General features: G+C 39.7%; 10 protein-coding genes across 14 annotated transcripts; 3 read left to right on the top strand and 7 right to left on the bottom strand.

The window, feature by feature from the left end:
* Positions 1 to 5,214: 5,214 nt before the first annotated feature.
* Positions 5,215 to 20,596, bottom strand: USP42 (ubiquitin specific peptidase 42). The gene is given in 16 exon segments (XM_086472780.1): positions 5,215 to 5,255; positions 8,200 to 8,495; positions 8,981 to 10,474; positions 11,130 to 11,218; positions 11,606 to 12,337; positions 13,018 to 13,156; positions 13,612 to 13,712; positions 13,917 to 14,057; positions 14,465 to 14,576; positions 16,773 to 16,855; positions 17,390 to 17,460; positions 17,631 to 17,698; positions 17,866 to 17,968; positions 18,130 to 18,240; positions 19,466 to 19,666; positions 20,368 to 20,596. Coding segments are annotated over 16 exon segments (4,011 nt in total).
* A 5,367-nt stretch (positions 20,597 to 25,963) lies between these two features.
* EIF2AK1 (eukaryotic translation initiation factor 2 alpha kinase 1) lies at positions 25,964 to 44,395 on the top strand. The gene is made up of 15 exons (XM_086473075.1): positions 25,964 to 26,060; positions 26,531 to 26,689; positions 28,447 to 28,583; positions 29,327 to 29,358; positions 29,830 to 29,929; positions 30,739 to 30,819; positions 31,163 to 31,280; positions 32,851 to 32,905; positions 33,613 to 33,964; positions 35,052 to 35,163; positions 36,792 to 36,898; positions 42,211 to 42,331; positions 42,464 to 42,543; positions 42,928 to 43,161; positions 44,190 to 44,395. The coding sequence occupies exons 1-15, from the start codon at positions 25,964 to 25,966 to the stop codon at positions 44,310 to 44,312; spliced, it is 1,908 nt and encodes a 635-aa protein (XP_086329201.1). The 3' UTR covers positions 44,313 to 44,395.
* On the bottom strand, positions 37,823 to 41,384 carry ANKRD61 (ankyrin repeat domain 61). The gene is given in 6 exon segments (XM_086472969.1): positions 37,823 to 37,948; positions 37,951 to 38,061; positions 38,064 to 38,190; positions 38,192 to 38,244; positions 38,246 to 38,409; positions 41,105 to 41,384. Coding segments are annotated over 6 exon segments (861 nt in total).
* A 264-nt stretch (positions 44,396 to 44,659) lies between the features above and the next one.
* AIMP2 (aminoacyl tRNA synthetase complex interacting multifunctional protein 2) lies at positions 44,660 to 48,649 on the bottom strand. 4 transcript variants are annotated; one of them, XM_086472948.1, is made up of 4 exons: positions 48,629 to 48,649; positions 46,437 to 46,643; positions 45,691 to 45,922; positions 44,660 to 45,180 (listed from the first exon to the last, which is right to left on the bottom strand). In XM_086472948.1, exons 2-4 carry the CDS (start codon positions 46,542 to 46,544, stop codon positions 44,795 to 44,797), a joined length of 726 nt encoding a protein of 241 aa, XP_086329074.1. In that variant the 5' UTR covers positions 46,545 to 46,643; positions 48,629 to 48,649; the 3' UTR covers positions 44,660 to 44,794. The 4 variants fall into 4 exon arrangements, with proteins under 4 accessions (XP_086329074.1, XP_086329071.1, XP_086329072.1 ...); XM_086472945.1 differs by lacking the exon at positions 48,629 to 48,649 and adding an exon at positions 48,392 to 48,592; XM_086472946.1 differs by lacking the exon at positions 48,629 to 48,649 and adding an exon at positions 48,386 to 48,523.
* Positions 48,650 to 48,862: 213 nt separating this feature from the next.
* PMS2 (PMS1 homolog 2, mismatch repair system component) lies at positions 48,863 to 61,390 on the top strand. Its single transcript, XM_086473327.1, has 15 exons — positions 48,863 to 48,882; positions 49,277 to 49,416; positions 49,997 to 50,083; positions 51,182 to 51,284; positions 51,910 to 52,093; positions 52,592 to 52,759; positions 54,106 to 54,203; positions 54,978 to 55,077; positions 55,355 to 55,439; positions 55,923 to 56,075; positions 57,158 to 58,070; positions 58,919 to 59,086; positions 59,526 to 59,626; positions 60,563 to 60,732; positions 61,109 to 61,390. The coding sequence occupies exons 1-15, from the start codon at positions 48,863 to 48,865 to the stop codon at positions 61,250 to 61,252; spliced, it is 2,634 nt and encodes an 877-aa protein (XP_086329453.1). The 3' UTR covers positions 61,253 to 61,390.
* A 2,094-nt stretch (positions 61,391 to 63,484) lies between these two features.
* LOC104346012 (radial spoke head 10 homolog B) lies at positions 63,485 to 78,299 on the top strand. Its single transcript, XM_086473077.1, has 18 exons — positions 63,485 to 63,741; positions 64,463 to 64,538; positions 64,795 to 64,863; positions 65,069 to 65,242; positions 66,288 to 66,373; positions 66,999 to 67,119; positions 67,970 to 68,146; positions 68,850 to 68,991; positions 69,474 to 69,595; positions 70,060 to 70,249; positions 70,922 to 71,033; positions 71,118 to 71,197; positions 71,300 to 71,448; positions 72,620 to 72,727; positions 73,461 to 73,637; positions 75,719 to 75,770; positions 77,454 to 77,649; positions 78,106 to 78,299. The coding sequence occupies exons 1-18, from the start codon at positions 63,485 to 63,487 to the stop codon at positions 78,296 to 78,298; spliced, it is 2,481 nt and encodes an 826-aa protein (XP_086329203.1). The 3' UTR covers position 78,299.
* A 542-nt stretch (positions 78,300 to 78,841) lies between these two features.
* On the bottom strand, positions 78,842 to 94,019 carry CCZ1 (CCZ1 vacuolar protein trafficking and biogenesis associated). Of its 2 annotated transcripts, none has more exons than XM_009950637.2 (15): positions 93,895 to 94,019; positions 92,010 to 92,107; positions 91,790 to 91,883; positions 91,618 to 91,692; positions 90,526 to 90,573; positions 89,822 to 89,905; positions 87,360 to 87,535; positions 86,634 to 86,715; positions 85,997 to 86,058; positions 84,960 to 85,071; positions 84,374 to 84,407; positions 83,943 to 84,060; positions 81,500 to 81,658; positions 80,280 to 80,407; positions 78,842 to 79,176 (listed from the first exon to the last, which is right to left on the bottom strand). In XM_009950637.2, exons 1-15 carry the CDS (start codon positions 93,991 to 93,993, stop codon positions 79,121 to 79,123), a joined length of 1,425 nt encoding a protein of 474 aa, XP_009948939.2. In that variant the 5' UTR covers positions 93,994 to 94,019; the 3' UTR covers positions 78,842 to 79,120. The 2 variants fall into 2 exon arrangements, with proteins under 2 accessions (XP_009948939.2, XP_086329021.1); XM_086472895.1 differs by lacking the exon at positions 78,842 to 79,176 and adding an exon at positions 79,187 to 79,658.
* A 7,434-nt stretch (positions 94,020 to 101,453) lies between these two features.
* LOC104350172 (parvalbumin, thymic CPV3) lies at positions 101,454 to 104,111 on the bottom strand. The gene is made up of 4 exons (XM_009955928.2): positions 104,051 to 104,111; positions 103,558 to 103,690; positions 103,012 to 103,121; positions 101,454 to 101,479 (listed from the first exon to the last, which is right to left on the bottom strand). Exons 1-4 carry the CDS (start codon positions 104,109 to 104,111, stop codon positions 101,454 to 101,456), a joined length of 330 nt encoding a protein of 109 aa, XP_009954230.1.
* An 8,534-nt stretch (positions 104,112 to 112,645) lies between these two features.
* Positions 112,646 to 114,869, bottom strand: LOC104350173 (parvalbumin beta-like). Its single transcript, XM_009955929.2, has 4 exons — positions 114,809 to 114,869; positions 114,007 to 114,139; positions 113,106 to 113,215; positions 112,646 to 112,671 (listed from the first exon to the last, which is right to left on the bottom strand). Exons 1-4 carry the CDS (start codon positions 114,867 to 114,869, stop codon positions 112,646 to 112,648), a joined length of 330 nt encoding a protein of 109 aa, XP_009954231.2.
* A 6,465-nt stretch (positions 114,870 to 121,334) lies between these two features.
* LOC104350174 (parvalbumin, thymic) lies at positions 121,335 to 124,049 on the bottom strand. Its single transcript, XM_009955930.2, has 4 exons — positions 123,989 to 124,049; positions 123,056 to 123,188; positions 122,679 to 122,788; positions 121,335 to 121,360 (listed from the first exon to the last, which is right to left on the bottom strand). Exons 1-4 carry the CDS (start codon positions 124,047 to 124,049, stop codon positions 121,335 to 121,337), a joined length of 330 nt encoding a protein of 109 aa, XP_009954232.1.
* Positions 124,050 to 140,380: the final 16,331 nt, after the last annotated feature.

Raw genomic sequence — 140,380 nt, 5'->3', positions numbered from 1 at the left:
CACTTACTAGCCACAACTCCAGTTTACTTGGGTTGGGAAGGAAGGAATTGGAGGCTGAGTGTAAAACGCCATGTAGCTGTTACTTGAGCGCATTTCCCACAAAACGAGGAGTGATAAGATTTCCATCCCTCACTAAAATGCAGCACCAAAAGTGGAGTACAGCATGTTGTAGCACTCAATCTTTCTGCAAGCAGAAGACCCACAATCTCAGTATTAGTTTTCAAGTCTTGTGTGTTTCACAGTCAGTGAACAGCTGAGTGCAGCTTTCATGCAGGATTCGCTCTCCTGCCTTCATGGAAATAGCGTTTCTTCTTCTTCAGAAATGCAGCTCTGGTAGACTGGCAGCTGCACAGTTAACTAGTTCTGCCAAAGGGTTTGGCTGGTTGATGTGCACTGAAATACACGTGGGTCGCAACAGCAAAGGTCTGAGGCTGTGGACATGAGACTAAGTACAGATGTGGTTTTGGTATTTGCCAGTAGGCTGAAACTCATTCCTCTCTGCTCATACACTCACAATAGACACTAAGATTTAATGACTGGTTTAATCTGCTTTTTATAGAGTAACGTCCTTCTTATGTTTTAGATATGTTGTAGTTTAATTAACACTAAGTTGCTACTAAAGGAGTAAGATGACAGGGCTGGCATGAGTTTAAGCTTTGCATGTGAAAACACCCCCAAATAATTTCACGTGCATTTAATGTTTTTAAAGGGAAAAAACAGGTGAAGTGTTGCCATAAGATACAGCCATAGCTAGTTAAGCAAGCAGGATTAATTTGTTTGCTTGATAACAAACTTTGGACATACAGAAAAGTGTGGTGTATTTCTTGCCTTCTTAAAGGTGATTATTCAGGTCTGTGCGTCAGCAGTTGAAATGGAAAAAATGAATAGACATCCTTATTTTTACTTAAAAAAATAAATCTTCGACATGGATTACCTAGCACAACTAAACTTCCCCACAAGCACATGTGTCTTCTTTTTTTTTTCTTTTTTTTTTTTTTTTTTTTTAATTTGCAGAAGATCTTTCTGTGGTCCTACTGATAGTCTTTGGGTAACATGGAACCTGCTGCGGCAGACTTGACTGCGATGCTTTTCCGTGGATAGCGCACATACCTTTCTTGAGGTGAAGCCCCTGAGACCACAATGGGGGCAAAAAGGGGGTTTTTTGGACCCTTCTGCTTCTGCGAGTATTCAGTTTTTCACAAACTTGTCGCACCCCGAGCCATGCCTGCTGCGCCAAGGAATGCTTTGGAGACCCAGAGCTTTGTCAAAGCAGTTTTGCTCGCTGGAGTTACGGAAGCGTCTCTGGATACGTTATGGGGAAAGGCGCTGCACTGGCAAAACCACAGACTTCTTCAGCCCATCTGTTTCAAGGCTCCTTTCGATTGTAAGGGAGAGTCTGCTTCGTTGCTCCCGTCTTACTAATTTGCCTTGTTTTGCATGGGGTGTCAGCCCGTCAATGTTCTGCTTTATCGCATGCTTGCAAAAAAGGCCAAGAGGAAAAGAACAAAGTAACCTTTTTTACACCTTAGGTTCCCCCCCCTCCCGCCCCCGAGTGTGGAATTGCCGTCTGCTTGGGTGAGTGTTCAAAGCCGAGCACTTTCAAGGGAGTAAAACTCAAGCAAAGGAGGTGGAATCCTTGAGTGCCTGTCAGTGTGGGGGCACCTTTGCTCCATGGAACACGTTTAAACTCTCAGAGCTGCTAACATCCCCTGTTTGAGCTTCTGATCCGCAGCCTCAGGTTTTGTTTCCCAGCAACGCACACATCAGCTTTAGCTTTGGACAAGGAGGTTTGTAATGCAAACAGTGCTAAGCCACAGGCGGTGGTACTAATGAGTGTAAGGGCAAAAGCAGCAAATAAAGTCTTTCTGGAGAAATGCGAGATCACAAAAGCGTTAGTAAGCCACGATGCACTTTTGTGTCTGTTTTTCTGAAATCTCACCTTCAAGGAAATCTATTTATCTAACCGGGTGAGGATGGCTGCATAGAAGCATGAAGGAAATGCCTTGAGGGTTGATGTGCTGGGTTTAGTTTAAAGCTCTTCTCTCCAGCAGCAATAATTGTTTAGAGTGACATGTAACTGAGGATATTATAGCAGGACATACAGTATTTCATAGCACTAAAATGCAACATGTGAAAGAGCCGTTTGTGGTGCTCTCGCTATCTGTTCAATTTACCAAAGCTAACGGAATAGCATTCTCGTGTGTGATAATACTTGATTTCCAGTGTTCGCCCTAAGGGTATTAGCAGGGAGTGCACATGGCCCAAACTGTCCACTGGCCACGAGGCCAGTACAACAAGTGGCTTGTGACAATTTTGGCCCCATCAGGTACTATCCATGAGGGTGAAGACAAATCTCTCGCCCTTTCCCTTTTTTATTGGGCTTCAAGTCCAGGGGTGGTTACCAAGACCAGTTGCTCGGTGGCCTAAAGCAGCATGTGCGGTGGTTTGGCTGTGCTGAGGAAAGGTCCTCTGGGGACAGCAGACTTCTCCCTTCCTCTTGCACTGAAACTTGCGTAATTCTTCAGCTCTTTGCTTTTAACCTCGCCCTTCACAGCCAGAGGGGCCAGCGAGAGCCACTGCTGCTCGTGCTGCCTGCGTGGCTTGGCTCAACGTCCAAACCGTTGGGCCACTCGCATCAGCCACGTTGCCAGTGCAATCTAGGGAGAGACCAGTATAGAATACTTAAGCTCAGCTGGACTGACTTAAATTTTACAATATTCTGACAAAATAAGCTCTATGTCGCTTAACATTTTGAACTGGTACAAAACAACCTTTGTAAACTGAGCAGCATTTATAATGCTTCGTATACAAAAACAATGCATATTTTTAAGATTTATTACATATCTCTGTAGATAGGCTTGCTGGAAAAGCTAGGTCTGTTGTAGACCAAATGCTACAAATTAGGACTTGTGGCTTACCAGTTTCATTTCTATATTTTCTTGGAAAATGTTTCTAGCTAGAGTTTAAATATAAAATGTAAATACTGTACAGATATGTATTGATATGAGTACTACTTGGTGTTACACAAGTGATTTGCATGTCAAATACTCTGTATCAATCATTGTTAAAAATGTGATGTTCTATGTAAATCCACTGCAATATTAACGTTTTCATTTATCATTAAGACCTGTTGCTTAAATCTGGAGACTTTCACAAAAATAAAGTGTGAAACTCTACTATTGTACAGCACCTCATTTACTGAGAATACATGGGAGGCAATTGCTGGGTGTTTGGGGATTTTTAAGAGATTAAGGTTCAGTTTTACAGCACGCGTTATAACTGCTCTTGTAAGTAAAAGGCCTCTTTTCTCTACCTTTAGGCACACTGATTTAAATTATCAGGTTTACATTTTCAGATAGAAATACCTGCAACTGCAAGACAACTCTCAGTGTTATTCCATTAAGAGCTGGTTTCCTTCAAGAGCCACCCTAACTTAAGGAGGTCCTTTGTCACTTCCCTTCCCTGAGTTTGAGGCAAATATAGGCAAGGGGCAGGGGGAAATGGGATCTCTGCTCTTCAAGCAAGGGAATTAGACTTGCAGTTGCCCAGCCTGCTTCTCCAGAGCTCTACCCTGAAGCTGCCACAAACTGCCCTCCCTCCACTCACTGCTTATTGGCTACCTCAGGCAGCTGTTGCTTCTGGAGCTCTTCATGGAGGTATCGCAGTCAACATTGAAACTCCTTTCATCCACTTCTGCTGGAGTCATTCATCAGACAAAACACAACACACCAAATCTTGGAGCCAGAGGAAAAGAGAGCCGCATACAGGAAAGGTGTGTGGTTTCTTTGTCACGTTACTTTATGTAACTTCACATAACTGTTGCCATAGGAACATTTTGCAGGGTACACTTACGGTTGGGAATCAAGGTGTTCTCCATGTGCCAAAACAGGACTTTACCTATTTAGAGGAACATTAACCTTGCTCCTTTTTTTCCTTCAGTGTCGCACCCAGTATAAAGGTACTGCTGAGCTTCCAACCTGTTGCCTGGTTTCGGAAGCTTTTACCTTCAAAGGAGAAAGCCTTCTGCAGCCTTGTCTAGGCAGCTGAAGTCCCGAGTTAACTTATCTTCTCTGGGTCACACCGACAGCATCTTGTCGCCTACCACTGAAAGGAAGGTCTGATTTCTTGAGCATCAAACACACGCTGCAAGCTGTCAATTCACATGACACGCTGCATGTTAAAGAACTCCAGTAAAACTCACGTAAAACTCCATTTTAGCTTTGCTGTATTTATATACTATATAAATTTTACATGCTCTATATTTACAGTGGGGCAAGTGCTTTTTATCTTTAAAAAAACAAAGATCAAACTTTAGACATCTCTGAACAACACAGCTTGTATAAACCAGACAGATTATTCAGACGAACTGTATTTAATACAGGTTCCCCACTCATCTCCTGATGCAGGACCAGTGAATATAAGTGCATCACAGTTTGATAGCATTTTGTAATAAAAATAAAAATCACAGTATGAATTTGTCTGTAACTAGACACTTTAGAGAGACAAAACAGACAACCGAGACTTAAGACAAGTGACAGTATATTAAGAAAATGTAATAAAAACATATGGAAGAGTATACAAAGAGTCTTGAGAGATACATTCAGAACTGCATATTCCTTGTTTCACAATGTCGAAAAGCAGAAGATTTTCTTCAGATCTTGAATATAACTCAAATGTGAAGTAAATGAGTTTCTAGTGCCGGACATCACAGAAAAAAAGATGAAGCTCCTGCAAAACTCTAGTTATTTCAGAGCTTGTGAAATTTTAAATAAGTCTTTAAATTAAATATACAGACCGTCAGTTGCAATTGTTATACTTCCTGGTCGCTCTTGCACCAGATGTCTAACTTGGAGTAACATTACATGAATAACATCGAGTCAACCTGAGTCTGTAATTAAGCAGCATTTGAGATGGTCTATTCCAGGGCATCGTCTCACATCAGTGAGATATTTGTGTGGTAATTTACAATGTTCAGCAGTTGTAAAAAGTTTCCACCCTTTTGGATTAGAAGTATAGTTTAAAAAAAGAAAGTCTCAAGTTAAAAACTAAAAAAAAGTTCTTTCATGGTAAAATTCTGTACAGAAATGTTAAGCACCACTTATGACTGGATTTTGTCTTGATGGCAATTGTTTTGATCATACATTTTACGTTTTGATGGTCAATATTGGTAATATTGGGTTTGATGGTAAGAAGTTGTCGGGTTTCACGGTAGGTTTAGTTGGAATCTGGAAGGCTTCCTTCAGTGAGCTCCGCATCTGAAAGACAAAAGGAAGCAATGTCACTCCCTGTTGTGACATTCAACATAAAACTGTGTCTCAGTGGTTTGATTTCTGAAGGAGAAGTCTCAAACCCGCACACAGCTCCATCTGCTCTGTGACCACAGGGTCCAGCTGACTCGAGAATGCGGCCTCCTCGCATCTAAACTGACTGCACCTCAGCTCTGTGCTAAGATCAGTGAACAGTACAGATTATCAGGTCAAAGCTACCTGCTCTAATAGCAAATCGTAGACCTTGGGTAAATTACATTTAGTTGATGTTTTGCCTAGACCCGTCCCCTGGTTTACTAACAATCTTTTGGTCAAGCTGACCAAATCCTACCCACGGAAACAGGAGCCTTTGGAACCTTGCTGGAGAGAACATGTAGCAATGTAGGAAATCAACGGCTCTAAAGCTGCTCCTTCTCCCATCTGATCTGGATTTTTCTGAAAAAATGGAAACTTAACTGGGCCTTGTTAAACCTCACAGCATTGGCCTCAGCCCATCGATCCAGCCTGTCCAGGTCCTTCTGCAGAGCCCTCCTACCCTCAAGCAGATCAACACTCCCACCCAATTTAGTGTCATCTGCAAACTTACTGAGGGAGCACTCGATCCCCTCGGCCAGGTCATCAATAAAGATGTTAAACAAGACCGGTCCCAATACTGAGCCCTGGGGGACACCACTATTTATTTAGTCAAAGTGACATCAGTCCTGGTGAAAAGGCACAACTTCACCATTCCTTTTCAGTGCTTTCTAGTCTGTCCCTAGCTTGTTGGAGAGGTTCAGTACTCCTGAAAACACACTGCCCAAGCGGCCTTTTTTGAGACTCGATCCCGCCATTCAGAAAACTCTACTTGAGGCCCGTTTTTTAAAAGAAGATTGATCTTCCGCAAAGATTGACCTTCCGCAAGATGAAGCTAATGAACACCCACGGACTTGACGAAATACTAAACTTCTCAAGACTTAAAAAAATTGCCTTTCACAGCCCTCATATCCCACTTGCGTTGCAAGCAGCGTATCAATGAGGGGTGCTGTCATCGTACATCTTTCACCTACGCAGCCCCGTAATCGTAATGCCCCTGACTTGCGCAACGAGATGCAAGACATCTACTGTCACTACGCTTTTGACTGGTTTAGAACAAAAACGAGTTGGCCATCTGCTGGCAGAAGAATTCACCCAAGCCAAACGAGTATTAGAGCAGACGCATTTTCTTCTGTTTGGTTCCTGGCTTGTCAGTTAGAGCAGAGACTCTTTCAGTGCCATAAGGGTTATTTTGACAGTAGTATCGTTAAAAAGTCTATTTTTCCAATAATAGCATTCGCAAGACCTCAGTTCAGTCCTCCTGAAATCTTCACTGTTAAGGAGACAAGGGTCATATTCAGTTTTACAAGAAGAACGTGTAAACAATCTGCTCTCCCTCCATACTATATTTTCAGAATGAAACTCTCGGTTGCCCATGTCCTAAAGTACCATTGTCGTTTTTCCACAAATGCGCTTTAGGCAAACTTGTCGGTGCAAGAATCTACTGACTATGGCAATTGACCTCAATGTGGAAACCACACCAAGTCTTTGAGAATTACAATTCCTTCCAAGATTAGGTTTCTCCAAATTGTGAAACGCATTCAGCTGTAATGCAAGAAAATGAACTCTTTTGTTTTCTGTGCCAGAATGACACTTTCGACCCCAGGCTATCAATGAACAGGATTGTCACTGACTATTAACCCAATTCTTAAATTGTGGGTAGGTATACAATGTAGAAAATTTAAAAATAAATCTTGCTTTTGGATAGCGAGCTCTCTTCTTCCAGGATCAATTTAGTTCTCTAGAGAGTCAAATAGATTGGTGTGGGTGCTGGGGGTGGTGTTTGTTTATTAAAATATCTGAGTAACTGGGACTGGCTTTATGTTACGTAATGGGCATTTCAGCAAGTTTTATCTTTATAAACACCTGTGTTCAGAAAAAAATCATGGGGAATTTGACTTTAGATATTGAATTTGTTGCAGTGTGCAACTTTCTTCATGGCATAATTCTAGAGCTGGTTCATTTAAACCATGCCGTCTACCAAAAGCCCACGTCAGGACTACGACAAGCAACAGCAGAGAGTTTGGTGTAAATTCAGTCAGGCACTCAAGTTTGTGTTTAGCTTTTCCTTCAGAAAGCACTCAACTTGCTCGTTTTAGTATGAAAAACTGGGAAACATTTTTTTTTGTTTCCCAGAAACAAAAGAAGAAGCCTATACTAGCAGAAAAAACCCACAAATAACTAGAACAATAGCAGGAATTTCACATACTATCCAGGTGCTAAATTGCAAAGCGCCCTCTGGAGGGCTAACAACTGCACTTAGGAGAAGGCAGACCTACATCTGAACTCACAATATCCCAGTATTACCACCAACATATGTTACTCTGAATGAGCAGTCAGCACTGTTTCTGTGTTATGAACGAGCTGAACGTGGTATTCTATGCGAACCAATTACTCTGGCAGTCTCGCTTAGGCAGACTGTGTTTCACTGCAGCGTTACTAGCCTGGAAGTCTCGTGTCAGCATCTTCCATCTCGACTACTGAACCTCCCCCGTTTACCTACTAGATTCTTTTCCGAGATACAGCTGCCCAAGCTTTATTTTCCCCTAGTTAGTTGGACTGAATTTAATAAGGCATCTTGCAGCTCTCCCACTCGTTCCCCACTGAACCATCAGATCCAATTAAAATGACTGGCCCTTCAACACCTTTGCACTTCTATTTCGGACTTCCTTTCCTAGCGGTCACTTCAAAATGGGAAAACCCCACCGTAGCCTGTCAACTTGTTCTTATATTCATGCAGACTGTTTGGAGGCCATGACAGAAAGCAGAGATTTCATCAAACAAGCATCTAAAGGTTGTTTTCAAGAATAGCGTCTACGTGAATAAAAAGGAGTCCTGCAAACGTCCTGTGGCCCCTTACCTTTAACATACGTGTCGGATGGGACGCAGCTGCATCATTTCTTGCTTTCGCTTGTCCCAGAAGGCTGCCCTTCCTTGCAGGGTCGTTTACTGCCCTGGTTTCTGTATTGCTCACATAAATAGCTGCCCGGAGGACAGGATTCTTCCTTCTTCTCCCGCGTTTTCTTCTGGAAACGAGGATCTAAATATTCCAAGAAGCCTTTCACTTTCCTGATGTGTTTCTTCTTTTTCTTCTTTTTCTTAGGTTTGCGATTGTCATTGTCAAAGCGGAGCACAGAGAAATCCAAATCATAAAGTCTGAAGGAAATACGCAAGTTAAAAATAGAAAAACAGATCTGGCACTTGATGCATACATGAAACATTGTTTTACCACAGGTGACGACTTGCAATGTGTCAGCTATTTTGTGGTAATTTCTGCACACCTAACTTACCTTAGATGCAGCCAACTTAAGCCCTTCGATTGAAGGACAAGAGGTCCTGGTTTGTACGCAAATCCTTAACAGGGGCTAGATGTGGAACATGTGGAATTAAAAAGAAATAACTGTTGTAACCTCATCGGGAACGGTGTGCAGATGCGATTCTAACTACGCGGTCCAGACCTAGTGTTCTAACACAGCTCAGCAACACCGTTCCTGTCTTCACTTGACCAACCTAATGACACGATCCCCAGCCAGCTTATGCCCTACAAATAACTTAGAAACAGTGAAAGAGAGGCAGACATGAGAAACACCCAGAAAAGTATTCGGAAAAAAATTGTTTATTATGCCGGAATCCTTTCTTACTTGTAATACTTCTCTCGATGTTTATCTTTGGACTTCTTTTTCTTCTTGACCTTCTTATATTTTTTCATTCTTTGGTCATCTATCTTTCGACATTTCTTTTCTACTTCACTTTCACTTCCTTCTGTGTGGTTATAGTTTCTTTTGCTATTTCTTATTTTTTCTTTTTCATTTTCTCGGGAAGAGTCCTCAAAATTTGAATGATCTGACACAGGTGGAAATGCATGTCTTTCACGAGAATATTTTTCAGATTGCTGCTGAGGTACAGAACAATGATGTACGATCGCTCTGTGGCTGCTCAAGTGATGTACATCTTCCTCTCTAGACAGCGTGTTGTGAGGCCATCTGCTTTTGCAATGATAATCCTTATATGATCTGTTGTAAGCTTGATTCGGTTTGTCAAAGTCTTTATCACAATAAAAGGACTTTCTCTCTCTACCATCTCTTGTTCCATGAGAGGGGTAATAATCATTGTAGTACCTGCATTTTTCCCATCTCCATGGTTCATCTTGATAGTATCTTTCTCTGCTCCAAGTTCTCTCTCCTTTGTAATGATAATACCTATTCCTGTCTTGTTCTGTTCTTTCTCTGCTTCGGGATCTGTAACGAGAATATTTTCCTGAGCTTTTGCCATTATTTGGACTGTTTCTTTCATTATGGGAAGATCTGTACTTGCTTTCACTGCAATACTCCTGCTTATGACGATTTTGCTTATTTGTTTCCACACTGCGAGAGCACCTCCTTTTGTGGGAATGATCATCTGGTTTGCTTCTGCTTTGCTTCTCCTTCTCTTCAGTGTCTGAGTTTTCTCTCTTCTTTCGGTAGTGCTCTTTGTCACTTTTTTTAGAGTCATAGATTTTTTTCTTATCTTTTTTCCTATGTTTATCTTCTTCACATTTTTTATTATTCAGTCCCTCATTTTCTCTAGAAAATTGACTCTCCAGAACTTTATCCAGCTTCGTAATAGAAGAGTCATTAACAGGTGGTACCTCTACGTAGTTATTAGAAATGTCCTTTGTATCTTGGCATTTATCTGTAATATCTAGAGATGCAAGTTTTTTAGAACTACATTCAGTGTCAGACTTTATAGAGGAAGTTGGCCCTAATTTCTCCTCACACTCAGGGGACCCTTCGATGTTCAAAGGTTTTTCGTTGGAAATGAGTTCATGTTCTTTTGATCTTCTTGGTTTGTCTTTGTCTCTGCTGTCTTCAGACTCACACTGCCCAAGGAATTCATCCTCGGTATCCAAGGATTTTTTCCTGACCTTGTGCTGACCATTGATATTGGGATGTGCATTATCAGCTTTTTTTATAATACTTTCAGCAACTTCTTCTTTGGTAGACATGGCTTCAGAATCTGATGGAGTAAAAAGATTCTCAACCTCACAGCTAAAGTTGGAAGGAACCTTCCTGGATTCTTCATAGGCAAACAGTGCTTCAATCACTACAGTTTCCATAAGAGCCTCATTCTCAGAAGATTTCTGAGGTCCAGGGATGCTGCACAAAATAAAAATAGGTTTTTCACTTGAAAAAGTCCATCTAAAAGATGAACGTTAGGAGTAAAATCCCTTAAGTTAAAAAATTGCTGGCTACCGGAAAACTCTGAAAGACATTCCCTTTAGAAACCTATTCTTACACCTTCCTCGGCTCCCAGAAAAGGTGTTTCTCTTCTCTTGATTCTGCAAGTATTGCACTAAAAAAAACCACACCCAGAATACCTGTCTTCCTCTGCTTGCTGCTCTGAATCACATCAAGAGCCAAACCCACTATATTTGCTCTCCCCCTGACTAGAAAAAAAGTACAGACATGGATTTCCCTCTCTCCCCAAAATGGGAGACCAGACGGTGGGCATTTACATTCCCACATCCTAGGATGGAAAAAAAGGGAAAGCACAACAGAAAAAGTATTCCGGACTATGGAGAAAAAAAAAAGGAAAAACTTTCCATGAAGAAATGAAAGTTTTCCAAGAGGCATTCGCCTGTATCTGATATCAGAATACTATATGCTCAATGCTGATGTTTGCAACACTGGATGTACAGCGTGGAATGCTCTACACTGATTTACATCTTTCAATTAAATAGTATTAGTAGGCAGGTAAAACAGTGATAAACTAGTATGAAATCTCGTTTTAATCAGAGTGCGCTCGTTTTACCTGATTTCCTCTGACAAGCTGTTCAACTGGCTGTACGTGAGTGATTCTAAGATTATTTCTTGAGGAACCGGTGACAAAGGTCTAGGCATCTACAATTAAAATGTAGACGTTAAGAGACAGGAGAAATACTCACATTAGTAGAAAACGACTGTTTACAAAATGTCTACCTTAGATGTTAAACAAGATTACTTTGAGTGATATGCATTTTCCCCATTTTACACATCACCCCACTGACACCCCCCCCCCCCAATATATTTATGAAAATTATGAAGTATTCTCTCAGCTGAACTCCTCTCCAGCTGACATGTTCTCGTGCACCAGCTCAGCTCTGCAGATTCTAATGGGATGAGAGCACAAAGCGTTATCATGTGCTTTGTGCTGCGTGTTTTCTTGGAATTTCACATGAATTAGGAACATTATAATGCTTCCGAATACATCATAGGCGAGAAATTCTAGAGGGAACAAATGTAACTCACAGATTCACGCAATCCGTTTGTTTTAGAAAAGAAAATCTCAGGTTGAACGGGTTGGACTTGGCAAGTGGAATCATCAAGTTTCAGTCCGTTTTCTTTAGATTCATTCTCTAAACTAATAGCACCATTTAGGGAATCGTTTCTTGGCAGCTCATGCTGGGATCTTTCTTCTTCAGCATTTGGACAGGGAGAACAGGAATTCTGCAATGTATGGACAACCTTTCCAATCAAAATTCCATGAGAAGATAAAATGTTGCAATTCCTTTTAAACAAGCCCTTCGACTCCTCCGATTTTCCTGAAGATGCTGCACCGTAAGGGACTGCATTGTCAGAGCTGCGATTAGGGTTTCCATTCACTGCTGGCTCAACAAAGATTTCTTCAGGAACTTCCTGTTTGGAAACGTTAGTTGCAACTGACATCGTAGATGCATTTGAGGTAGACTCTGCTGCAGAAGAATTTGTAATTGTGGAGGAAGGAACAGGCTTGCTTAGATCCTCATCCTCCGCAGCACTGCAAAGACCGTCATGTTGTGACACAGTCTGGCGCGCAGGCAATTTGTTATGAATACTGATAGTGATCTTCTGGTTTTTTGATGGATCCGTAATTGAAGGCCTGGTAATGGCCCAGTTTTGAACCCGAGCTGTTGGTGGAGCTGAAGATGGCCTTTTTAGGGTGACACCAACGGTATTTGGATCCTCTTTTAGGGGTCCATTTCCATTTAAACGACTTGAATTCTGTATTTAAAAAGAAGAGATTGGAAGATGGATATGTGCAAATATACAGCATTTAAAGTTTTAAAACACGGAATTCTCCTAATCGTTCTACAAGTTGCCTCAACACTAACAAGAAGAAACATCCCCCCCCTTCAAATATAAATGCAAGTCCAACACGCATGTTTAATCCTGCTTTTGCTTTACTGCATATTGGTATCAAATGAGCATTATTTTTGAAACCCACTCAAATAACTTAACATTCGCTAAAGCTATTCCCAAATATTTTCACCTTCAAACATTCCCCAGAAACACTAGAATAATTCTTCTGGTACTCACAAACAAGACAATTTGTTTGCACTGTCTCAGCTGAAGTGACACTGATAGAAGGGAAAAAAATCTTTACTTTTTTTTTAATTATTTAAGCATTAACAGACTACTTAAATTGTCTCAAGAGGGTAGCTCTCAGTGCTTTAGAAGCTGAGTTGGAAGTATAAAGTAACGAAGTAGCATGGCTGCACAATTTCGGATTAGCCACTGTTTTGAGTAATGCTGGCTGTAGCGTGAGGGCTGTGAAGAAAGCTGTAGTGTGGAAAGGAAAGTAACACTCAGATGCTAAAAAACAACAAAAGAAAAAAACAAACCAAAAATCAAACCCAAAACCCACCATCCATCTGTTGCCGTTACCTACCCCCTCAAATTACCTTAATCATATGAGGCGGAAGTCGTGGTCCCATAAATCCAGCCTGCTTACTATTAGCCCCCCGCTGACCAAGGAATGAACGGGGATAAGACGGTGCTGGTAAGTAAAAAGCACGTTCTCCGAGCGTCAAATCATACCGCCTTGGGAAAAGAGCAGTAATCTTAGTTTAAAGTTTGTCTTTAGGCCTCTTCTTGCATTAAACCCCATCCTATCATTTCACAGGAACAGTTTATAGGACACAGAAGACGTATACGGAGACTTAAGCGAGACAACCACCTGAAAATCAGAGCATGGTCTTCCTACAATGACCGTCCTTTTCAGAGCAATAACTCATCCTGTCTATGGCCTTGATTTCCCCTCTTCTGTAAACTGCCCAGCTACAGCAAGCAGATAGACAGCAATGTACGCAAGCGCAGCAGCTGGAGGCCGAGCAATGAAAGGCAATAAGCGACACGGGGAATTCCAGCTTAGGCAGAACTGAATTACACAAAGAGTAAGCTTTTCCTAGGACAGAAGGAAAAGCACTCGAAACAAGGAAAAATATCAGCAACAGGAAAGTAAATGTATTCTGAACACACGGAGTGTTTGTTATTACCTGATATAAAAAAGGACATAAGCTTGCTGATTAAGAACAGTTTTGATGTCGGCAAGGTCTACCGAGGCATCGTTCATTCTATACCACAGTCCGTTACCAGCCTGCAAATAAAGACAGTGATACCTCTAGAGGAACGGCACCTTTTCCAAATGACATCACAGAACGCTACAGAACAAAACGTACCAAAACAAATCAAGCAAAACATATAAGGCAACCTTTTCCCATAAAAACAGGGGTTACCAGTAACATTTTAACTTCTATGCCAGCCCAGATTTCACCTCGTTAGAAATCAAGCTGGTATCTACCTTTATAAAGCAGAGATAGTGCCCCGCGTTGCAGTTGAAACCATTGTGGACCAGAACTGCGTATAAAGCGTAGACGAGTGGTTCTCCGATAGATTGGGACATATACGCTCGCAGATCCAAATATTCAGGGTATTTTACATCCTAAACACAGACCAAGAAGAGTTAAAGTTATCCTGAAATACTTCATGGAATACCCTGGGTAAAACACTTCTAAAAACATAGACAAGGATTATACGAATATATTTTTGATTCGTTCAAAACTACTTGTTCTTATAAACAACATTGAATAATTTAAGTTGCAGAGAACTGGTTTTTAAGGAATTAGCTCTTTAAGAGTAAGGTATATTCTTACGATCACACAGGAACTTTATCATCATTAAAAAAAAAAGAAGAGATAAGAACCCACAGTGGTTGTATAGACTTTTCTCAGACTATACTCACTAGTCTACAGATATTGCCTGCAAACATAACAACTTTTAAATGCATATTCATAGTTTGGAAATCTCCCATTTCAAGAAGATAAAGTTGCACTACAGCTGTAAATATACCTTGTTGATCTTTCCGCCTGTGAAATTTGCAAATCTTTTCAGTGATATCGTAAGAACATTGGATGAACGGTGTATTGTATATCTCTTTGAAGCTGGAACCATCTTTTTACACCTTAAAAACAAGCACAGACAAATGTTTAACAGCATATTCTTCTCCCTCCCAAACGCCAAACAACTTTTCATCTCTCACACATGCTTATGCTATTTGAATGATATTTACTTGCATAATACGTTTTTTCTTTTCATTAATCCATACACTGCATTTCAGGTTTGTTAATAGAGAGAAGATAGCAGGATATAAGAAGACAGCTCTACAGAACAAAGAATAAAGGATTTAGAACATCATCTTTTGATAGCCAAACAAACGCCTGAACATGTATCTTTGTTACACCAAAAAGGTAAGGCTTCCCAACAACTCGGCACGAAGCAGGACCAGGAATCTCTTGCTAGATCACATCACCAGAATGTAAGGCAAGGTACCGTTTCTTGTTATACCAAAGTGGCTGTTTTGAACATATGCCCTGGATACATGCTTTCAACTTTCTGCAGGAATGCCAATATTAAAAATGGAACAAGAGTTCCACTTCCTCAGTGCTCAGGACTAGAAAATGCAAATAATTTCCAAGATGGATCATGTATCAACGTAAAAAATTCACTGGAAAGAAATAGTCATTCTGCAGGAGGGAGACACTGGGTAGTTTTAAGTCTTCATGTCACTTGAAAGACACTGAAACCATGTGCAGTTCTTCAAGTTGTTCATTGAGAGTTTGTTGCATTGCACACTCAAAGGCAGGACACACAGAGTAAGCTGTGAAATTCAACACTAGCACAGAGAAAACCTGAAATATGCCAGTTTACATATGAAGAAAAATACTGTTGATAGTTAACAAATAGAAAGAATTAAATAGCCTCTTTTCAAATTCTGATGTCGAAATACAAGGCAGAGAATTCCAAACTGATGGAGAATGCCTATGAATAAAAAAAAGAGACCCACTCAGAATAAGCCAAAAAAAAAAAAAAAGAAGGCGTTTCATAAAATTCTATGGAACTTGTAACTATATACAAAGTTTTGAGGCAGTAACCCTTATTAGAAAAATCATAGTAGAAAACGAAAATATGAATTAGGAAAAACTTAAGAGTAATAGAACAATTTACCAGGAACAGAAAAGATACATATGCTAAACCTTTCTTTTAAAACTCACAAGAAGCCTGAAACTTCTGATTTTATGTATGACTAAACTGATCACACCCCACATTATGAAGGATCATGCAATTCAGATGAGGTGCTTATTACAGTTATCTTGCTCTTCCTCAGCCGTAATCTGAGAATTCTTCATACATTACATGTTTGCTAGGCTCCACAGACTAAAATGAACCTGGGATTAAATTGCTGTAATAGCCTATTGGATGCTCTTTATCCAACATCTGCATTCAAATGTACTAATTAACTTATAGTCTTCCAACAACAAAAAGCAGGTATTGCATTTTTCATCTGGAAGGATCAGACGAGAATGTTACAGAACCGAGCCTGGCGGTCTTTGTTTTTCTGAGTTTATCTTTGAATAACAACTTGTTTTGCCAAAATATCTTACACAAATGTTGAATGCTCTTACATACATAAAACAATTTACACATTGATCAGCATATAGGACATCTTAACTCCATGTGCTTTCACTAAGCATAGGTCAGGTTTAGGGCGGCTCATTTCGGACAGCAGTAGCCCAGAGGTTTTACAATTCAAGAACTGCACAAGACATTGCTCAATGAGCCAGCAGAGGTTGTTAGTGTTAATTATCACCAGGTCTGTTTGCATTCACTGAGATCCAATCTCACTTTCTTTCACAGAGAACACTAGGACTTTCAGGAAGCTGATGTTGCCTCCCACCCCAAATCACTGTCCATAGCTCCCTGCTTCAGCTCACCGCTAGTTATCAGACACGCCTTTTAACTTCTGGCCATATGAACATTTCAGTGTGCAACTTCACACTCGTGAAGGCTGACAAGCCCCAGCGTAGACGACACTAGGAATAAAAGTCTAATGTGAGCTAATGTCCACAATTCTTGTAATATATTTCCAAATATTCAAACACAAACACACAAACTGCTCGCATAGAAACAAATATATTATTATCCAAGCTTTGAATAATTTCGCTCTTAGCTGTATAAACAAAACTAAATGAAAGAACAACAGAGAGCAGTCACTATCTTCGTTCTAAACAAAGGAAGTCAAAAGATAACTTATGCTCTAAAGCCATGCCATACATTAAACACGTATCTTGTATTAAGATATAATTAGCAATAATCTTACTTGCTACACTTGTAGCTATTCTCACCATCCAGCTGTTCTGGTTTTACAAATTGTTCCAGCGCTTTGGTGACAGATGTTACCGCCTGGATGAGTAAGAAAGTAGAGCACTAAGTCACTGGACAGGCAAAGTTGCAAACATTTACTAGTAGTTTAGGAGAGAACCTTGCTCATTCACGCTCAAGTGACCTACTGTGAACCAGCAAACACTGTGAAGGAGGCCGAAACAGAGTACGCTGAGCATTTGCCTCATCTGAAAAATGATTCTACTTCCAAATGAAAAGCGTTTGCAAGGCCACGGACAGCATCTGTGGTACGCTTTGGCATCAGTTGTGAGAACAATCAACCCTTCAGTCTAACAACAGATGTACAGGGAGGTAGAATAACCGAGAAGGACTGATAGTATCATCCTCTGTGTAGACACAGTTACGGTTTCTTCAGCTTCCTCCCAGTGCGAACATGGAGACCGTTGACATGGCTTCCACAGAAGAACAAAGTCCACTCCCACGCACCACCAAGCTCTTTTGTTTCAACAGCCCACGTTTTTAAGTAACATGACTTCATTTTGGCAGCTCTGCAAGGCTTTACCCATCTCGACCCCTATTCACAAGACTTCTTACCTTTATATCCAAGGTAATATCAAGGAACGGCTCGTACGTGTCCGAAACGGCTTTGCAGTTTAAGCACTTCACTGCAATCAAAACACAAATGCTTAACAACACGCGAAGGAGACCAACTGTGCAACTTTAAATTATTAATACCTCTTACTTTTGTCAAACTACAAACTCCTTTACTACAGGCAGACACAAAGACACAAAGACACAGACCAGTTCGAAGGACAGAAAGATACTTAAGCGGTACCTCGAGATCTCAGATAGCCTCCGAATATTTGATAAATAAGGGTGGTAGCTTGCGATGATCGGTCCAATCTGGAAATAGATAATAACCAGACCTCAGAAGATTTACGGCACAGAGCGACCTTTTCAAACAGCTTTTCTTTTTACGAAAACCAAGGACATCGATTTTCATTTATGACAGTAAACGAAGGAGTAAGAGGGACTAGAGAACATCTGAAAGTTAATTTGTTTATACTTACTTAGTGCTTCCATTCAGGCACGCTTTCTGCAAAGCGTCAACGGTAAAGCATAAGAACTCATGCGCATCTTCTTGACTTCCAAAGTGGAAATGTTTTCCTATCCCTAATAAATAAGAAAGTTACTGTGTTTATCACTTAAAACGAAAGAAAACTCCTATTTCTAACATCTCTCTTCTTTAAAGTATCAAATCCTTTATAGGTATCAAACAAGTCTTTGAAAAAGTAAAGAAATGTCCAAAATTAAAACTCTCCAAAAAGACTTACGTTTAAGGCCATTGATAACAGACGTGGGTTTGATGGCATTACCAGAACAGCAGAGGACCTGGTTAACGTGAGCCTCCATTGTGCACATCATGCAGAATCCTTCCTCGTGACCTGAAGGGTGAAAAAGAAAGCATCCCAGTCTGGTCAAATACGCTTTGCTACCAAAAAACCCTAAAAAACTAATAATCTTTACGTTATCAGTACAATGTCCACACTCCATGGTAGAATTTCTTTTCCTACAGTGTCAATATCCCAACTGTTTTGTGACAATTTATTATGCAGAATTGTAGAGAAGAAAAATGTCCACTAAGTTTGTATTAAAGTGCATTTTCAGGTGAGAAATCTAAGTAACTGCTGCAATGTCATTTTTGTTGCAGGCTGACAGGCACGTGAACTCCACAGGCTGCACAATACATGAGGAAACAATATTGACATTGATGATGCCGCACTAAGACAGAACGTGTATTATTTTCAGCCCATTGCTGTTACATGAGCGACATGACACAGAGCTGAGAATCCAGTGGGATTATAGAATGATTAAAGTAATGTATGTATTAGTATCTCTGCCCTCCTTTTTTCAACTGGACTCTTTAACTGAAGCAATTTTTATATATGGTGAGAAAAGACAGTTAAATGTCTAGGAATAAATACTAAGATACCAGACTAGAAAGCATAAAGGTGCCTTTGTGAAAATACACATATATAGATATGAAGAGAGACTCCTAGGCTTAAGTAAATACCAGAATAAAAATGAAATTCAAGGGTTTAAAAAATACAAATTTTCTTTTAGAATTACATCCATCTAAATTTTAAAACAGTCTCACACAAATTTCTATTTCAGTTCCTAAGAGATTAGCTCATAGAACTTTCTAGGGTGGCTTGTGTTTTTTTGTTAAAAGGGGTCAATAGTGAACGCATAATTTACCATTAATGCATTAGCGTGTTAGACTGCCTAGGCTGTAAAGACTAAGAACCTACGACGCCGACATCCGAAATTTTATCCCCTTTCTACCAGCAGGAAACCCAAACGCTCACCAAACGCCTCTCTTTACAACGCACTTCATTACTGACGTGAAGCGAGAAACAAGCTTTTTCTGAAGCTTTACCGTGGCGTGTTACATCAACAAGTGCACTTTATATGCTACTCTGAGCCTCCTCTTAATATAATCACGGCATCACAGAATCATTTAGGTTGCAAAAGACCTTGAAGATCACGTTCAAAGCCAGCTACTGCAGCTGAAATAGGACAGCCAAGAGTTTTCTTCACAGAACCCCCGTTGCTCTTCCACCTTCGGAGCTGCCCAACAGATTTCAAATAACGTCAGGAAGTACTCACATGACCGGGTGTGTTCAAGGGAAAGCATGTAATTGGCAAGAGGAGGCGTGTACGTCAAGCACTGTAAGGTGGAATTAAGGAAACAGGTATTGCCCAGGTTCTGCAATCCAACTCCAACGCTCTGCGTTTGCTTCCAGTCCATGCAGATTTTCTCAGGCGGAAAAAGAACTATCTGCGGCGGTGCAATCCCATCGTTAACAACTGCAAGAAAATTCCAATTTAAGAGAGACGTGTTGGGTTTGTTTTAAAGAGGGTATTTAAAAGTAGCATTCTGCAGGAGCACCCTGAAGAACCAGCTGTCCTGCAAAACACACAAAGGGGCGGCGCACAGCTTGAACACCGCCTCTCGAATTTGCTCTGATTTTAGTAACTTCTGCCCGGTTTCTTTCCATCTCTAGCCTGTCATCTGATTGTTAATTCAATGCCTGTCTTTTTCCTTACCCTAACTTCACAACCACAAACACACGCTTGCAATTACACGGTAACAAACACAAGAACTACGACAGAAAAATACGCAAGTAACTCGCACAGAAGGTCACTCTATAGATATCGGATCTCTTCCTGAGCAGTCTTATCGTTCAAAGACTGGGAATCACAGAAGCCCTGAACGGCAATGGCAAAAATGTACTCTTCCCTGCAGAACAGAAAAGACCCGGCTAAGTCTGTGGATTACAAAATGCTCCCCACAATTGATTGCAAAGGGATCAAAACTAAGGGACAAACAGACAAAACCAAGTTTTGCGGCACCAGTCCCTTCGGTTGCCTCAGGGGAGTCACAAAGTGGAAGTCTACCACTGAAGTCTTTATGCCTCATCGCCCCGCTTTACAGCAGTGCCACAAATAAGAACTGCATTTTCTACTTTTCTTTGGGTTTTAAGAAAAAGTGGGGAGGACACGCTTACCTAGATCTCTTTGTGCAAAAGGCTTAGATTTCTGGGACGGCCTACAATAAATGGCACCTCCAGGCCCCTTGTCGACAGAGACTTTGTTCGAGTCTTCCGAGGGTGGTACCCGGCCCAAATTTGCGGTGCGTGATGTCATTTTCTTAGTCCGGGGTTTCTGAGATTTTTCAGATTGCCTCGATGACGACTTTTTAGGTTTTGAAGCTTTTGGCTTGTTTACTATCGTCATGGTTCATATCTGTAACAGAGGCAAAACATCTTGTTGACATAAGAAGATCAAGAAGCGTTCCACAAGGGAAAGGAGAAATCCTCTCACTTAGTCTCAAGGATATAACTTGAGGAACTAAAGAGCTGAGAAGAATGATTAAAAAACCCAACCAAAATAACAACCCAAAACCCAACCCAAACCTAAACACACAATGCAGAATTTTCCACCCAAACTGTGTCAATATTACTCCTAACTTCTGTGGAGTTGGTGACTGATGACCTTTCTCACACTTTCATGGGATTTTAATCTGCTATGGTTATGAAAACCTTGCTTTTATTTTCTTTTGATGGAGCTGTGAGCCATGGCACACGTTCGAGTGCTGGCCTGTTGAGATCCTGGAGGAGCTGTTTGGCCCGTCTTTTCACTGCTGGGAACCACACACCTCCGAGACACAAAGGATGGGAAACAGCTCTGAGAAATCTTGGGAAAAGAGAGCAAGAAAACACTTGTAAATTTATTTCCACCTGGGCTTCTTCTGCCCCTCCAAGAAACATTTGTTGGGACCCAATTTTGGCAACAGTACTTGTAGTATTTTCCACCCAACTCTTACTATCAGCCAAAACGTTGAACCAAAAAGCATCTTTTTCAGTTCTACTTCGGTAAGGTTGTAGATTTTTCCCTGGGAAAACAACAGAGGAATGTAAGCTATAAAAAGGAAATGCTGAATTTAAAAGAAAGGAAAACAAACCCTCAGCCCTCAAGGACAAAGGCAATAACTGATATTAAGTCCTTTTTAAAATGCTGACTATGTTTCAAGATGATACCTCTTTCGATATGCATCAGTGTGTCTGTGCCTAGTAAGCAGCTGAATCAATTAGCACCATCAATTACCAACTTCTATAGGTAAATGTTTTCTACTCTCACTACAGGATGTTGCGCCTTTTTAAGTTTAGGGAAACTAGAAACCTAACTGAGGGGTTATAGCATAATCCACTTCGTTATACTGAAATAACTGAGAGAACAAAGCAGAAACCAGTTTCAGATTTATAGCGCAGCTTGACTGGTATTGATAAAACTTAAGGCAGATTAAACAAAGGAACCTAAACTGTAGAACTTCTGGTCTCCCAATAGACAAATGAGATGCAAAACCCATCATTAGATCTTTTTCCCTTTAGATTTACCTAAAACCCACTCTATATACACATTTTCCGTTCTCGAGTGGAAAGTTCCCTCCCCTTTTCCTGAGAAATCAAGACATCCTTGTCCATTGGGAAGATCAAGATGTGACAGCTCAGGGGCCCAGTGATTTTCAGGTAAGATCCAGTCTTCAAATTGCAAATACCAGTGGCAATCTCCTTTGTCCGACGGAAAGTGTTTCAGCAACACATTTAAAACATATTTGTGCGACAAACACAGGTCTGCAGTAAAAGGCAGAGGAATACGACCACAGAAAAGCTTGAGCGTTATATTGACCAACAAGTTACGCCTTACGTATTTCTCCATTTATTTTTGACAACTGAGTGATATGTTACCAGATATCAAGCACTACACAACAGGAAATACCAACACTAGCAAGAATAAATCAGATCCACCACTTTTTCAAAATGTGTCAATATAATTCATAATTTATATTATATATATATAATTATACTTATATATTTTTATGTGGTTATATATGTGATATCGGTGACAAGTGGTGTCCCCCAGCACTCAGTATTGGAGCCAGTTCTGTTTAACATCTTTAGAAATGATCTGGATGAGGGGATCATGTGCTCCCTCAGTAACTTTGCAGTGGGAGTGTTGGTCTGCTTGAGGGTAGGAGGGCTCTGCAGAGTGACCTGGTCAGGCTGGATCGATGGGCTGAGGCCAATGCTATGAGGTTTAACAAGGCCAAGCGCCAGGTGCTGCACTTGGGTCACAACCACCTCATGCAGTGCTGCAGGCTGGGGATAACTGGCTGGAAAGCTGCTCCAGAAAGGACCTGGGGGTGCTGGTCGACAGCCAGCTGAAAATGAGCCAGCAGTGTGCCCAGATGGCCAAGGTGGCCAACAGCATCCTGGCCTGTATCAGCAATAGTGTGGCCAGCAGGAGTAGGGAGGTGATCGTGCCCCTGTACTCGGCACTGGTGAGGCTGCACCTCGAGTACGGTGTGCAGTTTTGGGGCCCTTGCTACAATAAAAACACTGAGGTGCTGGAGCGTGTCCAGAGAAGGGCAACGAAGCTTGTGAAGGGTCTGGAGAACAGGTCTGTGAGGAGTGGCTGAGGGAACTGGGGCTGTTTAGTCTGGAGGAGGCTCAGTGGAGACCTTATTGCTCTCTACAAACACCTGAGAGGAGGCTGTAGCGAGGTGGGGGTCGGTCTCTTCTCCCAAGTAACAAGCCACAGAACAGGAGGAAATGACCTCAAATTGCGCCAGGGGAGGCTTAGATTAGACAGGAAAAATTTCTTCACTGAAACGGTTGTCAAGCATTGGAACATGCTGTTCAGAACACATATAGAAGTAGCGCTTCTAGGCATGCTTTAGTGGGCATGATGGTATTAGGTCGACGGTTGGACTTGGTGATCTCAGAGGTCTCTTCCAACCTTATGATTCTATGATTAATTTGGACATAACAGCTCTGTGACAACGAAGTACAAAAACCATCAAGACTCATGTTTCTTCCTCTCCCCTTGCTCAACAGACACACAGCCCCTAGACCACTGCTGAACAGAAATTTACGTTCTCACGCCTACGGAGGGCTATTTCCCGGTGCCGATGTCGCGGCAGACTTTTCCCAGGGCGATACGGAAAAGGAACCCTGATAAAACCGTCCCCGTCCTCCCACTTGGAGCTTTGCATCAGCCTCGTTCGGATTTTTTCAGCAGCCTCATCGCAAAACACCGCAGTTAGGACTGGCATCTAAAGCGGGACATTCGGCCTCCGCTTTGCGCGCAACAGATCCCACCTCGGCGAGATTTCATGCCAGCTCCCGTTCGCAAGACTGCGTTTAGCCAGGGAGTAGCGGTCACTCCCTTACCTCACCGCAACGCCATCCCGTTCAGCGGCGAGTGCCCAAAGCAGCCCGCACGCCCAAGACCGACGAGGAGGAGCAGCAGAAAGCTCCCGGAGCGCAGCTCGGCAGAGCCGGCCCGCTCCCCCCTCTGCACCACGAGCGGCGCTTCCACGCCGCAGAGCGGCTCCCGGCAAAGCAGGAGCCGACCCGAGGAAGCGCAGCAGAGCCCCGCACACACCCCCGCCGCGCCGGCGGCGCTGTCGCTCGGCAAGAAGCCGCCACCGAGCCCGGGGCCGCCAGACCAACTCCCGCCTTACCCTCGGCCGGCAGCCAGGCAGGGGCGCGCAGCCCGGAGCGGCTCCCGGCGCCCCTGGCCCGGCGTCCCGGGGCCGGCGGGGCGCTCCTCGGCCCGGCCGTGTCCGTGGCGTCACCCGCGCTCGAAGCCGCCGGCGCCCAGGAGCCGGGGCAGCCCCGGGGCCCACCTCGGCTCCGCGCCCCGGCCCCCCGCTGTACCGTGCCGCCACATTCCCGCGGGCGAGCGAGCGAGCCGCCCGCCGCCGGTGCCCTCTCGTCTCCAGCGCGGGGCTCGAAGCACCCGCTCGGTCAGCCCCTGGCCCGCCCTCCCGAGGGGCTTCGGTCCCGACGCCGCCTCGACACCCAACGGTAAAAGGCCGCCAGCGCGGGCGGGCGGGTGGGCACGGCGCTCCCGCACTCCGCAGCGGCGGCGGCCCCGACCCCACCGGCTCCGGCAGCCGGTCCAGGGGCGCCAGGGAACGCCTCTGAGGGAGCCTCCGCCCCCCTCCCGCCCATCCTCCCGCCCTCGCACCCCGCCCCGCCGTGCCCTCGGCCCCGCGGCTCCCCGCCCAGCTGGGGGCAGGCCCAGCGGCAGCCGCCCCGCCTCAGAGCCCGCCTGCCCCGCCCCGGTTCCCCTCTCCGGGCCCGGGCCGAGCCCGCGCTTTACGGGCCGTCCGGAGGCAGGACCGCGGCCGGTATCGCCCAGCGGCGACTCTGTGCCCATGGCAACGCGGCGGGCGGGCGGGGGCAGCCGGCGCCGGGCGGGGCGGGAAGGGGAGACAAATCGAACCCGGACCCGCCGAGCGGGAGGTGGCAGGCCCCGCGGGGAGCCGCCGCTTCGCCGAGCGGGGAACAACGCCTTTCACGCCGCGGGACTCAGGGCAAGGAGGTCCCGGCCTCCCTCCTGCCGGCATCGGGACGTGGGGAAGCAACGGCGAGTCCCAGCTCCGGGAGGAGAAGGGAGAGGCAGGCGGCGGGCGGGCGCCGGCGGGACCCCGGTGCCTAACGGATGAGGCGGGCGCCGAGCGGAGACATCGAGCCGGGTACCGCCACCCCTCGCCGCGCCAGGAGGGGGCCGGTCCCGCCGGCCCAGGGGGTGGTGGCGGCGGCGGGGCTGGGTCCCTCCGCCGCGTGCTAGGGACAGCGCCCCGCCCCGCCCGGGGTCCCACCCCCTCCGGCTGCCCGCCAGCCAGGAGGGCAGCGGCCGAGTGCCCGGCCGGCGCCCCGGCGGGCTGGGCTGAGCTGGGCTGGGCTGAGCCGGCTGCTCCCGCCGGTCGCTTTCCCTTCCCTTCCCTTTCCCGGGCCGGCCCCTCCCCCCCGGCCCATTGATTTCCAGGCAGGGAGACGCACGCGGCGCTGCCGGGTTCTGCCAGGCCGCCGCCAGGCCCGACTCTCCCCCCCAGCCCCATTACCTGGCTCGGCCCCGCTTGACTCGGCGCTGCCGGGTCCCCCTCGCTGCAGCCCCCGCCTCAGCCCGGCCCGCTCCGCCTACTGTTACAGCCCGTCGGGGAACAATGACGTCCCTCCGCCGGCCTCTTGCATCCGGGGCCCGGCGCCGGCCGGGCAAGCGGGCGGGGGGAGGAAAGGAGGAGGCGGCGGCGGCGGCGGCGGGGGGGAGAAGCGAGCTCCTCCGGGTCACACGGGGACCAGCACCGCCCCTGTGCCGCTGCCGGGAGCCGCTAGAGGGGGCTCGGCGACCCCCGGTCAGGGCGAGGGGCCGAGGACGCCGCGACGAGAAGGGTCCCGCGGGGCTGAGGGGGCGGTGCGGGCTTGCGGGCCTCGCCGGGCGCTGCGCGGGCAATGCAGGGAGCCGCAGCCCTGCACGGAGGTAAGGGGTCTCCACCAGCCCCGCTGAGTGAGGGGACGCCTCAGCTCCCCACCGCGACTCTTCGATACGAGCCCTTTCCTCGGCCGTAACCTTCCCGCCCGCCTCTGCCTTCCGGGCCGTATTTACCCCTCTCCGATTTACTCCTCCAGTTAATGTTTTATCTCTCTGCGCTCAAAGAGCGGCCGTAAACGCTGGCCTGGCTCCCGGGCCCGCCTACAGGAAGGCGGGCTGGCCTCGCCGGCTGGAGCGAAGGCCAGGACCCCAGCGCCCGGCATGTGGCGGGGCGGGTTGCCGCCGAGGTCCGCGGCCCCCCGTGCGCCGCCGCCCGCCATCGAGTTTCCCGAGGAGAGCCCGGAGCCTCGCTTTGATGGTAAGCGGAGGCAGCAGAACGGGAGGTGTGGGGGAGCAGGGAGATGCCCCGCTTCCCACGGGTGCCGGCGGGGCCCCCGGCGTGCCCCCCGGCTGGCGGGGTGGGAAGGAGGGTAGAACCGCCGCTTTCCTCCCCCCGCGCCGCCTCGAGGAAGCGGCAGCCGCGGGGTGATGCAAGAGCGGGCAAGCCCTTGCCGTGCGCGCCCTGAGGGCCCCGCGGACGCTGCGGGAGCTCCCCCTCCCTCGGGGAGAGCCTCGTCCACTCCCGTTCCCTTCTTTCCGTATGCGCTTCTAAACATTAATTAGGTTCCTAGTTAGTGTCTTGAGCTTCTGGCTCGGTGGCAGCTCGCGTGGTGCCTTTTTGTGAGCCAGGGCTGCGTTGAAGCTGTGCGCGTTGGTATGTGGTTTCGGTGTTTGGTAAATAGGCGTGTACTGAGACCGAAATCCGCTCGTCTGATTCTCCTTTTGCAGAGTCGGATGTGCCGGCGGAGCTGCGAGTTGCAAACGGGTCGCAAAAGTTTGTGAATTTCACTTCGACCATCCAAAACCAGCTGCTGCTTGTGTCGCTGCTGGAGCATATCTGCCACATGTACACGCACAACCCCGTTCATTCGAGGTGTTTGTTCCGAAGTAAGAGTAATTCTTTTCTGTCTCTTCACCTGCCTTACTGTCTGTATATACCACATTCTTCTGTGCAAAATTACAGTGTAATATCAATACAAAAGCTGTAGGTCTCATCCCATTGGTACAAGAGTAATTCTGCAAAGAGGATGAATACTCTGAATCAACTTAATTGGGAAAGGAGGACCTGTCTTATTTTTGAAAACAGGACCAGAATATTGTTGTAGATCCAAGGATCAGAGAGTTCTGTTCCAGCTAAATCGTGTGAGTTGCATCATGAGAAGGATAGCAGGGTAAATTATCCAACTATTAAATCTGGTCTAAAAACACAGAAGAAGAATTTAATAAAAATATTTATTGAGAAATGGCTGTAGTGAAGTCTTCACTAAATCTTTCAAAATTATTGTCTGTGAAAATCAGAGTAAATACCTTTAAGTCCTTTATTTTCATGTGATTTTTTAAAATAGAATTCAGGGATCTCATTTTTAGGTGTGAAGTGTTTCTTTTGAAATCCATCTTTTTTAGTATGTGACATCTTAGGTATTCTGTTCGTTTAAGCACATGCTTAATGCATTTGAGAAACCATCTAAGTTTTTGTCCTTACTATACGTGATTGTAGAGAATAAAATCTAACATATTGCTCGTACTCAAATTTGAGGCCATTTATAGCATCTGGTGACAACAGTGCAGACAACTGTCATTTTTTCATTCTTGAAGTCTAATGTAGATATTTGGCCCCGGGTCTTACTATTATCTCTATCAAAACCAAAAGTGTCAGGGGAAAAAAAAAAAATAACCAAATTTTCTCCTTTTCAGAGAGGAACAAAAAAAAGCCCGACCTGGGCATCTTCCAAAGTGCTTGGCTTCCTGGTGTACTCGTATGGAAAATGGCATTCCTCTGTTGGTATAGTTTAAACCAGTTTCCCAAGTGGAATAAGCCTGATAAATAAAATAAATATGTACTGCAGTAATCATATCTGTTTTGTGGTTTTGGCTTATATATTCATGTTGACAAGGCTGGGTTTTTCCTACTTTTCTGGTGTGTGTAACTCTCCATAAGGCTTGTGTAGCAAAGTTCCTGGTTTCTTACAGGCTCGCTTTCGGTAAATGTTATCAGTAACAGGCTGATTTTTGAAATACCAAAAAACTTAAAAAAACCTCCTGTGAGCAAGTTTCTTTTAAGACCTTGGAACTTCTAAAACATTTAAGTACATTTATGTAGCATCTTCGCTGTTGGACCCATCTTGGTATTTGTTACGTTTTTGTTTGCCACAGCATTGTTTTATTCCGGCTGAGAAAGATGTGGTGCTGGGGGTGGGGGAGTGACTTCATTCTTTACTATTAATATGTGTAACAACATGTGAGTTTGTACGTGAATTAGGAATGCCCTCGTAATTGTGAACATGCTTTGAATTTCTTTTTTCATTGATCAGAATGAGTCCAAGGGTAACAAGTAAGTGAATGGGCGGATGTTTGTATAATTCATCTGCTCAGATAAGGAAGACGAGGAGATGCAGTTGTGACCATGAAGGGCATGGCAAATAACTGTATTATGCAAAGGGTTTCCCACAGAGCAGCTCTAGTTTGGATTTAATTAGTTTTTGTTGCTAAGACTATGGGAAATGGCATTAGAGTAGGAGTGACTGTTCAGTTTTTCAGATGTGCTATCTTTCAAATAAAGTTTCTCATTTAATGAACAGCAACTGTTTGCATGGTCTTGCTGGCAGGCTTTATTTAATGTGACCTTTCTCCGTTCCTTTGTACAGTACTTCGTCAGGCTTTCACAAGAACAGGGTTGCTCTCCCCTTTTGCCTTCTGTGATGAATTTAGTACTGTAAGACTGCAGCATAATAGAGCCATTACTGAACTAATGAAAGCAGCTAATCGACAAATACTTAATGGGGTAAGCTTTGTTAAATTTCTTTGGCAACCTCTGCATTAAGGGATTAACACATCATTGCATCCGAAGAAGCTTTTGTTTGGGTGTTCTTTTGATATTGGATTGGGTCTTTTTAATAATTATGCAAAATGGTACTCCCATTCTACCTCAGCTGTTTGGGATGGCGTGTTGTGGTTCCATAGGTGCAAACCAAAGCTTTTGAAGCCAACAACATTTTGTTGCTTATTAAATAATTTTTAAAAAGTAAAATCAAAATTCTTTATAAACTCAAGAAAGGTGTTTTAAGTACTGCTACAGCTTTTTTTGACAATGGACAGACTTCCATTTTCAACTTTTAACTGTTCCAGTTGATTACCTTACGTAGTTATATTAGCAGAGGGCCCAATTTGTATACTGAGTTATGTGCTTCAGGCTGAATCAGACCAGTTTGCTTATCTCGCTGCTTGAACTAAGCTAGTTAATTTTGTCTTAAGCACATTTGAGAGCCCTCGTGTTATCCTGTTTGCCAGCAGAACTCTAGAAGGGCAGTAATCTCTCCAGCAGAGAGATGTTAGCAGATTACTGGTGGGATAATAATACTTTAATTTGGTGAAGCTCTCTGCACAATGTGAATGGCTGTTGGTAACATCATCTTCTTCTAAGAACATGGTTGTAGTTTTCTGTTGATTAAGCTGCCAGTGCCAATGGCATGGTAGACCTGTTATTCTGTATGGCATGTTTTTATGTTGGATTTTGTTGTTTCATAGGAACTTGATAATGGAGATTCTCATGCAATTGGGTATGTATTCAAAGCATTTAGAAATATTAAACTTAACTCCCTCCCTAAAGTTCTGTGCTCCACTCTGAATTTAATTAGTACTGCATTTCTTATTTTGGCTCTGAAACGTAGGAAAAAGAAAAGGTGACAATTTCTCCAAACTCTCAGAGCAATCTGGTGAAAATTCCTTCTTTGGTACAACTCTCACGGTTAGTACCACCATTCAAGAAAACAAGATTTATCAGGCATAAACTTAAAGCAATTATCTTGATACTTCTGTTAACAGAGAGTGTGGATTTGTAGCACATGTGCATGCTCTTGCAGTCTGCTGGTTTTCAGTATTCACTGAAACAGTGAATGGTACAGCATGGTAATGTCAAATTTTCTTCTTCTTTTCATAATGTAAATAGTATTTCTAGATTGTGTGCACCTGTAGCCTATATAATACCTTACTTATAATTTAGTTTAATGCAGCCTAACTTTTTTGATTAGGGAAAAAGAAGTTCTCTTTGAAGCACAGACTTCACGATACTTGAATGAATTTGATGAGGTTGCAAGGCTAGGAAGAGGAGGATATGGTAAAGTATACAAGGTATCCTTTACCTTCCATTTATAACTGTTCAGTTTATATCTAGTTTTTCTTTGAACATTTAGAGTTACTGTTTTGACTGTTTTTTTTTTTTCTAATGGAAAATACTTGTTTTCCAATGAAACAGGTGCAAACCTGCACATGTGAAGGATGTTGGCATTTCATTTCAAGAGATGCTCAGTTGTGGTTTCTATTCATCTAAAGCAGGATATATCAGATGTCTTTGTGTATATTGACCCTTTTAAAGTGAATCAAAACTCGTTGTTTCTCGTGTGAAATATTGTAATATATTGACTTAAAACAGCCACAGAAACTGATTAGTCTGCACACTCCAATGTTCCAGTTGTGGCTGCTTGAAAAAAAAGCAGCCTTACTATGAATGTAAACTGTCCAACCCAAAGTTGAATTGTATTAAATAGTTGTAGGGTGTGGCCAGCCTAAGGTTCCCCACGTGGTATGTGCCATGTGTAAATGACAGTTATGGTCTCACAGATTCATTGAGAAACTGTTTCAGCAGTTATCTGGACCTACCAGTGTTGGTTTTTCTTATTGATGGAAAGATAGCTGTAAAGCTAAGTATTTCACAGAGAAGGTATTAGGTGTTTGCAGTCCTGAAAGAAGGCAAAAGTAGAGTATCCTTATCTTAGACAGCTGGGGCTTAATCCCAGTTTCATTCTCTTGATACAGGTGAGAGGTTATCTGAATGGGGTGCAGAAATTGATTTTTAGAAAACAGTTGGTTCTAAAGGATTTAATAATTCATTAATCTAAACACATTAACCTCTAATTTTGTTCTATTGCAATTGTTTTCAGGTGAGAAACAAGTTAGATGGTCAGTTCTACGCTATTAAAAAAATTAATGTTAAGAAGGCTACAAGAAGAGATTGCATGAAGGTATTCTTTTTCCCTTCTCTGTTTTAACTCTAGCTGATTCTGATTTAATTTAGTAATGCAGTTAATATTTCCTAAAACAACAAAAAACATTAATAATGTTTTTTATGCATTCTGAGTTTCTAAAGATTTGACCCTGTCAATACCTAGTAGCAAAACAGTAAATGAGAGATATATAAATCCATTAAAAGAAGCATATCATTAACTTGAATTTGATCAGCTCTGCAACTATGAAAATCAAAATTTTTTTCTTTCTTTGTTAGAAACTGTTATTTTTGTTATCCTTTGGGTTTACTAATTACTCAGAATAAAGGGCAGTCATACTATTTCTTTTTGGTCTTTTTAGGTGCTTCGAGAGGTCAAAGTGCTGGCTGGGCTGCAGCATCCTAATATTGTAGGCTATCACACTGCTTGGATGGAACAAGTTCAAACAGTACGCCCAAAAGGAAAGTACAGCATGTTGTGTAATTTTTGCTTGCATCCTGCTTATAACCTCTGTAATATTATTTGCAGGGAAGTATTACTTCCTGACAAAATAACTTTTTTTTTCTGTCCTTAAAGCAACCAAAAAAAAAAAAGCAAACTACAGGTGACCACCAGGTCTTCATGTCCCTCTGTGCACTTCAATTTCTTGCCTAATAACTTACCTGTTACTTAATGGTTACTTTGGAACTGTGAAAGTATTAGCTTCACTTCTGGTAATATATGAGGAAGATTTTAAAGTTGAGTGAAGTTCAGTGGAATGCAATGGAAACCTTTCAATGCAAAAAAGTAGTGAGTTGACAAGGAGGAGAATGAATGCTGGGGAATGAGCTACAGCAGATGTTGGGGGGCAAAGTGATGAATAGGAGAAAAAAACCCCACAAATTTCCTGCCATTTTTTGAAGTCCAGAGTTGTAGCAAAACCAGAATACATCTCCCACTATGCTTTTCTTCCTATCTGGAAAAGAGTTTAGAAAAAACCTATAATGGGGAAAAAAAAAAGTTGCCGTCTTATTTTATTTTCTATAGGAGACTTTTTAAATTTGATGAATTGGGTTCATAGTTTTGCAGTGACAGATCAGTCTGGTTTTTTGTGTATCAGCTACTGTCTGTAATTGTTAAGAATTTATCTAGTGTTCATTTTATACCTTCTTTCCTGCCCCCTGTTTTTCTCTTCAGTTTCTCTGTTCTCGACTCCTCCCATACTTTGGTCCCTTTGTGACCCTAATCTGTTGGTCCCTTTCTTTCTTGTCCTTTTCCGGAATGCCTTTAGCAGTTAAGTCTTTTGAACCTCTCTTAGTGGGAGGTTTGCTTATGCTGTATATGACTTTATTGCTTTCCAAGTCAGTGACTTGATGCCCAGTCAGCTATAAGCACAAAAGAATATGCGTAAAAGTTGACAGTGTAGTGATACACACAAGACTTTAAACAATGATACTGATAATCTCGAGGGATGCAACTTTTTAGTGCTAGGAGTACATCACAAGTATTTAATAGTAACAGTGTAAGTACATAACTAGATCTATAGGTAGATCCTGTGGTACTTAATGGTTTTCCTTGGCTTACAAGATTGGTGTTTCATATTTGCATCTGTGTGCTAAAACAAACTGCTTTTTCACATAAATATACAATTTTAATGAAAATTGTTTCCAAAATATTAAATGTCTTCAAAATGGTAGCAGGGTGATGCAAAGACTGGTGCCTTCTGGAGCTACTCCTTTAACTGTGTGTTTTCATATATATTATAAGCCCTAATTTTGAACAGGCTGTCATCTTAAAGATGAGTCTAGATGAATGTCTCAGGGAGCCCAGTACAACCCTTTCAGTGACCTTGTAAAGCATGTAATTTCTTTCCATTTAGAGAAAAATGAAAAACATTAGGGTTGCTTCTTAGTAGACTAACAAGCACCTTTTGCAGCAGCAGAAATAGATAAAAAGATATCTACAGATAATGAAGTTAAGCTATAGCATCCTACTGAATTTAAATGTTAATGTATAGTAAATATATGCATGCTTTGTTTTGTGAAATACCATATTTATCTTTTAATCCAGTAGATAAAACAATAATGGAGTTGCAGCTGTTATCTTTGGAGCAAGAGAGTAGCAAGTAAGTATTGTAAATCTCAGTGACAACATTTGTTTGGCTTTAACATGAGGCTTTTTTTAAAGTAACATTAAAAGAGTACAGAATTCAGCATATATTGCACAAGTGCTTTTTGCTTCCAAATTATAACCAAAAAAAGTCCTCATTATCCTTGTCATTGTTTCTCCTCTTGTTGCGTAAGCTGAAGAACATTACTGGATACTTCTACCTTCTTTGGATCTCTCAGTTTGAGTGCCTGAATGTAGTACTGGGCTTCAAGCTTACTTCAGAAGTTCTGTGCCAGTCAGCAGCACTGATTAGTACTGTGGAGTCTGATTTAGAGAGATGGGGCCTTCTATTCCTCAGAAGTGTTGATGAGCCCTTTCAATAAGGAGATGGAGTCCTATGAGAAATACAGTGTGACTTCCTAAGTTGAAAGGAGTAGAGATGCATCATACATACAGTCCTAGGTCACAGCATTCACTGGACAGAAGTATCTGAGCTGTCTGGGTCAGCTCTCAGAAATCCCTGCAGGGGGGAAGGTATGAAAAAGGCTGGAGCCTCCACTGCCAGTTATGTAACCGTAAAGTTTTATATGGGGAAGCAGCTGAACTCATTCTAGAATGCAGTTTGCAATTGAAAAAAAAAAAAGTTTTAAGAATGGTGCATCACAAATAGATGGTTTAAAACTGTGTGCATATTTTGATTTCTCTCCCTTACTTTATTTTCAGTGATCACTGTCACATTCAGAGTGTGGAAAGTGGTAGTTCAATTATCTTTGCTGACCTTGCTTCACAAGAAGAGAAGTCCTGTGACTGTACCAGTCTTAGGAATCTGCATAGTGAATCAGTGGAGAATACGGATATAAGGAATAGTAAAGAGTGTGTGAAACCAAATAAACGTGAATTATCCATAGATTTACAAGAAGACTCTGTAAATAGTGTTAGCAGTAGATCAGCTGATGTGAAAAATCATTCAGCATGGCGACCTCATTCTAGTCTGGATCAAGATGCTACCACTGGAAGTAAGTCCTGCACTGAAGAATGCTCCGAGAATGATGTAGCACTCTGTGGAGAGTTTGAGGTAAATACAGTTCTCTTTAGATCCACTTAACTGCTGTCTAATTTAGTGATGTTTGTAAAGTAGAGTTTGATAGACAGAAGAATGATTTATAATGATAAATTAAAAAAAAAAAAGAAATTACTGCGATTAGAGACAAAAATACAAACAATTTGTACTTCAGTGGGTAATACCGTTACAAGGAAGCTGACCGGAGGAGCTGGCAAAACTCAGCATACAAGAGAGTTTCCATATGTCAGTCATCTTAGGTCCTTTCAGAGTACCTACATGAATAAAAAGTACTACTTCAGCACAAAAAGAAAAACGTCAAACTTGAAAATCTTCAGCATTTAGTAATGATGACTAATTCGGGTATTATTGATGAAGGTGTCTAGATGTGAAATGTGGTGCTTATACGTGTAGGATTACATGTGAAAGAGAGGGAAGCAGATTTGGGCAGGGAATTGCCACTCTACCTATGCTTCTAAAACTTTGTGGGCATTCATACCACTGAAATGTTTTGTATAACACAGCCAGCTCTGGAATGCTTCACAGTTTTGCTATCATTTGGAGTTCCCTCTTGCAAGAAATCAAGATTTTAAAGATGTTTGCTTGAGTTGTCCAGGTTATCAAATGAACTAGTACATTATCAGAAACCAAGTATGAAGTTACTTATTCATGTTAATAAATGATAAAATTCCATATCAGAAGGTTGATTTTTTTTTTTGCTATTTTATATTAATTTACACTGTTTTCTTAAGCCAGAATGAACCTCTGTTTGGTATGTCTAGAATCCTTTAAACTCTAATTTGAATATTAAGGTATGTAGCTGTCTGTTTTGTTAGCTTTTGTCATATAACAATTGTTAAAATTTGAGGAACGAGCAAAAAAAAAAAAAAAGGCAACCCAGAAGTAGTAGATAGTGTTGCATCTGCTTCTTGAATGCAGTAGATTAGTAGTACTGTATTTGATGTCATTCTGGTATCTAACTGATTTTTTTTTTAAGTTTAATTAAAAAAAAAAATGATTTTTATTAGCTTTAGAGATAATAACTAAGGAATTACTGTTCATATTACAGTGGCAAAATCATGGACCATTGTTTTTCTGTTAGGTGGAGTATCATCTGATGCTTCTTATACAAATGCAACTGTGTGAAATATCCTTGTGGGATTGGATTGTCGACCGTAATAAAAGATGCAATGAGAGAACAGAGGAAACGTCCAGTAAGATTCATCACTGTGTTAAGAATTTCCTTAGTCATTATAAAGCAAATATTTCTTTTTTTCCTAATTGGAAATCCACTTGCCTGATTTCATGTTTTGCTTCAGCAGCTTGTAATATGGATCTCCTTCGTTAGAGTCTTTATTCACTTAATCAAATAGCAGCTAGTATTGAATCTTTGTATGATAGATGTTGGTAAAAAGAGATTTAAGTTCGTGAGTTTTAGACAACTCCTCAAAAAAAGAATGAATGTATGCCTGAGGAATAGTTGTTACCTGGAGAGATCTGTGCCTGGGCAATACCACCTATTTGGAGTAGAGTTTTTTATTGACAGAATCTGCTTTTTCTCTTAAGCTGTTTAAATAATTGAAATTTTGCTTTGGTAATAGTCTTGCTGCTACAAAATAGAGCTAGTTCTTCACAGGCTAATTTATGTGCTGTGGAAAATAGAAATACATCTTTTGTTCCAGACAGGTTACAACATACTTAAAAGCTTTTTTATTCTTAAGAATCAAAATTTCTATGCAGGCTAATTTGTCATTAGTCTAATGAATCTAATGTTTACTTTGCTTGAGTGGCCAGAGGAGTTCTCACGTCCTGATACCAAGCCATCTTCAATAATTGTTGACATTTGGAAGAACAAGTCTAGTGCTCTTAAAGGATTAGACACATGTTCCTTTCCCTGGGCTGGTTGTATAAAAAGCGCATATGCTTAACAGATTGTAAGACACAAACTGTATGATTAATGTTTAATCTTAGTTTTAATCACTATTAAGATAAATCTGTTGTTCTCTTCAGTCATGGAGTCTTTTTTTTTTTTTTACCAGCTAACTACCAGCTGACTTCCACTAATCTCTCCTGTACTCATAGTCTTTTTGATTTCATAAGATAAAAGGTGATGTTCCTGATCAGGGAATGACAGAATTACTGGGGCATTTGACCTTGCAAAACGCCATTTTCACACATTTTCACAGGCAAGAGGAGAGGACAGGAAAGGCAAGGCAAATGCTATCATAGGTTAGACATTAAGAAACAGAAACCCAAGTAGCAGTAAATAGTGAGTGTTCAAAGTAGCAACAGACATGTTAGATCTGGGTTATTAAAGTAGGAAGACAATGTAGTTTAATAAAATAATAATGTGGGAAATGGTAAAAACAACCAGATGGTAAGTTCATGTATGACAGCTACAGCCAGAGGAGATTTGGGAATTTCAGAGGGTAGCACAACAGCAGAAGGATTAGGATCCAAAAAGGAAGAGTGCAAATCAATACAGAAAACATGTCATTATGTAAATTAGTATGATTTTATCTGGAACTATATTTTTTATTCTAATTCAGCACTTACAGGGAAGTAGAGTTGGTTAAATTAATAATCAAATAACTATCTGATGTGCTTTGGAGGGCATAGGTTCATGTGCCCTGAACTTTCCTTTCTGGAATTTTGAGGTTAGTGACTCTTTGCTGTTTCAAAAATATTATCTTAGGAGAAGCATGGGAAATTCCATTTTCAGACTGTGCTCATTCTGTTAAATTTTTTTTCTGCATCATAAATGAACAGAACTCAACAAGACGTAACACCATAAACTTAAATAACTGAGTAAAATTAACTGAAATTTTTAAATTGTTTTAAGGTCCATACCATCTTGTGGATGTCCGCTGGACAATGAAAATTTTTCAAGAGTTGTTAGAAGGAGTATGCTATATCCACAGCATGGGAGTGATGCATCGAGACATTAAAGTAAGTTTATCAAATTATTACTTGAGGTTGAAGAAAACAAAGATAACTTACATGGTTATATTTGAGATGGTCTGCGCTCTTAAGAGTTTAGCTATGTTACATATGAAAAAATACATTGCTTTGTCTATACCAGTAGCGTACTTTCTTTACTATAGGTGTAATACTCAATTACATTGACTTACAAGTGAATTATGATTAAGTTCTGGAAATGTTTTCTCCTTTGTAAAGCCATTTTCTTGTTCTAAACAGGGATGGTCAGATTGGTTTTGTTTTGTCTTGGCCTTTCCTTAACCAGGGTAGGACCTAAATTACCTAAAAAAAATTTTTTTAGGTAATTATAAAAATAAGCAAAGCCCCTTGACCACATCTCAGTTTGCTAACAGCATATCAGTTAGCTTTTGAAAATATGTTCAAGTTACAGTTAGTTGCTTTAAAAAAAAAAAAAAAATAATTCTGTCAGTTGCAAATAATTACTGTCTTTCAGAATGGTTCCTGTCTCCTCTAATGGACTGAAATTGTAGGTGATGTGACTGAACTAAAAGTTTTGGTTTCATTGGTATTAAAAGTAATGAAGAGCAGACTTAAAAAAAAAATAACCCTATGAATGATTAGAATAGGATGCCCTTTATATGTTCCTGTGAAGTTTTTTTTGAGCTCTAATTATAAGAAGAGTTTTGACTTATTGGTTGGCTTAAATGTGAAGCATAGGTAGATATATCTTCCTCCTGCCCTCTCTTAAACTGATAGACTCAAATAGCAAGGAAGTGAATATATATTTTTCTACTCTGCTTCCTACAGAGGTTCTCTGCATCTGATACGGTAGCTATATGAGGAAATTAGTGTAAACATCATCTTGATTACTAAAACTCCACATGTAGAAACTTGGAATTACTTGAAAACACACAATCTTCATTTTGGATTAATTTAAATTTTTCTGCCAACTGTTTGAGGGTCAACAGTTTTCCTGTTTGCTTTTGTGTTTAGCATCATCATGGCCTTTTGTCTGAAGTCCTGGTAGTTGTATAAAGAATTCCATACAGTTACTGGGAGCCTGTTTTTTTGAGCCAATGCTCGTTGCTCTCACCGTATATTCTTCTAACAGTCATTTTGCAGGTACCTGGCAGAGACAGTAATTTCTGTGATAATGTTATAAGAAAGTCTCAGCATTTGCAATTCTGAGAAGTCCAGTGGGTGGGTGTCCTTGATTATCTCTTTACTTCAGTGGATACAAGAAACCTAGCAACTTGTTCAACAGTGCTGTATCTTTATAATTTGATTTGCGTTGAAGAAATGAAGAGTGGAGATTGCCCATCTCTTGTTAAACTGTTCATGTCTCCTTTATACTCTTAACAGAATATCAACTATTTCCTTTCTGCCACCTCAGCAGGCCTCATGAATAGCTGTTTGTCCTCCATGATCTTGGATATTTATGTAGTCTCCATTATTTAATAGTAAACAGATGCAGTCTGTGACACCTAGAATTCTGCTCACTTTAGGTGATGCTGTGTACGCTGCAACATGAAGGGCAGTTCTTCCACAAGTTGGACTGGCAAAGTTGATGTTTGCTCAAGAGGCAGTTCAAGTTGTTGTTACCTCTGTGATTAGTGACCCTGCAGCTATGTGAAGAGGTGCCCAGCCAGACTTGTCAGTGTCCTTTGAGTTAATACTCAGAAAGAATGGATATAGGTGGAAAGGCATCAACAGACTGTTGGCCTAAACATAGAAGACTGTCATATTTGTAATTACTCATTTCAGGAGTTATCTGATGTTTTACATTCTGCAAGATACAGAGACAATTTTCTCTGTTATGCTGTGAAGTTGTTCGATTTATCCAAAATTATCTGAAATGGATGTCCCAGCTTGTAAGTACTAGGCAAGCGTAGTAGAAGTTGCAGTGCTGTGTAGCCTCTTGTTATTTCTGTAACATAAAACATTTTTTTAAGTTAATTTCTTTTTTATTAGGATAAAATTACTTAGGCTAAAACTTCTGGACTGGTAGGACATAACATAGTAACAGGTCCCAAAACTTCAGTTATCAGAACAAATTTGATGAGTTGTTGCATTGACCTAACAGAAGCTCAGTCATTAATTTCTGTTTGTTAGCCACAGCTTCTTTGTGCCCAGCAGGAATGTGCAAGAAGGTGTTAATGCCTTCAGTTCCTAGTTTTATAGTGTGAGAAATGAGTTGCCCAGCTTCAGGCGGTGAAGCTCACAGGAGAAGCGTAAGCAAGCAGAATTTCCATCTCATCTGTACATACAGACGTAAACTGACAGTGCTTGGGCCTCTGGATTATAAAATCACAGAATGGTTTGGGTTGGAAGGCACCTTACGGATCATCTAATTCCACCCTCTGCTGCCATGGGCTAGACCAGGCTGCTCAAAGGCCCATCCAGCCTGGCCTTGAACACTGCCGGGGGGGGGCAGTCACAGCTCCTCTGGGCAACCTGTGCCAGTGCCTCAGCACCCTCACAGTGAAGAGCTTCTTCCTAATATCTGATCTAAATCTCCCCTCTTTCAGTTTGAAACCGTTACCCCTCATTCTATCACTACCCTCCTTGCTAAAGAGTCCCTCCCCACCTTTCCTGTAGCCCCCTTTAAGCACTGGAAGGTCACTATAAGGTCTCCCCAGAGCCTTCTCTTCTCCAGGCTGAACAACCCCAACTCTCTCAGCCTGTCCTCACAGGGGAGGTGCTCCAGCCCCCTGAGCATCTTTGTGGCCCTCCTCTGGACTCACTCCAACATATCCATGTCTGTCTTGTGCTGGGGACCCCAGAGCTGGTCACAGTATTGCAGGTGGGGTCTCACTGGAGTGGAGTAGAGAGGGAGAGTCACCTCCCTCGACCTGCTGGCCACGCTTCTCTTGATGCAGCCCAGGATGTGATTGGCTTTCTGGGCTGCGAGCACACATTGCTGGCTCATGTTTGGTTTTTCATCCACCGGTATCCCAAAGTCATCCATAGGGCTATTTGCAGCATAGGAATTATATTCAACAATGATTAGTGGTGTGTGTCTGAGTCAAGAGTTTCTACTTCTGGTTATAGTTTCTGTTTATGTTAAGTAAAACAAAATTCACACAAAATTATCAATAGATGTGATTCTGCCATATGTTGTATTAAGTCAGGTATACTGTCATTTGGGGGAAACAAATTTATGCGATTTCTTGAACTATATGTAACATCTTACTCAGTAGCCATTTATGAATATTTCTAGAATTTGTCTTTTAAACTCATATGAGTGTTGATTAGCCATCCTGCAGCAATGTCTCTACAGAGTTCAACTGTGCTGTGAATGCAGATGACTGGCCCTAGTTTTGAGTTGCCACCAATAATTTCATTTGGTATCACCCATTTCATTTATTGGAAGAAATACTGAGTGTTTCAAACTCACTTTTCCCATTCCATGTGTGATTTAATAGAGCCATTTTAAACTTAACAGTTTGTCTTGTGTTTTATATTTAGTGATTCCTTGAATAGAAGCCATTCCAAATCTTCAGCATTCATGTCACCCATCAATGCACAATTTTCCAGTTCTCTTATGTGCTTTTTGAGATGGGAGACCCAGATGCGCAGACAGTACTGAAGATGGCAGTGTATTAATTCATATGGCATCACAGTGTTTTCTTCTTTACCTCCCTTTTGTCCCCGATAATTGGTAATGTACAACTTGGTTTACGGACTGCTATAGAGCTTTTTCAGAGCTGCCTGTTACCATGCTGGAACCATAACGGTCCAACTCAGAGACAGTTGTTACATATTTAAAATTAGGATTGTTTTTCCCTTCATTTTATTTGCACTGAATTCAGTTTGTCATTATACTTCCTGCAAGATCCTTCCACAGTTCTTTGCATTCAGTTCTCATCTTGATTTCTCTGAATAATGTAGTGCTGCCAGTAAACTTTGTAATCTCACCATTTGCCCTCTCTTTTCTCATCATTTACAAGTATGTTGGTCAGCATAGTTCTCAGCACAGGTTCATACAAGAATTGGTTGATGACACCCTTCACTGCAAAAGCTGACCATTTATCCCTGTCTTTAAATTAGTTATCGATGTGAGGACCTTCCCTCTTTTGTTCACTTTTTAAATAATGTAAAATTTCTTAATCTCAAAGTGTTTTTAATCACAAATTATAATCCTGATCAAATGGTTACCTGGAGGGAGAGCAGGTCTATGAGGTGTAAGGGTCCTTGAAGCAGTCGCTGTTTAACTGACAGGATGATCAGCTAGTAAAGCTTTAACAGTGCTACTGTCATCTTCCATTATTACTTCATATTGCTCTTCATGGTGTGAATTGTATTTCCTCTGCCCACAGGATAACACGGTGGCAGGCCTACTGGCTCCTTTGATGATGTTACTCATAAGGGAATTGTAATTTTTGTAATGAAAATCCATAATCAGAAAGAGAGGATTTGGAATCTTGCGCTTGAACAGTGTTGTTCTTTGAGATGTAGGATGTCTGGTTCTAGGATAGCTTTGAAGTAACCGCATTATTCAGTGCAACATTTTAAAAGTACTATAAAACCAGTAAAAGTTTAGGAATGAAGAAAAAAAAAAAAGGCTTAAGTTGCCTTTGCTTTCTTGCTGGTGCTAATTTCTATTTAGTAAAAAAAACCCCTGTACTAAGCAATCGTGCTTTCACTTCTCATCCAAATGTACCTAAGCTCAGAAACCTTCTGATACAAAGTAAAACCAGTAATTTTGTTTTATGTTTTCTTATATCTGGCAAGTATGTCTTGTTTTCTAAATACATAATGCTAGCATTTCTCCTCCTTAGTGGTCCTAAAGCCAAAATATATGGATAAACCTATTTCAGTTTTTCCAGTCAGTGCTGTCTACTCAAGTCTCTCATGATTTTGTTTTATTTTGTAGCAACTTCCCAGAAGCAAGTAGCATAGGAAAGTGTTTTGTTTTACATTGTCTAGCCCAAAGATGATACTCAGTCCTCCTTCCTGCTGTCTAACTTGGTTGGTCTCATTTGCTGTCCACTCTTGCCTGTTTCTGGTAACATTACTGTTCTGCAAATTTCCCATTTTCCGCTGGAGGGGTGGGAGGGGGGAAGTACTTTCCACTTAATCTTTGGTTTTTCTGTTTTGCATTTCTCCCTTTTTTTCTAGATCCTTCATATGTGGTTATTTCTGCCCAAAGGGTGTTGCTAACGCATGATTTGGTATCAGCTACTATTTTTTCTCTCTCACTAATGAAATTGTTAAATAATTATCTTATACCTGCAAAACACGGGATTTTATACACTTTGAAACAGCTGCAGTTTCATAATTCTTCATATAAATAGTTTTTACACTGTCTTGTTTTGTAGCCCAGAAATATCTTTCTACATGGATCAGATTATCAGGTAAAAATAGGAGACTTTGGATTAGCCTGCAAAGATCTTCTTTGGGATGATGCAGACCAGTGGTTTAAGACAGAAAGGATAAATGGTAAGAGAAAAAAGTTTAATGGGTTTCAGTGTTTTAAGTTTCTGTGATATTAAAACCGTTAAATATTAAACACTTAAGTGAAATGGTAACAATGTCACACCAGCTGAGTAAGTCTAAATTGCCTTTTTAAAGGCCTGACACATACTTCAGGAGTGGGGACTTGCCTCTATGCCTCACCAGAACAATTGCAGGGATCTCGCTATGATTTCAAGGTAGGGAGTATTTTTTTTTTTCTATTAACATGTGATGATAGATAATAGGAATAAAGGAAGCATTTCAGTAGGTAAATATATATTTGGTGAATACATAAATATTTCTCCTACTGTTACTCCTAATGTTTTTGTTGAAACATGGATTTCAACTTTCCCTTCTAGTTTGCTACTAATGCAAAAATTATTTGTTTCTAAGATCATCTTGAGGAATGTATATAGATTTGAATTTCTTACTTTAATAGCGTCATGATACTTTTCATATCGTTGTGAAACTTCATTGTTGTGAAACTCTTCCGTATCATGATTTTTTTATGATAAAAAGAAACCTAGGAAGTAATTAAAAATAGCAGTTATCCCAGAACTTTTTCTTCACCCCATTACCAGTCAGACATGTACAGCATGGGTGTTATCCTGCTAGAACTCTTCCAGCCATTTGGAACAGAAATGGAAAGAACAGAAGTTCTTACACATTTAAGGAATGGCCAAATTCCTCATACTTTCTACAAAAAATGGCCTATTCAAGCCAAGTATGTTAAACTCCTCACCAGTCAGAGATCTACAGAAAGACCAACTGCTGCTCAGCTTCGTGAAAGTGAACTATTTCATACCACAGAACATGTAAGTTATGCCAATAACCTCAACCTTTATGGGATAAAAATCATAGAATCGTTTAGGTTGGAAAAGACCCTTAAGATCTTCGAGTCCAACCGTTCACCCAGCACTGCCAACTCCACCACTAAACCATGTCTCCAAGCGCCATATCTACACATCGTTTAAATACCTCCAGGGATGGTGAATAAACCACTTCCCTGGGCAGCCTGTTCCAGTGCTTGACAATCCCTTTGGTGAAGAAACTTTTTCCTAATGTCCAATCTAAACCTCCCCTGGCACAACTTGAGGCCATTTCCTCTTGTCCCGTGGCTTGTTACTTGGGAGAAGTAACCCCCACCTCACTACAGCCTCCTCTTAGGTGTTTGTAGAGAACAATAAGGTCTCCACTGAGCCTCCTCTTCTCCAGACTAAACAGCCCCAGTTCCCTCAGCCACTCCTCACAGACCTGTTCTCCAGACCCTTCACCAGCTTCATTGCCCTTCTCTGGACACGCTCCAGCACCTCAGTGTTTTTCCTGTAGTGAGGGGCCCAAAACTGCACACACTGTCTGAGGTGAGGCTGAGTACAGGGGGACAATCACTTCCCTACTGCTGCTGGCCACACTGTTTCTGAAAAGAAATATAAAAGGAATTTGTTTCCTTTGTTTCTCTGCCTGTAATATTCTTTTTTGTTTTAACTTAAGAGAATTGTGTGATTGATAGTTTTTAATACAGGGCACTGTATTAATGTTTCTGGTGTCTCTGCAGTGAGATAAATGGTGATTAGGTATAGGTAACTTTATGAAGACTGGACTGTTGATTTCAAGCTTGAGATATTTTTATGGGTCAGAAAGGCTTTTCATTCTGCAGAATCTTTTTATCATTTTCCCTTTCCTTTTCACACTTTTTTGTTTGTGGATTAAGTTGTATCAAATATGCAAATAGCTGTGGTGCTGCAGCATGTGTCTGTAGGGGATTGTGAACACAATTCAAATAGGTCGGTAAGGCTTTATCCTTGCCCGTCTATAAATGAAGTAAACTGACTCTCATTTTCAGGTTATTTCTAACCTACAACAGAAGGTGAGAGAGCAAGAGGAAGAAATAGAGAAACTGAGAGAGAGAATAAGGCTGCTTTCTGAAGAACAAGACGAACATACGAGACTAGGTTCTCCTGTTTAAGTACAGGAAGAAATAACCTCTATTGTATGATAAGTTATATAAAATGTTTCGGTTTTTACATAAAATATTTCAATGCATTTTAATTTTTCTGTCTCTTCTTGAACGGTATTCATCTTTTTGTCTTAGTTCAGAACTCCCCAATCAACAGAAAGAACTCATGTTGCACTTAACCTCAATACCATTTAACTTGTGTAAATAAGCATTGGGGTTACAGGGAAAAATAGAAGGAAAAATTACAAGTGCAGCTTGTATTTACACAGGAGAGCCTTGTAAGAGAGCCCTTGTAATCATTAAACAAACATGCGTGTTATGCATCAGTTACAAAAAAGGAATGTCACACCCAAAGGTATCTGTAATGTTTTAATTGATTTTAGAATTGTGTCCAACTGTGTAGTACTTGAATACATCTCAGAAAGGAGTCAAACCACTACAGGCAGGAGCTGGAGTAAGGTTCAAATTACAGCATTATGAAGAGCACAGGTTTACTTTAGTAGCTTTATAACAGAGCTGAAAGGTGGCAAGTTCTCACACGACTTCATCCATTTCTGCACATTGGCTGGGGCAGCATTTGCACTACCTGTCTGCTGAAGCACACACCACGCAACAACGTCTGCTACGGTGAGTTCATTTCCCACCAACCACGATGTCTTGCCCAGGGCAGCGTTCATAGAGCGCAAGACTGCTCCTCTTTCCTTACTGCTGCCTTCTTTTAGCTGGAAGATGGCTGTGTCAACCCAGCTGTCAATCAGAGTTGAAGTAACTGCATTGTACTTCTGGCCAAACAGGGAAAAGAGGAATCGAGCGATGTTCCCCTCTCCTTCAATAGGGCACATGGTTTGAATGCTAAACTTCATCTGGGGTTTTGGAACTGAAATTAAGAAAAGAAAAAAAGTGAATACCATGTGGTAGGTAAATACAACGGTAATTCTATTGTGTATTTTATTTGTGATGCCAGTAACACTGTTAACATCATTAACTTAATGAACAATTTTGTTTTCTTAGTCTAAATATTTAGACTAAGACAGGAACCTGGGATAAAGAGATTACTTTCTGCAAACTTCAGCCCAGTCTCCCACCTGATTTCTACTCTAACTTATTTGTAGAACCTGAAAAAACACTCCTATAAAAATATCCCGTGGGTACAAACAACCTTGTAAACGCCATGTGTATTTTAGTAGCAGTAACCACAAGCAGGAATCTTCCTCCTCTGTCCCCATCATTGTTCACAGCTATAAAGAGCTAAAAACGTTACCAGCAGTACGTACCCATCATGTGTCAGCACAGAGACACAAAGAATCTGTTGTCAAGGTTTTATAACACAAGTTTCATTTTCTCACCTATTGTAAAATACTGATCTCTGAGGGAACTTCGTTCTTACCATCCTTCCAGATGAGAGTAAAGCCCAACTGATATTCATGACGTGGCTGCTGCTTAGTCTGCTCTCCAAAGCATTTCAAGAGGTTTTCTGGCACATTTTTCACCGATGAATGTGTGTGAACAGCTGATAATATTTTATAGCGTTCACAAAGCAGACTGTGTAGTACTAATAACGACAGCGGAGGTACAGAAGGATTTGCATTGATTACAATATCTTTCAGGGCACCATAATCCTGAATGGAAAGTAAAAGGTTCAGCAGGTAAGACACAGTCCAGATCAGACTTTGAGGTAGTGGAGTTTTCATTTGCCACCAAAATGTACATAGCCATGCATGTGTGTATCTGAAATCCTAATGATAATCAAACAAATCAATTAAGTTTGGACATTTAAAACTACAACATCTTCCTTCCTCAACATACAATTCAAGAACGTGACTGAGGTAAATTCTAGACCAATCTGAAGCCAAAGTTAAAATTTCCAGTTTGTAACAAACAAGAAACCAACTGTTGTAATTTCAAAATGAACCATTCTATCTTGGAATTGTATCCAAATAAGAATATGTAGGATTTGGTATTTATACATGTTTCTATCTATAATCGCGATGCCCAAAGTGAAAGGGTAGTTGTAACTATCTCAGGCTTGCATATTGAGTTCTGAGTGTCCCAGGTTTTAATGTCACCCTTACAACCCTGAAAATCTGAGAGCAAAGAAAGTATCTATCAATGCACATGCTCAACTAAACTTACCTTTCCAAGCATCAAATCTAAATCTGCTCCATTTGTTGTCAAAGGAGAACATTCATCAGTCTGAATGATATTAGTTACATCAAAGTCAGCATCTGGGGTTTGTATCATCTTTGAGAGACCATCGACAGCGCTCTTCAGTTCATACAAGCGTTTCAGAATCTCTTCCTGGCGGGATTCAAGTGCCTGAAGTGACAGGTCAGCCTCTTCCTGCAGGAGAGGTAGAAATGTTCACTCAGCTCAGTGTCAAAATAGTCCACAGCTCACTTGACGGTAAGCTTTGAAAGACTTCAAACACATTCAAATAACTGGAACATCGTGGAATGCCATGGTTCTACATCTATTGGTTGTCTCTCTTGCCTGTGTGAGTGTGGTGAGAGATAGGTTATTTAATCAAATCTCTGAAAACTTCCTGCTTAATGTATTTTTTTAAACCACTAGCTACAGCAACCTCCATAATGTAGTAAAAATCAAGGCCGCCACCACCACAGAAATGTAAAGTTAGCAGTGATGTGCTGAATTAAAACCTGAAAAAACAAAGTTAGCTCATCAGCCCAGAAGAGCAGACTGAGTCTGTGCGAGGCTGCCAAACACAGAAACTTTTTGACAATTCAGGTAATTAAAAAGTAAAAACCCTGCAGGTTTAGATGGATGGTGTATCATATGAAATCACTCTTTGTAGTCGTTCTTTGTTTCACAGAATATAAATGATAGAGGAAAAAAAAGACCACAGGCTTTGTTACATGTTAATCCCAAAGCACCTTTTTGTTACCTCAGTTATCTTACAAGTCTCTTTATCTTACAATGCCACCTCTTCTAAAATATGAAAAATACATTACTGTGGGAGGTTTTAAGTCTACAGACTTAAAAGATTTTTCTTCAACATTATTTTATATAGATAATCAATTTCTAAGCATCCTGAATAAGGATTAATGAAACCAAACCTATCGACCAAACTTCCTTCTTTCCATCTAATGGATAAAGAGAGAACAAGCGAGGTATCCAAGTGAAATCCTGATACCCACTTACACATTATTGTCAAGGCCAAGACACAGAAATGCTTTTCAGTGACCATTATTTGACTCATACACAATTCCATGAAGTAAAACCCACTCTCACAGGAGACTGGTAGTTAATACATTGCTGTTGGAATGGCAGGGTATCTTAATAAGTGCTCCTGTGAAGTTCTGCCCCAAGGCTACTCCTACTCAGCATCTCCACCAGCAACCTGGGTGAGGGCACAGCAAGAACTCACTGGAAGATGTGATGGCATCAAGCTAAAAACAGCCACAAGCATCCTGGAATAATTCAAAGCGTTCCTGACTCTGGAGAGGGGCTGAAGTCTGCTAGATTAATGTAATTTGCATTTTTGCCTTAAAGTAACTGAGACTAGAAAGAGAAGGTGTGTAGCTGGCCAGTTCCTATCCAACAGCAGAAATGAAAATAGACCTGAGCCAAGAGAGTGACGACACAGTAGGGAGGGACATGGCCTACTGGGACACAGTCACCGACTACGGGCTTGTGAGGCCGCAGCCGGCACGGTGCTGCGAACACAGAAACTGGGACACACGAGAGCCCAGAAAAGCCAAGCTGAGAATTACCGAAGGCTTTACAAATATTACAGAGAAATGCCTGGAAAAGCTGAGCTTATTTAACGCTCGAACGAGCCACTGATGAGCAAGGAGGAACCAGCGCAGCCTGCGCTATCGCGCACTTCCTGGCGGATCGCGGGGACCAGGCCCTTGGGAGCTCCCCGGGGCCGGAGCCGGCTCCCAGCCCCCGAAAGCACGCCCCGTCCGCAGCAAACACCGACTCGGCGCGGCCGGAGGCGGGTTCGTCCCAGACGCCGGCCCGGTGCGCACGGTCGAGGCCGCCGGGGCGAACACTGAGGGCCGCCGCCTGAGCAGGCCTTGCCCCCGGCCGGCCAGGCGGGCCCACCCGCGCTCCCTCGCTCCTACCTGCGGTGGCGGCGAGGCGGCGGGCGAAGGGTGGCGGTGCAGGTTGGGCAGGCGGTACATGCAGGTGGGCAGCTGCTCCGCCAGTACCTCCCCGCCGGCCCGGTGGAAGGGCCTCACCCTGTACATGGGCATGGCGGCACCCGCCCGCACAGCGCGCCCGCTCCCGGCCCGCCGCCGGGCCCGCCCGCTCGCCGCCCCCATTGGGCCAGATGGGAGCACGGTGCCTTACTGACTCACCCGCAATCCAATGCATGCTGGTGGCTGCCGCACCGCCCCCTGTCTTCTTTCTATTGGCCAGCATAAGCCACTGATTCGTTAAGCGCGTCGCCATAGGGTAAAAGGTGTAGCTGTCAGTTGGCAATTTGGTTAGGACTGGCGGGCTGTTTTCTCCAGGGGCCAATGACTGAGCGGGGGCGGGGCTTGCGGGAAGGCGATCCTGAGGCGAGTGCGGCGCGTCCATCTGGGGTCCCGATGGAGGTGGCTGAGCCTTGGTGAGCGCCTGCCCTGGGGTGGGCTGGAGCGGGCCCCTGCCCGCGGCGGCGGGGGCCGCCCTCGCTCGCACACACCTGCCCGGGCCGCCCCTCCTTGTGGGCTCTCGGGTCCTCGCTCCCCCGCAGAGGGCCGTGCCCCGGCCGCTGGCGCGGTTGCGGCCTCCTCGGCCGCCGCTGCCTTCTCGGTTCCCGCCTTCCCTCCCGACTTGCTCGGGGAAGCCTCTGGGGATGCTCGGGCGCTCCGCATTTGGGTGCGGCCGCCCGGGGTATCGGTGTTTTGCCCCCCGCCTCGCCCTTGGGTGCTGGTTGCCGTCGCTTGAGAGGAACGGAGGCGCGGCGAGCCTCTACCGCCTGCTCTGCACTACCGTGTTTTTCCCTGTCCCTCTTGTTCAAGCCTGCAGCCTGCCAAAGCCATCAAGCCCATCGACCGTAAGTCCGTGCATCGGATCTGTTCGGGACAGGTTGTGCTGAATCTTGGCACTGCCGTGAAAGAGTTGGTGGAAAACAGCCTGGATGCTGGAGCTACCAACATTGGTAACCTTCTTTTCATCGTAATTTGATAACATTTCACTGAGTTCTAAAGTACTTTTTTTTTTCCTCAAAACATAATGCATATTGACAAATCTGTGCAAATACTTTCTGTTTGGGCCAAGCGTGTTTGCAGTGATTTTACACTTAAGTATTTTGCTTCCCAGCGTCCAGCTGGGCTCCTAGAAGCATGGGATTTTGTCTGCGTTATTTTATTTGTAGCCCTGCTTGCCAGTAAATAAGGTATGTGGCCTGTACAGCAGCGGTGAGCAGGCTCTGCTAGCCGGTGGCCTCAAGCCAGCAGATGGTTAAGGTAGGATTGTGGTTTCTAGAGCTGCCAGGATGACACCTCTTATAATTGTGAAAACTTTCTGTTCAGGCAAAAGTGCAATGAGTCTTAACTATCTGTGAGTACAGGCTGGTTTGCATTAGATTGATCTAACTTTTGACACCTACGAGGCTTTTTTTGTTGTTCAAATTTGACATGGAAAGCCATTTTCTGATAAAGTTACTTAAAGTACAAAATTAATACCAAGTACTTTGTATGAACATACAGAATTAAAAGACTTATTATGCAATTTTGTAGATATAAAACTTAAAGATCATGGAGCAGAACTGATAGAGGTTTCAGATAATGGAGGTGGAGTGGAAGAGGAAAACTTTGAAGGCTTGAGTAAGTTGAACCTCTTTCATGACTTACGTTTGTACATTTTGAAAGTATATTTTCAGTGAGAAAGGAAATTTTTTTTAAAAAAAGTAGCTAAGTTTATATTCTTTAATGGATACTCGGCTTTCACATAATGCCCACATGACCTGCAAGACTTGGGCAAAGCTAGACTGGACTCTGCAGTGCTATTGTGGTTATAGTTCTTGTAGCTCAAAAGTAGTCTTTGATTTGATTGCTTATTTAAGTGGAATAAAGAATAGAAATAATTATAGAAGAGAAAGTCCTATAAATGTTCATTTAGATTCGTTCATGCTGAGTCATCAGTCATTGTTGAAAGACTCAAGCTTTGTGAAAGTGACTGCTTTTGAGAGGGGAACTTTTGCTGAAAGTGAACTGACGTGGCATGGCTGACTGTCAAATTTTCCATTTGCTAGTTTTAAATTGCACAAAATGGGAGCAAAAACTAGCCATTGAAACAGAAATACCTGCATTTCTTTTTTTTTTCACATAATGACTGGGGATCTCTTTCACCATAAGTTATTACTCAGTAACTTTGTGTGTTCACAGTACGCATATAGGTACATCAGGAATTCTTTCTCCTACTGATCCAGGATAGTGAAAGTTCACGGGGGTTGCTACTAACTCAGTTTCTTACCTAGTGACTAGTGCTGCTGCACTGGTTCTGTAGATTGAGTCCTCCTCAGCTGTGGTCATTGTGGAATAGGCTTATGCCTACCCACTATATACCATCCACAGCACTGCAGCTGTTTTCTGGCAGGGCAGAAGTTGTGACAGGTACATCAGTAGCAGTAGCGGGTACTGGGTACTGCTCCGAGGCATCTTGTAATATGTATACCAACAATGCCATGTGAATTTTGGGTGTAAGTATGGAATAACAGGCATATCTGAGATTTTAAATAGATCTTGCTTCTAGGAAAAGGAGAAAGGAAACATTAAGTATTTAATTATTTTGTCTCATAATTATGTAAAATACAATGAATAACACAGAAATTTTTTTCCTTCTTGATATGCATGCAAAATCTACTTGCATACACCAGTGTCATTTTGAAGTGAAATATATATTTTAAATATCTTTTTTTTCAGCTCTGAAACATCATACATCAAAGATACAAGATTTTTCTGATCTAATACATATTGAAACGTTTGGGTTTCGAGGTGAAGCTCTGAGTTCACTGTGTGCATTAAGGTATTAATATTAAACTTCTTATTGGTAGAAAGTTACGATACGCACAAAAATAACTGAAGCTGACTTTTCAGTTTACCGTTATTGACAAAATGAGGCTTTGGAAATTTCCAGTTCTGTAATGTTAGGTAAATTTTGAGCAGTAGGTTGCATGAAGTCCTAAGTCCTTTCCAACCAAATTTATCCTATGATTCTAAGCACCCGATTGGTCCTTTTATGTACAAAATTTAGCATTACTTAAGCATGCAAATCTTAACAGGATGGAACTGTGTACTTGCCTAAGTGTTTGATCCTCTGAGGTAAAGCACTGTAACATCTAAGTGCTCTTTGCCAGGGTGTAACTCATTAAAACTGTACTTAAATTCCTCCCAAACTACACGTTTGAAATAGCGCAGGTTTTGTAGGCAGTTCTGTGCATCAAGAATATTCTGCTGTTACGTATTAGTATGAGGAATGTAGTGCCCAACAAAACCAGACTTTAACATTGCATTTTATAGGAGAAGAATGAAGGGGATAGCAGTAAAAATGTTTGCATTGTAGCTAGGAAAATCCTATGTCTGTAGGTTGTGGGCAGCGGATAAGATACAGTGCTCAGTGAGTAATTCTGTTGCCTCTTTCCTTCCGTTAGCGATGTTACCATTTCTACATGTCATAAGTCTGCAAAGGTTGGGACTCGTTTGGTATTTGATCACAACGGTAAAATTACTCAAAGAACTCCTTTTCCACGACAACAAGGAACAACTGTTAACATACAGCAGTTGTTTTATACTTTGCCGGTGCGGCATAAGGAATTTCAAAGAAACATTAAAAAGGTAGGTTAGATCAGAAGTTATTAATCAAAGGACTGTCATACCCCAGAATTTATTCACTGCTGAATGATATTCAGTTCTCTGTAGAATAGATTGATTATGTCAAGCTATTTCATGCCTGTGTCATATCTTCATCAAAAAGAAAACAGTCTTCCTGTATGCTTTTGTCTTCTGTTTTGCAATGATTGGTTTTAGAGGTACATTCTCAAATTTTCAGATTTTTAAAAGAATAAATATCATGATCACTTTTGTGTATTTTGGAATCAGGACCTGCTGTTTTATGGCTAAATATCAGTCTTGTAAACATGCTGTTAGTTTTTCAAGCACTATTTTTCACTTTTTTTTTTAACTTAATTTGTAAAGATATTTAAAAAAAAGTATTAAATGTGCTCCCCCACGCTCTTTTTATGTTATTTGCAAATATTGACTGTTTTGTTTGTTTATTTTTGTTTTAAAGAGAGACATTTCATATAAATGTGAACTTTCTTTTTTCTTTAATAGGAATATGCAAAAATGGTCCAAGTATTGCAGGCATACTGTATTGTTTCAAAAGGAGTGCGGATTAATTGCACTAATCAAGTTGGTCAAGGGAAAAAAAGCTCTGTGATATCCACTACTGGAAGTCCTAGCTTAAAGGAAAACATTGGAGCAGTATTTGGGCAAAAACAGGTACTGCTTTTATTATTGAAAAGAGAGATAATATAACTGTATAGAGAGATTTCTAATACCTAATAAATAGAGGGGATGTGGGGGCTGGAAGAGGATGGAGCATGTGTTAACTTCTAGCACACCCTACAGGTTGAAAAGGAGAAACGGTCCAGCCTCTGCCGATTCCCTTGGAAGTTTCTAAATCTGCTTAGAGATGTTTTGATGGAAGAGAAACGATTAGGTGATAGGGTTTCTGCTAAATATCTCTCTGAAGGCTGTTTTATGAGCTGTTGTGCCAGCAAGCCTCTGAAGGTTTGTGCTTTTGAAAAACATCATGGGCACCGAGGTCTGTATGTCACAAGAACAAGTAATTTTAAAAAAGCCTAAAAATGATGTGATGTGAAAGTCTTAATTGGGGAACGGAAAACTAAGGTGTTTCTAGCTTTTGCAACCTCTTCCTGTGAAGCTAAGTTTCATTAGTGTTCTGGTTAACCTTTAAATGGGATTGCAGTCCGCCCCTGTGGAGGTGTGGACTGTGATGCTTTCTAAGTAATAGCTATAAAAATCATTGTTATCCTCTAGAATAATGCAAAGATGAAAAAAAAAAAAGGCACTAAACCATCCTTCCTCAGCCTTGTATTACAACCATCAGGAATATTAAGTGGCTGATAGCTGCTGGTTAAGTGCCTCCTCCCTTCATGGTGCCTGTGTAGAGATTTCAAAGCCTGTTCATGTTGGGGCCGAAAGACTGGATGAAAACTGTAACTTCGTCTTGCCACACAGCAACAAGCATAGCTAAAAATTCAGTGTTATCGGAAGAATGTTTAGCTTATAGCCTGCTTGTATAATGTCAAATACTTAAATGTAAAATCAGTAGAAGATGCTCTAATGACAGAAAAACAATAGTGGCATGACTGGCAAAATGTTTGTGGTAAACATACCTGTACTTAGGCAGCTTGTGATTCAAATAACTTATCTTTTCTAATAGTTTTTAAAAATAAACTTCTATTAGTCTTTTTGCATATTGTTTTTACATAAAAGTTGATAGGTCATATGCATGTAGCTGGAAAGTCCAAATCATGTAATTTATTTTGTTTTTCTGGATATGTACATTTTGAAGCAAGGGTCTGTGAAATAACTAAGGTGAAAGTAGTGACGTCAAAGGATGAGAACAGCCAATTTGTTAAGGCATCATTTCTGTTTCTCAGTAAGCAGTGCTACTGTCTTCTGGTAGGTCTGGATATTTTAAATATTTGACTTGGTCAGCCAACCAACCATTTTATCAAATAGATTTTAAGGCTAATAATTAACAATAAAATAGAAGGAAAAAATCTGTACATGTCTAATGTTTGGATTCTTTTTTTTAGTTGCAGAGCCTCATTCCTTTTGTTCAGCTACCTCCTAATGAAGCTGTTTGTGAAGAATATGGACTCCACACTGCTGACATGCCACATTACCTTTATAGGTAATTAGAAAAGTACAAACCACTCTTGCCAGTGGCATTTTACCATAACCCAACATTTAAAAAAAAAAAAAGTGTGGTGGTTAATAGTATTAAATATAACTAAGAACAGCATAGTAGAGATCAGTATACAGTTTGGAAAAGACCATCACTCGATTTTAAAAAGTTAATTCAGGACTAAGATGTTGTTAGTCAAATGAGTGGGAAGAGCAAAACTACTCTTCCTTGTGTCCCAGTTGGTTATATATTACTGTAATCTGCTGATTGTCACCCTTGTCAGTGCTCTGAGTAGTTGGACAGATGAATTGTAGCCATTGTTTCTACCTACACTCTTCGGTCACATTACTGAGAAATTATATGAGAAGAATGTGAATCAGTCTGTGTAAGTAAATTACCCTTTACTTAAAGTGAGCTTTTTATCTCTCACTATACATGAGATGTGTAAACAGATGCATCAATATCTGACCAATGACAGTTCACAACTGACCTCTCTTCTGCTTTCAGAGCAGAAAAATTACAAATGCTTACTCTGATTTCAAAAGAAGTAGCTACTTTTTCATTGATGTTGCCTTTTTGGAGCTGAACATCCAGCGTCTGTCAGATAAGGAATTGAGAGATGAAATATGTATACAGATTTACTGGTGCTGCATAATAGTGTTTCTTTTAGCTCCTAACAAAATATTCTTCTTTTATATGGAATATGATGCTCAGTCAGAAAAATTTCTTTTGTTTTGCTTGTCTATTTTACCTTACTATTCTGTTGTAATTATTGAACAGTATTACAGGCTTCGTTTCTCGTTGTGACCATGGTGTTGGAAGGAGTACAACAGACAGACAGTTTTTCTTTATCAATCAACGTCCATGTGATCCAGCAAAGGTGATGATTTTATTTTTCTGACATCACTAACGCTAACTTGTTCAGTATTCTCTGAAAACCACTGGGTTAGTAAATGACGTGTATTTGTGTGGCTTGATCCTGCAGTTGCCTGTGTCTCAAGTTTTTGTCTGCATTGCGTCTATTTGTGTGAACAAAAGCTCCATCGTACAAGATATGATTTAGTACATTAACTGTTTTGAAGGGGATTAAATAACACATACTGGTGGGAAATAGAATATAATAGTATTGACACTTATTTTTTTCACCTTTGCTGCAGGTCATCAAGCTTGTGAATGAAGTTTATCACTTATACAATAAACACCAGTATCCATTTGTTGTCCTTAACATTTGTGTAGATTCTGGTGAGTTATAAGTAATTCTCAGTAACTTCACTGAAGGCTATAACTTCACTGAAGAATAAATGGTATTTATTTAGAGAATATCGTAACTCTTATCTGCATGACTTCCTGCACTGTGGTGATTTTTTGATCTACAGTTGGTGAGGGAGAGCTTAGGTTTCACTTTTTTCCCCTCTACTTTTTCTGTACTCAAAAGTAACTTCTTATTTCAAGTGTGAGATAAAGGGGATCTTGTGCTTAGCTTAAATACAGGAAAACTTGTATGATGTTATTGCACAGAATTAGCTTCCATTTTGTTTGCTGGGATGTTGAGAAAATTAAAAGTTTACTTTGCAGACATACTGTGACTGCTAACTGTGGCTTTGGTTTTAATCCTGTGAAATAAAAGTAGAGGGTGAAAGTGCAGAGAATTTTGATTCAAGGGTGGATTTTTTTTTTTAATTTTATTTTTAATTTATAATGTGGTTGGCTTTCACTTTTCTTCAGAGTGTGTTGACATCAATGTAACTCCAGACAAAAGGCAAATTTTACTTCAGGAGGAAAAGCTTTTACTAGCAATTTTAAAAACTTCTCTGATGGAGATGTTCGGTAGTGATGTTAACAAACTGAATGTCAATCAGAAACTTCTGGACATTGCAGGTAGGATACAAAATGTGAAAGTTTTGTGTATGATACATGGTAGAGAATTGAAAATGGAAAAATGTGGGGTTTTTAAAAAAAAATGAAAAAAATGTCTGGCTGTTAATTGATACACCTTTCAGGGCAGACTTTGCATGTATTGCTTACATTGAAAGGTTGTTATTGACATCAAATAATGAAGGAGGACCCTAAGTTATTAAGTCATTGTTAGGGAAATTACACATGCCAGCACAACATGATTTATAGTCAAATTTATGGGGAAAAAAATTACACAAAACTAATTGATAATGCTTGAAAAGGTTTTCTCCCAAGTTATTGGAGGAGTTCTGTGTTTACTTTATTTAAATGTCCTTGAGGAAGAATGGTTAAGGTCTCATAAATAAAATCTGAAATTCAAGTATTAGTTTATTGGATTTTGAACTTTGATTCTTTTATAACTACAGAAATTGCTGATTTTCTTGTGACTGTATAATCTTTCAAAACTGCTTTTCTGTGTTAGCACCATCTCATCCTCTTCATTTCTTCCAGCAGAACCCCTTCTAATGTCATTTTTTTTACTGACATAGAGAATCAATTGTGGCCTGATTCTTACTGTTGTCTTAAATTCATCTTTTGTAAAATACATGTCGGACTGCCAATTCATGAGGTTGAAGTCCTCTAATTATCTACAAATCACATATATACCTCAAGTATGTATTGTGCCAGCTCCTTAAGACCTTGCCAGCTGACTTTTATAGTAACAGTTAAAGTGTCAGAGCAATTCACTTTTCATTGTCACTCGGTCACTAAACTCATTTTATAATAAACGTGCGGATTGGACTGATTGCTGTTCCAGTTTAAAAAGAGACTACAAATTCATTCACACAAGTACCATTAAGTTTCTCAAAGATGTAACTGCTGATCTGTGGGATATTAATGCAGTTCAGCCCCATACTCGTCAATTGTCTGAACCTTAAGGGCTCTTTTGAGGAGTTTGCTATTTTTCTACCTCCCTTTTCATTCCTTTTACTAAAGCACATCATTTAATTCATGTGTCCAGGTAACTTAAAATCTTGAAATATTCTTTATTCTGATTTTATTAGGCAACTTGAAGAAGACACTTCCTGAAGAGTCAGAAAAGCCTCCAGTGGAAATCCTGCCTGACTCAGAGACTGAAAATCCAAGTGGTGAAGGAAGAAGAATAATGACCCTTGCCAGATTAAGGGAGTCGTTCTCTCTCCATCAAAAGACAGAGAGTAATTTTCAAAGCCCTAAAAAGGTAAAACAGCAGCACAGCTCCCCTAGACAAATGTCACTTGATACCACTTTGAGTACTGTGAAGACTCAAAAGGCTGTCTTGACTAAGGATTCTGAGAGTTGTCATAAGATGGACTCAAAGATGTCAATTCCAAGCAGTTATCTGAGAAAATTAGAAGATAATGTGGATTCTGGATTCTGTAGCACTTCTGAGTCTGATGCCGGATGTGGTACACCAGAAGCTGGGAGCTGCATCAATAGTGAAAGTGTAATTAATCCTCCTGAAGAAGAATTCTGTAGCTCAGCAGAACAACTTCAAAATGAATGTCTTAAAACTGGTGGATGTAGTGAGAAGTCATTGGAATGTGATGTTCAAGTCTTGCGCGCTGAACATAAGTTAAATCAAGTGAATGACTGGACTAATCAAAATAAGTTATCTCAAGGAGCCAACAGCTCTTCCTCAAGAGTAAAATATTTTAAAAGCAGAAGCTTTAAAAGTGAAGCAGATGACTTCAAGGCAAGTAAATGTCCTGAAGTGAAGAATACTGGGAACTATGTGCCAAGTGTTGATGTACTGGTGGAAGTTAAAAAGAAAACTGTGCCACTTGAATTCTCTATGAGGGTTTTAGCAGAAAAGGTAAAAAAGGTAATACAGCAACAACAGAAAAGTACAGAAACACAAAATTACAGAAGATTTAAAGCAAAAATTAGCCCTGGAGAAAATAAAGTAGCAGAAGATGAATTAAGAAAAGAGATCAGGTATTTTCACTTTCTTAACATACTGTATTCATCTACTAATAAAAATAGTTAAGGAAAAAATATAAGACCTTTCTTGGGGAGTGGGAGGAGGCTTACATCTACCTGTAAGTTTTGGATAATCTTTTATTTAACTATGCCATTAAAAATGTCCATTTGACAAGTTATTTTACCTGACAGAGCAGCTGTTTGAATTAAGTGCAAATGGAATGTGGAAAAATAAACTAAAAAGAAGGCCACAAACATTGTAGATTTGGCTTAGTTCAGACTTGTAATTTGCAGTGTAGTCAGAGAAACAGCAAACTTCATAACAGGTACTCTGAAAAGACTGCACAACTCATATTTCTCCCTCCTGTGAATTTGAAATTTGGTGAGACATGGCTGTGAAAATAAGCTATGTTCAGGTGGTCACTGGACAGTAAAAGCTTATGATTTGTTAATTTTGGATTAAAAAAAGTTATGAAAGCTTCTAATTGTGAAAAGGCAAATGTGTCAGCTGCCTAACTTCAAAACCCTGATGCTGCCTTCAGAGTTACTTAATTAAACTATCACCATACTCCCTGTTTCCAATTTAATTTATTGTCACCAGTGGCTGTATTTAAAATGGGAGAATCATGAATGAGTCCTGCCTTAATGATGGATTGTGTTCTGCCAGAAATGGCCTCATTGGTCAGTGGCAGATTCCAAATAAGTGTACTTTTTCACATTCACATCCTGCTTAAATGAGATTTTTTTTTTTTTTATGTAAAGTGTATTCTGCAGGGGAGGAAAAGGTGTTTTTAAGTCTTACAATCTTAACACAATGACTGATGAGGTGTAATTTATAATCTGTTTATATTTTCTATATACAGTAAAGAAATGTTTGCAAAAATGGAAATCATTGGCCAGTTCAATTTAGGGTTTATAATAGCAAAGTTGAATTCTGACCTTTTCATAATTGACCAACATGCTACTGATGAGAAGTACAACTTTGAGATGTTACAACAACACACTGTTCTTCAAGGTCAGAAGCTGATAGTGTAAGTATTTTCAGTGTTTTAACAATAATATTTTACGTTTAATTCAGTGTTTTGGGATATCTGTGATTATATTTATGTAGTATTTCACACATTCAAAACATTCAAGACCAAAGTTGTGTTTATATTCTGTGTTTCAAAGAGTCAGTCTTCACATGAAAAATAAATTCCACAGACAGCAATTGTAACAATGCAGCAAGTCAGGGGTCAAAGGGATTTCACAGTGGGCTTACACGGCAGCCCACAGTTTGGTGAGCGTGGTCGTACAGTGAGGATGTTGGAGGCTGCTATTGCAACAGGGAGTGCTGCCCAACCGACTTAATAAAGCAAAGTGAAATGTTTTAATAGAACTCTGTATTAGTATCTCTAGATTGCTTCTGAAACTTACTTTGTGGTCTGCACTATGTACCTATGCAATACCACATTTTTCTGTCTTTTTCAGGCCTCAAAATCTCAATTTAACAGCTGTAAATGAAACTGTATTGATTGAAAACCTGGAAATATTCAGAAAAAATGGGTTTGATTTTGTCATAAATGAAAATGGTGAGTTTGGGACAGAATTACTGGAAGTAAAAAAAGTTCAACGTTTAATCTCAATTATGTAAAAATCTCTTCTGGTAGTTATCAGAAACTTTGAAATAATATGCATTATAGTATATGGGTTGGGGGTTTTTTAAGACTTAGGATTTTGTGGTCTCTTTGCACTGTTTAACAGAACATTGTAGAGCATTTATTTCACCAGTGTTTTATAGAAGTTTCCGAAGACTCTTTGGAGTCACTGATTATGTAGCTGGATGTGTATTTTCTGGATGTGCTACATAAAAACCCTTTTGTTATATTAGTACACTTGCAGGCCCCAGCAGGGTTAAAAGCAGGCAAATGATAAATCTATTAACTTTAAATTAATAGATACCATTGGTAAATAATGTTCTTTGGTTTTTCTTATGGCTTTAGCTTTGACTTGCCGTGTACTTTTGAGCAGATCGTGTAACCTGCAAGCTCCTTATTGTTTTCCTTATACAGTGAGAATAACAGAAGTGCTGTGTGTTACTACTTTGGTATTTGGGAAGTCACTATAGTCTTTTTCCATGTTCTTCCAGAATCTCCAATTTTTGCCTAAAATGCTATTAATTACCAATTTCTTACAAACAAAAATCCATAATTATTTTGGAGACACATAACCCCAAAGTAGCTTCATAAAACAGTTTGTTGTTTGAAGTTAAAGGGTTTGTCAGAAATTAGATCCATCTGCTTTTAAGTTCGCAAGCAATTTTTTTGCTAACGTTAAAAGGATATCTGCTGTAGTGACCACTATGGTTAAGTTAGTAACATCCAGCAAAAGACTAAATTGAAACCTTTGCATATATGCAGGTCACATCATACTAATGTATCAAATAGTTTCTCAATTTTTCTCCCAAGAAGAGGTAACTTCCTGTAATGCTCTGGGGGTTTTTTTATTAATTATTGCAAATTTTTCAGCTCCTGTAACTCAAAGAGTTAAATTAATATCATTGCCAACAAGCAAAAACTGGACTTTCGGTCCACAAGACATAGATGAGCTGATCTTCATGTTAAGTGACTGCCCTGGAGTCATGTGTAGGCCTTCCAGGGTCCGACAGATGTTTGCTTCTCGAGCTTGCAGGAAGTCTGTAAGTATAGCACTTGACGCTTGTTTTCAAATAAATACCTTATTTTCTGTTGTATTATATATAGGTGGCTGTACCTATATATATTGCAGGGGAAGCTTATTTACTATTAAGTGCCAAAATCCTTCATTTTGTTGCTTGTGGTTTTGTCTAGTGTAAATTGGGAAAAATTTCTGGTAGTTTTTTATTTTGTTTCAAATTGGTGCACTTACGAACATACTGAGCTATATTTTGTGTTCTGTTCATCATTTAGGTGTTTCTGCTTTTAATGCCTTGCACAGTATTTGCTCTAGTAGCTGAAGCACTGCTCTTATCTGTGTCAGTTGTCAATATGGAGAAAGAAAATAATAATTGGGGTTTTCTTTGCTTTTACCTGCAGGTGATGATTGGAACTGCACTGAATGTGCAGGAAATGAGAAAACTGATCACCCATATGGGTGAGATTGAGCATCCCTGGAACTGCCCCCATGGAAGGCCTACTATGAGACACATAGTCAGTTTAGACTTGATTTCACCAGAATAAGTCAGTTTCTGGTTATTAATGGTTTTGATTTTAATTCTCGGTGATATGTTGTGCTTTTATCATTATACTCTTATTTTGAGTAAAAAAATTTTAGCCAGTCTTCAAATTCGAAGACAATAACAAAGGCATTCAGCAGGGTTTCATTGTTACTCCTGTCACGTCAACAATATCGAAGTCCTGGAATTCATGTGTAAATAACATTTTCTTGTATTGTGATTTACTGTGTGTATTATTTTTGCAACGAAGACTTTTTTAAAAATAAATATAAATGTTTATATATAAAGATTAAGAGATGAACCTCATTCATAGCAAATACACTGATTCTTAAAATTAAATGGAATGTGAATTTGTCTCTAGTAATTCCATAAAACAAACATTAACTTTCTATGTTTATATATCCCGTATATGATAATTTTAAAGAAAATGGAAATTATATGAGTGAAAAAACTTTTTTTAACCTTATACTAAAGCTGGTTTTCACTAGGTAATGAATATTGACTTTAATGATTAACCTAGTGGTATCTGTGTTTAAGGCCTAAATAGAATAATTCACTTGGCATATTTACTCTTTATTAGCAATTGTTCCTCTCCATATTCCAAATATTTATTTTTTTTTCAAGAACAGGGATTCCTTTTCTGAGAATGAATGGAAAAAAGCTGTCTCACTAGACACTGCTGATCAGGTCAGTCCAAATTCTATCTCAGGAGAATCAAAATAGTTAGAAAATTCTCTTTTTGAATCAGAAGTCCACTAAAAGAAATAGCTAAGCTCTTCCACTTCTGTAGGACCAAGATTCGACGTAAGGAATCTTTTACTGATGGCTTTTCCTTAGCACCTCTATTTACTGCTTATAGAGTGGTGCGGCTGTGATGCTGCTGTTCTGGCGCACAAAGCAGCACGCGCCCTGTCTCAGCGGTGGGGCTGATGGGGAGGGCCTAGGCAGCAGCCCTGCACCCACGGCCTGTAACGGGCAGGCCTCCGAGTGTGGATGGGGCGAGTCCGTGAATAAATTGTCCGTGTTCTGTGTGGAACACGTCTGCTAACCCCTACTCTCCAGACGCGATGCCTCTGTGTTAAAGTGAGCCCCGACAAGGCCGTTTCCGCCGGTCCTGTGTAACGCGGCGTTGACCTCCATGCTTGAGGCGGGCGGGCAGGCTCCCCGCAGGGCGGGCCCGCCTGGGTGCTGGCGCACTGCCCTCCCTGCGCGGGACAACACGCAGCGTGCGGCGGCCCCGGCGCGGCGCTGGGGTGCCTCCGCGGCGGGGCGGTGCCTCGCCCGCCTGCGGGGGCTGCGGGGCCGGCTGGGCGCCGCCCTGCCGTTGGTATGGTTACGGCAGCCATCGCCGCACTGCGGCGGCGCGGCGCGAGCGCGGCGGCGGTTGTGAGGGCCGAGGCGGCGGGCTCGGGCGGCGTGGCCTGCGGGGGGGAAGGGCGTCCAGTACCGGGCTGCTGTCGACGGCCCTCGCTCTCCCTCTCGGGCCCTTGGCGCGATTGATCCGCGAACGTAATTGCCCGAGTGGAACGAGGCGCTGGCTGGAACCAAGCGGCGGTGAGAACATGGCGGTTGCTTGAGGCGGCCCCTGCCAGCCCTCGCCGCTGCAGCACGCGGGTTGGATTCTTGTATTACAAAGCAGTGACGGCGAAAGGAGTGGGAATTGCCCTTACAGCTGCTCAAGCAGTCCTGTAACCTTCAAGTGACTCTTCACTGGCAAAATATTTACAGAATGGTTGTTCTATGTTGTGGTCCAATCTGCATTTCATAGCTTTGAAAAAAAGTTAAATCAGTAATACTGGTGCAGCTGTAACTTGCCAAAAGCTCACCAAACTCATAATCTCTGAGAAACGGTTTTCAACTTTTCCACATGATTAAATCTAAACCTAAAAATCTAGTAAAAATTGAGACCTCCATGTAGCAAAAGTAAGTTTATTGACAACACTTCTGTCGTGGTAGTTCTGAGGGACTTGGAGGTAATTCACAGGCACCGCTTCCTATTAGCCCTGCGGTCTGCCCACCACAAGCTGAAACCGCTGCCTGGAGGAATTGTTATTAGAGAAATAACTTAAAATACACACGTGTGTAATAATTAAGGAAAGACTGATAACTTTCCATGCAGTTATGTGTTGGGTCTGTTTTTTTTTTTTTTTTTTTAGTCAAATACATTATAGGGGGAAAAATCTTTACATAAGACAGTAGATGTTCGGAAGAAAAATACACGTTGACATATTCAGTAATGGCAAAGGATAAGAAGAAAGATGGCAAGAAGGCAGAAAAATCTGTATGTCCTCCTCCTATTCCTGCACAAGATACTGCAGCTGAGAGTAGTTCAACAAAGCTGACAGATTTGCAGACTTTGGTAAATGGAATGGAAGAAACACAAGCAAATCCAGTGATATCAGATAAAGAACCAGAGGAGGTAGAGGACCCTCCGGTCCAAGATGTTAGTCAATACTACAAGGAGCCTGTTCTTACTGAAGTTACTGTAAAAAGGTATGCTTGTTACAAACACATTGGTGAAATCAAAAATTCTCAAATTTAAGTATCTCTAGGGTACCCAGTTTCGTACAAACACGGATTTGACTCTTGATTTGAGGCAGTGAATCAAGTTATTTGGACCTAGTAGCCATGACGCCTTACAAGTCTGGTATGTGGAATTCTGCTGCTTTCTTGCACCCTGGAGTGTTGCTGGCAGTCTTCTGCCTGCCAAAAGTCTCGTTCTTTTAGCTTGTTCACTTACAGTGAAGTTTTGTTTAAGTATACAGGCAGTTGGTGAAGAAAATGTAGTTATGTCATTTAATGTTAATTTGTTGCTGCCTTTTAATGTCTAGGGCTGCTCATGTCCCTTAAGAGTATCCTAAACTGAGGAAACAGGTGAATGGAAGTGTCAACTGAATCCTTTGGTAGCTCAAGGGGACTACAAGTAATGTTTCACACTGACAAGGTTACCTGATTGTAAGACAGTAGATGCTACTAGTGTGATTTGTTTTGTTAATTGTCATATCGGTTTGATGTGACACAACAGTTACATGAAATATTACAAAGAAGGTGCAAAAAATTGGTAATTTTGTTGTAGTTAATTTTTCTAGACAAGATGCAGCAACTGGCCTATGTAGACCATGGGAAATCAAAGGTCATTTATTGTCTGTCTGTTGTGATTCAAGTCTACTGGCAGTGACTTGAAATCTTCACCTTTAGTTTGTTTTCCTTGTAGCTATGAAGGTGAAAAAGTCCGTGGATTTTATGAGGGTGAAGGATTTGCGTATTTTGAGGGGGGAAATACATATAAGGTGAGTGTATAAATTAAAAAGTAGTAGTGGATCAACTTCTTTAGAACAGGCAGGCTATCTATGTCTTTTAATGTAGGTGGGGGTTGAGCACTCAGAATGTGTAAGCATTGAAAGCTCAGCTGGTTTCTGGCATTAAAACTTCATTTGAAATTAGTAGTTGGGGGGGAATTAATATGTCATTGTTTTGAAATCTTAGTCAGTGTAAGTCAGTTGTGATAATGAATTTGCAAGCAATGCTATTCTCTTCATTTTGAAGGGCATGTTTTCTGAAGGGCTAATGCATGGACAAGGGACTTACACATGGGCTGATGGAGTGAAGTATGAGGTAAGGTGCAATTTAACTTTTAACTGAACACAATTACAGCCAATTAGATATGCAAATTCAAGGAAAGTAGATAAGTTGCAGTAATTGACTCAGTACATATGGCAACTGCAGAACTATGGCAGTGACTTAAATCATGAGCCTGACTTCTAGATAGCTGGGGAACAGTGAGTCTCAGTTTTTTAAATGTTGTAATATAATCTTTTAGGGAACGTTTGTTAAGAACGTGCAGATGTTTAATGGCTGGTATACATGGAATGATGGCAGCGTTTATGAAGGATCAATCAAGAACGGAGTTAGGCATGGATTTGGATTTTTCAGGAGCGGTACTCATCCTGTTTCTTACGTTGGCTATTGGTGTAAAGGCAAAAGACATGGAAAGGCAAGTATGAACACCAAATGGTGTTGGGTGACTACCTTCTAGAACAGCAAGCACTCTTGTACACAGGTTTTGCAAAAACTCTCTGTGCCGTGGCATGGTTATATGCTGTGTAGAGATTTGTTTTACCCAAGGATCTTCTTTGAAGTTGTGAATGCCAGTTAAAACAATTGGGATGGGATCTTGTTTGTAGTAGAAGGGATGAATGGTATTCTAAAAGAGTAATTGGCCTGTTACGTGGTTTGTCCTTTTTGCTGCTCCAGGTAGACAATGACAAAGTCGAAACTGACAACTGCATCAGCGGCCACGTAACAATTAGCTTCCTAGTAATGACAAAGTGATCCCGTCTCCCAAGCGTGTTAAGCAGATCAAGTATGATAATTACAATTAAGACTTTCTTATCTAGTGCAAGTTAGGTCTAGTTCTAACTTTTTAAAGGCAAGTAGTGCTCTTATCTGTTTCTGTTTTGTGGATCCAGATTGAGACACTCTTCTGGGCCTGACATTTTGAAGACCAATGCTCAGCATGTGAGGAAAACCCATTCTAATCACATGGGGTTTTTTTGTTCTGTGTCACTAATGAGACACAAAAGTCACACAGGCTGCTGTGAAGGGTCACCAGTGCAACATTCTGTTCAGTTTGTTCTCAAGAGAAAGACAGAATGATTAACACTGTAGACCTACTGTTGGAATGTGAACTCTGAGTCAGAAAACTGATCTACCTCAGTGTGGCTGCTGTGATTAAGTTGCCAAATTTAGCTCCCTGAAAGTATTTCCAAGTGTTTTGAAAAACATGGTAGATTTTAACGTTGTGTAATATGGTTTGGTTTTTTTTTTGAACACTTGATCTTTTTTAAGGTCTTAACTAATATTCATCAAAAAAGGTTGCTTTTTTATTTAATTTTATCACTTCAGTTGCTTTTGGTACAGTGTCTCAAAGTGACTATGAAAAGAGTGTAGTTACATGTAGCTTATAGAATTTTTATGCAATATTTTATTAATATAGATGAATATTTAGGTATTTAAATTGACTATACTGTTTGTTTCAGGGTACCATTTATTATAATCTGGAACATACCTCTTGGTATTCAGGTGACTGGGTAAATAACGTCAAAGATGGATGGGGAATGAGATGGTAAATGTGATAGCACTTGTTCTTCATTTTTTTTTATTTTACATGTATTATCATACAGTTTCTCTAATTGTTTAAAATGGATACAAATGCTACATTTCATAGTAGTGTGTACTTTCTGCAGTAGAATAAATTGTACAAAGTGCTTTATAGTAATAAAATAGACCTTCTCTATAACTTCCATTTTTATGTTGACATATTTCTACTGATCATTCCCACAAAAGAATGTCTAAAGACAAAATCCAAAGTCAGTTTCGGTAAAACACAAATCAACATTTAAAACCAAATAAACTCGATTGTTTCAAACAGATGGAGCTGCTTTCATGAATAAATTAATTATTTGTGGGATTATATGTAAAAGAATATTTTGATTAGCTATGGTGAAGACTGGAGAAAAAAAGAACTGGTTAATATTTTTACAGGGGTTTGTGAGTTAAAAGTAGGAGGTAAATAGTTGGTACAATCAAACCTCTGTATCCATGTCACGGTAAAATAACTTTCAAAGTAATGCTTATATTTAGCATTAATAAATGCTAATTTTATTAGCAGTGAGGTTTTGCATAAACTTTCGTTTCATTAGATCAACTTAGAATTCAGTATGAATGTGTTGTTTACTTTTATTTTGCAGCTATAAGTCGGGAAATATCTATGAAGGTCACTGGGAGAAAAATGTACGTCATGGAAAAGGAAGAATGAGATGGTTGACTGCTAATCAAGAGTATATGGGACAGTGGGTGTATGGCATACAGGTAAATAATTTCTTCCCCAGCAACCTCTTTAGTTCAGTATTCTCTCTGTTACTGTAGTAAAACAGGACAAGGAGTTTTGTGCAATATCAAAGGAGCTTTGTATGATATTTGCCAGTTGAGATAGCGGAAATATGCTGTTTATTGTAAGTTGATTCTCGTGTTAGCAATATTCAAATTGTTTAATGGCTTTTGACTTAGTCTTTCAAAATCATAATTTAATTCTCTCATGAAAATGTAAACTTTTTTCATAAAAAAAGAAAAAAAAAATTAAAATTTAAGCATGTTTGACTATACTGAGCTTGAGATGTGACTTCAGCAGCGAATATACGTGATGATTTACTTCTGTGTCACCTGTAAAATATTCGACCACGCTGTTCCCTCTTGTAAAAATGTTACGATGGAAGGAGATGATTTCTGGCATTTTCTGTTCCTTTGGTTTATTATTCTGTTGGAAAACGAATGTGAGCTACTTCCTGTGTCTTTTCACTCTGCGTGAAGTTGCCAAGGAGTCCAGCTTCTAGAGCACTGTGGCTCTCTGTCTGGCATGGTGTTCCTCACCCGGCTGTTCGGCATTACAGTCAAAAGGATTCAGGCAGGAGGGATATCTTTAGGAGTTCTGTTGTTAGAGCTTGCTCAAGTATGTTGATTTGCTATACCTCTGAACACTTTTCCCCTGCACCTTTGTAGAATATACAAGTATGAACTGGGTGCTCTTATTTAAGAGATTTGCCAGCGTGACTCTTAAAGGTACCTGGGTGGTTCTCCTTTTTGAAAGTCTGGACCTGTAGCAATAGTAGCTTTTCTGAAGACTTTTTTTTTTTTTTTTTTACACACACACGATTTTTTTCAGCATGGATATGGCACCCACATATGGTTTTTGAAGAGAATGCCTATGTCTCAGTATCCTTTGAGGAATGAATACGTAGGTGATTTTGTAAATGGGGAACGACATGGATGTGGGAAGTTCATCTATGCCAGTGGAGCAGTGTACGATGGTGAATGGGTTTGTAATAAGAAGCATGGCAAGGTGAGTACTGACAAGTAGTGAGACCAAGCTACAGACAGCTCCAGAGGAGACTATTCTGCTCTGTATTAGTAGGTCTCTAGATTTCCGTACAGAAAACTACGTTCAATTTGCATTGTGTATGGAATCACAACGTAAAGGGCAGAGTCCGCTGAAAGCAGTAGGAGTCCTGCCAAGGACCTTGCTGCGCCACAGATTTGACTCTGTGGTTAGATGTGTGTTGTGTGGATAAAGAAATAATGTTTTGCTGTGGAGGTTTTCAGTGCGGCAGGTGCATCTTGATTTTTGCAGTGGCTGGTCAGTATTTCACTCTTACACTGTGAGCTGTATGGGTTTCAAGCTATCCTTGCACAGAGATGTTCTCACATTAACAGACTGTTTTAAAAAACCTGTGAGTGGAGTGTGCCACATACGCAAACTAGAGATTGCAAACAAGTCTTTCTATGTGGGGGGGAAATGTTTTTTCCTCAAAATACTTTTAAAAATCAAACATATGTAGGCAGTTCTTCATCCCAGCAGTGTGCTTCAATTAGCAGATGACAAAGTACTTTATAAAAGAGGGTAGTAAAAATGATTTTGCTTTATGTCATATATTGCATTTTAGCCAAGATTCTTAAAAGGAAATTTGATTGAGAGCGTTAGTATTATTTTTTCTGATGTTTGATTTATATTTATATTGAAGTTAATCAAATTAATCTGTTTACAGGGCAAGTTTGTCTTCAAGAATGGTCATGTTTATGAAGGAGAGTTCATAGATGATCATATAGTAGAGTATCCTGCTTTTGGAGTGGATGCAGTGAATGCAAAAGAGCTGAATGCCACTTGTACAGGAAGTCATTTTGGTGCTGGTAAGCAGGTTAAGAAAACAAATTCTACTCGGTTCACATTTTGTTGTTCCTTTTTCCTATAATGTGAAACTGTCATACTTACTCAAGAGCCAGACAAGTTTCTTCAAAGAACTTTGATAAAATGAGTTACCTTAATAATTGACTTTTGCTCCCATGCTTCTTGTTTCCTGTACATGACACTTTGAGTTGAGCAACACGTCCACACTACATTTTATAATGCTTTTGGAACACTATTGTCTGAGAGTTTCATAACTTGAGTTAATATCTGCATTTCCTTTTGACTAGGGCTTGGATTTGACAAAACTACTCTTCAGTTGTTATGCTGTCGATTATGAAATCTTTACTCCTTACTATAAAGTCTGTTATTCTCAGTTTGAAGTCAGTAAGATAAGAAGGAATAGTGTATGTTTTGTTTTGAGTGTGTGTATATATATTTTTAGCTTCTTTTCAGTTTATTCTGTTTTATTTTATTTGCATGGTAGAAAATATCGCAATCAATAATGGCTCAGAAGGTACTTATGTTCTGGGATCAAATATTGGGTTGGATATATCTTCAGTGCTTGACTTATTGCCAAGGGAAGAGAGACATGAAGAACTGAAACAAGTAAGAGGCTACTGTTTGATATTTTCAGTTTCCCCCCACAGTGTGTTTCATATTATTTTATTTCTGGTTTATTTGTATTGAAGTAACTATTTCCATTAAAGAATTATTCAAAAATCTGAAGGCTGTGAAAACAGAAAAGCAAAAACATTGAATAGACAGTATTGCTTCTTCCTGAGCTTCTACTAGAAGACAACAGAAATTTGTTAATATATCTGGAAGGGCATTCAGCAACTAGCTTTAGCTATTGTGAAGTTCGTCTGCTGACAGAGGCTGATGTATTTTATCAGTCACCAAAAAATATATATTATAACTACATTTGAGTAATGCTCTCATGAACACTTAACCAGGGATATGCTCTTGGAAGTTACAACATCGAAAGAATTATATGCCCAGTTACAGGATCAACACAAGCTGATCCCTACTTGCTGTGAGACAATGTTGAAAACGTATCCTGCTTTATTTAGGTAGAATTTGCTGTGTTGAGGCATATTACAGAACTGAGAAGAGTTTACACCTTCTACAGCGGCTTAGGCTGTGATCCTTCTCTTGACAACACCTACGTCATGACTAAGCTCCAATTTTGGAGATTTCTGAAGGACTGCCGCTTTCATCACTCCAACATAGCTCTTGCTGAAATGGATCGGATATTAAGTGGTTTGTATTTCTGTTGATGCGGGTCTAGAATCTCGGAATTTTAATAGTAGGCTGTGGAGAGCGGAGTGCCAAGTTCTACTGATAGCTCAGCACTAGTAGCTGAGTGGCCCTGGATGTGTACCTCTGCCTCTGAGCTCTCAGTGGATGCATTAACACTTCTCTAGGTACTTCAGGTGCTTAGGGGAGAAAATGCAAAATTAAAAAAATGTTCTAAAGAGCCATCTATTAAAAACTGTTTTCACCCCTGGTCTTGCATTACTATTACATCTAGTTTTAGAGGTCTGAGAAAGAGAAGTGGAAGTAACAAATCTTTTTCTATTTTTTTTTACGTTTTTTTCTTCCATAGAGACAGTTAATCAGTTTAGACCTGCAGTGAGATGTGCTGCAGTGTCCCTAGTATGTGAAGTGTTTAACTCCAGCTTTGCTTCCTCTTTCGTTCCTATATATATTTCTAGAAAGACAGAATTTGATAAGATTCAGCTATAGGTGGATGGTTCTGCCTTGACCTGCTTGTTTGGAAGTGACGCTGTGTCTGGTCTGATTCTTCCAGGACTGTTGTTTGCTGTGATAGGTACAGATGGAAAGGATAAGAAAGGCTGACAAGTCAATAAGCCTGTAAGGATTTTAATGGACATAATAGCAATAGAGATTTATTTTTTTCAAATTTTTTAGGCGATAATACATCACTTGAGGAGATACATTGTCCACATGAGACTTTACTGTTCAGAACGTTTTTATCTTACCTTATTCGACTAGCATTTTGTATCTATCATGAAGAGCACAAGTAAGTCTCATCATTTAGTGAAATTTATTTCGGTGTAATCAGTTTGGGTCTTCCCAGACAAGAGTGTCTTTGTTTCAACTGCAGAGAGAAAGGTGCCTATCTGCATAAGTGTTTCTTAGAAATGATGTCCAGTAATGTTATTCCTGCTGCCTGTCGCATCCAAGGTAAGTAATGGTATTTGGTGTGGTGCAGAATTTGTCAATTAGTACCACGTACATCACAGTTTTATTGTAACAGTTATTTCTTTTCCCAATTAATTTCCAAAGGTATCTTATTTTCTGAAGAACGATGTACAGTTATTGCTATGAGCCACATTGACAAATGCTGGGAAATATACAGAGCTTTTTGTAGACCGAGTACCAGACATCCCTTTGAACCCACAATGAAAATGAGGCACTTCCTTTGGATGCTGAATGTAATAATCTAAACTCTTTTTTTTTTTTTTTTTTTAATTTTATTTCACAGAATCATAGAATGGTTTGGGTTGAAAGGGACCTTAAAGATCATCTAGTCCAACCCTCCTGCCATGGGCAGGGACACCTTCCACTAGACCAGGTTGCTCCAAGCCCCATCCAGCCTGGCCTTGAACACTGCCAGGGAGGGGGCAGCCACAGCTTCTCCAGGCAACCTGTGCCAGTGCCTCAGCACCCTCACAGTGAAGAGCTTCTTCCTTACATCTAACCTAAATCTCCCCCCTTTCAGTTTGAAACTGTTACCCCTTGTCCTATCAGCACACTCCCTGACCAAGAGTCCCTCCCCACCTTTCCTGCAGCCCCCTTTAAGCACTGGAAGGCTGCTCTAAAGTCTCTCCAGAGCCTTCTCCAGACTGAACACCCCCAACTCCCTCAGCCTGTCCTCCTCTGGACCCGCTCCATTTTGTGTGATTAGGTGCACTTCATTTGTTCAGTTTATATGAGCATTTTAAAATACTCCGTGTGGTTTCTGCACAGTTGAAAAGGTAGGAGTGATGTTATTTGTACCAATTGTCCAACAAACGTTAAAGGGACAGTTGTTCTACAGATATTATTTATGTACTTTTGCAGGATTGAATGCTGATTTCATACTTGATTGTTTCAAATAATCAAATCTTAGACAAATGTGTTTTAAGGGAATAAAAGTATTTTTGCTGGCTTTTTTTTCCCTCCTGTTAAATGTCTATATGAAAATGTCTTACTGGTAGAACTCAAAGACTGGCAGGTTTTGAAATAACACAGTAAACCATTTTAATAATGTATTAATTGAATATACTGCAAGGTGAACATGTGATGCTTTTTTAATATTCAGTAATTCAGGGGCAGATCAAGATTACACTGAAGCTAGTGAACAGTTCCCATTGATATGCGTGGGTTTTGGATCACTATCACTGTTAAATCCAAGCCTTTTTTTAATTAAAAAAAAAAAAATAAAAGTATCATGCGGCAAAATGACTTCAGTAGGGCCAGAATTCCATTCTGTCATTAATTACATATGTGGAAGTGTCATTTGAAACCACTAGAAATTTTGACACAGGCCTTAAAAGGAGTTCGATTAGGTCCATGTGGGAATGCCTCAAGTGCTGTTAACATGCAACTATTATTCTTATCCAGGATTTTAAACTTCTCAGCAAACAATTGACTGCTTCAAGACTTGTGGAAATACTTGCCAAAGATGGTCCTTTTCTACACGATAGCAGTAGTACCAGCCTGGAGCCGGAGGTGTGTACGGAAGAAAAACTATCATAGTTCATTGATACAGGAACAATTAAAATTACTTTAAAAATGAAATGCTGCAAATTCTGTCCTATCTGCTAGGAGGAAAGTGAATTATTTGAAAAAAAAATAGAGCACAAACTTGAGCCTCTGTTTTTGTCTTCCTTTATTCTGCCTGTATCTTCTAGTTTAGCTCGTGCACTTCTAGGTTTTACTTATTATCTTGCCCTTCTTGGTACAGTCTCAGCACTCCTGACTATACAGGTAACTTCTTCAGAGTACTGTAACCCAGAGGGTGAAATACCATTTCTAGGAGACTGGTCTCTTGTAAGTGACATTATTGAATTATTGTTTTACAGTGTCTGATAAACTGAACACACAGTGTTAAGCCTTACTAAGGGATTTCTGGAAGCATCATATGCAATTAAACGTTTCAGGTAGTATCAATAGTTGAGTGTTGTTTGTTAGAGAAATTTCTTGTAACTCCAGATACAGCAAAAATCTATGCAGTATTTTATTTAAATACAACTTGTATAAGGCATAACACAGTATATCACCTCCTGAATTTTTTGAGCTTTTGTTGTTTTCAATTTTTCTTCAGAAGAAGGGATGTTTGACTGACAAACGAGGCCAGTGAGGCTTCACAGTTACTTTTGAGTTCTTTGCTTGCTCAGGTACATGTAAATGAAGGGATTTTGCAAAAATGAATTAATTAATCATGGTGTTTGTTTTACTCTAGTTGGTTTTTCTTGAATTTGTTGAAGCTCTTCTTGAGTGTGCGTTGGTGTATGTTACCAGTGATATGATTAAGGAGCAAGTAGCTCATGATAATCAGAAAAGAAGTAGCTTTAGAATCAAGGGTCTCTCCGAGGGAACAACAAATGTGTCTCTGTACCCAGAATATTCTCTCCCCCAGGTAAAGTTGATGCAGATGTGTTAATTATTATCTTTTGTCCATTTAGAGGGCAAAGTTGGGCCCTGCAAATGTTCCATGTTTCCTGAACATAGAAACCAATTTCCTCTTTTTGCATTTTGTAATTTGATTTGGTCCTTGTGCTTTTTCTGTTTGTTGCTACCTTAGATTGTAACATTAGTATAGACAGTTTTAACACATTGGCACATTTTTCTAGGTAACTGTAAATACACATAAAGTACTTGCAAGTCTGGTGTGCGAAGGGGAATTGACAAATTGGTTGACTGGTGGAAGATATGCCCCTCCTGCTTTAAGTCAAATGTCTAAAATTGCCCCATAAAAATGGCATTACAATTGTATGTAGCAAGACTTGCTGTTTCCCAGCAGTTAAGCTACGCTCTTTCCTTCGCTAAACTTGAATAAGGATTTTTTTCGTTGTAAGATGCTGCCTGCGACAACGGTGCAGTTTGGATGTACGGGGTAGCTGAAGGCATGAATTAGACTTGTTGTTATTTGGAATTATGCACCAGATGAAAGTATTTTTATTAATTCAAAGAGCATTCACAAATGCCTAATTTACAGTTTCTCAAAGCCAGTAGTGCCACTGAACACCACCACTTCCCATTCTCTGGCCAATTTTTCCCATCCTATGAAATCCATTCCCTTGCATCACTGGAAGCAGTAGTGCAGTTGCACAGCGAAATGGTCCAGTTAAAATAGTACATTTTCCAAGACCAAAAGAAAATCTTAATTTAAAAGGTAGTGAATGTGAAATTCTTCTTGTTTGCTTTTTATTAGTGCACGTACAGCAGAAGTGTAATTGGTACAGACATAAATGATGATGTTTCCAAGGCAGCTGACCTTTTTACTTCCTCAAGGTTGTCTTCAAGCACAAGTGTCATATCACAAGACGAAATAAAGAAACATGAGGTATGTAAAAAGCCCACACTGAAAGATGGAGCAGAGGGTTTGCAATTCATGAGTGACAGAGTAGCCAAGGTAGTTTTTAAGTTTTGAAAGGGACTAGAATTCCATCTGATATTAAATACAATGTGTTCCCATGCTGGATGCACGGATGACCCTAGGAGTGGTGGATTTCCGTTGCTAACAAAAGCATTCGCTTCCACACATATACTCAGCTATTGTTATTTAGAATATTGGGTGGGATCTTCTACATTAACTACAACAGTGGTGAACAAAGGTACAGTTTTATTCATAAGGGGACTGAGAGACTGAGAAGTGGGCAGAGGGATTTAAAGCACTGGGGGAGGTAACTAATGTAATTCCTAAAACACTTTGAGAATTCTTCCAGCAAACTTTTCACCTTCACTGCCTTTACAATTTTGTAGCCAATTATTAGTCATACAGTAATGAGATTCTTGATATTCCAAGAATAAATATGTTCTGTTTGAGCTCTGTGATTTCAGGGTAGGATAGTAAGGATTACGATTTTGTACGAGAATCGTTGAAATCTTAGAATTTGGAAACTTCGTGACTTCTAGAAAATGTACCAACACTTGAAAAACAGAACTATGTTTGACCTGAGTTTTTGTGAGACTTACTGTTACTCATCTGAAAAGAGTGGCATCACCAGGCTGCACAAGATACTTGGGATGGCAGTTGGAAAGAGTTCAAAGCATCCTTCTTAGATACACTCTTGAATGTTGTTCTCTCCTTCCGCTCAGTATCCTGGAGTGCATTTCTATAGTCAGGAATACAAATGCACTATTGTTTCCTCAGGAGCAGATGAATAATGGTATGTAGAGCAACATGTAGGTACAGAGGGACGTGTCTAAGAGCAGGAGCTTTCATTCTCTGTACTTCTGTCTTTCCCTAGTTCTGAAATAGGATAATCCTACTTCCCTGGCTGGTATCAAAGGTAAAGCGTTATGACTGCTCTGTTAATACTTCAAAGTGTGAAACGCTATTTCAATTTAAATGTTTTGAAATAGGCATAATTGCAGCAAGCATTAGTTGGCAGAACACTTTGGAGACAGGAATTTGCATGACTCAAATGGACATATGATTACTAATTTGAATATGAGTCCAGGCATTTAGTAACTGAATATAAAACTTCTTGCCAGCCGCTGAGACCTTGTGAAGACAGACGGCATCCTCTTCGAGAATTCCAGCTGGGTGAGTACAGTTACCATAAGCAAGTACAAGCAGTGGTGCTAGAGGAGCTTCACTCTACAACTTTAAAGACAATTAAAACAGTAGCTGATAACTGAAACAGCTGGATGTATCGCTGTTACAGAGGGCAGCTGCATTCAGTTTGGCAATTATGACAAGGTTTACCTTTAGCTTTCCACACCTGCTCTACACAGATAGCTGGGCAGGTTTGAGTCTCTGAACTTCTTGTGCTTTTTAATTAGAAGCTGTCCAATTTTCCTTAAAGATAACTTAAAGGCTTTATTGTTGCTGTTCTGTCCCGCTCATTTGGGCATGGAAAGGGGAGATTGAACTCAGCACTCTGCCTTCATTATAAACAAACTTTTCATCAGTACAGAAGTATTTCAACCACAGGTCTAGCTGTAAGGTCAGATGACAATTTATATTTGTGCTGAAGATCAAACCTGATGCTTAATGCACAGAATTACAGACAGTGATTTTAATTTTCTTTCTTTGCAATATCGGATGCTATCTTCTCGTTTCACACATCTCATGGAGATATCAAAGATGTTCCATCATTGTTCAGCCGTGATGCAGAAAAAGAACAAGATTTCTGCCCAGTGAAGGAATTGACAGGTAAAGCAGTCCTACTCTTTTAGGACTAACACACAAAAAAAAAATCCCTCGTAGCTCTTGAATTGCAAATATTTTAATTGTATATGCAGATTTCAGCTTGTCACAAGAGGGCAGTAAATGAACATTAATTCTGGAGGAAGATTTTTTTTTTTTTTCCTAAAGAAAACTTTTAAAATGAAATTGAAACTTAATAATTATGATGTTTCAGTATCGGTGCTGCATTTTATTTGTAGGGCATCTATAAGCTCTAATTTGTATTTGCTTTATGAGAAGCTTAATCTACAAGCCTGCCCTTTTTTTTCTTTAATGTCTTGGACAAATAAAAGATATCACTGCTATGTCTTGCTTCTTTTACTTAATATAATACTTAATATAAGAATTATTATTAATAGTGTGGCACCATCAGCTGGGATAAGATGTTTTGTAACAGGCCAACATTTATGCAGAAGAGAAATCAGCAAGAGCATTTTCATTTTTATACCATCTCCCTTCTGGCTGATTAGCCAGATCTCATCTGGGTTGGTTTTTGTGCTTGTTAAATCTTTTCTACAGATAAAGAACCCAGATCCATAGGTGGACAAGGATCTTTGTGTAGGCATCAGCTCTTTCACTGAAATCTGATGACTGAAAATTTACAGATCTGAAAAAACAGTTTCTTAAAGAACCTGCAGAAGAGCCCCCACCTATTTTTGACAGTGCTGACACTTAGATGCTTGCATGCAATTCTCTTCTGTTAGGTAGTCATGTTCATTTCGCCATTCCCCCATGCACAGGAGTCATGGATACTGAACTGTTATCAGATTACTGCAGAAGACCTTTATCATAGGATTAAAGGGGAAAGTTCATATTCTTTTGATGCCATTCCCAGGGACAAGGCACTCTGAAAACCCACAGAAGGGCCATCCCCTTTCACAAGCATCAGTTAAACATTTCTCACAGTTGCCATCTTCTGTACCATGCAGAATCCAGACTTTCCCCTTGCAGGGTATCAGATTTGAAATATTATAGTCCAAAACACATCTGAAATACAAGTGACCTGCTAAATAGACATGTTTAATTTACACTTTGCAGATGAACCAAAAGAAGCCAAAACTGCACAAGATGACGAATTTAGTCTGTGGATGTGGCAGGTGCAGATCTTTTTTACAACTAAGTTCTTTCCTGCCTACCAGCATGAAAAAGTGCTGAGGGAAAAAATAAAAGAAAATCGAATATGGGATGCTGAATTAGCTGAGCTGAGAAAGATCAAGGATGAGGAGCTGGCACAGTGAGTGTTGTATCTTGAAGTACTGTTCTCTCTTGTATTCTACTAACAAAATTATTGAAAATGAGAAGTGTGCTTTAATAAAGTAGTATGGCATACTGTAACTGGGAAAACAAACTCATCCAGGTAGAATAAGCCACATACAGAATGTAACTTGACTTCTGTTACTGTCAGGAGTAACAAATACAGGCTGCTTTCAGGTTACAGAACTCTTGACTCTGGTATTGCCTGGCACTTGAGCCCTGCTCTGTGTAAAGGCAGTTAAGACTTTTTTTTTTTTTTTTTTTTACATACTGTAAATCAGACTTGAAGTGGTAACTAGACAGATTTTCTGCTTCTCTACAGTGTGACAGTTTATACTGCACATACTGTGAATATAGCTGTGGCTTTTCAGCCAGTATAAATCTGTTATCCGTTCCCCCCCTTGCAGTACATTAAATTTAAACTTTGTTCACTCAGACTTATTGCTGGAAGAGAAGCAGAAGAGGCAAAAAGGCAAGAAGCAGCTGCAGCAGAAAAAACATTTGACTCCACAAGTGCAGATTTTAAGGAGTTACAGGAGCCGGTTACACAGTTAGTACTCCCTCTGAAGGAAGAGGCACGCCCCATTGTTACCAAAGTGCCTGCTGGCAAAAGGAGAAAGAAGAAATAAATATTCTGATGAGAACTACTGAGGCTTCAAGTATGTACTCTTTGAATAAGACAAAAAACAACCAACAAAAACTACAGTTGCAGTAAGGTCTAAAATACAATATGATAAAACATGTGCAAGGCTTGCTGGTTTCAGAGGGAAGTTGCTCTTACACCAAGAGTCTTGGGAAAGAGAATATAGTCATTTATGTGAGTGTAACTCTTTAAACAAAACTATTCCAGAAGTCAGTATCTGACTTGTACCTAAAAATACCCTCAGTGTTGACAGAAGAACTGATACCTTGTCATGATCTTATGTCCTAATGAAATGGTTTCTGCTTAAAACACAAGTTTATTTGACTGAAATACTGCATATAAACAAGTGTGTGAGAACTTGAGAATGACTGTAAATGAGGCTAAAGCAGAACGGTGAAGAAAGGTCAGCCTAGAAAGTTCCTTGTTCAGGGATCCTGGTAACTAGTCTAGTTTCACAATGTAGAAAATTAGCAGAAAGTCACACTATGATGCAAATGAACACAGGAAAACAAAAAAATGCTCTTAAAAGTGTAACAATTATTAGTTTTATTTTCCAGTAAAATATTCACATAATATCAGAATGGAATGGTACAGATGAATTCAGCCTGGTTTTTAATTAGTTCGCGAACATTTTTAAAATCTAAAAATTTTATGATCAGAGTTTACAGATTTTAGTAGAAATTTTGATTCTTACAAAGCAAGTATTGCTTTACTATTGTCATTATTCCAGTCAATAATATGACTAATAACTCTTCATGTTCAACAAGTGTCTGACTTTGACATCTTCAATAAATCAGCCCTTTACAGATCAATCCAAGAAGAAAATATTATTAAACTGTGTTGCACAAAGTTTCTTCACTTCTTCTGTAAAAAAATGAAAATAAGACATTTCAGTATGATACTTTACAGGAACCTCTGCAAGAAAAACCCTGGGGCTCATCAAGGAGAATGTAATTAAATTCAAACAGAAAAAAACCCTGGGAGTTTCTAATGTAGAAATACACTTAATGTTGTTCCATCTTCAGCTGAGAGAAGAGAAAGTTGAGTGAAGTCTGCTGCTTCACGCTGTCTGAAAGATGAATTGTACTCTATGTGGCTAAAGTGTAAAATGATGGTTTGAGTTTGCTGCTGGGCCATTCATCTTGTCAGACTTTTACACTGTAACAGCAGAAGACTTGGCTTCAACACAAGGAAGTACACGGTAACCCCTCCTCTGGGGAAGGAGGGATTAGGGTAGTCTGTTACAATAAATCAAGTCAGCAAAGCTTTTGCTTTGTGATAGTTGGCAGACACCACTTCATAAGTTTATCAGGTGCAGAAATGCTCATTTACTGTTTCTGTATGTCCTGAAAGACAATTAGAAGTCACTCTAAGTCATGCAGCTCATGCTCCTTAAAATTTAGGTTGCTAGGCTTCGGTCTAGGAAAAAATATTCATTCTTTCCCATCATCTAAGTGAGCCCATGACTCCTGTTAAAACAGTGAGCCCTAAAGTTGCTGCCATTTTTCTTTAAGATGCAATAAGCCCTATGCTAATTTGCACTCTTAGTCACAGTAAATCATTCTCAAGATAGGATTAGAAACAGGACAGCAGTGGAACAAGGCTCACTGACAGGGCAGACGTTATGTAAGTAGCCTACCCATGGATCGCTGACAAATAAAACCTAACTCAGATGTAAATATGTTCATCTCTCCTGTAATACACTTCATTAATTACTTCTAAACTCAGCTCACAGAGTTCTCTATTATTTGAAGGAGAAAGAATGACTGATTAATAATTAAGAATGTCTGCTGAATATTTATGCTGTTCTTTCACAGCTGGTGAAAGGCAGACTAAAACCTTATGTAAACTTCCCTGGTCTATTATAGATTAATCCCTCTGTAGATTTCTTGTGAGATGGATTTTATTACTTCTCCAGGGACATACATTTTAGTAGTAATTTATATGTAATAAAAAACACTCCTTACCATTAACTTCAATCAGATTTGCATTTTTTTGATTCAGAATAACGTACAGTTCTCGCTGGTCAGACTTTTTCCCAACTACCCAGTAATCACTCATTGCCTTCACAATAATTTCCTCGTCTTCATCAACTCTGAAAGAAGTTTTAGAAAGTAAAGAAGGGGGCAGTAAGTTCATCTTCAACAACTTTATTTGTAATCATTAAGACAGCTTAATGTCATACGTTGTTGTGGTTGTGCAGTATCAGAGACTACCAGTACTAACTTAGACGTAATTCAGCAAACCAAGATGAAGGCTTCATGAATGGCTGCTTAGGACATTTACATCCCCAGATGAATCAAGTACTTTGTCCATGGGCCAAACACTCCAGTGCTCTGAAGAAAACACCCATCTTCCATACTGTTAAGGACACGCTTCGTAAGATTATGATTTGCTGCACGGTGACCAAGTGATGAAAGTTGGCGATGGTGTGGTTATACCAAGCTTTCACAGATCTAATTGTTAAACCATGCTCAACCACTAAATATATTACATAAAGCTGTCACTGACCCAGTACACCTCTACAATATGACAAAAAATTATTTTTTAATTTATTAAAAAAATTAAAACCTCATCCTTAAGCAGCGTGGGAAAATTGCTAGTCATTATTACAGACATCACAATCGTTTGGCATTTTCATGTTCTTTAGAGTGACAGAGGGTCTCTCCTACCTCGAAGCATAACTGGCTTCTTGTCAATGGGTATGTTCTCTATCAATCAGCAGTGTTGTAGTAACTGCAAGGTTTGCATTTCATCTGCTGTCAAATCCCTAAGAGCAGTCAGCTGTTTCAGAGGAGGGTATAATATAGGCAGAAGCAGGTTTCCCTGTCCTTTATACTACTTCACCAGAGATCACACAGACTGAATTGTAGAAGCACTAGGCTCCACATCCCTTTTAAGTTTGTTATGGCTACTCTGAAGCTTCAAATAGATTAGGTGTTTTCTTGGATAGAGGCCCTGGCCCTTCTTTAAATTATTTTTTTTAAACAAAACTTCTATTGTCCTTTTAAGACAGACTACTTCTAAACCAACAAAAAATACCAAATATGACACATATTACACCATTTATCTCACAGAGCTTTGAATAGTTGTCCACAAACAAAAAGACATGAAAGCTTCACTCATTTGAAAAAAAAAAACCTACTTGATAGAAGGAGTTACAGACTATTTAATAGTTAAGCATTACCTGGAGAAGTCACTGTTGATGTCACCGAGAATCTTCATGAGGTCAGGGTGAACAGATGCAAGTGATACACTGGGTGTTTTCCTCATGTGAATGGTACTTTTCTCTGCCAGGTTCATGTGATTGAAATAGATAAACTTAAACTGAGGCTCCTTCTCAGCCCTAGGAATTTAAAAAAATAAAAGAAAGAGACTCATAAATACTGACATGTTCCGTAAGCACAGGCTTCACAGCAAACAGGTAACTCACCAGTGCAAAGCTTCCTCAGACATCCTGAAGTCATCTTCACATTGAAGAGACCCAAGTACATTAAGACTTGTGGCATGATAAAACTTCATTTTAACACACTTTTTAAGAAACCAAAAAAAAAAAAAAAAAGAAAAAAAAAAGAAAAAAAAAAAAAGCAAGCCTGCAAAACCAACCAGATTTTCCCCTTCTGCTGCTTAGGCCACTAGTAAATAGACACAGGGGAGTCTAAAGGCCTTGTCCCCCTTCCCAGTAGTGGTTTGTTTGCATTTTTCTAATGAGCTGTTTTCTCTCTGTCCCCATTTTGTTTCCCTGCTGCTCTCCCCTGTGCCAGTCCAATCTGATGCTGGGTCTTTAATTCGATCAGTAAGTAATCTTCCACTCACATCTTTGTTGTTTGTTACAATCAAAAGACAGAGCTCTCCCTTGATCCAGGCAATTAGAATTTTCCCCATCATTTGTGTGGGCCAGGCAAGAGACTATTTTCAAACTCCTGCCTTGGCAGTCTTCCTCCATTTCCTCTTTTATTAAGTTAATACAAGATCTGTCACTTAAAGCTGTAGTTTTGGTAGAAGTCACAACAAATTCAGACTGGCAAAAACCAGCTATAGCAACTGGTACTTCAGGCTATGTATTATTTACAATCAAGGAGATACTGTGATGACACCACTCGCCTTAGCTAACAACTAGATCCCCTTGCTCTCTGTCACCCAGTTGTGTTAGTGTCAAGAAACTGTATCATGTTTTCAGGACACCACAGCATTAAACTTTAAAAGAGTTAAAGCTGCCAAAGCCAGTCCCAGATGACATTGAAAACCCCCAAGTTTAATGATTTAGTAGATCGGCACAATTTCAAGCACATCCTATTCTATACCCTGCGATTTTGCTGATTTGCCATGCTACTACTAAGTGAGTTCAGTCACACGCCTATCTTTCGTTTAATTCCTCTTTTGTTGTCATATGCGATGTTGTTCTTGCTTCCCCAACTAACAAATTATGTAAAATACACTTTTCTGGAAAGTCAGCTACAGTTAAGTGAAGCATATTTTCCAAAGCATTAACATCCTTTTTCATTTGACTTTTTTTTTTTTTTTGCCCCTCAAGTAGTTACCTTAGTCCTGCAAAATAACAAAAATAAGACAGTTTTTTCCTCACTTACCATACACAGAAACAATCCAAGAAGCAGTAATTCTAGAAAAAAGTACTCAACTGTAAAGCTTGCATTGTAACCAAATAATCCACTCACTAAAATCCCCATTTCAAACTGTTAAACCAAAAGTTGTTCTAGTCTCTAGACCTTTATTTTCCTTTTGGATCTGTAACAGAATTAAGAGTTACATACACTCTGTCCAAGCTGTAAGAACTTGTGTCTAAGGCAATACTCAGAGCTAGTGGTGTCAGTGTCCACTCGACATGAAAAATACAGTTCTTTTAACATTACACAAACCAGCAGCCTGGGAAAGCAGAAGTCAAAGGAACTCAGCACAAAGAAGGACATGGGCACAAAGACAGTGATTTTAGAAAGAGTTTGTTTGGGTTTTTCAAACTCAAAACGTTCTACTAGCCCAAGGGCTATTTGAAAACATTATGAGATTCTGTTTTCCTCAAGAGAAGTTACAAAGTACAAACTGAAGTTAAGCTTTTGCAGGAACTGCCACTTCTCTACTTCAACATGGGGACAGTGACAGAAGACTACCACTTCAGCTGGCATTTTTGCCATCTTGTATCTATTTCTGCAAGCACAGTAATCTGTAGAACTCATCATCTCCACAGGTCAGCTAGTTTCAGTTCACCTATGAAAAAAGAAAAACCTACAAGTCCTACCTCTTGTATCGGAATAACCTGCTGACAGCTGGGGAGAAGGAGGCAGAACCTCCATTCATAATAGTAAGATTTATCTTAATATTTACACAATTACTTTCTACAACAATTATGCACATAGAGGAAAAAGGTTTCAGCCACGCAATAAACATTTGTTCCTACATTAATAACATGTTGTTACTTCAGGGAGACCTAAATATGCAACAACAGTCACTTTATAAATGCTTAAGATGCAGAAAGGTAGATAAACATCGTTTAAAGTACATAGTTAATGCTTTTAACATTTGGGCTCATGTTACCATTATTTAAGCAGTTCATTAAACCTAATTTTTAACCAACTAATGAGGGACTGCAATAGGAACAGAAATGTGGTACAAACCCTGATATTCTCTTGTTGATGTTGTATTGTTCACATATGTCTGATGCCAGCACGGTGAGTTGAGGCCCAACAATGCTGTCCAGTTTACGACAAAACTCCAGCGTAGGCGGAATTGAAGCTAGGTGGCAGGTAAAGAAAAGGGAGAGATGAGATTCTCTTCCCACAGTGAAAGTCCTGGGACAAATTTCTCAATTACAAGCTTATGGATGATTTCGGAAGTGCATGGCTAACTGTAGCGATATTTAGTCACTTTACCATGTAAACTGAGTTACTTATACCACTGGAACAAAAAAATCAAAAGACTGATAAAAGCACTCATGAAAAGGAAACTCAAGCAACAAATTAATGTATTTTTCAAGAGTAAAACAAGTTGCATGTAATAGCATTTTGTACTACGTCTTGCCAAATAAGTGATGCTAACAGGTACTTACCATCAATCATAAAGCAGACAGCTGCACTCATGGCCTGGAACAAAAAAGTTAAAGCAAAAAAAACCATTTACAACAGGTTACCTCAACTACCTCAAATAAATGACAGTACTTCAGTGAGGTCACACACAGGTAAATCAGTTAAATTAAAAAAAAAATAAATCTAAAGGTAACAATTCAATAGGATTATCTCTGCAATCCTGCACAACACAGGATAGTTATGATTTTAAAATTCAGCCTAGTCAACAGTTTAGGGAAAGGTAAAATTTGCTAAAAATGCATTTTTAATTAGGTTTTTATTTTATTGATTAATGCTACATGAAGACAGGTATGAAGCCACTTAAAGTAACTGAAGGCTGGTATTTTGTTTTAATAAAACAACTGTTTGTTTTGGGGAGGGTACAGGAGAGGGAAAAGGGGATTCAGGCTGTAAAGCTTGCTGTGAGAAACACCGAAGAGTTTTCTGTCTCTTTGCTTTAACCAGGTCATATCAATGCATCTTTCTACGCAATTCAAAAATATTTCACATCATTGTTGTCTTCATTGTTATATACATTCTGTGTAATAATTGCAGAGAAAAATGTAATACCTTATAAACAATTAAATGAAGCTCTTCATAAGTGTCATCAGTGTTAACAAATATTTTGGGGAAACGGCATTTTGCTTCCGGATCATTAAGATTTAAAGGTCCAGTAAGAAATCTAGAAAAGAACTCAATAGGTCAGATGTAAGGAATTCTTGTATTTCAGTTTTTCCTATTTAACAGATGTTCTTGAAACTAGCAATTACTTGCATGTATGAATATATTTGAATACAATGAGTTTTCAGCTATCCAGACAGGCATAGAGCCCTTAATATATAACCTCAGCACTCTTACATTTTGGAAGTGTTATTTGTACATATGCTCTAAAGAGTTACAGGAATGGGATCAGAAACCCAGAATAATGCTAAGGAAATAAACTGCGCAGATCATCAAAGGAACAACAAAACTCTTTCCACATTCGAGTTGTGACGATCTTGAGAAACCCTTTTTTTGTTGCTACTGGGAAAGCACTCTTCCTTTACTTTCCAACAGTACATTCTAAGTAGTTTTATGTAGAACAGTGGTGTATTAGAAGCACCTAAGCTTGGGGGCAAGGAGCGGAACAGGGAGTGTGTGCCAGTGCCTGGGTCCCAAAAGAATACTGTAACTTGGGCAGGAGGAATTACCGTGGTTAAATAAAGACGTCCAAACCCACAATTATTCAGAATAATGTTGCCCACCTGCTCAAGTACAGGATTCCCCACTCTGACATGCTGCGTACAGAGGAAAAATAAATAGATAAATCCCTAGGTTAGATCTACATCTTTGTTTGAAGTGCGTGACTGAAAGGAAGTGACTGGAGCAGTTCCAAAGTGTTTCATGCAGTGCATTAAGAACAGTGGGTAGGAAAAATAAATACGCAGTAGCGTTAATGAAGCCTTTGCTCTTTTTTTCCAGCGGTCAAGTTTTACATTGCACCAACTACTGTGCAACCCTCTGGAATGAGCTGTGTGTGGAATATATACTCAAAATACATGTGCCCCTCCCAAACATTTTACCCTCGAGGGAGGCAGCAGTAGATGGTGACAGTAAACAAGAGCTACCTTCCATAGTGCTGTAGATTTCCTGGCATTTCAGCACGTATTGGAGAATCTCTTCCCGCTAACTGAAGCGAAAAAGAACACACACAAGAAAAAACCACTTAGAGATATTTTCTGTTACATTTTGTGGACTGTCTTTAAATCACATCAAAGCAAACCATTTGCAGAAATTAGTACTCATGAAGATACATACTTTTTGTGTAACATGAAGGAGGTAAAGCTGACGTGTAAGAGATGCTGATAGAACAGGGCATTTGGAATTTGCATTTATTCATTTTAAAACTTAGCTTATGGAGCTTTTTGATGGGGGGAGGGATAACTAACTCCATGTAGTCGTACGGCACACCGTACTGCATTTAGCATTAAGCTGAAGTGATTAATTTGCAGCACTGAGCAGTCAACAGGTACCAACATTCAGTAAACTCCCTATCACCACTCCATATTCAAGTTATCAGCACAATTCGTATTGTAGGCATTAGGTGCAAATACTACTGAGTTTAGTAAAGTGCCCCAAAAGCAATACATCTCAGAATTCCTAAACTAACACGTAAGGAGAGGGCGTGGGGGGAACCGAACACAAAACCCAAACCCAACCACCACCTCCATGCCCCTATCCCCAAAAAAAACCCAACTGCAATACCTCAGGCTCCATGTGCCTTGGAAACAGAGATGTCGTGAGATATTTATACAAAATTCTCATGTCATCTTGTTCCAGTCCACTCCTAGAACATCAGGGAGGAAAAGAAACGCAAGTGATGTTTGTGCCGCAGTTCAGATCACACATTTTCCTCTAACCAAAACTCAGGTAAAGCACATAGCAAACCAGGGCAGCAACATTTCAGTGTCTCAGTACATTCAATCCCAGAACGATAATTTTAAAAAAAAAAGTTAGTTTATTTGCTAAATACAAAACATATCTAAATTAGCTGTAAATCAGAAAAGAAATAGAAATGATATTTAGACAGACAAAGATCAAGTCTGCTATTTTAAGTCCATTTTTAAGTAGAACTCTTCACAAGCATTGCAACTTTCTGGTTCAGAACCATGTAAAGAACAATCCTTTAATTAACCTTCTCTGCTAAAAGGTCCTACAGAGGAACTTGTGTACATGCTCAGAGGCTCTTGTGATGGCAATGACAAGGACACTGCTCTAGCTGCTTCTCAGGCCAACTTGGAAGTAATCATTTAGGACAGGTTAGAGATTTTAAAGCTAAAGATCAATGCTTTTCTTACATATTGCTCATCCTACCATTCAGTTTTCTCATTTTCACGCAACTCTTTCACTGATTCAGAAGCTTTGTTCTCATGGCACTTATTTATAGGATGAGAAATTCAAGACACACAAAAGAATTATTGGAGTACCTACCAGATAAGCTGGTCATTGTAGAGAAATGCAGTATACTTGACTATGTTCAGGCTTTCTTCCATCCTATTAATAAATGACTGAATTTTCAAGTAAGTCATTTTATCCAGTGGAAAGAAGCTGATTCCACAAAAAACATCCAGCAGATCGCAAGACTGTAAATGCAGTGTCTGCAAGTACTAAGAGAATAATGACATCTGTTTTTTAGAATTCAGAAAACTTCCAGTGTGTAGATTTACATGACAAATTTGAGTCTAGTCTCCAGTAAGCTAGACTAACGATCAAAAAAACCCACCCAAAACCCACAACCAGTCCTTCCAGTTCTGCTTGTATGACATACTCCTTCATGTGAGGACAGACCTTCTAGTAGGGCCTGTAGCAATAGGGCAAGGGGTAATGGTTTTAAACTAAAAGAGTGTAGATTCAGAATAGATAGAAGGAAGTAATGTTTTACTCTGAGGGTGGTGAGAAACTGGCACAGGCTGTCCAGAGAGGTGGTGGATGCTCCATCCCTGGAAATGTTCAAGTTCTGGCTGGACAGGACTTTGAGCAACCTGATCCAGCTAAAGATGTCCTTGTCACTGCAGGAGGGTTGGACTAGATGGTCTTTAAAGGTCCCTTCCAACGCAAACTGTTCAATGATTCTACGTGTGAGTGTGTGAATGTGATTCCAGGTGTCAGCTTGCTATTATTTAATGACAGTGACAACAGCTTTTGAGAGTATAAGAAAGCACAGCCCACCTTACTAATACTTAATTTCAGAAGTAGCTCTGTAGAAATATTAGCAGATAAATCCAATAGCTTTCAATGTGCAAAGGAAAAGATAATTCCTATTATCCTCTTTCTTGATAGACTGTAACCTTTACCAAGAGATTTCAAATGCACTATCAAATGCTCTGCTCTGTGAAGGATGAGTTATCCAATGGCTCCCTCTACAGTCATTTCACACTACTAAAACACCCAAGTAAAGTACTTACAGACAAATAGCATGACAGATCTGTCACAGACCTGTTTCATTTCCTTTCAGCTTCAGTGCAGTCCAAGCTTGCCAGTGACATGTAGCCAATTTGTTCAATAGGGTTATAATAGCACAACTTGCATGACCAAACTTGTTAAGCATTTCTAATTCCCCAGCAAAAAAAAAAAACAAAAAAAACCCAAACTTTTCCTTGGACTTCTTTCTGTTATACAAGTCTATAGAGATTACTGTTTTATCTTCAGTAGGAACTTCAAAGAAAAACAATGTTTTAAAGATAAAAATCTATTACCTTCCTTTTTGCCATGCTCTATTTTTTAATTTAGTCTAAACAGAAGTATACGCCAGCTAATCAAACAAGTACTCCTTCTGCCAGCAGCGTTCATTCTAGAATCTACGACAGTCTTACAAAAAACGAGCAAAGAAACTCCCCAAACCCCCAAGTGAAGGGTGTCCTAAAATCAAACTGAACTGTTCTTTTGTTTATACCGTCACAACATTGTGTTATTTTAAAAATGTTAAGAGAACAAAATTTTAAACACTGGTATAGTGTGTGTACAGTCCATCATTATCAGAGTGTCAATATCAATATTCAATCTCTACCACAAGAGAATTAACTGTTGACAGCAGTCCCTCGTTTCCTTCCGTGCAAATGAGAAAAATGGGGGCAGACAGACGCTTGGTTGCCACATTTAAAGCTAGCTTGATGAAACTCAGAATTCTGCTAGGCATGACTACCCAGTTACTTTATGTGAAAAGTTAATATTTGATAGATTTCTTGCTCAGAAATATGTTTTGCTTTCCATCCTTTCACTAAGAATTTCCTTTTAAAGACTGAAATTAAATTCTGAAGACTAGTTATAACAAAGGCAGTATTTCCCAAAATCTTATCAGGCACAACTTATTCCACATGGGAGGTGGAGTGGGGCGGGGGCAGGAAGTTAAAAATTACGACTATCCATTACTTCACAGTACTATGGGACTTTAAGTCTGTGCATGCAGGTTGTGGAATCCCCATCCCTGGACATTTTCAAGACTCAACCAGCCAAAGCCCTATGCAGTGTAGTCTGAATTCAGTGTTACCCTGCTGTGAGCAGGAGGCTGAACTGGATGACCTCTCCAGATTCCTTCCAACCTGAATGATTTTGCAACTGTTACTCAGAGAGGTCTGCACAGATTGTTATCACACTAACCAATTCAAAGGTTAAAAAAGAATTTCCAAAGAATGAACATGACTCCATCAGAAAAAATATCCAACAGCTAAGCTGTTCCGTCAAGCCATAACCCTGCTCATGGTTTTTAAAGAACCTACCATGTTCGTAGGAAGCAGGAAGTATTTGAAAAAATGAGTAACCAGGCTTCTCGTGTTGCCACTACACCTTTTCCACTGCCTATGTTTTATAGTCACACTGTAGCCACTTAAAGAAGATGTTTGCATTTTATTTCAAACACATATCACACTGTACGTGCCTGAAAAATAAGGTCTTACCCGATGGAAGAATTTTTCTAGTCTCTCCTTTAGACCTTTTACACCTCCATCTTCCATGGCTTTCAGGAATGTGCCATTGAAAAGCTAATAGTTTAAAAAAAACCCACAATAAATCAGTCAGTTGGGCAATCATTTACAATAATTTCTTGCAACTCAGCCAGGAATATAGCTAGATTACAATACAGCTCCTGTTTCTCAGTATTTGGACTCCACATAGATCCAAATTTACCCCTTCTTTATAAAAAAAAAACAAACCTCAGATTTGCAGAGTCCGGGTATATATGGCAGCAGAGACAGAATTAGAAAAGGAAACCAAATGCTTTAATGGCAGAGAAATTATCTGTGTCGCTTAAGTATCTTAGGCTCTTGTTTTGTAAAAGCCAGATTGATGGCCTTTATCCTGTATTGCTTCTCTGACAGATAATATCTAACACCATCAAACACCATGTAACTGCCCATGAAAAGAAATCCGGACTTCACAGAAATTAGAAGGCTTCTATTTTTACAAAACCCTAATGAACCAGCACAGGTAACTGCCAAATCTTTATTTTTTCTCTTCCATCAACACCATTACAGCTTCAGGAAGAGAAAAGATAATAGTAATGAGACAAGAACATGAAAGCAACAATGAGCTTTCACACCCAAATGGTGCCATGAGGATCTCTTCCTCTGATCAGAAGAGGAGCATCTAGTATTAACTGTACCTTGTACATGCTGTAGCACTGCTGTAGGACTGAACTATAAACCTTGTCCTGCAAAAAAAGAGAGCAGGACATTAGTATAAACAGAGGCAGAATTTCAAATATTTTGGCTGAGCTACACATAACTTATGTTTTCAAAGAGCCAGCAAATGCACAAATTGGAGAAATGAACCTTTGAAAAGGTAAACAGCATTTTCAGTCAGCATCCAGAAATGTCTTTCTACTTATAAAGTACTATTTCAATAAAGGGAGTCCCTTCCCCCCTTACATTTAATACTAAAAGCACCTTATTAACTCATGCACAAGATACCAGTAACAAACAAAGCCCTTCCCTAAGGCCAGTGGTCAGTGACAATGAACTTCTGACTAGTTTTCTTTTCATCCAGGTCAAAGGCTAAAGGAGGTGGGACAACACAGCAGGTTTTTACTGGGCTAGGATCTTAACCCAGATGAAAAAAAGACTATTTTATTGTTTGTCCGTCAAAATAGAGTGCCTATGACACCAATCCTTTTCTTAGAACACAATGAGGAACAGAACTAGTCACACTGTAATGAACGGAGGCAGCATAAACAACCAGCTTTTTAAATGTTAGCTCACCTGGCCAAACACCCTCCCTGTGTACAATTAAATGACCAAATGATACTGCAGTTCGGACACGAAATGCCATCATGAGCTATTTGTTCTTCCAGATTATTAGTAAAGATTACTATCAGTCTTGAGAAAGTAGCAACGTGTATACTTAACCTAAAAAAATACATAGATTTAAAATCTTGAACCAACTTTATTAAACAAACTAGATCCTAAGAAACACTCTCCTGTTCCAAGCTGAAAGTCTCACAGCTGTATACTTCACTGATGTTTACTGGGCGATCTTGAACCGCTATGTGCATAATTCTCTACCTTGCCCTCTTCTTGAAACTGTATTGCCTTTTTTCCATTTATGGAGACAGATATATAGAGATATATATAAAAACAATTAGGCAGAAGTTCAAGAATCAAACTAAAATTTTTTAGAGGTACTCTTAAAATACAATAGAATGCATTTTAGGAAAAAAAGAAAAAGGGTGGGGGGAAGGGGGCAAGCTCAGTATTACCAGTAATTCTTCTTCCTGATATTCATAGACTGGCTTTCCATCTTTGTGTTTTTCTATTATGGGATTCCGTACAACCTAGAAAGTAGAACAGGCTGGTATTAGACAATGCAGAATGCATTGAGAACATTGCGATATGATGGTTTAGAAATATGCATATCACATGCATAAGTACCATGACCATCCAGAAGTTTTCTTCAGGTTCATGGAAAAATTGTCTATTCTTCTGCGTATGTAGGGATTTTGCAGGTTTTGTTGGACTAAAGGTCCTGGAAAGAAAACATATATGTAGACATAGATATTTATACACACTCACAAAAAGAAAACAATGATTGGGAAATTTAAAATACAGTGCTTGTGCTAATACAAGCGAGCCATGCAATCAGACTTCATACCTTGTGAATTGTACTATAGCTTCACACAGTCCCACATTTCTAATTTTTTCATTCTTTTCCACTTCATTTGGGTGATAGAAGAGAATCTTCTTTTCTTCCTAAAATTTGAAAAAAGAATCAAAGCAAATGCATTTTAACAGAATCAAGAGTTAAAGAATACTGAGTTCATGGCTTGCTTGTTTTTAACTTTAATCCCTGGATTTCCTAGGCAGAATTTTATCTTGTACCTAAATGAGCTTCTGTAATAACAGATAAAAGGCATATTTAAGCACACTTAAGCAGTCAGTCATCCCGAGATATTTCAAAAGGCCATTGAAATCATAGGCCCTAGTCACTTCACAGCTAGTTCAAAGCAAGGCTAGCTTCAAAGCCAGATCAAAGCAGGTCTAGCTTCAAAGCTAGCTCAGATTGCTCAAGGCCTTGTCCAGTCAAGTTCTGAATATCTCCAGAGCTGTAGATTCCACAGCCCTTAGGGCCCCCCACTGCTGTTTGACCACTTCACTGTGAAGAATTTTTTGTTGTATCTCATCAGAATTTCCCTTGTTGGAATGTCTTCCATTACCTCTCATCCTTTCACTTCAAGAACCTGACTCCATCACCTAAAGCCACCCTTTAGGCAGGTGAAGACAGCCATCAGACCCCCTTCCACATCTCTCTTCTTCAGGCTGCACAAATCCAGTTATCTAGGGCTCTCCCGGTACATCACAGACCATGGCCCCCTGACCAGCTCCGGGGCCCTCCACCAGGCTTACTTCAGTCTGTCAGTATTTGTCCTGCTCTGGAACACAACGCCTGCCAGCAGTCCCACAAGTGGTGAGCAGAGGGGAAGCCATCCCTTCACTCAACCTGCTAATGCATGCTCACTCACGCAGCCCGGTACACCATTAGTTTTCACTGCTGCAAGGGCACACTGCTGATTCACGTACAACCTGTTGTTCACCGGGACTCCCAGGTCCTGTTTTGCAGAGCTGCTTGCTAACCAGTCAGCCCCTGGCCTGCTATGGTGCGTGAGATTATTTCATCCCACGGGTAAGACTTCGCATTTGCCTTCACTGAGCTCCACATGGTTTCTGCTAGCCCATTTCCCAGCTCGCAGAGGGTCCTTCTGAGGAGCAGCCCTGCTCTCCAGCGCACCAACAGCTTCCCCTGGTTTGGAGTCACCCATGGACTTGTTGAGGGTGCACTCAGGTCTCATCACCCTGGTCATTAATAAGTACATAAGTACACCACCCTGTTCAAAACCCATTAAAACTAAAGATTACCACATGTACCATACAATATGCCATTATCTAGAAACAGAGACTATAGCTTCTTGAATTTACTTATTAAAGATCACAATGGCAAGAAAATACCAGCAATAACTTGAATTTAACTAAGTTGAACTCTAAGCTTTCTACCACATTGTATCCACCTGGAGAAAGTTATTTTTAGAAAAAGTTACTGCATCAGTAAAACATAGTTACCAACAGTCCAGCTCCCCATCTACAATATTCTACGTGCTACTGTTGAAAACACCCTCGGTTACTGTTCCTTTTCAGTCTGAAGCAGAGGCGGATCTACATGTAGGGGGCACCTGCCCTGGCCGCGCTGAAGACAGCCGATACACAAGGTGCTGCTGACCAGGCGGCCGCGGGCAGGGAAAGCCGCACCTCCCTCCTCCACGTCCCCGGCCGAGCGCCGCTCTGTGCCCAGAGGCCGCCTTTGTTCGGGGACGGTCCGCGGGGGGAGGCGTTAATCCCGCGGGCACACGCTGCGGCCTAGGCCTCGGGGAGGGACGGCAGGGCCGAGACAGCCGCCCCGGCGCCCGCTGCGGCAACCGAGCTGGGCCGGGAGGATGCCCTCCTCTCCCCACAGCCCCGGGACGCGACGCCCTCCCCTCCGGTACCTCTCCCTCTTTGGGCCCCAGCTTGGGGTTGTAGATGAAGAAACTGAGAAGGGTCGGAGCGAGCTGTTTCTCCTGGCCAGCTCCCCCCGCCGCCGCCATACTGAGCGTGAAGCGAGCGCGCCTGGGGCCGGCAGCCGCCACACACCATCAGGGAACGGCCCGGGACACTCCGCCGGCCCCGGCCCCGCACCACTTCCGCCTTCCCCTCCCCGCCCCGGAAGCGCCCGGCGTGGGCCGGGAAGTGTTCCCGGTGCCCGGCGCAGGGGAGACGGTTCGCAGCGCCCCGCGGTCAGCGCCTGCGGTCGCTGCTTGGTGGACACGGGGGCGCGCAGGAGGCTGGGGAGCCCCGGGGGATCTGGACCTCCTCAGCAAGAGGTTGTGCCTGCTCGGTGATCCGTGAGCCCTGCTGGAGCTTCCCAGCGCAGCCCCCCCGGGCAGCCCCTCCGCAGGCGGGGGGTACGGTGGGCGGGACCGGCGGGCGCCGCGATGCCGAGTCACCGTTTGGCCGTAACCCCCCTTTGTCTGAAGAGCAAACACAGCGCAGTTCAGTTCCCTTCTGATTCGTTCAGTGCTGCCTGGCAGCTGAAAAAAGTAGAAACGCTTTATTTTTAGAGGTAAACCCCGAGATTTGAAAGTTGAGATCTACAAGTTTGAATATGTTGAAGGAAATGTCATCCAGCATCACTTAGTGCAGGTAATCCTTTCTCCATAAATAGATACATTAAATTTATTCTGGTTATTTTTTCCGTTTTTTTTTTTTTTTTTTTTGTCTGGCACCTTGAAGACAGTGGCATTTAACTAATAAAATACTCAAGAAGCATTTCTGTTACTTTTCAATTCCCATTTTAATCAAAATTCAGTGTGAACTAAATTGTAAGTAAAACCAGCTACATGGTTAGGAGATGAGCGCTTTGCTTCTCTACAGGAGTAGGGAGTTTAGGAATCTGAATAAAGTTAGATAATTGCTTAAAGAAACACCTAGGTAAGGTATAAAAAGATATAATTGTTCATAGCTTTCCACCAGGTCATTTAGGAAAATGTACTGGCAAGCTTTTTTGAAGTTGCACCAGATTAAATCTGAAAGAAAACAGTATATCTTGAGTTTCTCATTTTTCACTTTAGTTATTGTTTCAGTTTCTATCACCACTCTTAGCTCGTATTTACTTTCAGTGCTACTAGTGTCATTTGGGATAGTCCTCAGCAGTCTCGGGAGTTGATGGTTTAGTTGAGAACCGAATTCAGTGCTGTGTGAGCACTGTGTGGAATAAAGATGCTGTAAGACTGCAGTGATTTAATATTTAATGTCTGTACTCAAAAAGTGAGTGGTGTAAGCAAGAGAGACATGACCACTGTTTCCCCCTGGGCTGGTGGAGCTGGCATATGGCTCTGCCTCACATCCCTACTGCCATGTCATGTCTGCACACCCTCCTGGTACCTGGCAGAGGGACACAGCTGCCTCCTCTGAGGGAGAGGAGGCACAAAATGGAGCGGTCTGTTTCTTGTGAGGGAGAGGAGGCACAAAATGGTGGAGTCTGCCTCCTACGAGGGAGGGGAGGCACAAATGAAGGACACTGCCTCCTGTGAGGCACAAAATGGAGGGGGCTGCTTCTTGTGAGGCACAAAATGGAGGTGCTGGCTGGCTGTGAGGTCTGGCGAGCCAGGTGGGCAGCTGAGGCCCTGTCGGCTGGTTCAATATGTGAGTTCATGTGAACAGTAGCATGGGTGCAGAGCTCATCACCACCTTGTGTGTCACCCTTTCTGCCGGCATGCACGGTGTTTAACCCAAACCTCTCAAGAGCTGAGCAGCTCCTCACCTGTGGACTGGCCAGGTGGGAGTGACACAAGGGCTGAGCTTTGCAGCAGACAGAGCATTTCCAGTCAGCGCCAGCCAGGCTTCAAACATGTAGGAAATGTTTCCAAAGCTGCAGAGAGAATTTGATTTACAGTATACTGCAGGTGTTTACAGAGAGGCCATGGCAGAAGGTGACTCCTGCCTCTTGCCAGCACAAGAAAGCAGGATGTGTGAAGGCCCTGCTCTGCTGAGCTCCATGGGGCTTCCCTGGGCAGCGGCTGAGTAAGGATGAAGCCAAATGTGTCAGGATGAGGCATCCAAACACTGTAATTCTTGCTTCCTACCCTGCAGCTGTGAGTTAAGATTTTGCAGTGTGTGCAGATCAGCCCTTTATAGTTGTGGTCTGTCCGTTTGAAGGCTGCAACACAGATGAGACAATTGCTAGGAATATCCAGTCAGGATTGAATATATCAAAGGAAAAAAGCAAAGTCCTCCTCCTCGCTTGTGCTATACTGTGGGGCAGGGTGGGGGTGGTAATTGGGACTGCAGGCCAGAGGGGAAGTTAATTTCTTTATACTACTCGCTTAAAGCAAAACATAGAAATTCGTAAAATTGGTGGTATTGATAATCAAGTTAGTTAATTTCTTACCAAAGAAATTGTAAAGCTGCAGTGACTGTGGATTTTGGCTTGTGTTTAAGCCTTTAGACGTGTCTTTGTCCAGGACCTAACACAATGGAGATCCCGGTCTATGACTAGGGTGCCTATTGACTGCTGTAATACAAATACTGTTGCAAGGAATATGTTGTGAAGGCATGTACGGCTGGACAGTGGGTACTTATGTAATTGGTGATTGCTAAAGAAGGTGTTTCCGTGCCAAACTTTCCCTAAAAAGGGAATTAATGTATGTGTAGTGATTGCTAAAATATAATTTTGCTCAGTGCAACCTCACCTGTAACTTGATGGTGGAAGTATTTGTGAGAATCTACAAAAAATAAGTGATAACAGATTCAATTAAATTATTACATTTCTAGTGTACAAATTAACAGGGCAGGAAGAAACTTCGATTGTGGTTCCAATTTCATCCCATCTTCTTAATTGTATGTGCAGTAACACCACACCTTGACATTTGCAAAGTGGCATCAGATCACCCTGAGTTTGAAATGTGATTCCTGGCTCATGATTATGTAAAATTAAACTGCTGCATAAGTGCATTGGGAATTTGACAGGACAACCCCTGCATCAAGAGACAAATAATTAACAACTTTATGAGTGCTTTCTGTTTTATTAAAAAGCATTACTTAGGATTAAGAAATAGTACTGTGTAGTCATACGTTTTGGTTTGTTGAGCCTATTTCTAGGTACTATTTTGAGCATTTCCATCAGCTGCATAGTTACCAGACTTAATAAAAAGGTATACTATAAATCACACTGAGTGTTAGAGCTGACAGCTGTAAATAAATACAGCTGACAGCTCAAATAGCTGTTCCATTGACAGTATGTGGTCTAAATGTGTTAACAAATGTGTAGACTCAGCAGTTTGGGATTAGTTTAGCAAATAAATTACAAAATAGCGCTGTGATCCAGCAAAAAGCACAATGCCTGTGTATCCCTGGTCTGCACGCTTTGTTAATACTGTAACAGGCCTGTGTAGCTCTGTGTGAAAATCCAACACTGCAGCTAGATGCAGGGGTCCTGCTAAGAGTATCATTCATCTCCCCTAGATTTCTGCTTAGTATGATGTCAAGGAATGTGAGCAACTATCTCAGTGTCATGGTGAGTAGAGATGGTTTAATAATAGATGTATTTGCTTTGCAGGATCAGAGATTTCTTAAAGGAAGGTAGTGACTTTACACTAGCTTTGGTTATGATTAAGGATATAAAAAAAAAAGCAGTAAAAAACTACTTTCATGCAAAACTTGTGATATTTAAATGTATTGATTGGTTTAATGTGTTTCATGGGAATGCCTAGAGTGTTGTTAGTAGCCTGGATCTGTAGTACGTGTGAAAGAAAATCTGGGAAGAAAGAATGAGGAAGGGGCTAGACAGTTAAAAGGATTTCAGCTCTGAAGAAGAATTATAGTATTGTGTTAATTATTTCCCTGCTGATCACAGCAAGAAATGAGAGAGAGAATTACATGAAGATTATGTCATAGTTTGACGTATTTAAGCATGGTATTTCTTATGCTTAGAGGCTGAATAAAGCCACTGTTTATTCTTTTATATTTTAATTTTAACTGTTCACAAGCAGGGTAACATGGCACAAAGTATTATGGGGTAAATAATATGAACATGAAATGGAACTCTGGAGACCTGGATTCCATTTAATGAAGTCACAGCATTCTGGTATTTTATAAAAAACTATTTTTATAGCTGTTGTGTCTAGTGAATAATTTTTAGTATACATGTACAAGTGGTAATTCTGATAGCTAGTTGCAACTTCTGTGGGAGTCTGTAAGCGTGATTGTCAGTAGTAGCTGATTTCTGAATGCACACTCTCATGTCAAATCTTTGTAGTGAATGCAGTTGATTACTGCAGCCCTTATTTCCATCCCATTAATTACATAGATGAGTATGGAAAGTAGCTGCTCTTTCCCTTCAGTGAGCACCCATATCCACATGTTAAATGGTGGTTAAATATGGTAAATGTTTTTAGGTTTTCCTTATCAGCCAATAAAGCCCTGCCCAGGAGCTTTCTCAATTACAAGTGTCCACTTAGAATTCTAGGTACCATGTCTCTAGAAGAAGGCTTACCAATAGCATTTTGGTTTAGACGATGGAGCAGACAGGTATCTTTGTCAGTGAGTAAGTCCAGTTTGTGTTATCACTATCACACGTTTTACAAGAGCATTCAAAAAAATGATTTAGCGTTTCAAGGATTCCATGGAAGTGATGAGTTACTTTAACTTTAAAAGTTTCTTCCACTTCAGAAATCCTAGGAGTTGACATTTTCCTTTACTTAAAATGTTCTCCCACAGAGAGCAGTAATCTGCTGGAGTAGCTGCTGTACCATTAAGGGTTTTTAAGGTACTTTATTCCTGATGGAAATGCATGGAAAGATTCCTTTAACTGCAATACTTTGGATGTTAGATCTCAGAATATCTCAAGCAGAGTGAGTGGGTTGTATTTTTCCTGTTTGGTGCTGTGGTGCAGAACTTGTATATAATAATAAGCTATAAACGAACAATTGACAGATTTTTTGGATTAGTAATGATGAACAAGATTTTTCTAAAGCCTTTACATACAAACTAGTTAGAAGTCTATGTGTCAGGCCAAGAAGTGCTTCCCTAGTCTTTTTGTTCCTTGCCCAAGTATATTTTGTAGTTCAGATGTTTTACAGGAACTTCAGATGCAGACAACTGTGATATATTCTTCTTTCTGGGAGATGAAGAAAGTTCTAATTTCACTCGCAGATTTGTTGTGATCCAGGGCACTGTACAAATCTGTCCATCTCTGTCCAGCGACCTGCTCCAGCAATGTGTTGCATCTTAGTGGGGAATAACAGAATTTGTGCTTTGCCTCTGGGTTTCTTTGCCTAGGTCCATGGTGCAAAGTCTGAGATGTTGAGAGGAGCTAGATTTCAGAGTGCAACAGCGACTGGAAAATTCTTTATTTTACATGCATCTGCCTGCCTGATTAGTCAAGGTCAGGACACTTGTCAGTGAAATGGAGAGTGATTTGTTTGTTACTTACATGTGAACTGCTCCAAGACCCTTCTGTCATCACACTGGTTTCATTGCCAAGAACACACTTTATTTCTTGTGAATATCCTGTGACATCCATCTTGTGCTATGAGAATCTCCATGGATCAGATCCTCATGGGTCAGGTCCTCAGCTTGTGTAAACCTGGGTAGCTCTGTTTAAGTCACCAATACTTTAGTCATTTATGCCTGGTGAACATATTTTGTAATTTTAAGAAATATTATTAAAATTCTATGTTCATTTTTTATCAGCTTGTATTATTTTTGCACAATAAAATGAAAAATTATGACCATATTCAATTCTCACATGTACTGAGCATACCAGCTTACAACTTGTAGACCAAGTTAAGCGACTTGAAAACATTTTGAAATGAGACAAAATTTCTGTTTTCAATTGTCAGCTGTTAAGAATTGTGTATTAATATATACATGTTTTTTTTTAAAGGCAGTAGATGTTTCTCGGCTGGCTGTCCTGTACTTGGCTCCCAGAAGAGTAGATGGCTGTAGAGAAGACATAGAAGTGAGTACCTGTGGATGAATCATTATGGAATTTGTATTGGTGCAGCTGTCTGGAGTGTCTTGGAGGATGGCACTCTATGAACTTTTCCTTACAGTGAGTAAAGGAGAATTTTAATTTATTATACAGCTTTTGCTTCGGTGAACATGTTTGAGGCCAACAGGAATTTTTCAATCACTGTTTTATTAGGTTTGTGAAATACAGGTTGGGAGAGAGGAAAGGGCCTAGCATGTTGAAGCATTAGCCATATGGACTCTGTCTTGGTAACTTCGTTGCTCTGAAAGATATGTAGCCCTTCTCACAAGACATCTTTAGTCTTTTCCTCAGCAGTAGTTGGTTATCTCATAAACAATTCAGCTCTGGTTTTGGTGGTTTTGTGCATGATTACCAGTATTTATAGAGACTTTGAAAAGAAAAAAAATGTAGTTAATTTTGAATGTAGTCGTTTGCAGCAAAGGAAGAAATGCATTGAAACTGCAGTGACAAAACCATTCACATTGCTGAAAAGGCTTCTGTTGTGTTCTAGTGACTCCTGCAAGTCCTACTGCGTGTGTGTGAACTGCCGTATATAGCACTTGTTAAGGTGAGAAAGTGAGTGAATATGTGAGTACTCCATCAGAGCATCTGAACATCTCTCTTTTCGAATGACTGAATTGTTTGTTCATAAAAGGACATTTCTTCAGCATCCCCAGAGATGGATGCTTTTGTGAAGGACGTTTTTAAAACAGCAAATATAGCCCAGCAATGCCAGGTAGTTTACCTTGGAGCTTCCTCAGCATGCATTGCTACAAATTCTTCCTCCACACTTTTAGTCCTCTATGTAGAGAAGATGCCACCAAGACGATATCTTTTGCTTCCCCTCTGCTGTTTTAAAGTCTCACAGTTATCTGAAACCTCAAGTCCACATAGGCTTTCCTTTTAATTCTTTCTGCAGGAAAGCATGTGATTTTTACTTTCTTGTTCTCTTAATTGGCTAATGTAAAAAGAGCAGTTGGCAACTGCAACAAGCTCGTGCAGAAACGCCTTCTTAAGCAAAAATGTATGACTGCTTTTCATCTGGAAGTCAGTGAGAGATTTTATCCTCACCTACCTCACAACTATATCTGAGCTCCTAGTCTTTGACAAAGATCTGAGTGTTTTGAGACTTCAAGCCTAATCCAGAAGGCCTATTGTAAACAGAACTCCCACTGATTTCAAAAGGTGTTCGATATATGAAGGTCTGATAAGATCAAGATCTTGGAGGGATTAACGCTTTTAGTTTAAGAATTCACATGTTTCAGTTTAGCAGTCAGAAAAACAGACACAAGCTACAGTATATGATTAATTTTTATTGGGTATTTTTAAGGGAAGTGTCTGCTAAAATAGGGTTTAGAACATGGTAAATGGTCCACACAATGAAAAAAATCATTAATCAATGTTTCGTTATGTTGCTAAGGCAATGAACAAATAACAGACACTGTCAAGATAAATCAGGGACTCCTAATTTTCAAGGTTTTGGAGTGTCTTGTGCAGATTCATCCCAATTCTATCTTGTTTGGTGCTTTTGAACCTCTAAGACTGCACCATTTCCTGGAATTCTGTGAAAGATAAGAGAATATTTATGGTAGAAATATTAAAATGAAAGGAGTAGAAGATTAGTGGCCTATCAAGAGATTTAGAATAGGAATTAACAGAAAACAATTACCTGATAGATGTCAGAGAAGCGTATGGAAGAGAGACATTGCCTAAGCATCATCTTCTAGACAACAGATGGAAATGCAGTGTTTTGCTGACATTTATAAGGAATGATAAAATGTTCAGGGCAGTTATAGCCTTCTCTCTGCATGATACTGATCTTAGGCAAAAATAATGTAGTGGCTAATACGGAATTTGAGTAAGAGGTAGTTAATAGCTGAAGTAAAAGTGAGTCCATGTGTCACTAGCTGTTTGTAATGCTTCAGCAGTTGAGAAGTGTTGATTTAGAGCACAGTCTAAAGCCAAAAGCATTGTGCAGTTCCACGTGGTATGCTACTGAAGTATTGTGTGGTACAATAAGATCTCGTTATTTGGAAGATCTTTAATGGTTTGGCTTCTGTGAGTTAGAGTATCTGTTCAGTCCTGTCCGTGAACAACTCCATTAGTATATAGATTGCTTCATAAATCGTGTGTGTTTATTCTGGCACATTTCCTAAGGAACTGGATTTAATTCCTTTCAAAGAAAGAAACAGAGGAGTTCTGTCCTCCTAGCGCAGTGAGCTCGGGAATCTGCATACCAGCACATTCCCTGCGTGCTATTCCCTAAGCCCCTTTCATGCTCGTCTAGGCAGCTTTCTTCTCTCATGGGGTGAGTTGTCATTGGCTGCAAGCCTTTTGTGTGAGTATGTGCTTCCTGCTCAAAATGGGACACAGAAATATGGAATTAGGAGATCAGGAGGTTTCTGCACTGAGCAGCCATTAAATCACACTGACATTTCTACGGGGTGAGTGTAATCTGCTGCTTCCTAAAACAGCTGCTGCTTCCTATCTGGTCCTTAACCTGCCACTGAAGATAAATAGTATCCATCCCCATGCACAGAGCCTGCTGTGGGATCTCGTGTCAGGGTGGTGACACTAGATCATTCTGTTCTCCTTATTGTGTAAAACAAATATTGAACTATGTGCTGCTAGCTCTTTCATATTGTGAATGATTTCACTGAGTACTGGAATTTCTGCTGGGAGGTGACTGCTGTAGATGAGCCGATGCATGTGCTCTTGATTCTGCTCTCTAGAGCTGTTTCTTTTGTCCTTGATTTTACATTTGTGTGTTACAAGTGATGCCGGTGCTGTCTTACATCAGAGTAAGTGGGAGGAGAAATAAGGGGCAGCTCCTTTCAAAACAATTGGAAATTTGTGAGTCATAGGAAGTTCCTTAGGGCAGCGTAGGTGAGTTTTTTTGACTTGGTTGTGCAAAAGGAGTTGCAGAGATGAACCTGCGAGATCAGGGACTGTTTCCACCCTTAAACAGGTTGCCACTGCAAGGTTTCAGTAGAATTGCTGGACGTACATTAATGTACCATCTACATAAATGAGAACCACACATCGTTACAACACATCCTGAGGAGCCTTATTCTGTATATAAGTTAGTTAATACCTTCAGCCCCAATTTTACCATCCCCATCATGATCTGCAGCTGCCAAGAAGGTCTTGGTTTCTGAGGTGGTTAACACTCTGGCTCCACACTCAAACCTCTGAAGGAAATACCTAGGAAGAAAACAACTTTGATTATGATTTTCACAGAATATTATTCTTTTACGCTTGCTGTATAATCAAACTGATAGCTATCTATAAATAAATTATTTACCACAATAGCCAAGTCCTCCAAACACTGCTTTGTTTGACAAGCTATATCTTAGTCATATACATTTCTGTTTTGTAAGTCCAGACATGATAGAGCAGGTTCTGCCCACTTACCAAAACCCAGCCCCAGGGGGTTATTTTTTTCTATACTGTGCATTAAAGGTAGGTATTTACTAATTTGTTTTTCTCCGTAGGGATTAGCTACTTCAATACACCTTTCACAATCTGCTGAAGGTTTTGTCAATATTTAGCGTAACTTGTGCTCACACTGCCAGAACAGTTCTGGAAAGAAAAAAGTGCTGATTTTTGGATAGCATTTAAATAGTTAAAAAATCCTTACTTGAGCTCATCTTCCTCAATAAAGCCACTTTGATCGTTGTCAAGAATCCGGAAGATCTCCTTGAGCTGGCTGCTATTCTTTTTAGACATCCCACTGATCTGAAAGAATTTCTTGGGACTAAAGGAATCTGGAGCTGAAAATAAATTAATAAATAAATTAACCCCAGACCACTGCATTCACTGTTCCTAAATGGTCTGAGGGTGCTGCTTTGTTACATTTTAATTGTTCTAAACATGAACTATAGGTAAAGCCTGTCAAAGACTGAATTTTGCCATACTGCACCATACCCTCCGAAACATAAAAAATCACATGTGGTTAAGTTACAAACTGACAGTATAAACCAGGGATGAACAAATACACTCTGACAGCTAGGTAAAGAGATTACAGAAATCCATTTACATATGTGCTTGTTCGGTATTCCTTTGGGACTGAGTGAAACTTGCCACATGTTACACAAATTAATAGATTTTTAGAGTTTTAGTTGTTTTCTCACCTTGGCAGTCTCGCAGAGCAGCAGCAATATCAGAAGGGCTTAGAATGTCTGTAAGGCTCATTTTAAACCTGTGCAAAATAGTATATTGCAAACAGATTTGTGAAACACAAATGCATCTTACAACAAATTGTTTTTTCTGTGTTTTGAGGAATACGATATGGCTAACAAGACTTCTAAGGGTAGATTAATCTAATGGATCAAACTGACATCCCTGCTATTCCTAAACAAATTAGAAGAGTTAGTACATTACTTCCTTAAAAACAGCAGTGCTGAAATAATACTTTTTAATGAGATGGATTACGTAAATGATGTTGCGAGTTGATGATCAATTTTTTATTGTTTACCTGCATCCTATTTGAGTACAGCACATTTTTAAACTCTATGTAACCGTTAATCTAATAATTAGTCTTAATGGCAATACAAATAACAATATATGCAGTGCAAAAAAAGAAAGTCAAGAAGATTTGCTTCTGTTTTCTCCCCCAACAGCTCTGAAGAATAAAAAGAAAACTGATACTTATCTATATAAGGTCCATCCACATGTAGTTCCAGCAATTAAAATAAAAATCTTAGAACAATGGTTATTGTACTTACTACTGGTGCAGCTCTGCACAGTAATTTCATTTAATTAATCTCAAGTCGGCTGCTCACCTTTATAGTTTTCTCAGCTAGGTAAAGGAAAAATAGCTGAGGAGATACCAGGCAAAATAGTAATGTTGGCTCTGGCTTGCCACTCTGGCTTATAAAGGATTCAAAAGGTGACAATAACCACTACTTAGGTTACTGTTTCAGGGATCAAATGTTTGATTTGAGACCTAGCTCAAATTTCTTCCTTAACTAATTAAACTTTTCTTTCTATTTATATTCTAAGGTAATATGGACAAGAAGAACAGGTTTTTTAATAAATCCACTTGTGCTTAGTTAAGTACAAGTCTGCCATCAAAACATAGCCTTTCAATCTCCAAGCATGCTAAAGATTTTCAGTTAACCTCTGGACCTTGAAGTTGCTCATCGGAAGATGACTCCAGCAGTCTCGTCCTTATGAAAAGAAACTAGTTTGGTTTCCCTAAGGCTGTTTATCCTTTGGAATGTAAGTCAGAGATGAAAGATCAGAGGTGACAATGTGTCATTCTGACAAAGACAACTTGTCACTAGGATAGAGGGAAGCATGCTATAATTTCTACAGTAATTATATATTAATTTCGTATTTCCTGACTGTTTTCTAAATTACGGTGCTGTCCCTAATCAGGAGTAGAACAGAAACCAAAGCCTTCAGTGACAGCGAAACTCTGAAACTAGGTAAAGCTGAATAAGCTAATCTCATTGTCTGTATTCCTTGGAAAATTATGTGTAATCATATGGCCTACTTAATAATCTATTTTAAATATTATAAATTACATGAAGTCAATAACAGACTTACTTGAAGTTGTAGGAATCAGACTGCTTTAGTGTGGAGATTGATTTACATACATTTTGCAACACACACTCTCGCAATCTGTTTCCTTAATATGAAATTAAAATTGTAGGTATAAATAAGTGGGGGTTTATTATATATTTCAAAAACATTAATTTTGGAAAAAAAAAATTAAGAAAATTTGAAATAGCAGGTAGGAGGTTTTCCTTCTCAGTCAGAAATCTGTTTCCATCTTTAAGGGGGTTTATGCGGACTAAATTCTAGGATGAAGACCAACACATGTAATTTGGTGAGTTTCTTCTATAACAGTCTATTACGGTATCTAAAGTAATGTTCTTCTGATATATGAGCATTGTTTTATTTTGTAATGAATGGAAATAGCACGGTATGCTGAACAAGTAATATTTTTTGTAGTAGCAAAAGTTAAAAATCGTGCTGTGGAGCAGAGTAGTCATGTATCTAAGCCTGAGTGTAGGTTAATGGACTACAGGGCTTTTACTCCTGATTGGTTTAATGACAGTGAGAAAATTATCGAGCATAGCAATTGTTCCGTAGCACCTGTTTGTCTAAGTTTGGATGGAGAAATATCAGGTATAATTAACACAAAAAAGCAGACATAATTTCATGATACTTTTACCTTTTTTGCTATCTCCTTTGTACCAGAAGAAGGTGGCATAAATCACAAATAATCAGACTTACTTTTGATTCCAAGTATCAGCTGTCCAGTAATGAAAGAATGCTCTCTTCTGTCGCTCTCAGTAGGAAAACTGTTTATAGTAATCTGGAAGAACACTTTCCTGTTAAACCTAAGAACCATGGGCTGCTGTAAATTAGTATTTTCTGATTAAACAAATTGAACAATGCTGAGTTGTACAAGTTGAAGATCTGCTCTCAGGTCTTTTGGTGTTCTTTCCATTTATCTTCTTCGTTCAGTACTATATATTCATATTGATTTCTGTCTCAGATTATCATGATATTATTATCTATCAGATGGTGGGAATGAAGCACGTACAATGCTTTCTACAGAATCATCCTGAAATAGCTTTCATTCTTATAGGTGCCTTTTTGCACTCTGTTGTGAATTTTATCCTTTATGATCATCTCAAATTGATATGAGTTTTAACAGAAAGTTTTTTTACTGATTCCTCTTGACATTTTTACTAGAGAAAAGCCTTTCTTTAGACCTCTGTAATAGTGCCATAGGTGTTGCTTTATAGTAGACTGCCTTTATTTCTGCTTGCTCCTAAACGATGCTCGTTGAACTGCTTGCTTGAACAAGCAGTTTTTGACTTGCCATACAACACTAGTTTTTAAAAGCTAATGAGAATGAGAAAATTGAAATGAGGTAAATTTCAAGATCAAGGTGAGCATGTAATACTCAAGCTCAAAATATGTGTGCAGCTAATTCAAGCATTGTATTAAAATATAAGCACTAAATGGTCAGAGTGGCGTCTCGTTACCTCATACACTCTGTCATGGCACGCAGGGTGCTAAACTGTTCTTAACACATGTTTAGCAGTAGTAAAGTAGCCTGAATTAGTATTATATTAAAATATTATCTCTTACAAAAATGAGCTAATTGCTACAGTAAGTTCACTATTACTGCTTATTGAAAGGATGTTTTAATGTTTGAAATTCAATACTGACAACAAAAGTGATGCTAATCCTGGCTGAAAGATGGTTTACAAAAGCCTAAAAGTGCTGAATTTCAGAATCAAGTTGATGTCACTGTATGTTGATACAGGTGGGAATCTAGGGTTACTGGGTTTTATTTATTTATTAATGACACTTCATCTGAAGTACAGGTTTCCCTCCACTACAATTAGAATTAAATAATCAGGGATGAGTATGTTGTATAAAGGGATGCTTTAATTAGATAATATATTTTACAGCTAAATTACCTGTTTTCTTTACTTGCGGGGTATGTCTTGTCTGAGGTGATTGTAATCAGTTTAGATGTTCAAAAACTGAGATCTGTAAAAGAAATTTTCTAAAAGATATGCAAGCAAGGTAATGCTATAAAGAAAATACCTAGTAACTCAATGAGAACAACAGCTGCTAGGTAATGGGCAGTTAGCAATAGTGCAAAATCTGGTACAGAATCTGAGTATTGCACAATTTCCAGGAATGTTTAGCACTTGTTCCTATGAAATTCAAGAAAAAATATGGGGTGGGTTGGGTTTTTTTTTAACTTGTTTTTATTGTTTTGCTTTACTAGGGACATCTGAAAGTGCTACTGAGTAGTTAATCTGAAGATTTATGTACTCGTGTAATTTTACTTCTGTTGTTTTCCTCCAAAGTGTCTTTATGCACCGTATATACAGCAATGTTAAAACCACTTTTTTTGTTTGTTTTGGTCTTCCAGAATTAAACTTGAAAGTGTAGTTCTGAGAAATACAGAACATTCATACTGATGAGTTCTTGCTAGGAATCTAAACATGTAAAACAACTGTTTTCAGGTCAAGTATCATTCACTTCACTAATAAGCAGAGGAAATTTGTGTTTTGGTGAACCGTTGACAGAGCGTGGACTAGTCTTGTACTCTTTGTGTTCTGTTTGGTATGACATACAGAGTTAATTAGCAGTGGCGATTGACCAAAGACATGACTTCAAGCAGACGCAAAAGAAACATCAGCGGTTCTCTTGGGTAAGATCAGAGGAGAGGTGTTGACCTGAGACCAACTACAGTAGTGTAAAGAGATGCTGTAGCAGCTGTTCTAAAACCCACACAACTCCATCTTTCAGCCCTGGTTGTGTTAGGGCCAGAACAATTGTATCATGATCCTGGATAACAGATTCTGCCTTTCTAATGAGTTTGGGAGTAACTAATAGATACTCAGTAACCAATATGGTTGGTCGTTAATGTTGATGTCTCAATGGTGACAGCAGAGAATCTTAGTGTGAATATAGCTGTAATCATTGAAAAGGGCCTTTACATCAAAATGAGTTATATCCTGCTACTTCAAGTTCTCTCTTAAGGCACACGCTTTAATCATACAGAAATAATTACACAATCCCAACTGAATGGTTGCTTGGGCCATAGTCTTACCATATTTAACAGAGAAGTTTAAGAACATAGTTTAGTATTTGACTTTTTTGGTACTGTGCATTATTACAAGGAAGGATGAAATCCAGGCCTTGCAAGCCTTGGTGGCAAAGCTAGCTTTCTCTGTAGCAAGTAGAGGATGTTACCCAGAGCACTGAGGAGAGGTCTGGACTGTAGAATCCAAGACACAAGATACATCCTGCAGCACTGTGAGTCTGGAGCAGCAAAGACAGGTACTTCTCTCATGTTAGGAGAAATGTCTTGTGTACTTTTCCCAGTTTAAATCATATCCTTATCATTCTGACAGCAGAATAGACTGACATAACTGATTAATAGCGTAACTGATTCATAGAGATTGGTCTGATCAGGACATTTTTTCACTTAAAAAGCTGTCCTGGAAGATCTCTGCTAGCATTTGATATGCTATGCATTTGTCTTTAAGTGCACTTGCAAGTGCTTCTGTGACTCAATGACACAATTTTCTGTCTCTGACTCTAAATGTAATTGTCTGAGATGTTTCTATCTTCTGTCAGCTTTATGGGCAGTGTCAGATGGAGTGATCTTTAGCCGTCTAAATCATCCAGATTTTCTGTGTATTTTAAGAATAACTGTGCCTTAAGGTTGGAGGCTGTGAAATAATCTGGATGCTGCCTTTTGTTACATGTAAAAGATACGTACAGTGGTACTATACTGTTACCAAAGGCTTTTTGCACATGGCTGTATTTCGCTATGACCCACAGTGTAAGAAGCCATGGTAAAATAAAGCAAAAGGCACTGAAGTGACTCCAACTATTTCTATGTTCACTGCCTGTCCTCATTGATGTCAGTGGGATTTATGCCATTAATTTCAGCAGTAGGAGGGTGTATAACCGTCAGTGAGGTATAAAGTAAAAATACCCTATAATTAGAGTTAACCTTATCATAAGTAATCATCAAAAGTCACTTGTTTAACAGAAATGGCCTTCTAAATAAAGGAGAAGCAGGTGTCTAGATTCAGACAAGTGCTTAAAACACATGTGTAAAGCATGTGACAAAATTCCGTTGACAAAAGGCAACCACACATTTAGGACTGGTGGAAAGGGTTGGATATAAACATTTGCAGAATACAATGGTCTCAGACCTCCAAACTTACGATTCCAGAAGAGTGTTCTTCACTTAAAGGGAGCTGTATGGGAATGTGTGTTTATGATCATGCAGCAGTCTTTCCAGCTGTAGGCTGACAGGCACAATTTGAAGAGCTTTCTTAAAGCACATTGATAAGCAGTTACAGAAATTTCGCAGTACCTGACAGCCTGTGTGAGTGAGACAGAGAGGAAAAGAAAGAAAGTGTATTCTTGTAGACAGAAACCAGCATTTTCTCCACCAATCTGCTTAGTGATAATACTGAAAGAAAGAAAAGTCTAAAACCATCTCTAGTCATAAGCTCTTCTTAACTTTCTGGAGTGATCACTGAAGCTGATACCAGACTTATCTTGTCACTAATTTTTTACTGTTCTTAATGGAATCGTAAGTGGTAAAATTGTCTTAGATTTGTTGACCTAGCACGCTTATCAGTGTGGAAGTAAGTGTGGTTAAGTAAAGGAGCTGCCTGCTAACTGAAAAGTTTTCTGAGCTGTCTGTGCCTTTCTCTCTCATTTAGCCATTAATATTGGTACATGCTCGATGATTGGACTAGATGATCTCTTGAGGTCCCTTCCAACCCCTAACATTCTGTGATTCTGTGACCCATATTACATGGTGAAAATAGAAAACATAATATCAGCTGAGATACGTAGCATTTTCTGACAATCATGAGAGGTTTTAGCCCTGCAGTCAGGCTGCAGTTACTAATTCCTCAGAATTTCCTTTGTTTATTGCACTCCTGAGATGACATTGAAATCATAAATGTGATTTTTTCACTGTTAAGGAAAATTCTAAAATACTAGGGCCTGATTCATTCGAGCTAATGGAGATATATTTTTGGCTAATGTATGTCATAAACACATTATTGAGTATTCATTAAAGTCCTGTGGGTTGCTTTAATTTTGTGCAACATAATGATTTCCCCAACATTGTATTGATATTTCCTTCCTTCTCCATAATATCTTATCATAAATGTGTTATGCATCAGAACCACTATAGCATTAGCAGATAATTTTGAAATGAAGATTTTTGATCTGCAAATACTGAAACATCTTCTTAAATAGCTCCAACAATTACAGTACGAGACAGTTGTTGTACAGGTTTTTTCAAGATTAATGCCCAAGAACAGTCTTTTCAAGAGTTCAAAATTTTCTTAAAAGAGTACATAGGAGTAACTATCATGTTGGAAGTACGATGTGCTAGATGGTTGAAGCCACCTAGATCTTTTGAAAGGCTGTTTGGATGTCTGTTTATTTTTATCACATATGTAAGCCTAAAAAACCCCATACACTGTAGTGTCTAGTTAGGTATTGTTACCAATTAGTTTATTTTTGTGACCTGATTTGATTGCTGTGTGTGTTTGTATTATGACAAAATCGTGATGACATCATGCCAGTCTTACTTTTCAACCAGAACCCTAACTTAGTCAGTGCACAAGCTGGGTGAACTTCAGTTAATGAGCAACTGTTAAGAATTTTGCATTCTCGTCATTCCTTATTTCCGGCTTGCTATTTCTGTCTGTCTGTAAAGAAAAAAGATAAATTTCTTAACAATTTTTTATGGTGCTCTTCATTTTATTATGCTTTCTTCACAAACATTCATGCATTTATTTTTACAGCCCTGTGAGATGTGGGCGTTATGTTATCCTCAGTTTTGAGGTGGAGAAAAGCATCAGAACATTGATTATTGAGGCATCATGCTCCAATTTGCCATTATGGAGCACCAGGGACTTGATTTTTCAAAGTGCTTTTAAACCTAATTGAATCCAAACTAGAGCTCTCTTTGCCTTCAGTTGCATTTGTAATGGCTGTAAAAACACATCTTCTCTAATTAGACTTCCATGCAACATAAACAACTTCAAATTGTGATAACAATTAATACTCATTACATTGATCTTGCAAGAACTCATTTTAGCAGAAAATGTGTTGATATGATTAAAGGGTACTGAATCTCTGCTCTGGCTCTCTGTGTGCAGTCCTTCAAGTCCCATACTGACAGAGGGGGGAACTGACTCCTGCCCCTGTGCTCCTTTGCATCTCTGTGCCATGGTGTGCAACTTGCCCAGTACAGCTGGTATGCTGGATATTTAGTGCCGTATGGATAGCAGTAAAGGGCATTTAGTGTGCAAAGTGGACCCAACAGAAGTTATTTATTCCCTGACTGCAAATTAGCGCCAAGACCTTTCCTGAGACCCCCATCCTGCTCCCAAGATCTGAGGCATAGGGTCGCCTCCTTTGGAAAGCAAAATGTTAGTATTCTGCGTTCAGAGGTGATTTAACCGGGCAAAACTGAGTCATCAGCAGAAGTGGGCAGGCAGAATACCAAAGTGTTCTGACTTGAATCAATTCAAGCAGATGGGGTGCCGTTTTGACTTCTTGTAAGTGGATCAATAGTGCCATCAGGTGGGCAGGAAGGTCAGTGTCTCCTTAGGGAATTTTGGATGTATTGCTATTTCGGTAATCTAGATTCATCTTGGATACAGTTGATCTTATATTACAATTGACAGCTTAATTAGTGCTAGGCTCTGCTGTTTAATTAGTGTCTGAAACGTAATCAGCTGCGTAAAGAATAACATAAAACCATACAGAGCATTAAATACCACTGCTACCAGTTACCATAACTAGGTTTTACACCTGGATATTTTATTAATTCTATTTTTTTACAACAGGTGCTAGGTATTTATGCAAATATTGAAAATTGAATGGCCCACGGAGATGCTTTTAATTTCTCCTTCTCTTAATATCTTACTAGTATCTTTAATGCACAAAATACAGATGAGCTGAGTGGATTCCAATTCAGTCTCCCAGTGATAGAAAGACCTTCCGCTTAAAACATTGGGGAACATGGTTTAAGTAGTGCTTGCACTACTTCAAATGTTTTCCAGCAGTATGAAATCACTTGTCAGCAATTTTTCATGACCTTCCAGGGTACAAAATGTGTAAATAAATAGTAGGCTTGCAGTAGGAAAGGCTGTTTATGGCACAGATATCTTGGTCTTTATCTTGACTGCTTGTTAAGATTTGACCAGAGCTTGAAACTCTGAAAAAGAAATAAAGAATAATAAAATGGGAACACATTGATAATCATTCCTTAAAGGTAGCACATTCCTTAAAGGTAGCGCTCATAATAATAGATGCTCAAGACAAAGGAAACGTTGCATTTCAGTGTTAACATCATATCATAGTTCAATATTAAAAACAGTGAAATTATATACAGGAATTTTATAAATACATCAATTTAGGTTCCAGTACTGAAAAAATCTCTGTAGATGAAAAAAGCAACTGACCGCCTGCAGCCAAGAGCAGAATATAGCCCACCTGCTGTGTCAGATCCTCTCTACAATACAGCGCAGATCTGAGCGCCTCAGAATCAGATCCATAACATTCAATGTATGGAGCAGAGCAGCTGCCTAGAGCTAGCCATTAGGAAGTTTTAAAGACAGATACTACTCTGTTTAATAAAGGCAGTCTTACCATCCACTCCAATTTTACCATCTCCGTCACTATCACCTGCTGCCAGGAATGCCTTGGTTTCAGCATCAGTCAAAGCTCTGGCACTGGCTGAGAAATTCTGCAGGAAAAGTCTGTTAAAGGTGAAAATATGAATGAGTGGGACATACTGAGTACTGAAAGAATTTAGAGTTTGGTGTTGGTAATAGCTGTAAAATTCCAAACCTGATTCAATTCTTGAGACTATTTCAAAAGGTCTTTGTAAAGAATTTTGAATTTAATGGCGAAACTTTCTCTGATTTCAGGGAGAATAAGGGTAAGAAAGTAAAAGGATGTTGCATCACAACATGCAAAAATCTGTGATGACATTTTCGTTTCATTGGATTAAAAAGGGAAAATTAGAACTGACTCCATAGTGGCAGGATTCATCTTCCCTCTTGGGTTATCTTCCTTCTTTTCTGCTAAGGTGTAGATTTTTAAGAGCGGTGAAAATTTTTCTAACCTTACTTTTTAACTTCAAAGTCAGATGAATATGTTCTGGAAGATAGAATTCATGTGATAGGAATAAAGATGAGAGAAAAATAGCCCTTTGAATTCAGCCTAGTAAAAATCTTGAGATAATAAAAAGAAAACTCTAGCAGAACTGCTATTTTTATCTTCACAGTCTGTCAGTTATCCCTGCATGAAACAAGTATTTTCAGTGCTATCAGAGTGTTTTCTCGTTGTGATCTAGCCTTTCCTTCATTGTTTGTCTCGCAGCTCCTTCAGCACAAGCACACACACGTACATATGTGCAGACAGACACACACACACGACCGCTTCTCATCCAAAGAGACAGAAGGAAAGGGAGTATTTCTGATCTTGTCCTGAATTTTTGGACAATAAGACACAAACCCATTGGTAACTCATTTGTTCATTTACTTACTTCAGTTCATCTTCCTCAATAAAGCCGCTCCTGTCCTGGTCAAGAATTCTGAAGACTTTGTTGAGCTGATCTTTGGACTTGGAGTTGAGACCCACTTTGACAAAAAAGGTTTTATAATCAAACGAATCAGCAGCTGAAATAAGCAGGAAGAGATGAAGAAAAGTAGTTAAAGATCTGGAACAAAAAAAAAATTAGCTTTTTGATCAAAAAGCAGCAAACTGTTCTGCAGTACAGTGGGGGTCATTACAAACCCCAATCAACAATCTTTGGTTTTCCTGAGTTTATTTCAGATTAGTGGGATTTTTCCATCAATGTTCTTTCAAACGTAGGAAGATAAATATTGACTGTGGTCTTCATCATGGAAGAATGTACATTTGTAATTAGATACTTCACTCAAACATAAATTCACATAACTTGATGGTAAATATTGTGTTTGTATTGAAATCAGCAAGAGTTTTATTATTCTCTGAAAAAACCCAGGATTTCAGCCTCTGGATATTTTCATACTTAGAATTGCTACAATGCACAAGTGATGATGGGTGCCTGTACATTGGCTGGTAAAGATTAAAACTTACACCTTGCCTCTTTTTTCTCATTTTGATAAAACAATTAAAGCTGTAATTAGCAAACAAACATAACAAGAACATCTTACCGTGCACCCTGGAGAGGAAACCAACATTACACTGTCTGGTTCATACTTTCAGCCTTTTCTGTTTCCATTGGAATTGGGACGTTGGGGTAGTGAGGACAAAGGAATTTGACAGATAAACTGAAAAGCCAAAATTTAAAATGTAAATGTTACCTTGACAGCTCTGTAGGCCAGCGGCAATTTCAGCTTCTGTCAGGATACCAGAAAAAGCCATATCAAAGCTACTGTAAAATGAAAAATAATATTGGATAGAGTTCATATTGATCTTGCTCTTTGATGCTGCTCCATGAGGACAGCCAGGTTTGATTAGTGGGGCAGTTGCAGGTCCCAGGGCAAACCAGGGGAGCTGCCCTGCAGGAGCCGACTGTTCGGTCCTTTAGTTCAGATACAGGTGATGCATCTGGTTTGCTGTTATCTCCAGTTAAGTCTCCAGGTGCACAAGCTGAGGACAAAACCAAACTTATTTATAGAACTGCATGGCGTTTGGGGATCTTTGGTTATTTCTGCCCATTTTTTGTGTGGGTTATTGTGACGTGTTCAAAAGTTCCAGAGCAAAGACTGAACTCACCTTGCCCACTTAGTTTTCCCCAAGCCAAGAACAGAAAAAACTGTAAGGTAAAAGATCTTCAGAGTCCTCTTGAGTTAATTCCTTTTCAAATGACGGAGATAAATGACTTATATAGACCTTAGTTAAGTCCTCTCGACCTTTTACAGAAGTCCTAGAGCCACGTGATGGCTCAGATACCCCAGGGGATAAGTTACTGTGGCTGACAAGACCTGCGAGCTAATCAGGTTGGTATTTATATCCCAAAGGAATGTGCATGGTGTTTTAGACAATATATAAGGTTTAGTGCCATACAAAGTAATATTCTCAGCTTGCACCTGTTTTCAGTCTAGTCAATGAAAAAATGTAAATATATATATATTTTTTTAATTGCTTAATGATAGCAATAAATGCACATCTTCATGGTAGACTTTGACCTTTAAGGGCTCGGTCCTGATAGGAATTACCCATGAAACATTACTCCTGCAATTGTCCTAATAGTCTTCAAGTAACACTAATGCTGATACATTTGTAATAGATATATCTGACATACAAGTAGAATCTCACAGAAAAAAACTTTAATTTTAAATCAGCACAAAGTATTTTTAGTAAGCTGATATATAAGCTTTGGTTACCCAATTACTGAAATATGTACTTTAGACTATAAAAGTCTAATAGCGAACACATTTGCTCAGTATTAATTCATTGCATGGTGCACATGCACACTTTAAATCATCATAGTAAATATGTCCATTTATAGAATGAAGGTTGTCAGTTGTTCAGCAGCACACAGCAGTATGCATCCGTTAACAGTAAGGAGTGAAACTGAGCAGTGAAATCTGTGGTATTTGATTCTTTCTTTTGGTACTGAAAAAATAAACTTCTATAAGGATTCAAACAGTAGCTAAGCTTAAGCTGCAGCTTTTCTCTTACTGGTTATTAATAGGATCCTCCACTGGTCTGTCTCATGAAATCTGTTGGAACTTAATGGCCTCAGGAATGGCTGAAATTGGCCAATGGTGTAAAAAGCCATTGGGAGAATGTTTCACACACACACACACACACGAACATACATGGTGTATCATTGCAGATGTAATTAATATTTGAGCAATGCCATTACATTTAAAATAAAGCCTAACATTTGGTCAGTATAACATAGAGTTTCTGTCTTTTCTTTCAAATGTTATATATATGAAAATACAGACAAAACATCGTCTTGTGTATCTTAGTTTCCCTTGATTATTTCTTCAAGAGAAGAATGCTTAAGAGAAGTGCTAACTGTATTATTCTGAACCCATGCTGTGTGGTAAATTGAACACTGTGAAAGCAAAGTTTTCTGGACTATATAAGACCAACTGAGCAAGTTACTTTTAAAGGCATTTTATTCTGAACTATATAAACTAAATGATCTAGTCATTCCATTTGGGAATCTAGCTTTGCCTTTGTTTCACATTCCTAGGAAATAATTGAGAGGATGGCCTGGGATTGCGTCGGAATTACTGAACATTCAAGAAATAATCCTTGTGAGAAGACCACGTTGAGATTACAAAGCATCTGTCGGTAAAAGTTGAGTATTTCTGTGGCAAACCAGAGCTTGCCTGTAGATGGCACCAAAGACAGTCAAGTCTAGCCGTGAAATCTCTCTGGGACTGCTTGGGGTGAGAGAAAACGAAGGAACTGGGAATGAGAAGAGGTTAAGATGTGGGCGTTCATAAGCAAGGAAGAGAAGAGGAAGGAACAGGTGTTTGAAAGAAAAAAGGTCTAGTCTACCAAATCACTCGGAAGACTTGAATATAAACAGACTAAATTGAAGACTCAGAAATAATTCCAAAGGACTCTCCTTTAAGGATAATTAGGAAGAACAGGTTATTTTGTCTGTCTAACCAAACCAGGTTTTACGGTGTTTATTTTTGTGTTGGCTAAGTATTGCAGTCTGGTAGGGACGTCATTACAAATATAAGATCAATTTGTTCTGGAAGCCTGAGACTTAGAGCAGAAAGTTAGTATCCAGGAAATACCAGCTGATTAATATCTAGTTGTGATGAAACTGATGTGATTCTCTTTGAGTCAAGTATTTGCATATTCTGCTTTGACCTAAGTTCCCCTTTGAACCTAGGGTCAATAATCTCTTTGTAACTGCAGGGGAAGGCGTTGTCTAGGGGTGCCTTCTTTTCATATTGTAACCGATGTGGTGATCTGATTTTCTCCTCTGTCAGTTGATATAGAAGAACTCTGATTTTCCTGTTGTCCTGAGTGTAGGCCATGCTGATAAGCAAATCAAAAGTTACAGAGCAGCCGCATCCCAACTGCTAGATGGTGTGCTCTATAGGCCTCCAGTACAGAAGGTGTACCAGAAAGTCCCTGCCAATGCAATGGTATCTTTCTGTGCTTGTAAGCAAAAGTAATATGAAAATTAAGTTTCATAAAACGTGAGCTCTTTAAATTAGTTCACCGTTCACAGCATCCACTTATTAAAATGCTTTAAAATGCATGAACAATTAAGCATGAAAGTGTTAGGTACATGTCTGTTCAAGGATTTAATCAAGATGTATCTATTTCAGTAACCCATTCCAGGAAATGAACCCAGCCTTGGCCCTCTCTGCCCACACTGTTTGTGTGAAGAGCTCCAGGCACTTCATGATGCTGCATCAAAGATTTTCCACATGGGCTGGCTGCTAACTCAAAGAAGAAACTTTACCAGTCTATGTGTGCAATGAATGTTCTGACACCCCCTTGCCCTTTCTGTGCTCTTGTACTTGTTAGAAGATGACTGTGAGGTTTTGAACAGTTGGAGATCTGAAATTGGATCTGAAGTTTACAAATGGATCTAGATTGGGATTTCCAAAGGAACATGAGTATAGGAGGCTTCCACTAAATACCAGGAGATTTTATCTTATGCATGATTTTGCTCCTTTATCAGGATAACCCAAAATTTCAGTTTAAGAGAGATGATGGATTCAGTGGCTAGGGCATGAGGGTGGGTTTGGGATATTGGATTCAACACTCTGGCCCTCTATATCCTTTTTCTAAGAGCTTGCATAGGACAATCAATTTCTTCGTGTTTACTTTCCACTTAAAGAGGTCATAGCACGTGTTTATTTCACAAGAAGCATTGGGAAGATTAGAGATTAAACTGCTCATGCAGGGTAATGAGGGGACTGAGGTGTGTCTGAGAACTCACAGTCTTTGGGCTCAGTGGAACTCAGATCTGCTGCTCACATTTTGGATTGTTCTTTAATTGTCTTAAATAAAGGTAAAACATATAAACAACATTTCCTTTATCCTGGAAATTATCAAGCAGTATTGTAGTGTGTGTTATACTGAGTAGGATGGTCTCACTCTAAACCTGAGAACAGGTTATCAGTGTGATAATACAGGGTGTTGCTAGATCCTTTCTCATTTGGTGTAGCACAAAAAATTTCTAACAGAATTTTGGTTTTTAACCATGTACTCAGCAGTGGTTTATTTGTGTACTTCATTCATAAAAGCTTGATGAAGAGGATTTAATCCTTTCTTATTAGATTGCCCAGAGAGATTGTAGAACCTCCATCCTTGAAGATGCTCAAACTCAGCTTAGAGCAGTGTGCCCTAAGATGGCCTTCTGAGGAAGCGATTGGACCGGAGACCTCCAGAGATCCTTTCCAGCGTGGATTACTCTGTGATTCTATACCTTAGTGTGGTAACATTGTGTTATCACTGTTTGTCTCTTTACTACTTCAGATGGCGTCCACATAGACATCCTGCAATCAAAGGTTTTCTCTAGCACGATCACATTGTCAAGTTCAGAGAACACTCCATGCTGTTCCCTGAAAAAATTGAAGACTGCCACTGGCTGAGCTTAAATTCGTTGAAATGAACCTTCCAAGAAAACATTACATTTTTGGAATTTGCTTCCTTTAGGTAGAAGATATTCTTTTCTAGTTTGGTTAGCTCTAAAAATGTGGATCCTAGTGTCAACAGAAGACTTAATAGGGATTAGGTGTTGTTTTTGCTGAACAGTGTATGGGCTTTTTTTGAAATTTGGGACTTTTTGGATTTTTATTGTAATTCCTTCTCATGAAATGGCTGGATGGTTTTAATAACTCATCTTCTTCCACGAGTCACCATTTAAGAAGAACAGATTTTCTCATAAACAAAGTTCTCTAAGTTTTGTGTAAAGTTGCAACGTACTTAAGAATTGCCTGATTCTCAGCAGTACTTAATTCCCCCTTGTGGCGACAGAAGGTGGTGATGTGCAGTTGTTTGACATCACTGAAATACAGGATAGCCACTATGTAGTCTCGCATTTCTTGCATTCCACATGAGACTTTCAGATGTGCAAGGAATGCAGTATCAGGTCTGTCACTTATGGTGTTGTGTGAGCCATCTGCTTGTGAACTAGTGACATGATATTTTAGTGATTAGCAGTGTGAAGAGCTAATGTATACATTGCATTTTTATATTGCTGTGGATCGGGATTGCTTTGGGTTTTTTTCTTCAGCAGATATGAAAATGAATAAGGTAAAAGGAACAAACAGAGTCTCATCATTATGCAAAATATTTCAGTGCTGCAATTAACAGCAGTTATAATTTAAGCCCAGATTTAACATCAAAGGCAGTGAGGATAGAATTAGGATTTATATTCATTATAATTCTGCCAAGGCTTCAGCGAGTCTGATTGCTAGAATTCCTCTTTTGCATTAGCCTTCTTAAATCTGCTGAACAGTTCTCTTACATGCCTGGGTATGAGTGAGCTGTACTGGCTTCACATAATCATCTTGCAATTCATGGAAATGCCAACATTGAATGTTACATAAAAGTTCCAGAAGGCTTTGTTTCTGCTCTTCTTTGAAACAGCTGCCAAATTGTGTTATAATTATCATCTAGTTTCAGCAGGGAGTATTAAAATGACAGTCTACTTGTGAGCTGGAACCACGTCATGGTAGATGGGAAAGGAGACCACTAAATGTTGGTGGGGAAATTTCCAACCCGCTCAGCTAGAAATGCACAAGATCTACTCAGTCTGTTGAGCTCTGCATTTAACCATGAACATTATTTACTTTGTCCATTAATGAAGACAATGCTATAACTAGTGCTAAATCTTGTAAGATACTTATCAAAGACATTCTTAGTAATTTTCAAACTTCAGAAAATTGCTAATATTATGGATTATATAGATGATTATTCATATAATAAATGAAATAATTGAGTCATGGCCATTATTTAGCAATGTAACAGAGCTTTAAGGTAATCAAACAGCAAGACTGGCTGTTGTTTCATCTGTAGGAAACATAGAAATTCACAAATGTGGCAAAGTATTACTGTTTTGTACATATTAAGAGATAAAAAGCAACATGTTCCTGATTCACAGAGAAACCTCTATGCTCATGGCCCATGTTGTCAGGGGACTGTGACTTGTGACAGTGTCAGAGTTGGGATTAGACCCTTCTCCTCTATCTCACAGCTGCCTTAGTTTTCATGAAAGATAAATCTTCTTAAGGGAGAGTTACATTTTAGACCATAAACACTTTCCAACGATACATGCTGTAGCCTAGTACTTTATTTTGTAAAATTACCCACAAACTTATTCCATGCTTTGAGCTATGTGTTGACTCCTCTTAGATTTTTTTCTCATATTCTCAGGGTTGGGACTTAGTATAAATTAGTTTTATCTATCTTGTTAGCATTGTTTTTCCTCAAGGATCAGAGAATTAAGAAATAAAACTCAATGAAATCAGTATAATTAAGCCTTAAAAAATGTCATATTGTTGAAGATCATAAAAACTGTCTGGCAAGTCGGCATGGTCAAGTATGAGGATGGAAAACCTAAACAGAATTTAAAAAGCAGCTTTTTCCCTCCAGGTTGTTTTTTTAAAAAAAAAAAATTTCTCCCCACTTCCAGTCACAATTTCAACATTATGAGTGGCTGAAAATCACAAAGTGCCTTCTTTACAATGGAAATGGAACAATACCACGTGACCCAAACGTCTGCACATGGCAAGATTTCTCAGCAATCCGGTGTGTGAACTTGATGTATGGGGAATTGTTAATGCCTGAAACAATATAAAAATGTACAAACACATGCTGAGTGCGAAGTGCTTGTTGGACGAGGTAATTGGAAGAGTCAGTCCAAGGTTGCCTTTGGTCTAATGATGTTTATGCCTTCACCAGAGATTGGAATTCTGTCAAGGAAGAAAATGAGAAAGGCAGGGAATAAAACAAGATGAAAGTGGTTTTGAACATCTTTAGAAAAGATAGATAAAAATGACTTAAATTCCTAGCTATGGAGGGCTCCCAAAGTTATTATAACACTGCACAAGCTACTGCTAAACTGAGATTCTGGGGGCGTAACAGATTTTTCACTTCTTAAAAAGAGTAAGTGCAGAGAGGAGGAGTGCGTCTGTAAATTCGTATTTGTGGGAAACCCTGAGTTAAAAGTAAACTGTCTTAACCCATTACAAGCTCTGATAATAGCCAAGAAAGCAGAGAGTGAATTAGGTCCAGCCTGTAGCTTTCAATATGAGGGATTTCTTGGTTTTGTTGTTCCAACAAAAAAGTATCGTAGTGATGTAATTTCAGAATGGGAGATTCAATGGTTAAGGGCTAAGATCTGCATAATATAATGCCCTATTTGGGGCTCATAAACAGAAGCTGCAAAAGCTGCTGCTAAAGCAAATTCCTCCAACAGTGTATCTCTCTCTCCTCCCAAACTCTGGCTAAGATTAGCATGTGTGTCTGTTAGAGTTATTGCCACCTGTCCTAGTTCAGCTGAGACAGCCCTGTTTTCAGTGACTTCATCTCTAATATATGATGCATAATGTCCTATTTTTCTTTGCTGCAATTTCTAAAAGAATGATTCTAAAATAAAAATCCTGGCCAGTTCACATCATCCCTGTGAGGTTTTCTTTAGGAATTTGATTTCGTTTCTCATAGGACTGTGCAGTGAAATTTGCACTTATCAGATAATTCTCCAGCACAAAATTCTGTGCTGCATTGCAGCAGTCCTAGCCTTGAAAAACAATACTAGTCTTATTTTACGTTACTGAATTAACCACTCAGTAATATTGGCCAGTGTTTGATAGTGGTAGATGAAGAAATAAGTTTATGTAGGTGGAAGTGTGTTTAAAAATGAGTGTGTCATATGGCCAGAAATACAGAGCATCCACTGCTGAAATGGAAATTCAAAGAATGAATACCTATTCATTCAAGATGTTTTAGAAATCTGGCACACTGTGGATCGGACACACGGCAGAATTAACCCCAAAGCTGTTGTTATTGATTGAAAGAACAGGCTCTACATTGGGGCTAAATATGCTGTTGCTGCAACAGAGAGCAAATGGGAATAAGGCTATGAAAATAAAGGAGTATTAGCTTGTATAAAAATTGTGGCATAAAGTACCAGGACAAAATACTTGGATGTATTCTTCATGTCGCAGTTTAAAGCAGCTCTAAATACGTGCATTTTAAAACACAGTTTTTATGAAGTTTCCAGAGTCTTACCTTCCACTCCAATTTTGCCGTCCCCATCAGTGTCACCTGCAGCCAGAAAAGCCTTGGTCTCTGCGGAGGTGAGGACTCTGGCACTTGAAGAGAAATTCTTCAGAAATAGCCTGAAATATATCAGGGTAAAGTACTGTGCTTGAGATTTATTCTCTGAAATGTCCTTGGCATATTGGTATTTCTTGTTTTCTTAAACACATGCTAAAAAACCCGTAAGGTAATGCCTGCTCTTAGCACCTGAGGAAATCCACACAGATTCAAGATAAAACAAGGAATTGTGTTTTATTTTTAAAATAACAGCAAGTTTCTTCTAGGTCACCAAGCAAGTTCAAAGGTTTACATTGTTTAAAGAAATAGAGCAGCTGAACAGTACTTACTGAAGCTCTTCTTCTTCAATGAAACCACTCTTGTCCTGATCTAGGATTCCAAAAACTTTCTTTATCTGATCAGGAGTTTTGCTGGATAAACCAACAGTGGAGAAGAAAGACTTGTAGTTGAAGGAGTCATCAGCTGGAAGAAACAGAAGGTTTTAAAATATTTTCCCTTGAGGTTGCTACCACTGCATGTACTGAGCATATGCATGTCTTTTCTTAAGCATCAGCCTGCTTGTCTTTTCTTCCCCGGTGTGGCGAAAAAGAAGGTACAGTGGATAATTTCTCATTTTAACCACTATGTGCCTGTGGTCATGTATCCTTTCAGCCAGTCTGTGTTCTGCTACTATGCACATTTGATAAATCAGGATTTATGCAGTGTGTCACGTGCAATTAATAATAAATATTTAGAGGGTGCTACTGTGGCTTACAGACCAACTTCTATAATTCTTACTACATTTTCACTTAGTCCTCACTTTGGTGAAGAATTTGGTAGAAAAGTAAATAATCCACAGTCAAACTAGCTCTTTCAGCATTTGAAAAATTGGGTTGATCTTGCTGAGGAACTCTGAAGAGAACCGAGACTGGTCATTGCTTCACAAATGACACTTTGATTCTGCAAGCTGAGGCATTTTTGACATTTTGAAAGAAAAGGCTAACTATTTAAATATAAGTCTTTAACAGGTTTAAAAATTGACACAGTTTAGAGTTATGCCAGCCCTAACTGGAACTGTGGCCCTTTAATTGCTGCTCTGTGTTTTGGGGAATGTTACCCACCAAATAACCACTTGTGAGAATTTCTGGATTCAAGGGGCTATACTGTAATGTAGCTAGAAAGAGATCTCAAGGGGAAGGAATCTAAGGGGAAAATGATAGGCATGTCATCTTAAGACATAAAAATGATATGCATCTTCTGGCTGCAGAGAGACCATTCCTTACCCTGGCAGCTGGAGAGAGCAGATTCAATATCTTTAGCAGAAAGGATGTCAGTGATGGCCATTGTTGAACTGTAAAATAAATTAAATGTGAGCTACTTAGTCATTAAAATGACTTCTCCACCTCTTTCATGGCACTATTTGAAGTTGCTGCTGTGACAGTATATGATAGGGGAGACATTATTCATCTAATTGTAAGCGGAGCATACTGTAACAGATGTCTGCAGCAGGTGCTTCCACTTAAAGCTGGGTAATGAGGGAGGAATTCTGCATGCGGGAGTGTGGGGCTTCTGATGCCTGTACTGCACTGGGAGAGCAAATCAAAGGTGTCTAGCACTACAAAACTTCATGACTTCTGTGTGGGTTTTCCTGGAGGTGGATTATTACTCAATTAAAATCAGCATATATTTACAGAATACATAAAAGAAAAGGCTCAGTGTGTCCTCTAGAACTGTACCTGGAATAAATGGAATTTAAAAAATCTTGTGCTATTATTAATAAATGCAGTGATCTTTTCTGAGAACGAAAATAATAATGTAGAATAATAATAATTTTACTAATTTCAAGGAAACCTATATTTGGAGAGTAAGTTCCTCTGTTTAGTTGCAACAATAAATATAACTACACTGTGAATTTGGCTTGCTGGGCTGCTGCGTCATTAAAAGTCTACATTTCATGATTGATTTATAAAAAAGTTTTCTTAAGTATGTTATGGTTGGTTTTTTTAATTACACGTAGGTGATAATAAACCAGATTTTTATCCAGATTTTGGCTTTTCAGTATAGTGATAGTCTTACAACAGAGGTATTGAGACTTAATACTTGTTCCTACTATCTTCTGATACAGCAGCATTTGACAAAAGATACTCTTTGTCCTATTCAGCCATCAACAGCTGCAATAGTTTGCCAATGTAATATATTGCTTAAGAAAATGTCACAAGGCCTGAATTTCTAGCAATTTTTTTAGTGTGACTGTAGCATCAATGCATTTAGTCTGATAAACTGCACACACCAACGCAGACTGGTTACAATTTAAAATTTGCGGCATTACTGTAAAGTAGCATCATGTTAATGAAGGAAGAGGAACTAAGGCATAAAAAAGTTATTCTTGAAAGCCAGAAGAGATCAGAAATATCTTTTCAACTTCAACATTATTCTTCCTGTCTAAGCATGGAAAGCAGCATTCATGAGAGGGAAACCAATGCTAGTAACCATTTGTAGTCTGTGTGCTGGTTTGAGATCTACACACAGGTTTAAACTTTGCCTAAAATATGAAATGGCTGCCTCTGTACCTGTTGGATTGCAGCAGTGGAGATTGTCAGTCATTTCAGTCCCTTTCAGAATATCTCAGAAGGTGTAAGGAGACAATGGGACAAATTCACACTGATGGCAATGGGTGCTTCTCCAGCTTAGGCAGATGTGTTACTTTTGTTTGGCTAGCAGTTATTTTGTCCCAGTGGCTTCTTCTCTTGTGCAAAGTACTTCCTCCACTCAGCACTAGGCAAGATGATTTGGAGCTCTGCCATTCACCTAATTCTCACTGCTGACAGGATTAAAAATGGGCAAGATTTGAAGGAAAAGCTAAAAATTGCAGCATTTTTTACAAGGGGCATCATTCCTGTCTTTTTCCACCCTGTAATCCGAATGCCGATTCTATTCTATGTTAGCTTGTCAAAATACGACATACTGCAAGCTGATATAAGAACAGATATTTTCATTGCATAGGCGCTTTCCATTTAGGGAGCATTTTGCTTTTGTGTTTCTTTGTCTGAAAGCAGAGGATCTAATCAGCTTACCTTTGTGGTCTTCTTGACTGGATAAGGAAGCAATCTGGTTGGGAGGAACGTACTTGCTGTGTGTCTCCAGCAGAGCTGAGCTTGCATATATATACTTTAAGTTGTATACCATATACAGATTTTAGATTTCAGCGTCACGAAGGGGGAATGGTGTCAAATGAACTTGCCTAACTAATCATCTTGCACTATTTTTATCTCAAGAGAATACATATGATATTTGCAAACGAAACAAGATAAGTGGCCAGATAGGTGAAAAGGACAGAATCAAATTTCTTCTGGTTTAAGCAGAAAATACCAACTTCTCCGTATGCTGTAGGTCAGGAACCCCCCCCACTATCTGATCTGCGGAGTCAGGTAAAATGGAGCGCTACTAACTTCTGAAAAGATGTCTTTAATGAATGTTTAAATGTGATAACTTGTTATCTTATCTGCAGACACTACATGTGATAGAGTTTCATCATTAGAGTGCTAAACAAAAAAAACATTTAAAATATCCCATTAAAATATTGTTTGTGTAGCAAATCATTTAGGGATGTCTCCCAGAGTGTCTGGTCTGTTGTTGCTTTGAAAAAAAAAACAACCACACAGTGAATTTGTTGCTACAGGAGGTAAAATAATATTATGTCAACCCATCGGAACGGTTGGTTGGGGGAGGGTATTTCGTCTGGTGTGTTTCCAGAGAAAATCTTGCAATTCTGCTAGGTTCTGACATCCTGTTTAGTCGCGTGTGTATGAAGAAAAGGGGTTGTGATCTACCCAGCTGTCTCTGAGACAAAAGCCCCTGAGCCCTACATGAAAGATCTTTGCTTTCAGAGTAGAGAGAAAAATTTCGATAGCAGCATCACTGCATGGAACAATATGTGAAGAGTGTCTTTGCCATTTTGTAGCCTATCTTCTGATCACTTTTAGATCATTTAGATTATTTTTTTAGTCAATTTTTTTTGGCCAATGCTGTTTCCAAGTGTTTCTTTGTGCTAGTAACCTTTTTTCTTTTTTTTGAATAGCATAGAAGCAATATAATCATCTCAATTTTCTTTCATGAACATCGTAGCCTAACTGGGTGAGGAGCCTGTCAGCTTGGATCTCACTTATGGCTTGAAGCAGCAGAACAGTGAAAGGCAAGTCATATGGATGACAGCACAAGATAGCATTATGGGCAGGGGTAAGGGATAGCAAGGGATGACAGTGCAATTGGCATCACAGTTTGAGGCGGTGGCACAGTAAGAGGTGACAGTGCAGAGACTGTCTTAATGTCAGAAAGAGTATCAAGGAATCTTTTTTTCCAAAGCATTTCCCTCTAAGATGGAAGGCAAACCTAGCCAAGCACTGAAGCCAACCACTGATAAATCATAGTCTGAGGCAGAAAAAGTGGCATATGGTGTACCTACGAGACCTTAGTGCATCCAACATTGACAGCAGCTGATCAAAAAGCAACAAAAGACTATTGCAAAAGATACTCTGTGTGGAGGGAGTGTTATTTCACTTACTGCGTATAAACATCAGAAAAAATATTGCTACAAGGCTTTTTTTCTTTTTACAAATTCTGCATGTCTGTCCTCCATGAAGAAGTTTCAGACACAGATTCTTCTTGTGAGGGCAAGAACTGTTGGTTAAGAATGGTTGTGGAAGATTTCAGCTTTCCCAGTTTTCTGAATGGGTTGTTGACCAGCTGACGCTGAAAAATTTCAAGAAGAATTTGATGGATAGATATTTAATACTGGCTCTTGTTGCTGCTGGTGACATCTGGTAGAAGGGATACAAATACCACTTTCCCCCCACAAACTCTTCTAAGAAATGACTAATATTCTACACGGGAAAAAAATTCCTGTCCCTTGTGCACACACCACCCTTTTCTCCCCCTCCAATTCGGAAAATTGCCTACATAGTGCCAACAACTGATGTGAAGTAAGTAGGGCGTCCAACATAAAAACTGATGGCATGATATGACCTAATGAAGCTAAGTTAAGAGGAAGGCCAAATTCTGCTAAAACTCTTGGACTGCAGGAGTCTACATGGGAATTTGGTCTCTGGTGTCTATTTCAGAGAATGCATTTGATTTTAGATGCAATGGCTTCTCATTTTGCCCAGAGCTAATTCCACATATGTTAACCCCTCGCCCCCACTCTTCCCTTTAAAAATAGCATTGATTGCTGTTATTTCCCTTAATGCCTGTGGACTGATGCCATTAGTTTGAACTTTTGTATGTGAATCACATAAGGATGCAGTCTTTAAAAGTGTGCTTTGTTTTCTAAGAGACTTCAACAACATGATTCCTTTTGTTCTCTGAAATTTTAAGGATAAAGCATGAACGTTGAATGATTTATGGCTCTAGCTGCATTCAGACTCCAGCAAATTTTGAAGTCACTGTTGCAGTGAGACTGGAGGCACTAGAGTACCAGAACACATGCACTGCCTGGCAGAATGAAATGCACAAGGATCATGTAACTCTATTTACAACCAGCCTCCAACAACCATTTTATTTTCAAGCCCTACATTAGAGACTGCAAAAACATCTGTCTGGTCATTTTTGCTTTTTTAAATGAAATCCTGTTAGTTGCTTTCCAGCTGCTATCCAACTTGGCAGGGAGAGGAACTGGGGAAGTATTAATAAGTATGGAGAAGATATCCTTTTCAGATTGTCAGGTTACCACTAAAAGCAGTTTTAAACCCTGGGACTTGAGTATTTCACTTTGCTTAAGTCTCATTGCCTTCTAGAGGACTCTGTAATGGAATGCTTCTCTCTTCTTGTTTTATTCTTCCCATTTTCAATCTTAACTCTTCTAACACCTGAAGTTACCTCCCCAGGTTGAAAAGCTATATTTTAGGTCATCATAAGTTCTGTGATTGTTCTATAGTATATTCTTGTCATTATTCCTTGAGTGCTGATGTGAATCGCGTGTGCAACAGGATAACAAAAATGCACTAAACAGTTGTGAATGCCTACTTTAATTTAAATAAGTGTGATTTGCTGCCCTTTTATATGCCTGAGATTGTTTTCCCGGAATGCTTATGCCAGGGATATCCATAGTCACCCGTCAAGGAATAGAAATCACCTTATATAATGTGTTTAACCTATTGTTAAATGACGTGTGAATAGTGAAAGTGGAATATTCATTCAGCTTGTAATTTGCTTTGGGAACATATGAGATGAAAGAAATTGTATTAATGTAATTTTGTGTAATTGTATCAATGCATCATGCTCCTGTCATTTGAGGAACTCTTGGAGTGATTTGGAAATATTTGTGAGTGGTTTTAGGTTTATATTACTTAATCCAATATCTGGAGACACCTTGTAACTACCTCACAACAAAATGCTGAAAAAGAAAAATGCTGAAACAGTTTCTGTGGGGTGAGCAAGCTGTACATGGGAAATATACCAAATAACTTCTGTTTTATTTTTTGCAAACTTAAGTGAATCACAAAAATTAAGTAATTTATTTGTCACCAGCTATCATTCTAGTGTCAAGAGGTTTCAATCTTTCAGGTAGATTTTCAGAGAGTCTAAGAATTTACAGTGTAACTTTTCAACTTAAAGTGCCCTTTAAAGTGCTAATGTACGAAATTTCTTTAGTCATATTTTTCTTAGATGTGTAAAGCCAATTTTTAAGCCATTTGGATTGTTTACATAAATCAGAAAATTTCTGGTTCTGCATATCTGAAATTTGCAAGAGAGCGCTTCAATTCTCATTCCAACATTTGAAAGGAATATGGTCTAGATGTAAAATCTATGTGATTTCTCAAGCTGTAGCTTGAGATTTTTGTTTCTGAATTAAAACTTTCCAGTTCACTTCCATTTCTGTTTCTTTCTGAAAATGTTCACGCATTGATGCAGTAAGGGAAAGGCTTTTTTTTTTAAGAAAGAAATTGACATAGAATGATTTCTGCAATAACATTCAGATAAATCTGTTAAATCTGATGCAATCATTCATAAATGGACAATATACTTGAACCTCCAGATGACTGTATCCATAGTTTAAAAATTACATGCAGCAAGTGTCAGAAAACCTGTAGAAGAAATAATTTTCCTGCTTTAATTCTGAAGGAAAAAGCTTACTATTTTGGAAGTATCCTAATAAAATTGCCAATAAAAAGGTACCTGTGGCATAATAATGTTTTTTGAGTAGAAACCAAAAACAATTCTGTCAAGGCAATCCTTTTTAGCTAAGTTGGAAGTGAAGATATATGCTGAAAACAGAAGTTCTTGACCTACTGTTGATATTCTGTTCTTGAGCTATATTCTTCAACTCTGATCTGATAACATCCCCAAAGAGGGTCCTTGTTACCGGAATTGTAACATCAGTCTGTGTGTTTACACTGCGTAGCCCAGTGCAGTCCTGCTCCATTACTGTGGTTTATCAGCACTATAAGTAGTCATCAGTTGCAGCATGCTTTCAAATATAGATATGTTTGAAACGAACTCAGATGTTTTTGAGCCTGTCTGTATGTTCCTGTATAGTCCTTATCAGACTGTGTAAACAGTGTAGCCCCCTGTAAATAGAAATAACTCTTTGCAGTTATCTAATTGCAGGAGCATGAAATAAGAATTGGGTCGTTATTCATGCATATACTAGTCGAGTACTGATATTGCTGAATAAAGCAGTGCTTTTGATTTTTCTGGCAGAGTTGCTCATCAAGGATCTATATATGTGAAGGATATATCGGTTTCAAAAACCCCAAATGCTGACTGACATAAAATTGACTCCTAGAGGTGTTTTTCCTGTGCACAAAGCCCCTACCCAGTCTGATTTATAGGTGCCCAGTGAGGTGTGACTTAACTCCCTGCTCCTCCATTTGCTGAGATCAGGAAATGGTCAAAACTTGTCACAGCTCCAGTCCAGCCCATGTGCTTGGGCTTCTTTTCTATGGAAACTGGAGCGTGATAAGGGGCTGGTGTGTGTTTGGGTATTGCCCAAATGTGGAGTTCGTGTCTCCAGGGTGCACACCCAGACTCAGGAACTCAGAAGCATTCCTTCATCCCTCGTTAGACATTGCCAACAACACTGACAATAATTAGAATGAGGACTATAGAAAAGTCAGCTGAATTAATATGGAAATTGGTACTAGAGACATAATGGCATCGGATATGAAAACATTAAGTCTTTACAAACAAGAATTCATTGAGCATTTGAGAGCTAAGCCTAGTTTAATCAAATGGTGCATCAATAAAGTGATTCCACTGTTCAAATATTTAAAGGATCAGTGGGATGAAAAGACAGAAGGGGGCATTGTTCTTCCTTTACAGTGCTGCATTTGTGCTGTAGCTCCTGAGTAATACCACTGTCCAGATAGTCCAGTGATTTCAAGCTTTATTGTGTAGCATAGAACAACACAGACAGAAAATGTGAGTTCTTATTATTCATTTATGGACAAACTGCATTATATTCACTATGGATCCTATTTGCAAATTGCTGCAGTCAGGTATAAACTAAATCACTTCAAATGTGTTGCTCTGAATGAAAAAAAAAAAAAATCATTGAATTGTAGTGATAAATTCACATTAACAGTCTTTCCCTGAATTGTGATGGCCTCCATCTGAGCTGAATTATTGCACTGATTGCACTTTACTAAAAGCATATATTTAAAAAGGAATTTTTATTAAGCTGGAAACTTCAGGAGGGAAATGCTATGTGAATCTCTAGGGCAGGAGGCCTGTCTCCTCCTTAACAGAAATTCAAGCCTGGCTGTGACTGGTTAGCTGTTACAGCAGAAAATGTCCTTGAACTCTTCAGAAATCGACCATGAGCTCCTGCTCACACAAAATGAGGCCTGCCAGCAGTATGTGGGGAAATGCTTGACTGCATCTATTACTCTCTGAGACAACTCGCCGAGTGGCATTATGATCCACAGACAACAAATAGGTGAACAAAACTCTTGAGATTCTTGGATAAATCTTACAATTTTTCAAGGATTTGACTCATTATTTTTTAGCTTTTGTGTTTGGATATGCTGTATAGCAACCTCCAGATTTGAAAATCCAGAAGGTGAGAGCAGACGGTATCTTGCTGATTCCTGAATTCTCCACATTGGCTTGTCCTTTTCTGAGTAGAGATGGATAGAAGCAGGTGTTAATAAAAATACATGCTTAAGTGCTTTGCTGAGTTCAAAATGTAAGACCATTTTGAAAATGTATTGTAGGTCTTACACAATGCTGAGCTGGGCTGTACAAGCTGTAGTTCTGGGCAAAATTTGGCACTTACAGTTTTTGCTGGAATGTTAATTACTTCTGTGCACAATGTAATGTTGATTATCGTATGAAATGTGAAGCCTTTACTAAGCAGTGCTCCAAAGCTGTTATCTCAGAATACCATGGTAAGGTAATTTCAGAATACCAAATCCCAGCCATTTCCTGAAAGTTACAGCTATATAAAACTTTATTTAACAGCAATGTTGAAAAATGTATGCTAATCAGTGCAGAAGATCTTCCCCATCGCCTAACCTTATAATTGATGGTGTCATCAACAGCAGAGACAGTAATTTAAATTATGAATGCTTCTGGTTATGAATGATGGAATTTTTTGGCATAGGAATGAAAGTGTATGCATTATTAGAACTAGTAGAAGAATTCAAGTCATGCTTTGGAGAAAAGTACAAAGTTGGATATGGTTTAATGTTTGTGAACATTTGGGTAACCAAGTATGGTTTTCTATTAAATATGTAGGTATTACAAAACAGATAAAGAAGCATCCATTGAGTAATGTCTGAAAGCTGATCTAAGCCCTGCTGAAGTTGGTATATAAGTCCACCACACTTAAATTAAAAATACTGTAAGCAGTTATGTCGGTGCCTTTATGAATGCAGGCAGCTGAAATGATCACCTTAATCTTTGTCAATCTGTTCCATTTGATGGAGCTAGTCTAGGGAGCTTTCTGATGAGTAGTGACTCTGATGGCTCTGAGGAAGAGTGACTTCCTACATAGGGGTGATATGCTGATCTGGGGCATTTGCCTGAACATCTTCTATAAACACCTTTATTTGCAGAATACACTTCTATTAAGACTCCCAGGTATATGGACAGCATTTAGTTGTATTATTAACAAAACAAATCAAAACATGGGAACTCATCTTCTGCTGATATGGCCAGCAGGTCGCCTTCCAAAAGGAGGATTTCCTTTGAGTGAGTGGAATTGGATTTCACCCAGTTTTAAAACTAGAAGAATAAAAAACACGATCTGATAATCAGTGTATCTTGGTGTCCTAATTCTGCCAGTTCTTCAGCAATCCTGTAGAGTTTTCCAAGGAAAACTGTGTAAACAACAACAATGGCAAAAATAGCAGGACAGCTCTCCGAGAAACAAAACCAATCAGTAAAATGGAAGATAAAAGTGCAATCTTTAGAGGTTAAAATACTGTAACTCCCTTTCCACAATTGCTTTTATGCTGTTCTGTTGAGGGAAACATCCATAAACCTCCTGGACACTGCACCTTGGAGTGTCCCTTGTGTAGGAGTATTGCCTGGGAGGTGGGAATTGACAGTGCTGGCTCTGGGATGAAGCCATGGCACTTTGGCTTCTGTTATCTCAGCTTCTCCAGTAAGCCCAGTTAGAGGCCATGGCAGCTTGCAGAGACTGCAGCTGGCTTTGGGCAGCACAGAAGCCATCATTACACAGCCTAACTCAGCTGTGCAGCGTGCCTCTAGGAAGAAAAATAGCCTGAAATTCAGCTTTCTCAGAAGAGCAGAATCTGTTTTGAGATACTATCTCATTACATATAACTGAGGAGAGTTTGAGTTTTTTCTTGTTTATATAAAATAATCTGGGTAAGCCCCATTGAAACAGAGCAGCAATTTGTTTCCCTGAAGTGATCTTACAGCGTGTACTTCAGAGTGCAAGCAGTGGACTGTAGGACAGTTGCTACAACAATTTTACCGCCCTGCTCTAAGCAGTAGGAGTAAGACTAAATAGCCTAACCTACTTGCTTGTAATGACATGGGCTTGATGTAAGAAATTCAGAGCTGAGCTAATATAGTTACTAAACTAACTGTCTGTGTCCAGGGAATGCTGAACACATGCAGAGCAGATGGAAGAGATTAAAAAAGCATAGAATTATAGATGAGAAATGCTCACAATTAAAGCGACAATCATGAGATTTCTATGTATGTCTCTTTCCTGATTATTTTGAAAGGCGTTAGGGTGAAAAAGGCTTAACATACAAAAAATATTGTTAACTCCACTTAGAATCAAATTAATTTGACTCAAACTATGCTTTTCAAAATTATCTTTGTTTCCCTGCACTTTTGCCTAGCAAAAGCAAATCAGTATATTTAACTCCACCGCTTAATTTAGGACCATTTTAAGTTGTCTGATGAATTTGATAATTCAGCTTGTCCTCTACTGTTTCAGCTACTAAGGAAATTCCAGTTAGGATCTGCTGGATCAGATATCCTGTGTCTCAGCTGACCCAAAATCCCCATGATGGCTTTAGCACCATTCTTAAGAGAACCACGCAGACTTAGTGACTAACAGACTTGTTTACCTGATCATGGCAGAGGATTTAATTTAAAATATAATGGCATCAATATTAGAAACCTTAGAATTAAAGGATGGTGTATGTCTTGAAGATTCTTATTTTTTTGGCTGCTATTTAGTGCAATTCATTAATAACAGTGAATTAGGTAGAAAATAAAAAAAGCTAATGGATCCCTCTTGGTGGGAAATTCTCTCCACCAAAATTGTAAGTGAAAAGTAGAAATCTTTCTAGGACCCTTAAACAGTCTTTTCAAAACTCTAGTCTCTAAGGATCTTGTATCCCACTGTGCTTATACTGAGCAAAGCTGAATAACACTGTAATAAGAACTATCTAGCTTGTGCTGCAGCTCGCAAGACTAATGGTGTGGTCTCGGTGCAAAAGCAACAGTACAAAATTGAAAAAGACCATAAATGTTACTCCAGCCCCAGGGTTTTCTAAAAGGGCAGGCTCTCAGCGAGCTAAACAGACCTAGTTTGTGTTAAGCCTGTTTTTATGCATCCCTGACAGGGTGTAAAATTACAGACTGGTCAATGCAGATAAAGCTGACACATACTTTCAGGCATAGCGAGAGTTTAGGGCTATATTTAACAAAAACATTGAGTTCTGTGTTTGGATAATACACTCTGCCTCCATACCCAAAAGAATCACTGGAATCCAAATTCTTTCTAGCTTCTCCTGTTGTTTACATCCCACATACTGGTTTCAAATTTTATCAGATTGCTCTTGTTTGGGGAAAGAAGTATGGTTTTAAGATAAATACATGGAAGATATTTTCTTTAAATGCATCCAGTTTTTAACTGTCAAGGACTTAGTCTTTTCTCCATAGCGTTGGCAAAAATGCAGCATCGTATTTCCTTTCTTTTCATGCAGGTGAAAAAATGCAGTCTTGACAAGCTAGGGAGAAGGGACATGTCTTCTGATGATGCCTAGAGCACATGTTTGCAACAGACCTAACAGTGTGTTTTCTGCAAAATGTGGACAAAACACATATTTTTGCCTTTATCTCATAGTTGATAACACTAGACTACTAGAGTTAGGTTTGTGAAAGAGCTGCGTACTGAATGCTGAGTTTCAAAAATCTGTCTGTAAATATCATAGTAGAAGCTGCTGGTACAGTGGAAAACCTGGGCAAAGTGACTCTTCTCAACACTGCGGTTTAGGCCCATTCTCCAAACAAATGTAATGCCCTGCCTGTATTGTGTTGACTTTTATATACATGCAATTAATGTTCTAAAGTCAATTTCTTTGAATCATATGTGACACGAATCTTTCCCTGGTGGTACCAGCTATTTCTGTTCTGAGGAATGCTGAGCACTTTCCAGATCTTTCTGAGATAGTTTGCATCATCTGACATTTCTGCAGGCAACGTTTGCTCAGTGGTGAATTGGATTGTAAATTCTACAGCTGTGAAGTTACAGGAAACAGGAGTCTTGGCAAAATTCTAAATAGAGCTCTGGTAAGGAGTGAGTGGGAATTTAATGAATACAGATTGTGGAATCAATCTCTTAATTTGTTTTGATTAGGGTAAAGTGCCTATAGGGTTTTTTTGTGTTGCATTAGTAAGTGTGACAACACTCAAATTTCTTATGTGCTCCTATTGATACTATTTTTCTTTGGTTTTCATTCTTATAAAACTTTTGAGTTTCTCAGCGTCGGTATTGTGACACCTTAGTATTTGTATTTAAATCCTCTCAGCTGAACAACTTACAAAGAAATGATCTTTTGAAGTCAGTAGCACTTGGAAGAGATTTTCCCTGTGCACGGAAAAACAGACTCTGTACGTGTGTGGTAGTTATGTCAGAATTTTCTTTATGATTTTTTTTTGTATTTATAGCTTTATAAGAAGAGGCTGCTCAGAGAGTTGCACTTTATAGCAACTGATAGTAATCAGGTGGTTTTGTCCTGCGTTAAGGAATCCCTCTGACCAGAAATCGTTTTTCTGGGCAAATGAATCTAGTTAAAATCTCAGTGCGTCTCGCCCTGGTTATCCCCATAGTCTGTCTGAGACCTACAATATCCCTATGTCCTACCTCTTTAGTCTTGCTGGTTCATATAGCACAGTGACAATCACTTTGGCTGAGGAGAGCTGGACATAGCTCTTTCAGAGGCTGCTGCTGTCGCTTCTGTATTGGCCAGAGAACAGAGGAGATTGCAGAATGAAATTAACTTTCCCTTACAGGAACAAATGCAGTACACAGCCTACACAGTGTTCCTGGGTCCACGACAAGGAAATTCCATGGCTTTTTACAGGGACTGGAGTAAGATTCAGTCTTGCAAGCAGAGCAATCATTTATAAATTATAGGGACAAACATACGATATTTGTAAATGCCTACTATACAGAGTCTTCCTGTTTCCATTCAAGTCAATGGCAAAATTCCCATTGACTTCAGTGCCAAAGGAATCTGGACTGCAATAAGACAAATGTTTCCTATTAAATTTATGATATAATTAGCATTGGGAAGCTGCTTAATGAGGTGGATCTGATAGCTACAGAAGCTGTGGATCATTAGTATGAATTGAATCTTTCTTTGTTTCTCTACTACTTTAATTTAAAATTAAATAGTGTCCTTGTTTTTACCAAGCTCTATAAATTTTTCATCCTGTACCTCATCATTATTTAAGCCATCATAGTATTATTATTAGTAAAACCTACTTTGTGGACTCCGTCAAAACAAATGGAAGTTTCTGTTAAGGTAATGTAGTTATTTTCAGTCATATTCTTCAGAATATTAGCTTTATTCTTAAATTTACTTTCCAGTCAAAAGAGAAACGTTTCAACATATGGTTGAAGAAAGATGGTAATTTTCAGTATAAGGAAGAAACAGACACTCCTGAGACAACAATGGTTGCAGGATCCCCAGGAATGGTGGCAAGTTGGCGTTTGGCTGAATAGGTCACATGAGCTGAGTTTAGGAGTAAGGATCTCCTCTGGTAGGGATCAACAAGTACAGGACTGGACCCCACTACTGTGCATTCTGTAGTTCTGCTACCAGGTAACTTCTGTCCTTGTAATTAAATCATTTATGCTTATCAGAGAGACATACACAAAACCCGGGGTGGGATATCTGAATTCTGATTCTGCTGCTGATGTCGAGCCTCCCTGTGGCCTTGGACAATTATTATTTATTGCAGTACCTCCCTGTGCAGTCTGCCACACATGCATTTAGGTGGTAGGCTTTGTCCCTAAAAGAAGGTCAAAGAAAGAGCTCAAAACCAAAAGGGCAAATTTTGATATCACTTCAGTGTATGTCGAATAGAGTCTTGTGCTGCAAACTGCTGCATTACAAGACAGGTGAATCTAGGAATCAGATCCTACTCTGTGTAAGTGTATCACAAAGTTGTTCCTATACGTTATTTAAGAGGCTGTTTCCCTATGAGTAAAATGTGTCTGATCTCTGTAATGACTTAAAAAGGTGTTGGATGAACTTGCTAGTTACCATTAATTAATTCTGGAGATGAAAAATTGTACTTAAATACAAGCCAGGGTTTTTTTTAGATTTTCTGAAAGGTCTTCATTTTGATAAAAACAGAATTTGGCTTATATTAGTCCTGAGTCCTTGCTTATGCCTATATTGAAAAAACTTCTACTGGAAGTCAATTGAAATTTTGCCTGATTCAGGGCTGCTTTATGGTAGATTTGGTCCATGTATAAATTTTCCCAGTTACCAAGATGGTAGTTTTATTTTAAACTGAAATAGTCCCATCTGATCTGCTAGGCAAGACAATAACAAATGGCAAAATACTCAATTCAAAAAAATAAAATTATTGGTATTTTTTCTATACTTCATTTTGTGCTATATGGTTCATCTTGGGTTGGGAAGTGAAACAAATATTGTTATGGAGAGCAAAGAAACAGTGCAAATATATTTATGTATTTCTAATTTTGTCTTTGGGTGTTGAATTGCCCTGGGTTAAGTTGCATAATGATAAGTAAAGCAACTGGACACAACCCAGTGCAAAGTGATGCATGAAACCAGCACTTTTCCCCCCTAGTGTGTGAAAATTTGTATCAGCAAGAAACAGATAGGCTAACTTGTATGTAGTTGGAGAACTGCCTGCATTTTGATACCTACATTCTTTTAAAATGAATCATTCTTCAGTGCAGACACAAGATCCCTAGCTTACTGACGCTAAGAAGTGACATGCTGACACTGGGCTACATTAACCCTCCATCTTCACTAACTTCTGTGTACTAACGTGACCCTCGTAAGTGGTGACCAAAGAGAAGCTGTGGTCAAGGCTGTGGTGAAAGTAGTTATTGTGTGGTATTACAGCACAATGCTGTACTTTGCCAATCCATATTGGAGCCAGGGTTAGATCTGAAATCTGCTAACAACTCGTCAAACGCAGTATGCTAAGCTCCTCATCACTGGGACTTTAGCGTGTGATTGCTTGGAGTGGCCTGGCTGCAACCTTCACCATCCTGTTCAGCCACTTTTTGTCCAGAAGATGGGGCAAGGTGCTTCCTTTTTAAGGAAAGGGTCAATCATTGCTTTTCCACTGTTAGTCATATATGTTAGTTGTTACAGGCTCAACAATTCTCATAAAAGTAACTGCTTATGGTAATGATTTTGTTGTTTAACCATCTTTCACCCTGAAGACGTGACATGTGACTTTCTACCAACTATGTACCAGGGAACCCTCCTGTATAAAAAAAGCCTTTGGTGTTAAAAGGAAATTACATTTTTTAATAAATAACTTCTGAAACAACCCTCGAGCTTCAGATAGAGAGTAATCAGAGAATAATTTCTCTATTTTGCTTTTTTTAAAAGTAAAAAATTTAAAGCTTTCTACTTTTAGACAGCTGCCCAGCAGCTACTTTTATAAAGCATAGAATAACAGTATTTGTGTGAAAGAAAGAGGGAAAGGTTCAATTCTAGGATGAAGCTCCTATTTGGATCTGGTTTTGTGGTTTTTTTTTCCCCAAATCCACTTTCTCTGGGAGGTAGGTGATGTACTGGGGTTTGGAGCAGTGCAAGAATAAATATGTAAATAAATCAGATTAGTCTCAGGAGTAGGGTATGTTTTAAATAAAGTTGCAGACAAAGGCAGTGTAAAAATATGGGTAAAGATCATGCAGATTTTGACTGTTGCTCAATCAGTCAGTCAGCAATTCTGCACTTACTTTTTTCTCAGTGTGTCTCCTTTAAATAAGGCACAAACATATAAACACATTCCAGATTTATCTTACTTTGGTAGGTGAAGATCTGGAGCCTAATTGTAATTTAGAAGTAGTTGTTTGTGGCTGGCTTATAGACCTCCCACAGCTGAAACTAGCAATGGGAAAGCGAGCACATCTTTCTCTACTGTGATAGATACTGTTCTCCTTTGAATGTGCAGCAGGCCTTTTTGAAACTGCTGGGATTTGTTAATCACTTTGATTGTTTTGATTGACAAAGGGGCAACTGAACAAATGGTAAATCATTGTGGGTATGGTAATGCATCTTTCTGATCTCTGAATGGCATGTAAAGATTCAGCACTTGTTCCCAAGTGACTGAAGCAGCAGGGTGGGAATTGAGGTCTTCCAGCTTATTGTAGCAGATGTGCAGTACTTCACTTTTGGATGAGGTATGACTTAAACTGAGCTGTTGGAGCAATCAGCTGTGGAGTATTCTGCTCTCATGATGGTCAAAGGAATACTGTATGTTGGATAATCATTGCTGGAGCAGTAGAGGTACCAAGCTGGGCAAATTGACTGGTCTAACTGAAACTGAAGCGGAAGGATAAATACTGTCTCCTCTAGCTTCGTTGAGGCATTCAACAGTGGCTCAAAGCTGTCTCACCAGGGCCAATGGATGCCGTGCCACTAGAGGCTTTTTAATGGCTCCTGGAGGGTGATACGGGGCAATGGCAGCAGGTTTTTGTTTGTCCCAAACACGCACCTTGCACTCCATTACCCTTTCTAGGTATGCAACAGTCAACAACCACGGACATAGTCTTTGCAAAGGATCTGGACACTGTGTATGGACTCATTGAATTCTACACCCGCTTGACAGTCAGTCGTTGCAGATGAGATTATTTTTTCAGTCCTCCGTGATCATGGAGCAGGCAGGATTTGCCTAAGAGGAAATTTCCTAAGAATAGGATGGAAAAGAAGAGTGAATTCTGTTGCTTAAAGGCTAGTCCTGGAAGA

The sequence above is a fragment of the Leptosomus discolor genome, chromosome 14, assembly GCF_034619465.1.
Source record: "Leptosomus discolor isolate bLepDis1 chromosome 14, bLepDis1.hap2, whole genome shotgun sequence".
Lineage (NCBI taxonomy): Eukaryota > Metazoa > Chordata > Aves > Leptosomiformes > Leptosomidae > Leptosomus > Leptosomus discolor.
This window is presented reverse-complemented; position numbering and strand designations above follow the sequence as displayed.

What these genes read in the sequence shown, in the direction of transcription:
- EIF2AK1 (XM_086473075.1), top strand. Translation starts at nt 25,964, where the DNA reads ATGTGGCGGGGCGGGTTGCCGCCGAGGTCCGCGGCCCCCCGTGCGCCG. An exon ending in GATATGGTAAAGTATACAAG is followed by an intron (nt 29,930 to 30,738) that starts GTATCCTTTACC and finishes AATTGTTTTCAG; the next exon opens with GTGAGAAACAAGTTAGATGG. An exon ending in TGATGCATCGAGACATTAAA is followed by an intron (nt 36,899 to 42,210) that starts GTAAGTTTATCA and finishes CTTGTTTTGTAG; the next exon opens with CCCAGAAATATCTTTCTACA.
- AIMP2 (XM_086472945.1), bottom strand. Translation starts at nt 48,592, where the DNA reads ATGGGGGCGGCGAGCGGGCGGGCCCGGCGGCGGGCCGGGAGCGGGCGC. An exon ending in CCGCCTCGCCGCCACCGCAG is followed by an intron (nt 46,644 to 48,391) that starts GTAGGAGCGAGG and finishes CCTCTCCTGCAG; the next exon opens with GAAGAGGCTGACCTGTCACT. An exon ending in TAGATTTGATGCTTGGAAAG is followed by an intron (nt 45,923 to 46,436) that starts GTAAGTTTAGTT and finishes CTTTCCATTCAG; the next exon opens with GATTATGGTGCCCTGAAAGA.
- PMS2 (XM_086473327.1), top strand. Translation starts at nt 48,863, where the DNA reads ATGGAGGTGGCTGAGCCTTG. An exon ending in AGTTCACTGTGTGCATTAAG is followed by an intron (nt 51,285 to 51,909) that starts GTATTAATATTA and finishes TCCTTCCGTTAG; the next exon opens with CGATGTTACCATTTCTACAT. An exon ending in ATGCCACATTACCTTTATAG is followed by an intron (nt 54,204 to 54,977) that starts GTAATTAGAAAA and finishes ATTATTGAACAG; the next exon opens with TATTACAGGCTTCGTTTCTC.
- LOC104346012 (XM_086473077.1), top strand. Translation starts at nt 63,485, where the DNA reads ATGGCAAAGGATAAGAAGAAAGATGGCAAGAAGGCAGAAAAATCTGTA. An exon ending in ATCTATCATGAAGAGCACAA is followed by an intron (nt 71,034 to 71,117) that starts GTAAGTCTCATC and finishes TTTCAACTGCAG; the next exon opens with AGAGAAAGGTGCCTATCTGC. An exon ending in TCTTCGAGAATTCCAGCTGG is followed by an intron (nt 75,771 to 77,453) that starts GTGAGTACAGTT and finishes TACACTTTGCAG; the next exon opens with ATGAACCAAAAGAAGCCAAA.
- CCZ1 (XM_009950637.2), bottom strand. Translation starts at nt 93,993, where the DNA reads ATGGCGGCGGCGGGGGGAGCTGGCCAGGAGAAACAGCTCGCTCCGACC. An exon ending in AAAACTTCTGGATGGTCATG is followed by an intron (nt 91,693 to 91,789) that starts GTACTTATGCAT and finishes TCTACTTTCTAG; the next exon opens with GTTGTACGGAATCCCATAAT. An exon ending in AAATCTGATTGAAGTTAATG is followed by an intron (nt 79,177 to 80,279) that starts GTAAGGAGTGTT and finishes ATTTTTTTACAG; the next exon opens with AAGAAGTGAAGAAACTTTGT.
- LOC104350172 (XM_009955928.2), bottom strand. Translation starts at nt 104,111, where the DNA reads ATGAGCCTTACAGACATTCTAAGCCCTTCTGATATTGCTGCTGCTCTG. An exon ending in TGCTCTGCGAGACTGCCAAG is followed by an intron (nt 103,691 to 104,050) that starts GTGAGAAAACAA and finishes ATTTATTTTCAG; the next exon opens with CTCCAGATTCCTTTAGTCCC. An exon ending in ATTGAGGAAGATGAGCTCAA is followed by an intron (nt 103,122 to 103,557) that starts GTAAGGATTTTT and finishes TTTTCTTCCTAG; the next exon opens with GTATTTCCTTCAGAGGTTTG.
- LOC104350173 (XM_009955929.2), bottom strand. Translation starts at nt 114,869, where the DNA reads ATGGCTTTTTCTGGTATCCTGACAGAAGCTGAAATTGCCGCTGGCCTA. An exon ending in TGGCCTACAGAGCTGTCAAG is followed by an intron (nt 114,140 to 114,808) that starts GTAACATTTACA and finishes TGCTTATTTCAG; the next exon opens with CTGCTGATTCGTTTGATTAT. An exon ending in TGGTAAAATTGGAGTGGATG is followed by an intron (nt 112,672 to 113,105) that starts GTAAGACTGCCT and finishes TTTCTTTTTCAG; the next exon opens with AGTTTCAAGCTCTGGTCAAA.
- LOC104350174 (XM_009955930.2), bottom strand. Translation starts at nt 124,049, where the DNA reads ATGGCCATCACTGACATCCTTTCTGCTAAAGATATTGAATCTGCTCTC. An exon ending in TGCTCTCTCCAGCTGCCAGG is followed by an intron (nt 123,189 to 123,988) that starts GTAAGGAATGGT and finishes TGTTTCTTCCAG; the next exon opens with CTGATGACTCCTTCAACTAC. An exon ending in CGGCAAAATTGGAGTGGAAG is followed by an intron (nt 121,361 to 122,678) that starts GTAAGACTCTGG and finishes CTTCCTTGACAG; the next exon opens with AATTCCAATCTCTGGTGAAG.